Below are 144,179 nucleotides of genomic sequence, written 5' to 3'. Positions count from 1 at the left end.
CTCCTGCTGCTACTAGAAACAAACTTTGTTGTATTATTTTCATGTTATCAATGTGAAGCTGCTTTGATACAATCTGTATTGTAAAAAGCGCTATATAAATAAAGTAGTCAACTCAAGTCAAGTCACCTTTAAGCTGCGTTTGGGAATCATCAGTGTGTGTGTGTGCTAGATTCACTTCATTATTTGTGGACAGGAATTTACAGCAACAGCTTGAGGATTTGATAAGTTATAAGCTCAAGGCTTTCAAATATAAATGTTAGTTCTGCAAATTGTGGTGGAAAATAAAAATACTTAACAAACATTTAATGTCAAAAGGGCTTGGCTGAGAAAGCAGTTTGGGAACCCCTGGTGTAAATGCACAGGAAACATTAGAGAACAGACACTGACCTCAGCCTGTTTGTGGGCTGCTTGTTTTTGCGTCTGCTCCGCCTCATTGGTCGAGGTGTTTATTGATCATTAATAATGAGCTGGTGTGTGTTTGTGCAGGTGCTGAACGTGCCTGATGTGAAGGGTTTGCTGGGAGTGAATGTAGGCGATCTGAAGACGTATGAAAACACGGCACCAGTGCAGGAGTGGATCAGGCTTCAGCTGCAGTCGGATCTGGACTCGCTGAACATCGGCCTGACGGGCGGCAGGAACTCCAGCGTCACTGAAATCAGTACCAGCACCAGCAGCACCAGTACCAGCAGCACTAAAGCCCCGTCAGCCGCCGCCACCACAGGTAACACTCACACCCCACCAACACCAGCGCATACACACACCGTATCTCCTGCGTATGACTGGAATATCTCATGAAACATTACTGCGTCTGCTAGACTCGTAACCGGGACTCGTAAAAAAGACTGATTTTAGCCTCACTTCATTGGTTGCCTGTGCAGTTCAGAATTGATTTTAAATGACTGATTTTTGTATACAAAGCATTGCATAATTTGGCCCTAGCATACTCAGTGCCTCTCCTTCATATACATAAAGCTTCTAGGTCTCTCAGATCAGCAAATCAGATCATCCTAGACATTCCAGGGATTAGACTGAAACTGAGTGGTGATCGAGCATTTGCTGTAGCAGCTCCAATCTACCTCTACATCTCAGACTGGCTCCCTCTTTAGCTTACTTTTAACCAAACCTGACATTACATTTGCTAGAATTAGCATTTGGTTCAGCTGGTTAATTGGCAAGAGGCTCTTCACAGATGTATGTTAGTCATTGTTTTGTCTGAAAGTACATTTTATTTATGTCATTTTATTGTGTGACTGTACAGCACATTGGTCAACATTACGGTGTTTTAATGGTGCTTTATAAATAAAATAAATGAAATGAAATTAATGAATAGAGCAGTGTTTCCAACCCATGTGATCAAGAGAACAAAATCATCACTTCTTGGGAAACTGGTGCAAAATATCAGTCATAAAACTGTAAGTTGTCATTGGTCCGCTGGTTAGTCCAGTGATCCAATCACAGCCTCTGCTGAAGTCACATGAGGTTTGAGGGATTTATTCAGTAAATGTGTTTCCATAGTAGTTTATACGCATGTATTCTTATCGCATAAAAACAATTATCCCCCTCAATTGAGTGCATACCTTTTTTATGCACATTTTTAGAATGTATGCACTTCCTGGGGTTTCCATCCAGATTACAAACATAGATTAAAAACATAGATTACATAGATAACAAACATAGGGCCCTATCTTGCACCCAGCACAATTGACTTTGTACACCGACGCATGTGCCATTCCTATTTTGCACTTTTCCCTCCACAATCGGTAAATTAGGGAATGAACTTGCGCTCCCGGGGGCGGTTCAGCGAAGAGAGGAGGCGTGTTCCGGCGCAAACGTTCCCTGGTGCTATTTTGCAGTTTCAGAAAACAATTCCTCCACAGACCAGGAGAAACCTCGTCTAAAGTCAGTGGCGTGTTATTCAGGTGCTATTTTAAGGGCGCGTGCTTGGCCATAATGTAGCGTGTGCACAACACACATACACTTTTGCTTCTCTCATCTACACACAGACGCAGCAGTTCACATTTTTGCAAATCATACATTATTTACAAGGGAAAATATTCCACACGAGGGAAAACGTGGTGTCCATGAAGATGTGAAAAAATAGGCATAAATCTAGCTTACACATTTACCCAAATTATCATACGCCTGTTTAACCGAAGCTAATTTGGGTGTGTTTCTCCATCCTCAATGTCACTTCTCTGTGTTTTACGGCCCTGACGAGAACGTCGGTCTCCTCGGCTGTGAACCGCTCCTGTCGTGCGTCTGGCAAATCCGCCGTTATAATAGCAATCCGCCATGGAACAAGCGCTCCTGCTCTTAAAGGGAATGTGAGATGACGCTCTGATTGGTTTATTTCATGTTACGCCCAAACCACACCTATGAGTAATGAAGCTACTTCAGACCAACCCATTTTATATTTGCGTCGGACGCAAGAGTCATTTATCCCGCCGGTATAATAGCAACAGCGCTGAGACCCGCCCACAAAGTTACTTGCATTTCGCGCTTGATACTTGCGTTTCAGATCGTTAAAATAGGGCCCGTAGACTACAAACATAGATTACATAGATTAAAAACATAATTACATAGATTACAAACATAGACTACAAACATAGATTACAAACACAGACTACAAATATAGATTAAAACATAGATTACAAACATAGTTTACAAACAGATTACAAACATAGACTATACAAAATTACAAACATAGATTACAACATAGAATAGAAACATAGAATACAAACATAGATTACATAGACTACAAACAGACTACATAGATTAAAACATAGATTAAAACATGGATTACAAACATAGATTATAAACATAGACTTCAAACATAAATTACAAGCATAGATTACAAACATAGAATACAAAGATAGATTGCAAACATAGATAAGCAGTGATGACAAGCTGCACTGCTCTTCTGATGGCCTGTTATTAATGAGAGTTATCAGGAACTGAGAGGGGAGTTTCACTATATAAAATGAATACATTTAAGACTAAGTGCAGTTCAATCATCAAAGGTGTGGTTGTGCTGTAGATGTGGAAATCAGCCTTGAGCTATCATTGTTTGTGTCTGATGTAGATCTAAAGATGTCAAGTGTCCATTAGTCTTTTTGAAATGCTCAGTTCGGGTGACTGAAGAAATGTGCTGAATGTGTGTTTGAAAACGGTAATTTGATCTTAATATCTGTGTGTGTCTCTGCAGCTGCCGCATCCAGAGTTTGGGCACCGGCCTTTCTGCAGCTGCTCCTATTGGCTGTTACCATGACGACACTGATGACATCATCCTCCCTGTACTGACCATCTCTCCTCTCTGTGTCTAGTATTTAAAAGAGTTTCTGCACTTTCGCCTGTAATGCACTTTCACTTTTCACAAATTGTTGTGAACAGTTTCTGTGTGAAATTGACGAATAAATCATATTTAATTCAGATGACACACATTTATCAGGATCAGTCATTTACTGCGGATGTTTCAGAGAGAACGCTTGATGTGCTCACATCTGATTTACATCAACATTGTTAAGATTCGACCCAATTCAATTCTAAATCTCAAATACATTTAGTTAAAATAACTGAAAATCGTTTTTGTTTTGCATATGTGTGATGAAAATGAACTTTTGCGAGTGTAATGTAGAGGGCTGGAAACTGTCGTAAACCTTGTAAAGAGATTATCCATGAACCATCAACACTGCAGGTGTCACTCCACAAGAGCTGAAACTGTAATAAATGTAAAAACTGTGTATGGATAAAAGCATATGATAGATGATTGTTGTCTTGGTTATCATTTTCACACATTTCCTTCTATGTTAAAATAAAAAAAAATCTATATAATTTTGTTCTCTTTTTAATCATTCAATGAATTTTATTTCAAATTCTGCACACCATTTTCTTCACACTGTAGAGTTCAGCATGGGTAGGCAGAGGACATAATGTGCTGGGCTTTTAAGAAAGACGTGAATTCAGGGCGCACTACATCTTCTGTCGAGGAGAGCTGTTGTTTTATGTCCATTGACTCACATAGTAGGAAGACAAGTCAATGGCTACCGTCAACTGTCTAGTTACCAACATTCTTTAAAATATCTTATTTTGTGTTCAACAAAAGACAGAAACTCACACAGGTTTGGAACAATATGGCACTTTTATCATCGCTTTCATGTATATAGTGCCACCAACAAATCCAACAGACCATCACCATAAAGTCTGATACTGTGTTCACAAGAAGCTCAGTTTTCTCCTCACAAACACAGCAGCTACAGATGGTGGACAACCAGAATGCCTAATACTGCCGCGCCAGCTACCGCGGCGAAAATAAACCACCCGCATTTCAAAGTCGTTCCCGAAATGACCGCCAGGTGGCGCAAAGGGACATTGTGCAAAACAGCAGCAATTGCCGTATTTTAAAATGTAAGTGGGTTAAATATAAAACCCTAAGCCTAATAGGCATATTTTTCATATATATAAATAGGCCTATTAGGCTACAACAGAATAGAACCAAAGATAGAATCAATTTTAGAACTGAAAAAATAGAATCAAAAGTTAAAAATAGAGACGATATTAGGAGCAATGACGCGGAATTTTTTTACTATTCTATTGAGGAATTAGATAAATGAAGAGCTCTCGTGAGCGATACAATTGCATAGTAATTCGTAGTGATTTCAAAAGCAGTCCTTAAAAAAAATAAAAAAATACATGGAGTAGTGTGGCATAATTTTTGAGAGATTACGCGGAACGCGTTTTAGTTAAGATCCTGGTTTCAATGCCCTTAATGTATATAGGCTAGGCTACTGCTTTAAAAAAATGTCACAACGCATTTTGAGATTGTTTTGAATTAAACATTGAAGTTTAAAATGTAGTGTTTTGGCACACCAGGCCGAGTGGCGTTACACATTGTTCAAAAATCAGGTTTTATTCTGGCATGGTGAATTGGCCTTAGATTTGTTTTTTTTAGATTTATTAGATTTAGATTTTAGATTTCGTTAGATTTATTTTTCTCATAACAGCTAAAATAACTAATATATGCCTTGTCTTAATATGACCTACTTAATATAGGCAATAGGCATATAATAGCCTATATTATAAATTAGCAAAACTTGGCCACTAAATATTTAATTTTCAATTATTTTAATTATCACATTAAAGTTTTAATTTTATTAAATTGAACAAGCGCAACAATCAGCATTTAATAAAATATTCTAAAAGATGTATTATTAATAATAATGTTATTTCAACATAATATTTCGTTTTTTCGACATAATGTGTGCGTGCAACAAGCAAGATCCGGTGAATAAACCGGATAAATCCGGTGATGCGTGCATTGATTTTTATCAATAAACTAGTGTTTTCTGACAGTGTCGACTGCAAAGATGAAGTTGACGATCGCCATATTTGTAGTGAACGCACCTAGAGAGAAATGCACATAAAGACATAATCAGAGAGTAGCCTTTTTCTTTTCGTTTTGAATTATTTCGTTTGAAGACATTTCAAGCTTTGTGTATTTGATGTATTTATCATGTCTGTGTGAGGCATACGCTGAGTTTCGTTAAGTTAGGAGGATGAGATGCGCTCCAGCTGACTCTTATAGCCGACTTTGTGTTAATTTAATTTGTAGAGGATTTTTTTAACTCAAACATTAACACTGAAATAAATGAAACCAAATTATTGTAAATTTTTTGGCACACCACGACAAATGTGGCGCTATGCATTGTTCTAAAGCCAGGTTTTATTCTGGCATGTTGAATTAGTGTTCGACAAACGCGGCGGCGCGTTCATTTGAATGAAGAGCGTTTGAGCGAACAAACACTGGAACGTTAGTCCATATCGCAACGAGTGAATCGTGGCCGAGTGGTTGAACTTACGTTACGATCATTTAGATGACACGGGTTCGAATCCCGAACTAACTTGGACTATTGATATTTTTATATTAGCCTATTAATGCATTTTATAGTCTATTGTTGATGCAGAGAGATTTGTCTAGTTCTAAAACATAGTTTTTTGCTTATAGCCTATTTACAAAATAAAATCACCATGCATTTCCATTTTACACTAAGGAACAAATATTATACAATGACTTTACTTCTGTAGCATATAATAATTCCAATCGTAATTTCAAAAGCAGTTCTGTTAAAAAAAAAAAAAAAAATATATATATATATATATATATATATATATATATATGACGTTTAAACGACAAACAATAAAATCAGAACCAGTATTCTGTTGCGTTCATGGTTCCAGTGGCAGTAATGCATCCACGGCTTTTCAAAATGTCACAAAGCGTTTTGAGATTGTTTTGAATGAAATATTGAAGTTTATAATTAAGTGTTTTGGCACACCACGACGAGTGGCAAACTCTTTGTTTTGTTTTGCAAACTCAGCTAGCCTGTGGGGGGTTTGGAGAAGGCAAAAGTTGCTTTATCGTGGGGGTGCAGGACAGAGGTGTTAATGTTCCGTCTTTCATGGAGAGTGTCGGAGCCAGCCTGATGAGCAGGCAAAGGCTAAATTCTTTTAAGGATTAATCTCAAAATCTCCAAAAGTCCATAGCCTATAGGCCCTATATCTTATTAAATTATATATTGTAGTTTTATTGATTGTATTTAAAGGTTTTCCACACACAATTTCAATTTAGCAGATACAGAGCTCTTTAATTCGCGACCCACTTCGTTTTATTGTAAGGTGAATTCAGCAAGGCATGTTGTATCTTTGAAGGAACAAAAGCTATTTGTTACAGTTTTTTCTTTCGTGATTTGTGTGGATGACACACAGCGACATATACAGTATTATCAGCTGTATGGTGTTTCTTACGCTGAAATGCTTAATTTCGAGAAAGACCCGCCGCGCGCAGTGAGGGAGACCAAACTTACTAAAAAAAATATCCAGCGCGAGAGATGCAAAGAAATTAAATAATTTATGTTGCTTTGAACTTTTTTCGTTTTGTACCGTTTTAATTTTTTTATTTAGCTGCAATTTCTTTGACAATAGAAATGTTAAATGTTGCAAGAATAAGATTCTGTGTTTCTTATTTTGCATCACAAAGGGAATAAACTCTATCGATGCAAGCCTGTTTAAATAAATAAACTGTCCCGACACTTTATTCATACCTTGAAATGTGCGATGGGTTTTCAAACTTAATTAATTTTCTTTTTCTTTTACATTTTCATTGTTTATTTTGTAATTGAAAGCAATACTGTAGGCCTATTGAAAGTATTTTTCTGATTTGTTCGATCTGTTTTGAAAAATGTCTTCCGTTGCTATGGCCGGGTATCACTGTCAGTCATCTCAATCTCGTGAATGATTCACACACAAAAAAAATAATTTAGCAGATTAAAGACGAGCTTCATCATCTTCATTTTCTGGTGCAGCAAATTTATGTTGTAATGTACAATTGATGATTAAACAAGACGATTGACTTTAATAAACAGATGCATATTTAAGCATCAAGAACGGAAAAACATAAACACTGTCGGCTACACTGAGATTCGATCTCAAATCGTTTGAAGCTCCGAGAGGCTACTGTTAATGCATTGACCACAGAGCTATCATCTGAATAGCCTAGGTCTACTACTGTTTGTTCGGGATTTGAACCGATTTGAATTCGGCCACGAATTTGTTTTGTTTTATTTTGTTTTAAATTTATTTTTACATATTTTGCTTTCGTTAATGTTAACCAATTCTGTTGTAGCATAATAGGCCTATATTTTTTTCCTAAAAGTTTGTTTTATTCTCTGCTTTGTTTGTTTATATTTTTACATATTCAATAAGTCTCATTTTTGTTCAAATAATGAAAAAAGTTTTTTTTTTTTTTTACATTTTTTTTTTAAAATAAACAGATAGGAAACTTACCTTTTAAAATGCCGCAGTTGCTGCTGTTTTGCCCTGTCACTTGCGCCACCCGGTATAGCCTAGTCATTTCGCGAACGACTTTGAAATTCGACTGGTTTATTTTTGCTGCGGCAGTAGGCATTGTGGTTGATTATTTATTAAATAATTCAATTGATAATCATAACAACATGTAAGCCTATTTAATTCTGAATATAACAAAGAATGCTTAAACCGACTAACATCGGTTAGTAACTGCAAGTCCTGAAAATGTTTTAATTTTACGGTAAATTATTTTAATTTATTTCACTGTTATGTTTCAGTTAATAAATCTACAAACACATTAAAATAACACGAAGTAAATGACAAGTAACCTATTGACATAGACTTTCTAAATTATAGAAAAACTGGGCACACAATGTTAACGTGTGTCTACTTTGTTTAAATTTAATGAATTTGAATTCGTTTAACCACAATATTTATCTTGAATTTATCTGTGGCCTCAGCTCAGATTACTGCCGCGGCAGATTACGTCATTAAAGAGAATAAACTGACACTTTTCAAAGTCTGTGATTACAGCGCCACTCAGCGGTAAAAGGCAGCAAATACACATCCCAATTTTGCCGCCGCGGGAACGGCGGCGGTAAAAGTCTCATTCTGGTTGTCCACCATCTGTATCTGGCAAATCTAAAGTTTATTGTCCAATTTCGTAGAGAACTGTTTTACTTTGATAAACCCGCCCACCGTGATGTCGACTGGTTGAGGTCCGTCCTCTCCTTGTGTCCTTCCCAAAGCCCAACTTCTGTGTTCTGGTGCCTGACAAACTCAACATCGTTGAAGAGTTTCCTCCAGGAATATGGAGTCAGCAGTTCTAGTCAGCTGGGTCAAGACACGTGCCAATTTTAAAGCTTTTTTTCCGATTTAATCATCATTACTCTGGCCAGATTTAGGCTGGATGGGATGAATTTGACAAAGAGTGCAAACTGTAGTGGGGTGCTCACAAATGATCAAAACTTTACTAAAGAGGGACTCACAAATGTAAGCATAAAGAAAAAAGGAATTGCTGGAATAAACAGAGGGTTCATCATAAAGTTATTCAAGTGTAATAATGACAAGGAATTTGAGGATCTGAGTGAGAAAGATCCGTTCACCACAGATGGAAAACTTGAATGTGGGTAGGTTTCATAAAAAAATCAAAACACAGATTGAGTGGATCGAGTTCATCAACACCTCAAAGCTTCTCAGTCCTGTAGCTCGTCCTGGGTCGACATTTCATTCAGTAACATTAGGCAGTTTTGATTTATATGTTGTTTAATGTTGATGATCGTGTTATTTTACATATGCACATGATTACATATGAGATTGCTTGTTTCTGCTGTTTCTTCGCATGTGTTTTGATCAGGAGATTTTATACTCTTTCAGAAGATGTCATAGCGCCTACCACTGTCAATGGGAAGCATTTTCTCACAAATTGCAGAAATGTCCGTCAATGCAAACATGACACAATTTATTAATTTACTTGTTTTTAGATTGTGAATCTGAATCAGGAACAGCCACAATAATTAGGCCCTGTTTTATGTAAATTATATGCGCATAGTATACAAATAAAGCTGAATTTAGTTACTGAATGACATTTTTATGAATAGTGTGTAGCCTATGTTGTGCCTGATGCATGAAATAAATCATAAATAACAAATAAATGACACTTAATCAAATGCATAATTATTAAAGTGGCATCTAATAATGTTTGATCTGCTGAATAATAGTAATACAAAAATACATTCTGAATTATATTTACCTTTTTACATTTATTTCCAAAGTGTTTTTATTTGTTTGTTGACAAGAAAAAGAATGGAGATATAAAATTATGCACTATCAACTTTGAGAGTGCGATAGTTTATAACGGCCATAGGAGATTTTCCATGCATTAGGCTAAAACCAATGAATTTATGATCAGAAATAGCAATGTCAGAAGAAGAGATCAATCCCTCATTTACAGATCAAATCAAGGATATGTCCATGCGTATGAGTAGGAAAATTAACAAGTCAAATTAAAGCATCTAAAAAACAGACAGTAATTGATTAGTGTTAGAGTAAACAGCATTCAACATGAAGAACGGGAAATGACAATGAAAAGCCAAGAGTCAAGAGCTCACATAAGTCAGAAAAAAATGTTGGACAAGGCCTTAGGAGGACATTAACCCTCTGGGGTCTGAGCTGTTTTCTGGCCCTGGAGGTGTTCTGACATGCTCTGACATTTGTGGTTATTTCTGTTACTTGTGACATTTTCATGGCTAAAGTCTAATTACACTGTATTCAGCACAAACTCTGCTACAATAATATATCAGCAGCATGTGTGTAAAAGTTTGTAGTTTTGAGATAATGACATTTATGCGTGGTTTGTGAAAATACAAAAAAAGATTCTCACTGAAATAAGCTCATGAAACCCATACTGATTATTTCTTCCTAAGACTTTTGAAAATTGTATGACGTTGCCTAGAATATTTGCTCTAAAACTATGTGAAAATCACCCTGACTGCTCATTCAGATAAGACAATATATTGATTTAAATTTTTTACGACGTGTTTTGTGTGATAAAGCTTTATGCGGGAGAGGCGGATCACCTCATTAATATGTAAGCTTTCCACACCTGAGAAAGACAAAGACACTCCCTAATGGCCCTATTAGGAGCTTATCAGGGCCCATCATTCTGACCAACCTTGCACAAAGAATAAGGAGATTTAAAAAAGAATGGCTTTTAGATTGTTTGGATTTATTTACAACACAACATAATCCAAATATACACAACAAATGACAAAAAAGCACTCATTGAAAACAATGATCCAAAGAAAGAGACCTTTGTGCCATTCCTAAAAACATTGTACATACCTTTCATTTCCAAGGTGTTTGATTTTCACTTTACCATGTTCATGTACAGAGACTCATGTGAATGTTGAAGTCAGCAGGACTCAGTGGCATCTGGGCCCTGAAAGAAAAAAAAAGTGAACATACTGATATCAAGAGAAAGGCCTGCACGATTTTGGGAATACATTTTAGATTTTTCTGGTTAAAATTGCTTTTTAAAATTCACAGAATACACACACACACACACACACACAAATGTTTCCAACAATATATAATATAATGAACACCAGGTTTGTTGTGCCTTGTAGGCATAGGCTATGCGCAGTGCTGCATAAAATAATAACAATAACCTATTACAGCCTATAAATCTTCCAAAAGATTTCAGTAACAACTACGCTAGAGAAAAATATATTGATTATCATGTTACTTCAAATGTTTCCATTCGTTATGATGATATGAAATGAGATAATAGTAAAAACATGAAGCCGTTTGGTGCGTTTTGCTTTTCAAACGATCCAAAATATGATACATTCAAACGGGATCGCCCTCAAATATTAAACATTATGGTTACCATTTACATATCTACGTCTGAGCAGATATCCACAAACACAGTAACAGTAAACACGGGTCTAAATATTATAATATTCACCATATATCTAGCAACAGTTCAACTGCAATGTGAAATTTATGCAACAATAACAAACTAATATGTAAGAATTTCTTACTTTACATCTTTCTTGTCTTCAAATCGCGTTCTTCTTCTTCTGGGGTAAAGCCAATGTAAGCTCACGGCGCGTCTTTCAATCTTGACGAAAAGCAGAGACTTGTGAAGTGTTTTGGTGTTTTGTTTTTGAGGTAATGAGCGCGTTCGCGTTCCATGTGGAGATTTGCATGTGAATATCTTTTGCGCGAGTGGGCGTGGTCAAATTAAAAAAAATTAGGAAGCGTTTGAGAAGCTGGACATCTTGTTGGTTTTATACAAATTACTTAAACAGAGAATATTTGTTTTCAGTTTGAATCTGATCATTTAAAAGTACACACTTAAATGTTTATAAAGGTATATGGCTCATAAATGTGTGACAAGTATTCGCTGAGTTTTGTTTCAGTTTATAGACGTGCTCAAGAAAAAAAAGTTAATTTTTTTTATCTAACACAATTAATGCAATTGAGGAACTGACAGAACATGAGGAGCATAATAAAAAACTACTGTAAAACTACTGTAACTCTAAAAGGACTTTCCTCAGTGTTTTGCTCAAGGGCTTAAATGGACCACCTAAAAAAATCATGTGATTGATACCTAAAATATACACTGCAGGTACAGGTTATCAGTATAACCAGGGGCTTCAGCAAACATCTAAATTGGGTCTAGAAACTCACAGGTATCGCATACTGGACGCGTCACTTTCAGTTCACAACAGAAGTCCAAAACAGTTCAATCTAATCACCAAACAGGCAAAAGTTCACTTCAAGAATGAACGAAGTGGCGTAGATGAGTTTGAAGTTCAGTGTTTGAAAAAACAGAGCTAACGAAAGAGAAAGTGTGATCTATATTATTATAGTTCTCTATACAAACATAGACTACTTTATTTAAAAAGGAACAGCTCCGCCGGTGTGTGTACACTCATAGAAGACAATGAGTTTGAAGACGTGGCGCTGCTCTTCTTGTCCGATGTGCGATGGTGTTCAGTCAAACCCTGTCAGAAGGCGGTCGCACACCGGACAAGGGAGTCACACAGCTAGGACAACTCACAGGTATCACACACAAGATGCATCGCGTTCAGTTCAAGACGGAAGAATCTAATCACAAAACAAGTTAATTTCAACAAGTTGTGTCGATAAGTTCGGTGTTTAAATAAAACAGAACAAACGAAGAGAGAAAGCTCAATCAAGGCCTATATTATTATCTCTCTATATGAAGCATAACTTCATTCAAGCCACAGAAAGACAAATGTTTTGCTAAAAGAAATGCCCCATGATCTGATAACATTTTCAGCATTACAAAAAAAAAAAAAAAACAGAGTAATATTTTTTGTAGGCTATATTTTTTATATGACATTATAAATTAAACTGAGTGAAGTTTGGTATATGATAGTTTTATTGCATTTATTTCTGCAAAACAAAAGGTTGATTTGTAAGGAAGATGGAGCTTATGTAGGCAGAGTAGTAAGCAGCCTGTGCAAATAGTTCAGACTATGTTCAGACTATCAGACTCACCGATATGTAGTGATATTTGTGTATATTTTATATGATAGACCTATAGTTCGGATGTTTTGTCAATGGCATTTATTCCTGCTAAATAAAAGGCTAATAACTTGCACTTTAAGATTAAGAAGATTAAGTGAATGTAGATAATAGTGTTAATGCGGCCCTGCCCCTGAACCTTTGACAGACATAGGGTCTCATACTTGAGTGTCTGCAGTAAGTAGTCAGTAGGAGAGCAGCTTGTCAGAGAGCAGCTTGACTCCTGATTTTCCTGGTTTATTGTAGCTCAGATCCAGCTCTCTCATGTGTGATGGGTTTAAACGCAGAGCTGAACACACTTATGCTTGATCGATATGCTTCATATGCTTAATTGATTGCTCCTGTCTGCTGCTGCTGGTCTGTGTTTGTAAGCTCTGTATAGCCTTCTGTTTTGAATCTCTATTTAATATCATTCCTAGTTGTTCTCATTTGCTAAATTTAACTTACTCATCAACATATATTAGTTATTGTCTAATATTGCCTATCACATTAATCTGACATCGCTAGCTTTTATCTAAATCGTTATTGCTTGCACTACACGCTAGTATCTCACTAGCCCGTTAACCTGCCATCCGTGCTTGCCGTCTTTTCTCTGTCGCGCGCCCGTGCCTTTTACAAATCAAAAAACTGTGGTGAGTAGGATCAGTCAACAAACACAGTGAGTAATGTCTTCTCCTGTTATTGTCACTTGCACTTCATGTAACATGTATAGCATTGCCTTCTCTGTCAGCACAGGATTTACATGTGATAAATGCAGGGAGAGAGTCAGGCTGATGGAGAAGATATCAGAACTAGAGACACGCATCCACACTTTAATTGAGGTTAATTGTAAGAGTGCAAGGGCTTAAGATACTGCTTTGGATGCGACTAGCTTAGTGAACTCTGTACATTATTCGGTAACTGGGTGACCGTGAGACACTGTAGTCGTCTAACCTTTTCACTAACTACTGAAGTTTTACTAACTGCATGCTCCCTGCGGTTGTCTGCTCCCTATGGCCAGAATATGTTCTGCTAAAATTGACATTAGTGCCTCTATAAAGTCACATAGGATGTGCTTAGGTTGACATGCTATTTGTCACTTTTGTTACGCTCACGGGTGCTCCGCGTGTTACATCAAGAACTGCTGTCTGCCAATAGATTGGTGTGTGTTTACACGTGCTCAGACTCTGGTCATTCCGAGAGTGTTCCCTATATAGTCAAAACCAAAACTCATCCAAAGACCCAAGACGTTTCTTGTTTATATAATCACTGCAACTATACGATCACTGCCAGTAATCCTGCTAAAATTTACTTAGTTGTCAAATATTGTTTGATTATACAACTGTAAAATACCTAAGTTTATTCAGCTGACAGTTTGAAGGGCAGTTTGAATCCAGCTGACTCTTCAGTTAATCAGAGAGCAACTTCACCACGGAATCATGCAGGTCATTGCAGCTCAGGTGCAGATCTCTGAGGTAGCACTTTGCAGACTGTAAGCTGATGACATAGTTGGACAATGCTGACTAGTGAGATTAGAACGACCAAAACGGAAAGAAATTAAATACAGCACAAAACTGTAAACAACTGACACATCTGAGGATACTTGTTACAGTGTGGGACTAAATTACATGTAGGCGAGAGCATAACAAAATGTGTGTGCATATGTTTAGGCTGGAGAAATTAGAAGAACTGTAAGAGAGGGCTACTCTCTGAGAAAACAAAGGAAATTAACATTTGAACTCTCTTGCTATATTACCATCCCCATGCGAGACACGATCACACTTGAGTTGATCACCTCCCAATTTACACATCATTCCCTTCACCCATCCCTACTTGAATTCACCCAAGAATCTATATGGTTTAATGTGAATAATTATCATACAGTATTACACATGTTTGGTATCATTTGAAATGTCTCAGTGCGACTGGTACAAAAGTCTCATTCTCAAAGAAGTAAAACAAAAGGTAATAGAGTTTTTAAGAGTTTAGAAAGAAAGAAAGAAAGAGTTAAAAGAAAGAAAATCCTGGAAAATCCTGGAAATACAAACAAAAGAAACTAAACAAGACTGCGACCTTGCAGGGAACTAGAGAAAATTAGAATTAAAAACTAGATAGCAACAATATAAAAATCTAGAGAGAATCCAATATAAGAACTGGATCAAAATACTGAAACTAGAGTGAAAACACAGGAACAAGGAAAACTATAGAATTATCAAAAGAAAATGATCAAACAAGGAAAACTAAATTAAGCACTGACTGAAAAGAACTGTGACACACACACACACACACACCAACCAGCAAAGACATGAGGAAAGGAGCACAATATAAAGGGAGCAGAGTAGAGGTGTGTGATTTATATCGTCTGCGATAATATCGTAATTGTTGTTTTAACGATGTGCGATTTGACATTATCGAGTATATCCGTCACACACACCCAGAGAGTGCATGCATACTCTACGTGATGTAGTCTTGTAGATTAGACTAGTGCGGGTGCGCATTTAGAGTGCACACTTTCAATGCGTGATTTGGTGTTTATTTATATCATTTAGTAGTAAATATCACAAGAGTGCAGTTTTTCTCCAAATATCAGCATGATAACAAATGTGATATTGATTTTATACAAGTTTAATAAACAAGAAGTTAATATTAAGTGACTTACATTTTAGACACCATATTGCCTGATTTTGCTCTATTTCACCAATGAAAATAGTTCAAAACAAAGCCACACATGGCAGTGTTATCTTACTGAGTGAATCAGCCGTTTGAGCGGATCAGTTGACTAGGATAAATTAAGATAGTCAAATGCTTATTTCCTTGAAGAATCAGCCGTTTGAATGAATCGGTTGAATCTTAATGATTCGCTCATTAACAGTGCCTTGCTGCCACCTACTGGTGGTTTCAATTTCACATTTAAAGTATCTTTTCTTGTTTTAAATAATTTTAAATATCAATATTCAATATTGCAAAGATGACTTTTGTTGATACTGATTTCATTTGATTGGTAACAGCCCAGATGTGTCTTCTTTTTATAATTGAATTTGATTAAATTTATGAAATTGACAAAACATGATGCATGCATATAAATAGGTTTAAAAAATGGCTTTATAAAGGTAAAAATGCCCATATTAGGTAAACATCAATTGAAACATATTGGAAAAAGTTATTTCTGACACTGCAGTGAACTGACCAGCACACAGAGTATGAAGAACATCAAAAACTTTAGCAGTCGGCTGTCCACGGCAATCCTAAACCTGCCATAGTACCAACACAATAAACACACTCAGCAAAATATTGTCTAATAATGGTTATGGAGAAAATCCAAGAAAATATTGAGATATAATTTTTTGTCAATATCGCACACTCATAGAGCAGAGCACCCAAGAATCAGGTGAACACAACCAGTCTAAAACACAACCTTGTCTAGTCAACGAGGACTAGACAAGGACTAAACAAGGAGCCTGGACTAGAGGAGTACATGGCAAACACAAAGACAAAGCCATATGATCAGACACAAGACAAACAAGGAGACATTGAACAGAGAGAAAACAGACAAGACTCTCAGCACAGGACCCTGACACCAACGTTCAAAAGTGGTAAAGCTTCTCTTAAAGCTTTCATATAATCATATGAAAAAAAAAAGAGATGGACTCTATACTTTTTAGTAAACTACAACATTTGATAGTTTATGGCTAATCTATAAAAATGTACATCAGCAATTCACCAAGTATGAAATACAGTTAGACAAACATAAATATAAATGCTGATATACATTTACTTTAACATTGAACTCATTTTACCTTCCCTGTGGAACTGTACTAAATTCCTTATACATTTGGTATTGGTAGCCCTTTAATGTGTATTACGCTGTTACGCACGAACAGCGCGCTGACGTGCATTCCGCCAGAGCGGTTTCAGTTTACTCTTAGTTTCGTTTCTGCCGCCATCTTCTACGAGTGGTAAATGTGCGTGCATGAATGTAAGTTCATTTATCCTTATATTTAGCTATTATATCGCGATATATTAACACTTTCATGTCGCAGCTGTATATCCGATTGTTGTTATTATGTTCATATCGTGATTAGTGTGTTCAGAGGCGAGTGATGCCAGTGTAATTCACGTGTACATGTTTAGCGCTATTTGCCGCGCTGTGGACAATATAAACATGTATAGATGATGTATACTGAGGTGAATCTTTATGTTTACTGTATTCATACATATTCTTATATATCTTTATTTGTTTATTTCAGACTAAACCACATTCTACCACCTCAGTTATAGCTAATGGCTGTATGATGTTGGACATATTGACACATCCTGAAGAGATAAACAGTTAACAATCTTCTGTCTCCTGTCATACTTCTTGCCGGAGTTCCGTATTGGACTAGCCTTCTACCTAACTTCACAAAATAGAGTCATTTACATTTGGTCCTTCGAGCCGGATGCTATAGCCACTACGGTGACATGGAGCCACAGAGAACATGTTATTCTCCAGATACCACGCATCCTGCTCAAATGCAAGCCAGAGCGCGTCAGATCCCTTCATATCTGCAAGCTTATGAGGTAGCCTTGCCTAAATCCCTTCTGCCAGTTAATGGGACTCACGAGACATATCAGCAGCTGAAGATGGATCATGCAGCGGCACCGTTGACCTTCAGTGGGCAGGCCGAGCCCGCCTCGATTGGGGTCCAGCCGACAAGACACGAGTTATCATCTCTGCAGTATGGACGAGGTACTGCCATAGTCAGTGGGGGAAGTATAGATATGGGGCTCAGCAGCCTGGTGGAGCAGCTAGATGTTGGTAGATCTCCTTCTTCTTCTTATTACACATCTCCAGTACCACAGCACCGAGATAACAGCCAGTTAGAGTGTGAGTCATCAAGTAGTGGCACTGTTTCTCCATTTTCCGAGCGAATGGAACAGGCTCAAGCTTACTCACCACCCATTGTCAGGCCAAAGGCTACTGCAGTTCCCGCCATCCCGTTTGAAGACTCAAATTTCATCATTTAATGTTGTTTTTAGTATTATTATTACTTTTTATTAATATTCATAATCAGTAGTATTATGTATCTCTTTTATATTTTTTATATACATTCATAATTGTTTGTACTCAATGTATTTTGTGAATATGTGGGAGAGACTTTGGGAGACTTTGGACTGAATTGTGTGCTGAGTTGGAGACTGAAATGTATATGCAGGGTATACATTCCTATGTTAATGGAAACCATATGTTCATCTGCTGAATGTATGGTCGCTATGGTGATGTAGTTTTTTTCCTTGGTCAGTGGTATAAAAAACCAAACCCTTTTGTCCAAAAATCAGGAAGAGATGGAAATGTAGAGAAGATGACTGAGAAGCTGAATTAGACCTTCGCTTGGTCCATTGTCTCTTCCTCCTATGTTTTATATAATAAATAAATAAGAGATCTCTTGGCAAAATCACTGGTGTCTGTTTCCATGAAATTAAACAACAGGGGAATGCCAGATTTTTAAATCAACAGTTGGCGTCACGAAGAACAGGATTGCATAAGGCATTGGTCTAATCATTACGGTAAGACTTTTTTTCTTTATATATTAAAGTTTTGAGTCTGCCTGATGATTAGAGACAATGACTGTAACTGCTAAAAAGAACTGTGCTGTTTAAGGAACCTGTGATTTTGCCAAATAAAATATAAAACATAGTATGATAAAAAAATAAAAAATAATTCAATTTAATTTGGCTTATTTAAATTCTCTGAAAAGTAAACCTCTAAAGTTATTTGATATGCTGGGATTGAGAAGGATCTTTTTTAGAAAAAAGACCATCTAGTCAAAAATTTGGGAGAATTAGCTGTAAGACGGTTAAACTATTATTTGCTGGTTGTCACTGTTTGGTGGTTGGATAATATGGCGAGACTGTTTAAAACGATGGCAGAGTAATCTCTAAAATATATCCAACACACGGAAGATTCGTACTCGAGGCGAGGAGGTGAAACACAAGCAGAGCTCGATTGACATGAGCGGTTAAGTGTGGCGAGTTCCCAGAGAAAGGGGTAAAGATAGTCTCTAAAACATTAACACGCTGGAGTAATACGAGTTAAAATAGTTAGGATCGCGTGCATTCCAATTTTGACCGTAAAGCTTTTCAAATTTTTGAGGATACTGATCCGAGTAAGCTTAAAGAAAGAAAGAAAAAAAAGGAAAAAGAAAACAAGAAATTAATCTGAGATAAAATCCACAAATATTTAAAAAAAGAAAGAAAAAACTGTTTCGAGTTAACTGGAAACTAAACAATACTGAAAAACATTGGAGTTAACTTTTCTCTAAAATTTCTTTTGTTCTGTGAAGTGAAGAGAGGGAAAGAGAGTGAGACAGCCCCTCCCTTCAGAATTTGCTCCATACCTTCACACACACATATACTGTAGTTGGAGAAGGGAGGGAGAGAGAGAGAAGAAGGGAAACCTCACACACACACACATACACATGCACATATGCATACACACACATACATAGGCTTGCAGTTCTGAGCGCACACACATAATATACAGAGAGAGCCAGAGAGAAGCAGAGTACCATTACCCCACCCTTAGAGAAACACACTCACAGACACACACATCCCTGCTGTTCTGAGCAGCACAAAGTAACTTTGCAAGATGGCAGAAAGTGACTGTAACAGCAGAACAATTTCGGCTTGGTACCTTGAAAGAAAGAACAAGAAACAAGCTAAACTTTTGAAAAAAGGACTTGACATAAATGCAAATATGGATGCACAGTTACACTGGTTCGAGTCTCAAAAAGACAAGATAAAATCACAAGCATTTCCAATATTAGCAGCTCATTGGATTGTGAGACAAGGAGGAATTTGTTGTGATCTAAATGGCGGTCCAGTTCCACTTGTTGAAGTAATGAAGCCTCAAATTGAAGCATTTAACAAGTTGAACAAAATCATGTCCATTAAATGTTCAGATGGAGAAAATAAAACCAATGATGATTTGTTTGATCCAGATTGGACAAACATAATAACTGAAGCTGAAAGGAAATATTCACAACCACCAGTGAAATCCGCTGCCACAGTAACGCCTCCTCCTTACAAACCAATCTATCCAACTTTGCCTGAACAATATACAAGTTCATCTAAACCTTTGACACAGCCTCAAGCTTTGAGATCAAATGGAGGTCCAGTTGACAAGATGTACATTGCATCTGCACAAGCAGCTCCAGTAATAACAAGATCTAAATCAGCCCAGCCAAACAGAGACATGCTCCGATGTATACCAGCTCGTAATTATGGATCTGACTGGGGTGATGAGACAAGAGATGACGACATGATCACAGTTGATAAGATCGGTCCTGAATTTTCTTCACCTGTTGTTAAAAGGGAAGACTTACAATCTGAAATGATGACAGAAGAGAGACCATTCACACCAGGAGAACGTCAAGCCATTCTCACAGCCTTGCCTCCTCTGAAGAGACAAGATCCAAACACAGAGTTTTGGCGAGAATTAGACTCTCTGGTTGAAGCACATCAAATGACATTAAAAGACATACACACCATTGTGAAAGCTAAAATCCCAAGAGACAGATGGGAACGCTTGCCAGCTTCGATAACCACAGCCCAATGGATAAATTTGTGGGTTGATGACCAGGGGCGAACCCTGGGTCTTTGGCAAGCATTAGATGTGTTTCGAAAAGAAATCCAAGAAATCTTGGGCAGCGGAAAAATTCCTTTCACATTAGTGACATTGATTAAGCAAAAGGATGATGAATCTCCAGATGAATATGCTCTGCGTAAGTGGAATGCTTACGAGAGATGGGCTTTCTGTGCGAAGAAACAACCTGACAGAGATGATGTGCAGTTCACTGACACACTTGTGGATGGCTTTAGCTCAAAATACCAACAAGCCTTATCACTTGGAGTCAATCCAGGTGAGACATATGATCAGATTATTCAATGGGCTGGGCGATTAGAGATGGCTATGAGATCAAACAATGAAGAAGGAAACAAGCCAAATCGAAGAGGAGTGGCAACAGCTCAATACAACATAAACACAGAGAAGTGGTTGAAGATTTGCAGCAACTGTGGGAAGCGTGGTCACTCAATAAAAGATTGTTGGGCTAAAGGAGGTGGAGCAGAAGGTCAAGGTCCATCATTTAAACAAGTCAGTTTGCAAAATCATGATGAAACCTCTCAAGGGAAGATGTGGACAGAAGAACAAGTTCGTCAGCTTATAGAGGGATTTATTCGTAACTGATGCCTGGAAGAGCATGGTTCTACCTCCTGATGCTCCGCCACCTGCGGGAACGGGAGGAGATTCTACTTTGTTCCAAGAGAAGTTACGATGCTATTTCACAATGCTGGACAAAGCTACCAAAGACAATAATAAGAAAGTGCGAGAAGCTCAACAGCAATGGGATAAAAACACACCACTACTGATATTTCACACATTCCTGAGTTAGGTAATGCCGTTATGGTCAAACGTATAGCTAGAAAGGGTTAGAATCTAGAGAGTAGGAACCATATGAGATACTCTTAACAATCGATACAAGTGTTTGCCTTAAAAGGAGATGGTATCATTAGTCACAAGTTAAACCTTGCTTAGTGAATGAACAAATAATGACGGTTGATGGCCTGATATTGAGCATTGTTCATCCATTAGCTTTTAAGATTGGGAACAAAGAAGTGATGTTTAATTATTTCTCTGCTTCCATTTCAGGAATCAAGTTCATTGACATTGATTAGAGATGGTTGCAAGTGATTCTCGATACCCAACGACAATGGTATGCTTATTTTTAATTTTACTTGGCATTTACCAAGAAAGCCAAGCTTTATGGACTCCCCGAGTTCAAGGAATCACTCGGAATGCAACTCTGAAATCTGGCCAACATTTTACTCTTCCCTTTATTTCCAAATGGGGATTATGGGATTGGGTGCCACGAAATGATAAAGACCTTGCTAAATATCGTGAGGGCATCTATGGTGGATGTAACTTTCATCATCAATGTTACAAAAGCAGAATAATTTGGCCGGTGAAAGATGGGGGGTATACTGGTAGTGCTCAAAGACGAGAAATTTGTTCAAAAGAACAATGTGAAATTGTGGGGTTAGACCTCATAACATCTACTAATGTGGAAATGAACTTCATTTTGAATCGGACCCACATGCTTACAATATGGGATTCATTAGCCCAAGGCTGTATCTATCCCATAGTGTTACCATGTGAGGGGTTTCTTAGGGATACTACTTCAGGGACAACAAGATTCAAGGGAAATTACGTAAGAGTTTGGCATTCAGAAGATGCGAATGAATATTGTGAGACTGAACTAGAAACTGGGGAAATTGGACGGTGTTTTTATCTTTCTGCGGAAAAGACAAACAAAGCTGAAACTTGCCCAAATACGACTACGGCACCAGCTCATGGTATCTTGTTAGCAAAAGAAACCAAAACCTTGATAAATGAAGCCCATATGGTGCGACAACGCATTAATTATAACTTGATATCTCTTCTTACTGTTTTTGATCAGTCCTATTGTGGAAATTTCACGAATATACGGAGTTGGTTGGAAAAAGAAATTAAATATTATACCTCTAAAGATCCTCTGAGAAGTCGAAATCGTAAAACTCGAAGTATATGGGGAGACATAGCGGGGGTATTTGGTTCTGTCAATTCAATTAGTAATACTGCTCAAATGAACCAATTAAGCGAATATACTCAGTGGGTGGGAACAATGACTGGGAAAGGACTCACTGAGGTTCTTCAAGGTTCTCTACATATTATAGCTGCAGGTGAGCATCTTAATAACGCAGCGAAGGAATTGGCAGATGCATTAACAAAATCATCTAATTTTGAGACGCATCGTGCAGCGTGTTTATTTCTGGCTCAAAATCTGAAGGATCAAATGGTAGAGGATGTTCAAGTTATTAGAATGGGTCAAGTTCCTGATCGAATAGCTGAATCTTTGTTAGTGGTTTTCGGTAACCAACTTAATCTGACTTCTGCTAAACATGTCCCATTAGTTAAAATCGCCATTAATGAAAATTTGTTGTCAGGTTCTGGAACATTACCCTTGTTTATAGTATGGCCTCAATATGGGAAACGTAATATTATGACAGTTAGACGATTCCAATCAATGGGTGTTAGACAAGGAAATTCAGTAATTAGATTAGGAAAGAATGGATATTGGGCTGAAGGTGATACACCAATGATTTCTACCACAGACTGTTGTGTTGAGGAACATGAGTGGGTAATTTGCTCATGCTCTACAATGTTCAGTTTATCTCTTAATGGATCTGCAGTTTGGGAAGTTGTTCCTTTAGATCAAGCCACTGGTGCATGGCAGGTGTCAGAAGCACAGTGGTGCATATTACATGATGGAATAAGTGAAAATATGATATACGGAGGGAAGTTATGCCCAATTCCTCCTGATCCATTTTGCGTTGAGATTCTCTATCCTCTTTATTTGGGTGGAATTCATGTTCCACATGTGCAATTGTTGCAGTTAGAGGCACAGTGGTGGAATAATGATTTGGTGGAGGAGAGGAATTATGAACTCTTTGAAATGGTTAAGAGAGTTAAAGGAAGTGTTAAGGCAGCTCAAGAGGAGGGAATTCAAGCAAGGGGTCATGTTATCGTAGCGAATGGAATAGCTAAGTTGATGTCTGAGACAAAATTAACTAAAATTCCAGGAAATCTGTCATGGTCAGAATGGATAGTTTTGACTATGGTAGTAGTCTTGGTGATTCTGTTAGCAATAAGTCTCATCATATGTGTCACTAGGAAGAAAAGTACTAAACCTGTTAAATTGGTTATTACTAATCAAATGGATAGAACCAGGAACGAGAAATTCGGTGTGAAATAGGAGATTTTACACAAAACACAACCTCACAAACAATGATCACACGCTTACTGATTTTCTACCCCAAGGATAGGACCCTTTAACATCAACGTTATTTTAGTTTGTTGTTTTGGCCAGGAACTTGAGGAGTTAAGTAATTAACGAGTCAAGGCACTGGCAGAAGACTTATTAGGTTTTCTTTTCTTAGATGATTGGGGTTCATTCTTAAATGCTGACACATAGATGTTAAAATGAACACATAGTATACGGGGACATGACATGGGGGGTTCTTTGTTGTTTTGTTTTCTTTCCTGTTTCTATTCTTCTGTCTTTATGTTTTGTCTTGGTCTTTTTGTACTTCCTTCACTATCGCTTCATTAGGTGGCCACTGGTGAAGTGTTGGTGTGGATCTTACTGACGTAGTTCCAAGAGGAGGGACTGAAGACTCAAATTTCATCATTTAATGTTGTTTTTAGTATTATTATTACTTTTTATTAATATTCATAATCAGTAGTATTATGTATCTCTTTTATATTTTTTATATACATTCATAATTGTTTGTACTCAATGTATTTTGTGAATATGTGGGAGAGACTTTGGGAGACTTTGGACTGAATTGTGTGCTGAGTTGGAGACTGAAATGTATATGCAGGGTATACATTCCTATGTTAATGGAAACCATATGTTCATCTGCTGAATGTATGGTCGCTATGGTGATGTAGTTTTTTTCCTTGGTCAGTGGTATAAAAAACCAAACCCTTTTGTCCAAAAATCAGGAAGAGATGGAAATGTAGAGAAGATGACTGAGAAGCTGAATTAGACCTTCGCTTGGTCCATTGTCTCTTCCTCCTATGTTTTATATAATAAATAAATAAGAGATCTCTTGGCAAAATCACTGGTGTCTGTTTCCATGAAATTAAACAACAGGGGAAAGCCAGATTTTTAAATCAACACCGTTACTGAATACAGAGACGCTCATTCCATGCCTTGGGGTGCCCAGGGAACCACATCAATCTGTACGGTGGCAGACATCTCCGACTACACCTCATATAGTGTACAGCACACCTACACCACAACCCTTTATTCAGATGCCAGCAGCTGCGTATGCGAGACAGACAGCAGTGGCATGCAGTACAATATCCTCTCCTGCTTCCTATAATCTTATATCATCTTTGCCGCAAACTATCACGTCATTGAAGCTACCTACAGCCACGACAATACAAAACACTCTGGTGCCACCAGTTTACCAATTACAGATCCCTGCACATAGCCAACCAACACATGTGCCACACCCGTATCAGCCATCACCCATGGTCACAGGATATTACACACCGCAGCCCTCCATTCAGTCATCAGTGCAGAACTGGCATCCTCCTCCAGTTGCATCCACTATGCCATATCTGGCCTCACACGCACATCCAGTATATCAGCCAGTACCTGCTGCACCTCCGCTCCAACCAGTCCCAGTCCCATCGCTACCAAAACTTGTGAATGACAGTGAAAGAGAGTTCACAGATCTGAAAATAGCCCTTGATAATCTGCTGAACCCCCACACTGAGCTCACAGAACATTACAAGTATCGCGTGCTGATGGAGCAGTTGGTCCTTGACGAAGCAAAGCTGATAGCCCAAGCATGCCGTCATCACCCTGCACCTTACACAGCAGCCATGGCAGCCCTGCAGCGCCAATATGGCCAACCTCACCAGCTTGCACAAAGTGAAGTTGCGGCTCTAATGAACTTACCAGATATCAAGGCTGGAGATTCAAAAGCATTCCAGAACTTTGCTCTTAACATTGATCTTCTGGTGGGTATGCTTATGTCTCTAGAGGGACCACAAGGAAGAGAGCTTACCTGTACCGGTCATGTTGACAGGTTGCTTAGTAAACTCCCTAAACACTAGAGGGATGGATTCATAGAGCACTTACAACTAAGGGGAAGACTGAACACGGACAGTCTTAATCCATATAATTTGCACGATCTTGCAGAGTGGTTGAAGGTCAAGGCCGAAGCCCAGCGGCTTTCATCAAAGATGGCTCAACGCTACCACACTGAGAAGGCTCCAGCTCCACGTAGAGAGCGTCCAGCTATTATTAAGCCACAGACCCGGGCCATCTCCGTTTATCATGGTAGTAATCAGCCCAAGGAGGTTAAAGAAGTAAAGCATGTCCGAACAGAGGCTCTTCCAAACCAGCAACTAGTCCAGAGAACAAAGCGCCTGTGTTTTTTCTGTCATAGTGAAGAGCACTACCTCTCTCAGTGCAATGAGATCACTGAATGCCCACCTGAGCGACTTATCAAGTGGATAAAAGAAGGTAAGAGATGCTGGAAATGCGGACGCACCAACCACAATTGTAATGAGTGCACATTGAGAAAACCATGCGGAGAATGTGGGGACGTGCATCTTAGAGTTCTTCATCGCATAGCACAGCAAGGCCCGAGCATCATGCTAGTTACAACCTCCAGTGACCGCATCTATGTGACACCACCTAGCCATACAGGACGGGTCTTTCTAAAGGTCACCCCCGTGTTACTGTGGAAAGGTGAGAAGTCTATACAAACCTACGCGATCCTTGATGATGGTGCACAGCGCAGCATTATTCTTCCCGCAGCAGTCCAGCAGCTAGGCTTACAAGGAAAGAAGGAAGTTATGGCCCTTCGTGCCATTCGTCATGATATTACCCAGCTGGAGGGACAGTCTGTCCAGTTTCAGCTCTCATCCCCGTCCAGGCCAAAAGAGAGGTACAACCTTGCTGGTGTGTTCTCTGCACCTCTCCTGACCTTGACTGAGCAGACGTACCCTAGCAAGAGACTTCAGAGGAGTTACTGTCATCTGAGGGGTATTCCTCTTCCATCATTCAGCAAGATTCAGCCCCTTCTCTTAATTGGATCTGATTACCCAGGTCTAATCACTGCAAAGGAGCCCACCAGATTAGGCCCAGATGGCGGACCAGCAGCTGTACATACGCAGCTCGGTTGGGTTCTCCAGGGACCAGACGGGCTTCTTCCACACCAAATATCACCTCAACAGTGTTTGCTCACTTCCCTTTCATCAGTGCGAGATCCTATACTCCAAGAAGTAGAAAGGCTGTGGCAGTTGGACATTCTTCCTTACTGCAACGAGAAGCTGGTAATGCCATGGAAGTCCTGGAGAGCAAAACTCAGCGTGTGGAAGTGGATGGAATCTGGCGTTATGCTACCCCCCTTGTACGCTCTCCAAATGCACCACCATTGAAGGGTACTAGGGAGTCAGTTCTACCCAATCTCAGGGGTACAGAGAAACGCTTGAGCAGGGATCCAGAGAAGGCTAAGATTTATGAGGCTGAGATCCAGAAGCTCTTGGATGCAGGATATGTTGTCAAGGTCCCGCCAGAACTTCTACATATGGATAAGGAATCATGGTTCATCCCACATCATCTTGTCCACCACAATGGTAAGGATAGACTAGTTTTCAACTGTTCCTTCATCCATCAAGGTCTCTCCCTCAACCAGCAGCTCCTTCCTGGCCCATGCCTTGGTGCTTCATTACTGGGAGTTCTCATTCGATTCCGACAGCATCCAGTTGCTATCAGCGGAGACATACGTGCTATGTTTCATCAGGTGAGACTCCTGCCAGAGGACAAACCTCTTCTGAGGTTCATCTGGCGAAACATGCGGAAAGAAGATCAGCCTGATATCTACCAGTGGGAAGTCTTGCCTTTTGGAACAACCTGCAGCCCATGCTGTGCGACCTTCGTACTGCAGAAGCATGTCAGAGATCAGCAGGCAGGCGACGAAGGAGTAAGACAGTCCATAGAACAGAGCTTCTATGTGGACAACTGTCTACAGAGTCTTCCCACTGTGGAGCAAGCCAGGCAGTTAGTTGACAAGATGAGATCCTTTCTTGCATCTGGGGGGTTCGAAATACGGCAGTGGGCCAGCAATGTCCCCTCAGTGGTCGAGCACTTACCAGCGAATGCGAAATCACAGAGTATAGAGCTATGGCTGCAGAAGAATCATTCTGACCCTCAGGAGCCGGCTCTAGGTCTGATGTGGCATTGCCTCAATGATCGTCTGGGTTACAGACACCGTCCGACGACAGAGTGTCTTCCGACAATGAGACACATCTACAAAGTCTTGGCATCTCAATATGACCCTTTAGGGTTTGTCAACCCCTTCACCACCAGGGCTAAAGTTTTAGTCCAAAAGCTCTGGGCTAAACCGAGAAGCTGGGATGACCCAAACCTTCCCACAGATCTGCTTGAGAGCTGGAGAGCATGGGAACATGAGTTACCTAACCTTGCTATGGTTGTGTTTCCCCGTTGTTACATCCCTTCTCATTTCAAGGTGGAGGCGTCCCGATTCAGCTTACACATTTTCTGTGACGCCGCCGAAGTGGCATACGGAGCAGTAGCATACCTGCTTATCGAGCAACAGGGTGAAGTCCACACTTCCTTCGTGATGGCCAGGTCAAGGGTAGCTCCAAAGCGACAATTGACAATGCCGCGGTTGGAACTTTGTGCAGCCTTGGCGGGTGCACAGCTCGCTAAGCTTCTATTGAAAGAGCTGACCATTCATATTGAGTCGACAACACTCTGGATTGACTCTACTACCGTCTTGACCTGGATACAGTCTGAGTCCTGCCGGTATAAAGTGTTTGTCGGCACTAGAGTGGCCGAAATCCAGGAATTGACTGACCTGTACTCATGGAGATATGTGGACTCAGCAAATAACCCGGCAGACGACATCACCCGGGGGAAGACATTGGTAGAGCTGGCAACTCCCAGTCGGTGGAATCAGGGACCTCATTTCCTCCGTGGATCACCAGATCAGTGGCCAGCTATACCCCCTATGGAGAATCGAGATGATTCCTCAGAAACCAGAAAGACTGTATTCTGTGGACTAATTGTAGATGACCAAAGTCCGCAAATGCCCGACGCGGCTCAATTCACCTCCTGGAAAGCCTTGGTTAAGGCAACATACCAGTCCCTTTACGGGGCGGCCAACTTAGATGCAGGAACTCAGAGCCCTGATTATCGGAGCGCTGAAGCGTTTTTGTTAAGTCGGTCTCAGGTTGAGTCCTTCCCTCTAGAGTTCAAAGCCTTGAAGGCAGGCAAACCAGTGGCCCCTTCCAGTCGTCTGAACACTCTGGCACCGGAGTTTGATCAATCATTAAGTCTAATTCGAGTTGGAGGACGGCTCCGGAGATTGGAAGGCCTGAGTCCAACCGAGTCTCATCCGGCAGTTTTAGACCCCCATCATTCTGTTTCCAAGCTCCTTATCCAAGACTTTAATGAACGCTTACTTCATCCCGGTCCGGACAGAGTTTTTGCTGAGCTCCGTCGTCACTACTGGGTCCTGAGAGGCAGGCAAGCAGTGAGGCAACACCAGAGGGGGTGCGTTCAATGCCAGAGGTGGAGGGCTAAGCCAACAGTACCCATTATGTCTGATCTACCCTTGGCTCGTCTACGACTTCATCAACCACCATTCTTCTCGACAGGTGTCGACTGTTTCGGGCCCTTCATTGTCAAAGTAGGCCGCCGTTCAGAGAAAAGATGGGGTGTGATCTTTAAATGTCTGACTACCCGCTGCATACACCTTGATCTCCTTAATAGTCTGGATGCCGATGCCTTCTTACTTTCACTGAGACGTTTCATAGCACGGAGGGGTACTCCTTCGGAAATTCTCTCTGACCAAGGGACTAATTTCAGAGGTGCCGAAACAGAGCTGAGAGAAGCCTTCAGGAAAATGGAACCTCAACTGCAGGAACGGCTGGCTGACCATCAGATTACTTTCAAGATGAATCCTCCTGCGGCGCCGCATTTTGGCGGCACATGGGAGCGAGAGATCAAATCTGTGAAATCAGCCCTGCAGGTTGTTGTAGGAAGTCAATCCCTGCCTGAAGATGTCTTGCACACTGTGTTAGTGGAGATAGAGGGTATCCTGAATAGTAAGCCACTGGGTTATGTCTCGTCTGACATTGCCGATGTAGACCCAGTCACGCCCAACTTCCTCCTCATGGGGCGGCGGGACTCTTCGCTACCCCAAGTGGTCTACACTCCAGAGCCTCTGTCTAAGCGTCGATGGCGCCATGCCCAGACTGTAGTTGATCACTTTTGGGCGTATTATACCCAGCATTACCTACCTAACCTCCAGCCTCGTCTTAAGTGGCAGCGTGAGACTCAGGATCTGACTCAGGGTACGGCGGTAATGGTGGTGGACCCACAACTGCCTCGTGCTCACTGGCCTGTTGGTAGGGTTGAGGGTCTGGTTCCCAGCGAAGATGGTCATATTAGGTCAGCAAAGGTCAGAATAAAGGATCGTCTGTATCTTCGACCTGTGGCTAAGCTAGTTCAACTCCCAGCACTCCCAGACGGTGATGAAACCGATGTTAAGAACTAAGGAATTTATATCTTCTACATTTTAGCTATGCTAATCTGGGGGCGGCTGTACTAAATTCCTTATACTTTTGGTATTGGTAGCCCTTTAATGTGTATTACGCTGTTACGCACGAACAGCGCGCTGACGTGCATTCCGCCAGAGCGGTTTCAGTTTACTCTTAGTTTCGTTTCTGCCGCCATCTTCTACGAGTGGTAAATGTGCGTGCATGAATGTAAGTTCATTTATCCTTATATTTAGCTATTATATCGCGATATATTAACACTTTCATGTCGCAGCTGTATATCCGATTGTTGTTATTATGTTCATATCGTGATTAGTGTGTTCAGAGGCGAGTGATGCCAATGTAATTCACGTGTACATGTTTAGCGCTATTTGCCGCGCTGTGGACAATATAAACATGTATAGATGATGTATACTGAGGTGAATCTTTATGTTTACTGTATTCATACATATTCTTATATATCTTTATTTGTTTATTTCAGACTAAACCACATTCTACCACCTCAGTTATAGCTAATGGCTGTATGATGTTGGACATATTGACACATCCTGAAGAGATAAACAGTTAACAATCTTCTGTCTCCTGTCATACTTCTTGCCGGAGTTCCGTAGTGGACTAGCCTTCTACCTAACTTCACAAAATAGAGTCATTTACAGGAACATTTACTTAGATGTGCAAAAACTTACATTTATTTCCCTGTAGAACGTTTACAATGTAAAGAGCAAAAAGAGCAAAGCAAAAACTTTAATTTATTTGTAATGTTACTATGAATGAATATTTAGAAAGGAGTATATTTTGATAAGTTCTGATAAACCCATATCAGTCGACCAATGTTCAAAAGGGGTAAAGCTTCTCTTCCTGAAGAACTGAGATGAATTCAGCTTTCACAGGATCTCTGTGTTTGCGTATAATGTCACAGATCTTTCTCATGCTCTCCTGACTGGTTAAACTCTGTGTGATTTCTGAATATAGTTCCTCATGAATTAGTTCTTGCTGACGCAGTTTATCTGCAATTATCTGGACATTAGTAACCCCCTGAATGAGATCTGGCCAATGGTTATCAAAATATCTTGCTTTATCTGCCTCACTATTCAGACGCGGCTCGTCTCTCTTTGGATGAATCTGATCACTATTCAGACGCGGCTCATCTCTCTTAGGACGAATCAGATCGAGTTCATTTTTCTTAATCGTTGTAGTCCAGACAGTCTTCTGATCCTCTTCTCTTATAAGAGCCATTTGAAGATCATTCTCCAGACTTGTGTTGACCCTGAAGAAGTTTGGGGGAGTTTCTCTTGTGAGTGTGATCCCTTCTTTGGGATCGATAGAGACACCAGTAACATCAGGAACATCAGGAACGTCAAGAATGTGTGGCGTTTTCATCCGAAATGGCCTGCCAGGTCTGGGACGCCTGATGATGCGTGATGAAAAGGATTTTTCTATTTCCTCAATTTTTTTTTTTTCACAGTCATCAACTGGAAAAAAGTAGAGATGTAGAATGAGAGGATCTTTAGAACACATGTAGAGAAGAAGATCGCAGTGTTCGTCCCATCCCATTATCCGACTTATAATTAAAGTTATAATAGAGAAGGATGGTTGGACAATCTTAGCATGGAATCGGGTCAACTGCACAGGTTCTGTGGTTATTCCCTCGTCTTTTACGGTGAGGACTTTCACAGCATCTTTGAGAGAGGGGTCAGACTCTCCTAAACAGGCGTAATGGGGCAGATGAACTTCCTCCAGTTTCCCTGAGATCACCGTCACGTCAATCACTGGACCGATCCGGTTGCACTGCAGCCTCTCCAGCTCTGCGTTGAGGAAGAGTCCGTCTACGGTACGGTACTGAAGGGTGACGACACAGTCACAGACCCATCGCATTCTGGTCCTGACACACTCGTAACGGCCTGGGTCAGTGCTGACCCTGAACTTTGACCCTCCTTCATCTGTACAGGCCGACGGCTCAATCTGAAGCCACTGATCAGAATCAGCTATATGGACACAAGACTGACAGTTCAGCAGCGGGTGAATATCGAGCCCAGAAGGTTTGGGCTGAGAGAACCTGTGAAGAACCAGAAGAAGGCAGAATGTTTATTAATACATTATTAAAATCAAAAGTTGTATCTGTCAATATTATTTAATGGACCGGAACTAACATGATCTAACAATGAACAGTTGACTAACTAACGTTAACAAATACAGTTAATGCATTAACGAATGTTAACTAATGGGACCTTATTGTAAAGTATTACCAACAATTCAAAACCAACAACATACAAACAGTTTACTATAAAAACTATTTGACAGGCAGTTTGACAGAGAGAAAATATAAAGCTAGTATATAATGCTGCGACTGACACCTGTGATAGAGTTCTCAACGGGCCTGAAAATAACAACCCGACCCGACCCGGCTCGTGGCTTTTAAAGCCCGGACCCGATGTAACCCGACACATCAACATGAATTATCTGCCCGAACCCGGCCCGCGGCCCGACGCCGCGTCGGATTTTTTTTTTCTCATACACGTATTATCATGACCAGCAGACGGAAATTCAAATCAACCTTTAATGTTCACGCCTTTTAACAATACAAACAACTGAAACAATAAACTTTAAATATATAAATAGGCTGTAGTAGCGACGGTGAATTCACCTGAGGCAAGTTTACTTTTCACCAACTCCATCTTCTTCTCCAGGCTAAAGGCGACGGCGTGCACGCAGCGGCGTCAGGTCTGCCCCCGCCCCTCTCCGTGATGCGCTTGCACGCAGCAGCCAGACTTTCTTTACGGTGAACAGCAGCGATGATTAATAAATGTTTATTTTTTTTCACTGATTGGAAAAGATTAAGCCCGAGGTCCGACCCGACCCGAGTCATTTGATTATATTTTCGACCCGAACCCGGCCCGAACCCGCGGGTCCCGTCGGGTTTGTCGGGCCGACCCGACCCGTTGAGAACTCTGACCTGTGATGTCACTCACTAATAACACACAATCTAATATAACAAACACATATATACTATAATGAGAGTTTAATTCACACATAATTGTCCAGTTATGTTTATGTTTAACTAGCCAACATGAACTCTATATTCTCCATCAATAAGCTCAAGCTGAATAATGTGTCAAGTCTTCTATAAATCAGTGTTTTTAACTGTGGATATTTTCACAGAGGTGGACAGATAAAGACCATCAGCAGTCTGGGGTGGACAGAAATGTTCATTATCAAACATAATAAATGAGTTTGACTATAAAGAACTGGACTGTTTTACTTCGCACAACACAACTGTCTACAGTTAATTGTGCTTGATTGTAATTGAGGGAGTGCTGGAATAGATCAAGTAATACTGAGTGAATTTGTCTATTTCTGTCTTATTCCTCGTCTTCAGGAATATTAATAGAAAAGAAGATCACACTACAGCTAGAAAATTACAGACAATTAATAGCAAATTACAGTTTAGAGATCGTGTGTGATCAGGAGCTTTAGAGAAATACCAGTAAATCAGTCTTAAGCCCTATTCACAGAGACCTCACAACTCTGAAACTGAAGGAGAAATAGATTTATCTCTAAACTAACTAAAATGAAGAATAATGTGTTTATAGTCTCTGCACAGGAGAGACTCTGTGTTGTTTCAAAACAAAGGAAAATATGTATTTATTGGTACTGGCCAAAACATGCTGTGAAATATCAGCATATGGAGTATCAGCACAAACCCAATATGGTGCATCTCTAGTGTTTAGTGATGTATGAAGAACAGAGGATTGAACTATTATTCAGCCTGGAGAAATCCTTCACTAAGACACAGTATATTTCACTCACCCGGTTGTGTGTGTATCACTGTTGTTTCTCTCAGGACGCTGTTTAATGTCACACAGAGACACTGAGGAGTTATCATCATAAAGTCTAAATCCAGCACAGAGGGGTTCAATGAATGTGGTGTTGAGTGTGTGTAAGTGTGTGAGTGTGTGTGTGTCAGAGACGCTGTAGAAGGACAGAGTGCCGGCCGACACGTCCACATACACTCCTGCTCTCTTACAGGATGAACGGACAGGAATACCAGTTCTGTTATTATTGTGCCAAACAGAGAATCTGTTATTAGAGCAGGACAGAATCCAGGATTTGTCATTCCATCCAAACACACAGTCTTTACTCTCTCCTTTCCTGCTGATTCCTTTATATGTCACTGATATATCAGCTTCATATCCGCTCCATTCAGCCTCCCAGTAACAGCGTCCAGTCAGACTCTCTCCACACAGAACCTGAGGAACATCATCAAATCTCTCTGGATGATCAGGATACGGCTGATCCTCAGACACACACGTCACTGTCCTGTTCTCATCAGACAGAATGAGTCGAGAGTTTGCTGTGTTTGGATCCAGTGTGAGATCACAGGCATCTGAACACAAGAAGAGAAACATTTCACTAAATTACACAAATCAACAATAAATCACTAAATGATTGTGTGTGTAGACCTACATTTGTGTAATCCTGCTGTCATGCTGAACTCTCCACAATGATCCACACTATAAAAGGCAAGGCAAGGCAAGGCACGTTTATTTATATAGCACATTTCATACACAATGGCAATTCAAAGTGCTTTACATAGAAGAAATTAAAATAATAAAAAGAAATAAGTTTACAGTTTAGAAAAATAAAATAAAATAAAATACAGTACAGTACAAACAGTCGGACGAACATTGGCACAGTGCTCATTCATTAAATGCATAGCTAAACAGATGTGTTTTGAGTCTGGCTTTGAATGTGACTACAGTAGGAGCACGTCTGATCTCCTCTGGAAGCTGGTTCCAGCATAATAGCTAAAAGCGGACTCGCCATGCTTAGAGTGAACCCTTAGTATTTCTAGCTGATATGATCCTAGTGATATGAGTGATCTGTTGGGTTTATATTCAGTGAGCATATCTGCAATATATTGAGGTCCTAGGCCATTGAATGATTTATATACCAGTAATAATACTTTAAAATCAATCCTAAATCTAACTGGGAGCCAGTGTAAAGACCTGAGGACTGGTGTGATATGTTCATATTTTCTGGTTCTGCTCAGAATCCTGGCGGCAGCGTTCTGTATGAGCTGCAACTGTCTTATGGTGTTTTTGGAAAGGCCAGTGCGGAGTCCATTACAATAATCCACCCTGCTGGTGATGAAAGCATGCACAAGTTTCTCTAAGTCTTGTCTGGAAACAAAGCATCTAATTCTTGCAATATTTTTCAGATGATAGTATGCTGATTTAGTTATTGCTTTGACATGACTACTGAAGGGTTACAAATTTTAAATCTATTTCAAATATGCTTCCATACATAACATCACGGTAAAGAATATTTTATTTAGCGTTTAAGGTTGAGATAATGATTCTGCTCAGCAAAGTTGCAATTCCTGTTTTCTCCTTATTGTCTTTAATGGCTCTGGAGTCCCAGTTTCACTCAGAGCCACAGCCCAGACATTGAAGGTATGCGTTCACCTTGCGAACTTCATCTTTGTGTCCAAACGCAATGACTTCAGTTTTGTCTTTGTTTAACTGAAGAGAGTTTTGACACATTCATCTGTTGACTTCATCAATGCATTGGCACAGGGAGTCAATGGGGCTGTAGTCATTAGGCGATAGGGCTAAGTAAATCTGTGTGTCATCTGCATAGCTGTGGTAAGCAATTTGGTTCTTTCTCATTATTTGGCTCATTGGGAGCATATACAGGTTGAAGAGGAGTGGCACAAGAATTGAGCCTTGAGGGACTCTGCATGTCATGGATGTCCACTCAGACTTGTGGTCTCCTATACTCACATAATAACCTCTCCCATCTAAGTATGACCTGTATCAGTATTTAAGCCAATATCGTTTATTATCTTTATGAGCGATGTCTCTGTGCTGTGGTGCGGTCGGAAACCAGATTGAAAATTGTCAAAGTATCCATTCAAGCTCAAGAATTTGTTCAGCTGATTGAAGACAACTTTTTCAATGATCTTGCCTATGAAAGGAAGATTTGAGATCGGCCTATAGTTGCTTAATATGGTCTTATCCAGATTGCTCTTTTTCAGGAGGGGCTTGACAACTGCAGTTTTTAGGGAGTTTGGAAAACTCCCAGAGAGAAGTGAGGCATTTACCACTTCTAGAAGATCTGCTTCTAAACTGTTTAACCCTCTGAAGTCGACAAACGCGTGGGCGCGTTTTGCTGGATTTTCTCCACATTGTAGCACTATAAACTTAAATTACTCCGTCATGTATGGTCATACAGAAAAAAGAAATATAATAAAAGAATCTGTGATATTTCTCCTTTTGTATGTGTCCACTTACAATCGAATCAAAACATTGTGCTTTTGTAAAATAAAGAAAATAAACAGGGTGTGCGTTCTGCCTCTCCGTCGCGGTGAACTTTTTTTTCTTGAGCACGTCTATAAACTGAAACAAAACTCAGCGAATACTTGTCACACATTTATGAGCCATATACCTTTATAAACATTTAAGTGTGTACTTTTAAATGATCGGATTCAAAATGAAAACAAATATTCTCTGTTTAAGTAATTTGTATAAAACCAACAAGATGTCCAGCTTCTCAAACGCTTGCTCATTACAGTTAATTTGGCCACGCCCACTCGCGCAAAAGATATTCACATGCAAATCTCCACATGGAACGCGAACTCGCTCATTACCTCAACAACAAAACACTTCACTTCACTTTTCATCGAGTTTAAAAGACGTGCCTGAGCTTACATTGGATTTAGGCTACCTCAGAAGAAGAAGAACGCGATTTGAAGACAAGAAAGATGAAAGGTAAGAAATTCTTACATATTAGTTTGTTATTGTTGCATAAATGTCACGTTGCAGTTGAACTGTTGCTAGATATATGGGGAATATTATAATATTTAGACCCCTTGTTTACTGTTACTGTGTTTGTGGATATCTGCTCAAACGTAGATATGTATATTGTAACCATAATGTTTTATATTTGAGCGCGATCGCGTTTGAATGTATCATATTTTGCAGCGCGATCGCGTTTGAATGTATCATATTTTGGATAGCGATCGCGTTTGAATGTATCATATTTTGCAGCGCGATCACGTTTGAATGTACTGTCTCATATTTTGGATGAAAGCAAAACGCACCAAACAGCTTCATGTTTTTATTATTATCTCATTTCATATCATCATAACGGATGGAAACATTTGAAGTAACATGATAATCAATATATTTTTCTCTAGCTTAGTTGTTACTGAAATCTTTTGGAAGATTTATACTGCTATAGGTTATTTATTGTTATTATTATTTTATCCAGCACTGTGCATATACCTTATGCCTACAAGGCACAACAAACCTGGTGTTCATTATATTATATATTGTTGGAAACATTTGTGTGTGTGTGTGTGTGTATTCTGTGAATTTTAAAAAGGAATTTTAAAAAGCAATTTTAACCAGAAAAATCGAATATTTATTTCCAAAATCGTGCAGGCCTTTATCTTGATATCAGTATGTTCACTTTTTTTTTCAGGGCCCAGATGCCACTGAGGACATCAACATTCACATGAGTCTCTGTACATGAACATGGTAAAGTGAAAATCTTGGAAATGAAAGGTATGTACAATGTTTTTAGGAATGGCACAAAGGTCTCTGTCTTTGAAGTGCTTTTTTGGCATTTGTTGTGTATCTTTGGATTATGTTGTGTTGTAAATAAATCCAAACAATTTAAAAGCCATTCTTTTTTAAATCTCCTCATTTACAGTATTGTGCAAGGTTGCTCAGAATGGCAGGGCCTGATAGCTCCTAATAGGGCCGTTAGGGGAGGTTCTTTGTCTTTCTCAGGTGTGAAAAGCTTACATATTAATGAGCTCCCGCATAAAGCTTTTTCACACAAAACACGTCGTAAAATTTTTAAATCAATATATTGTCTTCTCTGAATGAGCAGTCAGGGTGATTTTCACATAGTTTTGCAGCAAATATTCTAGGCTACGTCATACAATTTTCAAAAGTCTTGTGAAGAAATAATCAGTATGGGTTTCATGGCCTTATTTCAGTGAGAATTTTTTTTTTTGTATTTTCACAAACCACGCATAAATGTCATTATCTCAAAACTACAAACTTTTACATACATGCTGCTGATATATTATTGTAGCAGAGTTTGTGCTGAATACTGTGTAATTAGACTTTAGCCATGAACATGTCACAAGTAACAGAAATAACCAGAAATGTCAGAGCATGTCAGCACACCTCCAGGGCCCAAAAAACAGCTCAGACCTCAGACGGTTAACACACTTTTGAAAAAATACGTGGGAAGTGTGTCAAGAGTGCAGGTTGATGTTTTAAGGTGCTGTACGGTTTCTTCCAAAATTTTGCATTAAATTTCTTTGAAATCAGACATAGTAACTACTTTCTCAGGTGGTCTGATCTGTCTGACCTCAGTGCAACTCAAGGATGTGCTGATCACCTTTCTGATATTATTGATTTTCTCAGAGAAGAAAGAAGCAAACTCACTGCACTTGCTGTCTGAGAGCATTTCACTGGGAATCTGGCTTGGGGGGTTTGTCAGTCTCTCTACAGTAGCAAAAAGAGTGCGTGTGTTGTTTAAATTGCTGTTTATAATATTTGAGAAGAATGTCTGTCTAGCTTTGCCTAGTTCCATATTGAAAGCATGAAGGCTGTCTTTGTAGATGTTATAATGGACTACAAGTTTTGTCTTCCGCCACATGCGCTCTGCTTTTCTGCATTGTCTTTTCATATTTTGCACTGCTGTTGAGTTTCTCCAAGGTGCCTTTTGTCTGCCACTCTTCTTCCTGACTTTAACAGGAGCAATATCATCAATTACACTTTTAACTTTTTTTATCATTTTTTTATTTAATTCTATTTAACCCTCTGATGGTCCGCGTGGTCTTTTTGACCCGCAAATGACTTTTGCTCAAATTAAAAAATATGTTCCCTTTGTCCAAATGGTATGAAACCTTCTACGGCTCTTAACACTTTCTAGATCTACAAAAAAAAAAAAAAAATTGGAATGATATCTGTTTTTATGTTAGCGTGACAAAATTTGTGACACTCGTGGTCTTCGGGGTCTCTGGAGACCCCGCAATCAAAATAGACAAAATTCATCATCAAAATCAGAAACAACGCAGAACACATCGACAGAAATGACAGAAATAAAGTGGCACACTTCCACCAATTCAAAAAGCATCCACAATGCTGAATTATTTTGCTCACAACAAGCGCACACACACACACACACACACACACACACACACACACACACACACACACACACATATAGTGGAATACATTTTTGAGACTATAAAAACTGTTTTCTTATCATTTGTAAAATAAAATCATCCAAAATGCAGTACCACCACAAAAATAAATTGGTGACACTGACAAATTGAAAAATGTGCACACACACACACACACACACACACACGCACACACAGGAACATTTGTAAGGCTATAATTTGTCAAATAAAATCATCCAAAATGCAGTACCACCACAAAAATAAATTGGTGACACTGACACATTGAAAATGTAAACACACACACACACACACACACACACACGCATACACACACAGGAACATTTGTAAGGCTATAATTTGTCAAATAAAAAATCATCCAAAATGCAGTACCACCACAAAAATAAATTGGTGACACTGACACATTGAAAATGTAAACACACACACACACACACACACAGGAACATTTGTAAGGCTATAATTTGTCAAATAAAATCATCCAAAATGCAGAACCACTACAAATATAAAGTGGTGTGGTGACACTGGCACATCGACAATGTGTACTCACACACTCTCTCTCTCTTTATCTCTCAGACACACACACACACACACACACACACACACAATTGTGTGTGTCTAGAATCTAGAATTAGATTAAAAATAAATGATTGAAATAAATGATAAAATCTTAAGACTCCAACATTTCTCTTTGTAACATTTTGTTCAGGTTTGATTCTAATCATAATGTAACATTATTGAAAAACTGGGGGTTTTTTGGTACAAAAAAATGCTAAACTTTGACAAAAATATTTTATTTTTGTTATAATTGTGATTTTATAATATTTAGATATGAATCCAACTGAATCCAACTTGTGAAAAGATATCTTTCAGGTAGTCTAATAGCAAATAGCATATACTGGAGCTCTATAGCCATCTAGTGGTTAAAATTATTATTTTTTATTTTAAAACTGCATTTTCCAAAAAATGGGCATAAATGTTACATTAAACCATTTAAAATTATCCATGTTATCCCCAAGAATGAAAGTTAGAAATCTGGGTCTTTTATAAAGTGAATTTTACATCAAATGCTGTTTTTTTGTAAAAAGGCTATTTAAATATTTATTTATTTATTTATTTATAGAAATTTAAAAAATATCATAAATTCTCCAAAAACTGCACAAATGTTGAGTAAAAACATTAACAAACAGAATAAAATTGCATTTGTAAAAAAAAAAACTATTATCTTGTTACAAAATTAAATGTTATTGTCTGGGGTCTCTAGAGACTAGGGCTGGGTTTCGATTCAAATTTCAAGAATCGATTCGATTCCGATTCTCAAGATCTTGAATCGATTATTATTATTCGATTCGATCCGATCTGATCCGATCTTCGAGATTTAGATAAGTGTTTTTGAAAAAGCATTTTTTTCCAGCTGTTACCTGAATTACAGGACTGTAGTTATGCAACATATTGATACTATTATTATAGACATTCAACTGCAAATTAATGGAGTATTGATGGTTGTAAAGAACTATCCCCCTTATCTTTTATAACTAATTGTAAAATTCGGTCCGATTTTCCCGTGGCGTCTGTCGTTGCTATGCAACAAAGCACTGCGCTCTCCACAACGACAAAGAAGTTTTAGTAGCTAATGGATTTCCACCACCGAAAAACGCTTGCTGTAGCTCTGCTACAAGATTTATATACGGAGAAGAGAAAAACACCCGTAGTGTTTGGGTGCACCCCCATCCTTCCTGTTGACTGAGCTTTCAGACAGCGCCTGGAAAAAACGAGTGCGTCGCTTCAATTATGAGCACGCTTACCGCGCGCCTACATTTGAACAAACTGCGCGCAAAAGACGCGATATGTGAACGTGTGAACGGCCTCTTGGCGAGCGACCTACAATCAGGCTGCGAGCGACTTGTTGGAGAACCCTGCACTAGAGCTCCGCTTTGTAGGCTATGACTCCATATTTTTTTGCTACTTTCTGCGGCCAGCGTTTCTGGAAATAAACGAGGGTAAACCCTTTTTAAGACCTGACTAAATGAAATTTAAGACCGCGTGACATGCGTGAATTCAATGACGCGGCAAGTTAAAGTTCACAGGGAAAATGTAGGCCTATTATTAAATCGATCCTCTGAGTTACGGATCGATCTTTAGAAATTAATATGAAAATCGATTCAGAATTGGTGAATCGATTTTTTCAACACAGCCCTACTAGAGACCCCAAAAAACTCGAGTGTAGACATAAATAAAGACCATCAGAGGGTTAAGCATCTCTTCTTGACAGACACAGATCTAGCTTCAGTGGCAGGAGAGATCAATATATCAAAGAAAATACAGAAATGATCAGACAGTACTACACCCTTAATAACAATCGATGAAATGTTTAGACCCTTACTGATAAGTAAATCTAGAGTGTGTCCACGATTGTGTGTGGGTCCATGTACATGCTGAGTCAGATCAAAAGTTTTTAAAACAGTTTTGATTTCTTTTGCCATATTGTTTTCTGCATTATCTATGTGAATGTTAAAATCTCCAGCAATGGCAAAACAGTCAAACTCTGAGGTAATTGTTGATAACAGTTCAGTAAAGTCCTCAGCAAAGGCTGGAGAGTATTTTGGAGGCCTGTAAATAATAAGTAAAATGCGAGGAGTAAAATATTCGAAAGAAGGGTAATTCCCAAATGATATTTGCTTACATTGATAGATATTTTTAAAAAGAGCAGCTAGACAGCTAGACTCTCTTAACAGCTCGGCAGACACTCATAAAAGTAAAGTTAGGAGGGGATGTTTCATTGAGGACTGTTGCACTGCAGCTGTCTTCTAGCCAGGTTTCATTTAGAAGCATAAAATCCAGGTTGTTTGTGGTTATTAAGTCGTTGACTAGAAGTGATTTATTTTTAAGTGAGCGAATGTTTAAAAGTGCTAACTTAACAGTCTTACTTTTTGTCCCCACATCAATCTTAGTTTGACGTGTAATAGGCACCAGATTAGTTGGGTTTGCTGTACGGCTATTGAAGTCCTTAGACTTTCTATCTTGTAATAGAACAGCAATAGAGAAAGAAACAGGCACACTGGGTTCCCGCTTGTTCTGTAAACATTTGAGAAAGTTACTGTTATCATAGCGGGGACCCAACATATATCACTGAGAGCTAGTATCAGTTGTTTTTGGTTCACCTCGAGCAGATGGAGGAGGGTGTGGGCCCTAGCGTTGTGGCAGAGGCCGAAGAGCTCTCACAGGAGGGGGAGGGCGAGCTGGGCCCGCAGGCTTTGGTGGTAGCGGTGCTTGTCGTTTTTTGGTTGGTATCTGGGGGCTTGCAGCAAAAGAGTGGGATAGTTTGGTTCCAGCATGCACCAGTTCTTCCATTTTCTGTGAGAAGCACAGAAGTGGCGATGCTGGAGAGAGGGAAAAAGTGTCTGGTGAAAGGGGCTGTTGCTCTGGTGTTATCGGAGGCTGTGATATGCTGTCCTGGCTTCCCTGGCCAGGAAGTCGTCCTTGGTTGCTGAATCTTGGAGCAGTTCTAATATGTCTGTTTGTGGTGAGCTCTGTGGGCAGGGCTCAGCTGAGATTGAGTCCGTGAGCAGAGGTTGTTGTGGCGGAGTGGTGTTATCATTGTCCTTGTGTGATATGTCAACCGCATGTCCATTTTGCTGCTGAAGTGAAGTCCCGTGGTCATTCATACTGTGTCCAGGTGTGTGTGTGCCGTTCAGATTGAGCTGATTGGCACACACTGCAGAAGGATGATTGAGGGAGAAGTAGATATTGTCCTTTAACCCCCTGAGGTTGGCTATCGTGCCGGCGCGATAGGTTCGTTTTTTTCCTTATCAGTGCAAAAAAGCATCAAAATACTAATATTAATTTTTAAGTTATATGCTTGTTTTATACATAAATCGATCCTGTTAAGTGTGTATTATGTTTGTGTATACTCACAATAAAAGCAAAGTGTTGTGCTTTTTGCTAAATAAAGAAAATAAACACGAAGCGAGTTCTGCCTTCTCTCTGTCAGTGTAGTCCATTCTGAAACGCGTCCGAAAATGAACCATAACTCAGCGAATACTCAGTCAATCAGTCACACAGGCATGAAGCTTGAATTCTCTTATTTTAAATGAAGTAATTTTGATTAAAAACAAATATTCTCAGTTTATGTAATATGTATGTAAAGAGAGAGATGTCAGTCGTTCTCATCTCAGCTAATTATTTTTAATGTGACTCCGCCCACAGAGAGCGCGCGCTGTTCAAACGCAAATAATCTGAGGACGCAAACCGGTGAAACGCCCACATCAGCTGGATAACACACACCGCGAGTTCACTTTCAGTCTCATGTACTTTACGACGCTGTGAGAAATAAAACTATCTTGATAATAATCCTGGAAAACTTACCTCAGAAGTTCTGGAAGTTTCATTTCGAAGAGCAACGGATCCAGCTGAGTAATAGGTCAGTTATATGCTTTGTTCTAATCGCAAGTGTCTGTACACGCAAAAAGAATGTTTAAATATGAATCGCGTTTCTGCATATGAATGAATGAATGCACAGATGCGCGGTTGTGGAGCTACTACAGCTGGCACAAATACTGTTTCAAAATGAATCGCGTTTCTGTTTGTGAATGAATGAACAGTTTTTAGCAAACTCTATTGCTATACTAAGATGAGTAAAAATCGACTACAAAAATCGTATAGATTATAAGTTTTTACTGTAAAATACTGTCACATCAAATAAGCTTATAATGTTGCCAATTTCTGCTCGTGTTAAATATATATATATATATATATATATATATATATATATATATATATATGTTTTGTCAAAAATAATCAACTAAGATTTTATAGTGTTTGTTCCAATATAGGCGATATTCAAACTAATGAACTTTGAAATACGTATGATAAAATGTATATATATATATATATATATATAATACTATTTTTGTCAAAAATAAAGTCATCAACTAAGATGTTAGATGTTCCAATGTTGGCTATATTCAAACTAATGAATACATATGATAAAATGTAGGCCTATAATCATTTTTATACAAAGAAAGAGTACACTTGAAATATTATTGAAATTGTAATTATTGTTGAAATTGTAACCTTTTTAATAAAATAGCAAAACATAAAAGATAGATTTAAGCAAAATCTTAAATGGTCAATATAAGTCTTCTTCTAAATATATCTTTTGTCCTTGCATTCATTCTTGGCTCAGTCAGTGTCACACCTGAATGAATGGCTCATTATGCAGAGTCATTACGCATAATGGGTGGGACATTGTATTCTCAGGTGTAAACCACTCCTCATTCACGCCCCCCTCGCATATTGGCTTTCCAAGCAAAACCTGTCTTACCCAATTTAAATCAATGTATTGTGTTATGTGAACGATAAAGCAAGACTATTTTCACATAATTTTGAAGCCAGAACTCGAAGCGACAACATCCATTAGTCAAAAGTCTTGTGGACACATATTTAGTATGAGTTTTGTGGTCTTATTTCAGCAACTTTCATTTTTATTTTTTTCAATAACCACGCATAAACATTATTCTCTTAAAAATACAAACATCTACATACATGATGCTCACATATTATGGTAGCCCTGTTTGTGCTATATAGAGTGAATTTACACCTTTGCCATTAATATGTTTATAAGCAACTGAAAAAAGCACAAATGTCAGGGCATGTCAGAACATCCCAAGGGCCCCAAAAACACCTCAGACCCCAGAGGGTTAACACTCTTGAACCAAGTTTGTTTGGGTGATGGCCATCCCGATGAAACAGTTGTCTCTGACTCCAGAAAAGATTGAAGTTGTCAATGAAGTTCACTCCTTTTATATTGCAGTTTTTTTGCAGCCATGTATTTAGCCCAAGCAACCGTAAAAACCTGTTTGTTCCTCTTGCTGGGAGTGGTCCACTGATGAATGTTTGAACTTTCAGTCTTTTAAGTGTTTCAAAAAGTTCATTGAAATCCTTCTTAAGGAGTTCTGACTGCTCTTTATGAATATCATTCTTCCCCACCTGAATGATGAGTCGATTTGCAGCCTTATGTTTCATCAGAATGTTCTGAAGTTCCCTGTTTATATTAGAAGTTGTTGCTTGTGGAAGGCAGCACGTAGTTGTATCCTGCTATCAGAGTCCTGGGCTCGGCTGCGCTCTGAGCTGAGTGCCGCTGTCTGCTCGACCTTGAGCGCCAGTTAGCATCAGTGTTAGCTACTATTCATCACGTTTGGGGATTCCTCATTTACATTCATTAGCACTTCAAATCTGTTCTCAAGATGTATAGGCAGTGGTAGGAGACCAGTGTTTGCAATCCTTGTTAGAGCTGTATCTGGGGTAGAGGATGCTACTGCGGCAATATGTGATGCTCGTGACAATCTGATGTCTCGAGTGCCTTTGGGTCTCACTCCCTGTTTGTGCCATCAATTTGTAAGTCCTATCGAGGAGCACTAGTTTCATGAGTCTCACCGGTATGCTGAGGGTGTCTATGACGAAGCTCTGTTGTGTGCTCCGTCTGGTTTGGTGGTCCCGTAAGTAACTTTGTTTCAAGAACTGCAATCCTTTGTAAAAGTCTGTGGCAGTTGGTGCAGCAAGTAGATTCTTAAACAAGAAGAGGCATTTTCTCTTATCCTTGTAGGCAGTTGTGTTTTCCTTTCCCCGGAATGTAAGCTGGTCGGGTAAAAGAATTCTGCGTTTTTGTAGTAATCCAAACTTTGTCGTATGAGCACTGTGCTGATTTGCTGAAGTTAAAATTAGGTGATAAAAGGAAATAAAATATAAAAATATAGGAGATAAAATGTAAAAGCGATAGAGCAAAGCATGGAGCAGTAAGCAAGAGTGTCCGAACAGTAGCTGAGCAGGAAGTCAACACAAACATGATTCACATTAATTGTGTTAAGGAAAGAAATTGTGCGCGTGTGTGTGTGAGTGTGTGTGTGTGTGTGTGTGTGAGTGAGTGTGTGTGTGTGTGTATGTATGTGAGTGTGTGTGTGTGTGTGTGTGTGTGCGCATCATCCTCCCTTTGAACGCAAGAGTGTGTGTGTGTGTGTGTGTGTTTGTGTGTGTGTGTGTGTGTGTGTGTGTGTGTGTGTGCCAAATCAAGGTGTTGGTATCAAGCCAAAAAAGACAAGCCACCCTCCTTTTCCATCATGGGCAATGAAATTAAAGTGTATGCGCGCCATGAAACTTACGGCTACCTTGGACACCGGTTCAATATCGCGGGCGAATGGGAAGAGCAAATACACGAACTTAGCAGTGAATACTGCACAAGGCTGGACATGGTGGATTCATCCCCCCTCCCTGTCGTAATGAAATTACAGGCCATAAGAGAGATTGCCCTTTCTAAAATACAGCATCTCTTTGCAAACATACATATCCCTAAATATATCTTAAATGAGCTGAATAATAAGACTGTAGGCCTGGCAAGACGCTGGATAGGACTAAATGCACATTCGACAAGAGATGTCCTGTTCCACAGGTCCAGAGAGGGAGGGCTGGACATACACCCCTCATAAAAGAGTGGGTGTATGTTGCCGCCAGAATAAGCAACCTGTTAAGGATGTTAAATAATGATGACGCAGCCGTGCGTGAGCTTGCCCGAGCCTCACTTCTACTACACCTGGGGAAACGCAAGGTCCCTCTTTCTACATCAGATGATGCCAGCTTCCTCGGGTTCAGAAGAAAACCCAATGGAAAATTGGACACCAACACACCAGGCTTTGGCGTGTGCTCGGACTGGCTGGACCTGAATGACCTCTGCAACCGTGCAAATATCCAACAGGAGGAACACAGCAGGACAGTCGGCGGAAGTCAACAAGAACATTGTCACGGATTCAACCATCACGGCAGAGGCAACCATCACAATTGGCGACAACATCCAACTCCTTGACACTCAAAACATCAAAAGGACAATAATCGATCACTTCCATTTGCGTATGATACAGCACTGGACAGGCCTACGCCTACAAGGACAACTGGCCTGCCTGCCCTGTGCCGACCATAACGTATCACACACAGTTCTGAAAAACACAGCCCTACAAGACGACATCCACAGATTCACAATTAAAGCTCGTCTTCAGGTACTGCCAACAAAGTCCAACTTAGCAACATGGTTTCCATCTGCACATGAGCCGTTCTGCCTGCAACATCACAGCCGGCAAAGAGAGACGATCGCGCAAATCCTTAATGGCTGCTCCGCCTACAGAGGACTGTACATCGCACGCCACGACCGTATTGTTGCACTCTAAGTGAAGGAGCTCAGAGACAATGTCAACCTTACCACAATCCATTTTAACAAAAAAATCAAGACAGACTGGTTCTCCCTCCCACACGAACAGTGCGCTACATTGGAAATTGCCATAAATCACTTACCAAATACACCTGACATAGTTGTAATTAATGAACATACCAAAGCCGTTACAATAATAGAAATTGGTTGCTCTTTTGATGCTTATATGGACACCTGCTATGCTTCAAAACTGTTGAAATATCAACCATGGTACAATGTCTTCAATAACTCTGGCTACTCCTGTAAAGTTATTGCCCTCGTTTTTGGTAGTTTAGGCCATGTGCATAAGTTGTGTGTAAGAGGCCTGCAGATTTGCGGACTATATAAGAACAAGCCAAAAAACTGACAAGATATTGTTCTGTATCAGCAGTAATTGCCTCTATATATGGAGGCGTAGGTGCCACCTTTACCCTTAATGTGCATAATGGACTGAGATATTGGCTGCTGTTGTACACCTTCCTGCCAAATTTGGATTATGCCATGATATATGTTTATTTTTTAATTCAAATAAAGAATTTAAATGTGTGTATGTGAGTGTGTGTGTGTGTGTGTGTGTGTGTGTGCGCGCATCATCCTCCCTTTGAACGCAAATTTAGAAGTTAGTGATCCTACAAATGTTAATTTAAATTGAGTGACTTCTTCAAAACTTCCAAGAACACAACATGAAACAAAAACACTTTAAATTTTTTAAAGTAGGCCGCTGTACGTGAGCGGTATCGTTCAGTTTCATTCCGACAAACGGGGCACTACTTTTTCTTTTGCTCAAAAAGTTCAACGTTAATAAAAGGTATCCAAGCAAAAAGTTCTCCATGCATTATCCTGCAGTTAATGAGAAAAGTGTAATTTATTGGTGCACTATATTGACTGAGTATTGAGACATATAAAACTGTTGAGGTAGATTTTCAACCAATCAGCATCGAGAATGTAAGTAGGTCAGAGCCAAAATCAAGCAAATATCACTACGCACATGTAAACATGGAGGAGGACGTAAGCAGCGCATCATCTGATAGCGGCGATCAAGCTCGATTAACACCCATAAAGTTTATTCTTCATGTCGGAAAAGATGGTGGGAAAGGTCCGCAGCCCTTTACTGAAGTCCGATGGGAAAAAAATATCAAGCAATGTGTGAAGGAATGGCTCAAATCGTCGGACACTACGGAGCTAGCTATTGCTAATAAACATGTTGCCCTCCTGGACAAACCGGTCTCTGATGTCCCAACAAACTACGGGTTTCACCCGGCCTGCTATCTGCATTTTATAGACAAAAAAACGCTTGACTTGTGCACTAAAGCGTCAAGATAAGACTGAGCGGTTGAAAAGACTTGTAACCCCGGTTGAAGGCTCTGAAACAGTTTCGCCAAAGAGGCTGCGTTCCAAGTACAGCTTGATAAAAGTTACCCCTACCACAACAACCACTTCTTCAAAGCCATCAACAAGCCAGCACGTTCTGCCTAAATAATTTGCAAAATGGTTGATCGGTTTATTACAATCAACAGAAAGCGCCAGCTTGACAAGTTGGTGCAGTCTGAGACAGAAAATGCAGGTATGTTTACTCACTTGAATTGAATGTTATGCAAGCTAATATATTGCCAACTGGGTTTATAATTTATTCTTCATATTTTAATATAGGACTTCTTCGAGAGGCAGCTCGAATGAAATCAGATGAGAGCATTCTGACACACATTCATGGGAAAGACTGCATTGCAATTGAGGTCCGATACCACAAATCCTGCTATATAGATTACACAAGATTTCTCAGCATAACTCAAAGAGATAGGTAGGTACAAAAAAATGTTTGTTCACAAATCTGTGGGGTCACGGCAATTCCATTTACATATTGCGTGTGAATGCAATGTAATTCCATAATCACATTATTTCTCTATAGAAGTTAGGGCTGAAGTTAAATATACATGTCCTACCTAATGCTCTTGGTGCCCTTCACATTTTTCTATACATACAAAAGGACCAAGACTATTTCAAATAAAATTTTAGTGACATCTGATATTCAAATTTAATTTATTACTTGTTTATTTGGTCATGACAATGCATGTTAATTAACCTTTTACCCCCTGCCTGAACCGAGTGCATTTTTTCCATTTTGGCTTTACCCAAATCTAAAATCTTCTCAATTTTCACGTCATAGTTCAAATGCGGGCCGGGCCTCGGGCCTTTTTTGAGCTATCCTTCTTTTTATATTTTTAGACATTAATTAAAAAAATATGAGAATTTGACGTCGACGATAGAAAAACAAACATAGAAAGACATTTAATAACCTCATAACTTTCATAATCTTATAATTACACTGACATTGACATGACAGTCGCACGCACGCACGCACACACACGCAGAAGGTTTCCCGTCAGCGGAACCAACGATTCACCTCATGTGCAAATAATGGAGAATATTAAGAGAAAAATCGCGAGTGATAGAAGAGAGGACTGGGTTAAAACCTTCCACTGTGGATGCTATTCTTTTTCTCCACGATGCTCTGTAAGAGACTATTATAACTTTTCGTTTGATTGGACTTTATTTTCGTTTAAATGTTGGAAACTAGCCTACTGATGTTTTTCGTTTGATTGGACTTTATTTTTCGTTTAACTGTTGGAAACTACTGGAAAAAAGAATGGCCATGTTCTGTGGTGCATTTTTGAGGTAAGATAACCTGCAAGTTTGTTTTTTATTTATTTAATTTATTTTGTTTAGATTGACTATTGCTCATTTCGTTTGCGAGCGCTGTTGCGAGCAGCCTAAACCTGCCTCAGTATTTAAAAAAAATAACTCACTGTGGTTTAATAAATAAACATTAAACTAACTGTCTGTGTGATATGCTTGAAGTGTTTTATATCTATGGATTTTATTGTAGCTAAGTAAAGTATTAGCGTTGATTTGAGAGGCTAAATTGATCAAACATGTTTTACTCGCTGTTGGCTGGCTTGCTTGGTCGTCTTTTTTTTTTTTTTTTTTTTTTTTTTTAATGCTCCAAACATTTGTCTAAATTAACTTAATAAAGAAATGAAAAGAAAAGAAACATAACTAACAAAACGGACATATTTTAATGGCAGTCTGCCGCTGTGAAAAAAAAAAAAAACGGGCTTGGGTCGGACTCGGTCTGATAATTCTGATGAGCTGTCGGACACGGGTCGGGCTAGGGCCTGAGCGTCTCGGGCCAGGGCCGGGCTCGGGCCTAGATTTGAGGCCCGTGCAGGGCTCTAGCCTCATTTGGAAGCTAAGACCTACTAAAGTGATTGTAACTTTGTTGTCACATTGTTGCCGCGTTTTTGTCACGTTTTTGTGTCACTTTTTTGTGGCTTTTTTGTCATGTTTTTGTCGTTTTTTTGTTGCTTTTTCATTGCTTATTTCATTGCTTTTTTGTCATGTTTTAACCTTGTTTTTGTCACTTTTTTGCTTCGTTTTCATCCTGTTTTTCGTCGTAATTTTGATGCTTTTTTTAAGCTTTTAGGTTTTGTGTTGCCAAACTGGAGAAAATGTGCTCGGTTCAGGTGGGGGTTAAGAGGTTAACATACTTTCTTTATTCTTTATTTCAAGGATAGCCCCTTGAGATGTACAATCTCATTTTCAAGGGGGTCCTTACAATAATAACGAACAATGCAAGATAATAAAGAGTAAATATTAAAGATAATTTCAAACACATACGCACAAAGACATACACACACTCACATACCCACACATACATCAGACTCATGCATGTAAACACGCCACACGGAATGTATTCATGGACTAATTTGCATCGGTTTACCCGCACTCACTCTAAAACACACACACAAACACTGTTACATCCACCGTCTGTCTTCCTCATCTGTCTCTGCACTACACTCCCCAGAATCCTCCTTGGCGCACACCTGCACTCACTCTCCTCACTCTCCCCTGAGTAATTATCATCATCACCTGTACCTCGTCTCACCCCTTTATATTCAGCACTCACCTTTCAGTCATCGTCTGGTTTTGTCAATACATGTCTATTCATGACACACAGACTCTCTACTTCACCTACCTGCATACTTACCGTCGATCCCGATCTTCTGAGAATCTTCATCATCTGCATCTGCAAGAGAAAGAGAGACTTTGTTATCATTCAGTTAAGCTTCTTCCAATTATCTACTTCCTGTTTACTCACCTTTCACGCTGTGTCCGATCCATTCTGCTATTAAAATATCAAACTTACCATCTTGCCTGCTTCGTTTGTACGAAACCTGACAGAAGACCAGACCAAGATGCAGAATCCTTCGGATTCCAGGATGAGTCAGCTTTCATTATTCTACGCAGCCCCGTTCATCATCCGGTTGGTTCCTGCCGAGCCGGCATTCCAGTTCGGGTCCAGAACGCCACCATCTCCAGCCATCTTCACCATGCCACCCATCATCATCCGGTAGTCAGCCGAGCCTGCACTTCACGCCAGTCCAGCCGAGCCCGCACTTCACGCCAAAGCTGCCGAGACCAAGGCAGTATGCGCCGTGCCCGCCGCCCCTTAGGCTGACAGCATCAAGCCCGCCAAGCCTATGTCCGAGGTTGATGACTTCAGCGATCTTTCTTTCTCTGGTCATCGGCCCTGATGACCCAGAGCCGTTCGCCTGCCCGCCAGAGTCTGTGAGCATCGTTCTCCCAGAGCCAGAGTTTTCTAAGCCCTCTTCACCGCTGGTCCCTTCCAGCCCAGAGCCTTCACCGCTGGTGCCGCCCAGCTCAAAGCCTTCTTCGCCGCTGGTCCCGTCCAGCACAGAGCCTTCACCGCTGGTCCCGTCCAGCACAGAGCCTTCACCGCTGGTTCCACCCAGCTCAGAGCCTTCTTCGCCGCTGGTCCCGTCCAGCTCAGAGCCTTCTTCGCCGCTGGTCCTGTCCAGCTCAAAGCCCTCTTCATTGCTGGTCCTGTCCAGCTCAAAGCCCTCTTCATTGCTGGTCCTGTCCAGCTCAGAGCCCTCTTCGCCGCTGGTCCCGTCCAGCTCAGAGCCCTCTTCGCCGCTGGTCCCGCCCAGCTCAGAGCCCTCTTCATTGCTGGTTCCGCCCAGCTCAGAGCCCTCTTCGCCGCTGGTCCCGTCTAGCTCAGAGCCCTCTTCGCCGCTGGTCCTGTCCAGCCCAGAGCCGCTTTCCTGCCTCATCCAGCCCAGTGGCAAAGCCTGATAATTTCCCCAAGGAAATTTTGGGGGGGGGGGGGGGGGGGGGGGCTATAAGTCCTCTCCGCCATGGTCACCCGATGGGTCCTCTTCGCCATGACCACCTCCTCAGCCTTCTTCACCATGGCCACCTCCTCAGCCTTCTTCACCATGGCCACCCGAAGGGAAGTCTCCACCATGGTCCACTGACCAGTCTGCTCTGCCATGGCCGTCTGGACCATCCTGGAGTCCGTCCATCTACACTCCCCATCACGGACTCCAGGATAAAAAGACCTTGAGATATGTTTGGTAATTGTACCTGAATGAATTTAAAATTAATTTGCTACATTTCACTTAAATATATTTGTTTTCCTTAATTTTAATTAACACTAACTTTATTCTCATCTTAATTATAAATCATTCATTTCTGTATAAAATAATACTACCATTAAAAACACATTTAATTTTCTTTCAATGTAGAATGAGTAACTTAAAAATAAACAGATTTGTGCTCTGTTTGAGGACAAGAAATGAAAACCAATGCAATATGATGAATGTCTAAAAGATGGCACTCACAGACTGTTTTTAAATGGGGTTGGATAAATATTTTTTGCTTTTTAACAGTGTGTGTGTGTGTGTGTGTGTGTGTGTGAGAGAGAGAGATTTTGGTTGGGTGACATTTGTAGGTTACAGTTTGACAAAAGCACAATGTTGTTTTATATTGCGAGTGTACACAATTATAAGTAAACCCTTTGCAGTTTGAATGATGTCCTGTATGAACAAAATGACGGAGTATGTTTTTATGTTTCCACTGTTCGATCGCGCCCGCACCTCTCCCTCTCACACACACACACACGTTCGATCGCGCCCGCGCCTCTCCCTCTCTCTCTCTCACACACACACACACACACACACACACACACACACACACACACACACACACATACATAATCCAGCATTGCAATCTTGACATCGCAGTCTGTTCATTATAGCCACAGAGCTTCAGAACTAAGGCGGGGCTACAGCTTAGGCGTCCCTAAAGAACCCGCGTATCTAACAGTAGTTCTGCACTACATTAATTAATTTGCACGCGAGTTTTATTTATTTTTATACCGTGTATTCTCGGTGTAAATTCGTGCACCGAACCGTGACGCCCGTACCGTTTCGGTTCAATACGAATACATGTACCGTTCCACCCCTAATAAAAACCCAAGTTAGAACAGTGATTTGTTTTCTGTGAAATTCTGAATTGTTGTATTGTTTTCTTCGATGACAAATATCTCTTATACCTCGTATCTCATGCTCCTGATTAAATCTGAAATTGAAAAATTTGATTCACCCACAATTAAGTCACTAAAAAGGCATCTCTATTTTACAGGTCCGATCTGCTGAAGCGTTTCATACAGTGAGATTATCCACAACTGTGCCACGGAATCTCAGCGAGATGGTGTTTTGTGAAGGACTGTCAGCTACAGACTTTATGGAGCTAATGTCGACCTCAAGTACTGAGACTGAAAGAGATAGTGACAGTGCAGAAGATACTGACCTATGTAAATGTGTTCATTGTGACAATGTGAGATCAACTGAGGATAGTGTTTCATGTGAATCTGATAGTGAGGACAGTGATCTTGATATTTAATGATGTGTATATGATAATAAATTCAATTTAGGACATATATATTTAATATGAATAAATCAAAATTAAATCTTGTTTACAATAATAATTCCTGTGAATATGTACATGTAGTGGAGTTACTGCTCGTGTATGAGAATTGACAATTCACCATTAAATGTGTTATTTTGAAGAGTGTTTTTTTTATATATATATTATATTATATATAATTCTATTTGTCATTCAGATTTTACCTCAAATATTACCTTTGAATTGGAACAACATAATGAGAAGTAATTGGAGGGTGGGGTTTGGGTGGTTAGTGAGCGTGCACATGAAGGGTGTGTGTGGAGGAGAGAGAAGCATCAAGAGGGAAGTTTGAATTATGGCCGACACACGACCAAAGAGACGACGTTCCAATGAACAAATTACAAAGAAGAGGGAAAAGGATAAGGAACGCGCGAAGTACCCGAATTTACATCGGGAAAGCATTCGAAAGGTGGCGAGAACTCCGCCGGCAGAAGGGCTTCCAATCCGTTCTTTCAGGTTGCTCTGTTTTTGCTGAACAGGTAAATCTGTATTTTTTTGTTCTAAATTGACGTTCATGTTCGCCAAACCAACACAAGGATATAATTAGCTAGATCTATGCAGTCAGCATTAACTTTGGTGAATACAACATGTTTGTAGCAGCTAGCGATCAATCTCTATTGTAAATGATCAAGCAAATTCACAGTAGGGCAGCATTTTGTGTGAATGATTTTCACCCAGTTTATGAATTTGAATGTTCATTTATAGGCTATTGACAACTTCGACTAAATTTGTTTACGACGGAGCCGTTGTTTATGCACACTGGGAAACACGAAGCTAACGATATCTTGCTATTATTGCGTCCTTGTATGGGAACTAAAGTTATAACCTCAGGTGGAGAAACTATTTTCAAATAATGTTTCTCTTTTTCTGCATTCTGTTCTGCAATATATAAAAGCGCTTATCTAACTTGGTGACATTACACATTGAATGAAGTATCAGTAAAACTCTACTTTGTTTGTAGTGACTACTTTGACTTTCCTTTATGCCTACACAAATCACCCCGCTTACCCAGTGGTTCCCATATCTGTTCACCCCCAACACTGCACGTTTTCTTTGTCTCCCTAATCAAACACACCTGATTCAACTCATCAGCTCATTAACCCATGTTCAATACACTGGATAGGGCTCTATGAAAAACACAACGCTATTCCACTACCTGCTGTCATAAAGAGAACCTTTCTAAAATATCATTGGCCATGAATATTGCTGTCACACACATTGGCTGCATTCCGCTTACTTCCCTACTATTTAGTATGGGAAAAAGAGTAGGCGAGCGAAAAAGTATGTACGAATCCAATAGAGTAGGCAAGAATTACCTGGATAACGTGCTAATTATCGCGAGATTCAGACTTAAGTGCGTTCGAATATGCCTACTTTCCTACTATATAGTAGGCGAAAACAGTACGTGAAGGAAGCAGTACGTTCGAAACGTCAGTATTCATAAAAGAGTAGCCGAGAAGTTCTCGGATGGCTTACTGCTTCCGGCCAGATTTTCGAGAGCTTAACCGATGGATATCTTCTATCCCAGGAGGCCACGCGAGAGGATACGTCATTATCAAACAGCGCAGAGATCGGCGACGCGGGTGCTTTCAAATGTGAGTAAACACGGCTCCTTGTGTTAAAAGTGCATGTGTTGAACTACTTTAGAGTAAACTGTTGAATTGTTGGAGGTGTAAAGACGTTACACAGTATAGTATAGTTGTGATTTTGATGTAAAAACACGTTTTATTATGTATAATGTTAGCTAACAGGGAAACTCCATTAAGGACACTTAAGTTACGTCTCTAACGTGGATTTACATAAACCATATACATCTTAAAGACGCTTATTTTAAATGTCTATTTACATCTGACAGGAAAATCATCAATAGGTATTGCAGATGAGCACATCATAACATGAAATAGACATCTGAGTGATGAATGTGTGCTATGTAGAACAAATCTACAAAGTAACTAAACAAGTTATCTATTTTATTTATTCATTACTGTTGATAAATTGAGGAATATTTATGTTGGATAAAAAGTTAAAACAACCTCAACATGTAAATGTAGTGTTGAGCACATAAATCACAGAGGTAATGTGAATCTTTTCTGGATGTTACAGGGACAGATAAAGAGATGTGTGTTTTGAGTTCATAAATCACAGAGGTAATGTGAATCTTGTCTGGATGTTACAGGGACAGATGAACAGATGTGTGTTTATCCGGTGGAGCTCATGAAGCTGAATGCTGCCATCAAAGGCTTTGAGTGACACTACAGAAATGAATAACAACAACTATTTCAATATTAAGTTGTAGTTTATTTTAATTATTGTAATTTCAAACAGAGCTATTACAGCACTTTTCTGATTCTTGATTTCTGTGCATTTGCTGCACAGCTTTTGTGGTGGAGCAAGACCTGCAAGGAAAAATGATGGCGGCATTTGTGAAAAAAAAGCGTTTTTGTCTTCTAAATAATACTGAAATCAAATGACATTGTGCGGTTGAAATGACTGCTTTTGTGTTATGTTTGTGCATTTTTGTAGGATCTGAAATGTCAGCAGACTGGTGTGAGCACTGAGGATAAGGATCCCAGAGCTGAATCCTGGAGATGGTGCCATGGATGAGTCCCTCCATCACTCCACCTGCCCTTATGAGACCCTCCATCACTCCACCTGCCCTTACGAGACCCTCCATCACTCCACCTGCCCTTATGAGACCCTCCATCACTCCACCTGCCCTTATGAGACCCTCCATCACCCCACCTGCCCTTACGAGACCCTCCATCACTCCACCTGCCCTTACGAGACCCTCCATCACTCCACCTGCCCTTACGAGACCCTCCATCACTCCACCTGCCCTTACGAGACCCTCCATCACTCCACCTGCCCTTACGAGACCCTCCATCACTCCACCTGCCCTTATGAGACCCTCCACCTGTCCTTACGAGACCCTCCATCACTCCACCTGCCCTTACAAGACCCTCCATCACTCCACCTGTCCTTACGAGACCCTCCATCTCTCCACCTGCCCTTACAAGACCCTCCATCACTCCACTTGCCCTTACGAGACCCTCCATCACTCCACCTGCCCTTACAAGACCCTCCATCACTCCACCTGTCCTTACGAGACCCTCCATCACTCCACCTGCCCTTACGAGACCCTCCATCACTCCACCTGCCCTTACAAGACCCTCCATCACTCCACCTGCCCTTACGAGACCCTCCATCACTCCACCTGCCCTTACGAGACCCTCCATCACTCCACCTGCCCTTATGAGACCCTCCACCTTACCTTACGAGACCCTCCATCACTCCACCTGCCCTTACAAGACCCTCCATCACTCCACCTGTCCTTACGAGACCCTCCATCACTCCACCTGCCCTTATGAGACCCTCCACCTGTCCTTACAAGACCCTCCATCACTCCACCTGCCCTTACAAGATCCTCCATCACTCCACCTGTCCTTACGAGACCCTCCATCACTCCACCTGCCCTTACGAGACCCTCCATCACTCCACCTGCCCTTACGAGACCCTCCATCACTCCACCTGCCCTTATGAGACCCTCCACCTGTCCTTATGAGACCCTCCATCACTCCACCTGCCCTTACAAGACCCTCCATCACTCCACCTGTCCTTACAAGACCCTCCATCACTCCACTTGCCCTTATGAGACCCTCCATCACTTCACCTGCCCTTACGAGACCCTCCATCACTCCACCTGCCCTTACAAGACCCTCCATCACTCCACCTGTCCTTACGAGACCCTCCATCACTCCACTTGCCCTTACGAGACCCTCCATCACTCCACTTGCCCTTACGAGACCCTCCATCACTCCACTTGCCCTTACGAGACCCTCCATCACTCCACCTGCCCTTATTGCCTCAGATTGTGAAGCACAACACATAACGCAACAACCTCCGGCACGAAGTAACGGCTCACCTTGGGCGGTCAGCTGATTCATCAGAATAAAGCCGCAGAATGGGAACCGCTGTGTTGAGATGGCAGAAGGATGTGGGGTTCAGCGCCTCTACATACATGATTGTAGTTTGAATAAAGCTTTGTTCCATGTGTTGACTTGTATATGCATTTGTTTATTGTGTGATGGTGACTTTCATTCATTCTTTTACTAATTTATTAATATTTCTCATTGTTTTCAGTGAATAAAATATAATTATTTAATTAATGTTTTATTGAATTGTTTGAAAGAAAATGTAGATATGTTCATTATATACACATCTAGAGTGTATTCATGCATAACTATGTCATATGACATACGTTCATTTTTTGATGAGAAATGAAACGAGAGTTAAATTCAACAAGAAAAAGAGGAAAACAAAGCAGTTAGCCACTTTTTCTTGTGGATTAAAATGTTTGGATATAAAATAAAGAAATTAACAACATATTCAAGAGATGACAATTTTGGGATTTCATAATAAAAATAAATAATATCGGATAAAAGAATAAAACGGTGGGTCACATTAGTAGGGTTAAATATAAGAACTTAAATCAACCCTAAATGTACTGTAGGCTATTCACAAAATAAATGGGCAGCAGTTTCTTCAAAAAGACCACAAAATTAGCAAGTTTAATCAATATAAAGATATTTACAGATAGATGAATTAAACGTGTCGTTCAAATAGTTTAAGTTGTTGTGCTTGTGATAACACGTCGTAGGTCACATAATAACGTCAACATGACAGATGTCCGGTTCGCATTCATACTCAACGAGATCTGGCTATAAAGTACCTACTCTTTTAGTGCTCGTAAAGTAAGTACTTATTGAAATTAAGTACCTACTCATTGAGTATGCGGCTTGGAACGCAGCCAGCGTCATTGGCCACTGCAGCATCACACACATAGCTATATTTGTTTTACAGCCATGCTGTATTTACAAAACATAGTCTGATACTTTTTTAATGTCCTTTCTAGTATGTCATCAGTTGATCCGAATGAGGCCACAGTCACTGCACACACAATCGATGAGAATGTCTTCAATGACCTTTGGAATGCCACGCAAGTAATTGTGGTTGAGCATTTTTGAGGGAGATCTCACATTTTTCAAAGCATACCAATTTATTTATTTTTTTCTTTACACTTTGTGTAGTATAGACTGAGGACACCGTAAGCTGCCCAGACTACCAAGAGGAAGCCTGGAGTTCTGATAGTGACTCGGAGTACGTACCAAGGATTTGTGCCAGGTATGTCATACCCATCATTGTTGCATGAATATTTGTTTGCTCTGCATTCAGACTCAGATTATGGTTTCTCAGCATCATGCTTTTCAACAGGACTGGTGGGGCCTCTGAGACACAGTTAAACTTCAGGATGATCTTCGTGAAATTAATATGGAAGACACACTGTATGATTTTAAAGACATGGAGGAGGAGAAAGAGGAAGAGGAAGAGACCACAACTGATGCTTCACCATCTCCTTTTCTAATGAAAGTTTTATGTGAAGATGACATCATTGGTGTGCCAGCTTCAATAGTATACCACAGCAGCCTGAAGCAGCTTGTGCAATATTTGGACATTCCAACCAGAGCATGTACAGTGATGGACCGGACCACCAAGCAACGTTGTGGTGCACCAAAACCATTTGAGGTGGTTGTCCTGGAAAAGGGCACTGCTGCAGTTGTTGAATGGATACATTTTTTAGTTTTTGTTCATATCAGGGATTTGTTGTTATTTTGTGTAGAGTAATAGACTGTATTAGTTATCACATTTGTGACAATAACTTGCTTATGTTTAAATGTTTTACAGATGTGTCTTTATGGTTACGTCGTGCAGCCAATGTTCGCACAAGGAATGCACGCCGGCGACTTCCTACTTAGCACCAACATATTGTTGTCTGGCAACAATTACACCAAGATTGCTTTGCTATTCAAGTTCATGAATATGAGAATAGTCAACCAGACAACTTTCTTCAGGATCCAGGATCACTTCTGTATCGACCCAATAAAAGAATTTTGGAACACAAAAAGGACTGAAATCATCAGGCAGCTTCAGTCGAAGCAAAGTGTGGTGGCCCTCGGTAAGTCTCGTTTTGAAATAACTCTGGACTTGACTGCTCATTTAATATATGGCATGGGCCAATATAACCGCACTTCTATTTTCACACTTGCTTCTCCAATATGCAAACAGGAGATGGCCGGATGGACAGTCCTGTTTTTTGCGCGCAATACTGTTCTTACTCTGTCATGAAGAATGACACTAAAAAAATAATTTCCATTATCAATATTGACAAGAGGGAGACGGCAAGAAATTCAGCGGCCATGAAGAAGGAGGGGTTTCTCCGAATATTTGATGACCTGTCGAGATCTCAAACTGGCTGAAATTTGCACGGATGCCAACCTACAGATTTCGGCTCTTTTCAGTAAGTAGTGGTAATGCCTCAGTGGTAATTATTAAGTATTTAATTGGCTTTATTTTTTATATTGCAACAGCTGCCTAAAGGACTGTACTTTCGGTATGTATTTGAAACAGGTGTTTGTATCTCTTTTACTTGTTCTTACTTTACAGATCCCAAGACAGGGAAGTTCAAAGATAAGGGGGATCACCATTCTCTCGATGTCTGGCATGGTTCCAAAAATCTTTCTAGAAGACTGACTGCGTTACTGACATACTTTGTATTTTCACACATGTAATAGTATTTTTGTGTCAAGCCATAAATCTCTTGTTTTTTGTTCTCATGCACATGTTTTGTTGTTTTACAGTTAAGACAACAGAAGGGGTGCTCAACTATTCTGCAATGGTATAGAGACATCTGCAACCATTTTTGGCACTGTTGCAAGACCCCAGAGAACTACAGGGTGGGCCATTTATATGGATACACCGTAATAACATGGGAATGGTTGGTGATATTAAAGTCCTGGCCACCATGGTCACCACCCATCTTGAGGAGTTTGCCCCCTCACATATACTAATGTGCCACAAACAGGACTTTAATATCACCAACCATTCCCATGTTATTACGGTGTATCCATATAAATGGCCCACCCTGTATGATGAATTTTTTGTATGTATTTTTTTAAAAACCTGACATCTATAATTTATAATTCAGTCTCGAACAAGTAATTGACATGTGGATATAAATGTGTTGACTTGCACTCCGGAAAACATGGAATCAAGTCAGATCGGCTTTATGGTGTTCGTATGATCTCAAGTGTTCGACAGATAACCGTGTAAAGCTCTGAAAACGTAAATAAGTGCTGTGCAATAGATGCAGTCCATGACTTACACAATGTTTGCAAAGCACTTCTACACTATTTTCCACGTCTGCACACTCATCAGTATAACACTTGAGAACATTGAAATGCTTTGAAACAGATCTGTCTGACGGATCTGTATTTCTCTGTTTGCGAGTTCTTCCAGGCTGCTTTGAATTGATCACTTGAGTACTGCACAAGCAGGGCCGGTTCTAGACATTAGGAGGCCCTAGGCAAAATTCATGTTGGAGGCCCCCCACCCCCAATAAAAAACACTTGAAACAAATATGATTCCTAACCTTTATATTGATACAACATTTAATTTTAAATGTAGTATATTTTTACAGTACATATGTTTGGACAAATTACTATTTTTAATGTTTTTGAAAGAAGTCTCTTATGCTCATCAAGCCTGGATTTATTTGATCAAAAATACAGAAAAATAATATAGTGAAATATTATTAAATAATGGTTTTCTATTTTACTATACTTTAAATATATTTCTGTGATGCAAAACTGAATTTAGTGTCACGTGATCCTTCAGAAAACTTTAATATTCTGATTTATTATCAAATGTTAGAAATTGTGCTTAATATTTATTTTATAACCTGTGATACTTTTTTTCAGGATTTTTTTATTTTTAAAAAGTTGTTTTAAAAAAGTCTTCACTATCACTTTTTATATATTGAACACACCCTTGCTGAATATTCCTGTTTTTGTTTTTCTGTATTTTTGATAAAATAAATGCAGGCTTGTAGAGCATAATATGAAACTTTAAACATTAAAAATAGTAATGGGTCGAGACTTTTTACCGGTACTGTATGTACATATTAGTCAAACTTTATCTAAGGTAATCTCTTTTTTGTTTAATGAAGATGTTATTGTTGTTGTTGTTATTTTGCTGTTTTATTCAATTTATTCACAGTTCCAGAATACCACTTCAGTAGATGAACAGAAGTGCTTTTATCATTTTTTTCATAGCTGCAGTATGGGCAGGATTTTTCCCTCCCATTTAATCAATATTGACTGCAGATATTATGATATTATGTATTGCATTGTTACCTTAAATATGCTAGAGAAAGACACGATCACTACTGAGCAGAATTTTTTTTTTTTTTTTGTTAACTCATCAGCAGAATGTAGAAGATAGACCCATAGATATGATATCCTTTATTTGAAACATTTAAAAATGCTGTAGTGTGTTGGCTTTTTAACTTTGAATACAAACGTCTTGTCTTTTACTTTTGTAGCTTTTTTACTAGTCAGCTCCCGACGCGATGTTATTCATTGTACGCGCAAATTCAAAGCGTCGCGTCATGGGCACGTTAATGACGCTCGCGCTCTTTTAAACTCGTAATAAAGCGGTGAAAGATTTTTCCAGAAATGACGCTGATCTGCAGTACAAGTTTATATTTAGAATACATTGCAATCACTCCAAAATAGATGACGACAACTCACACACCTGCATTACGAGCTGTGCTTCTTTGAGTGTCTATTTAGGCTTTTGCTTCGCAGCACCTGATGGATGCGTTCGTTACACAAACGTTCAGAAGCCGGCACCCGCTTTGAAACGGAAACATTAATTGGTTTAACAGCAGATGAGTGACAATTCAACAATATCCAATGAACAATGAGGCTAGTATTTCTGTCCGTCTTGACTGGTGGACTATATATATAGGGGATGTTACAGTTATGGAGGCCCCTCCTCAAAGCCCGAGGCCCTAGGCAATCGCCTGCTCTGCCTATAGCTAGCGCCGGCCCTGTGCACAAGTAAGGTTATGAGTTGCTGGATCTGTTTGCTTGTCACAGAAATTAATTTCTGAATTCATTTAAATTTTAGGACATGTGCGTCGGCCTACTCCAAAATGTATCCGGGGAGCACTCTTGGGCTCTGGGTAGCTGCCATCATGGTCCCCTTGTGGAGCCAAGGGAAAATTCAGAAGCCCATCAGAAACTCAGTGAACTAATTCTTGACGCACAATGGCTCAAGGATGTTTCCAAGTATCTGAATTTCAGGTGAGTAAGACTGTTGTTGCCAACACATTGCATGTGTGCACTGTTTGGAAATGGTTAACCCTCTGGGGTCTGAGGTGTTTTTGGGGCCCTTGGGATGTTCTGACATGCCCTGACATTTGTGCTTTTTTCAGTTGCTTATAAACATATTAATGGCAAAGGTGTAAATTCACTCTATATAGCACAAACAGAGCTACCATAATATGTGAGCATCATGTATGTAGATGTTTGTATTTTTAAGAGAATAATGTTTAAGCGTGGTTATTGAAAAAAAATAAAACTGAAAGTTGCTGAAATAAGACCACAAAACTCATACTAAATATGTGTCCACAAGACTTTTGACTAATGGATGTTGTCGCTTCGAGTTCTGGCTTCAAAATTATGTGAAAATAGTCTTGCTTTATCGTTCACATAAAACAATACATTGATTTAAATTGGGTAAGACAGGTTTTGCTTGGAAAGCCAATATGCGAGGGGGACGTGAACGAGGAGTGGTTTACACCTGAGAATACAATGTCCCACCTATTATGCGTAATTACTTGCATAATGAGCCATTCATTCAGGTGTGACACTTACTGAGCCACAAGAATGAATGCAAGGACAAAAGATATATTTAGAAGAAGACTTATATTGACCATTTAAGGTTTTGCTTAAATCTATCTTGTAAATATGTTTTGCTGTTTTATTAAAAAGGTTACAATTACAACAATAATTACAATTTCAACAATATTTCAAGTGTACTCTTTCTTTGTAAGAAAAATTATTAAAAGGCCTACATTTTATCATATGTATTCATTAGTTTAAATATAGCCAACATTGGAACATCTAAGTTGATGACTTTATTTTTGACAAAAATAGTATTTTATATATATATATATATATATATACATTTTATCATATGTATTTCAAAGTTAAGGATTCATTAGTTTGAATATCGCCTACATTGGAACAAACACTATAACATCTTAGTTGATTATTTCTGACAAAACGTATATATATATTTAACACGAGCAGAAATTGGCAACATTATAAGCTTATTTGATGTGACAGTATTTTACAGTAAAAACTTTATAATCTATCCGATTTTTGTAGTCGATTTTTACTCATCTTAGTATAGCAATAGAGTTTGCTAAAAGCTGTTCATTCATTCACACACAGAAACGCGATTCATTTTGAAACAGTATTTGTGACATCTGTAGTAGCTACACAACAGCACAAATCTGTGCATTCATTCATTCACGCACAGAAACGCAATTCATATTTAAACAGTCTTTTTGCGTGTACAGACACTTGCGATTAGAACAAAGCATAGAACTGACCTATTACTCAGCTGGATCCGTTGCTCCTCGAAATGAAACTTCCAGAACTTCTGAGGTAAATTTTCCAGGATTATTATCAAGATTATTCCTCACAGCGTCGTAAAGTACATGACTCTGAAAGTGAACTTGCGGTGTGTGTTATCCAGCTGATGTGGGCGTTTACAGGTTTGCAGGATCGCCTCACATTTGGGTTTGAATAGCGCGCGCTCTCCGTGGGCGGAGTCAAATTAAAACATAATGAGCTGAGATGAGAACGACTGACATCTCTCTTATATAAAAATTTGGATAACTAGTAATTTACTTTTTCTTAATTTCTCATATTTTCTAATGACTAAACCAAAAACCTCTGTACATACTAACCTAGTAAACTGTCTAACAATTGATGGCTGCTCTGTCAAGTCTTTGTCGTCAGTTAGAAACCTGGGTGTGCTCTTTGATACCAATCGTTCATTTGAAAGTCACGTGTCTAGTATCTGTAAAGCCGCATTCTTCTATCTTAAAAATATATCTAAATTACGCCATATGCCTTCAATGAAAAATACAGAACAGTTAGTTCTAGGCGTGTTACGAGATCTCGCGAGATTAAAACGCGACGAGATTTCTCGTCGAGGTGAAACGTCTCGGTTACGTATGTAACCCTTGTTCCCTGAGTAGGGAACGGAGACGTTACGTCGGATGACGACGAATGGGGTTTCGCTTAGAAATCCTATCATCTTCGAGTATTAAAACACGAGCCAATGGCAATGAAATGCCATGGGTCTGCGGAATTTGCATAGCGTAACTCCGCCCCACGCAGGGGGTATATAAGGAAGTGCGCGAGTAACATGCAGACTATGTCTTCGCTGAGGAGCCGAGACTGAACTCAGGCGTTCCAGCGGTACAGCGGAAGTGGCAGGGAGACGTAACTCGGAGTGACAACGAAAGGGAACGTCTCGGTTACGTATGTAACCCTCGTTCCCTGAGTAGGGAACGGAGACGTTCCCTTTCGTTGTCACTCCGAGTTACGTCGGATGACGACGAATGGGGTTCCCAGTGTAATCACGCCACCTCTCGACTGTCTTCCAGTGCCCTGCGTAAGTCTGAGCTCCCTGTCGTGAGACTGGCACGGACGAAGGACTCCTACTTAACACAGGAATACCAAGGTACACTGGGAAGCATATCTCAGTGGAAATATGCAATCATGCCCAACCCGAAGGGGGGGACTTGGAAAACACATATGACCCCGAAGGGCTGCATACGGAGTCACTGGGGTGTCCAGCCGCAGGTGGAATATTTCAACCCCAGGGGTGGCAAGGTGGCTTGCCAAGGGAAAGACACATGCTCAAAGAGGCTTACAGTGGAATACACATGTGGGGGTCGCCCGGAGGGGGAACCATGCACATGGAGGCACCTAGCCAAGCGCGAAAGCTGCCGGTGGCATAACTCTGGCGTTGATGTCAACAGTGCTGGAGGAGACTCAGGGCTTATGAGGCTCACCTGAGGAAATTTCGCACGTATCCCGTCCGTGGAGAGGAATGGCGAGCAAGCGAAGACACCTGAGCAGAATCTAGCACCGGCTAGTTGAAGCGAGTACATGAGAAGAAACTGGCTCAACTCGGAGATTGTAGAATCTCGCGAAAGTATTAGGTGTCGCCCAGCCTGCAGCTCTGCAGATGTCTGTTAGCGAGGCGCCATGCGCTAGAACCCAAGAGGATGCCACACTCCGGGTGGAGTGGGCCGTCACACCAAGGGGGCACGGTCGACCTTGCTGCTGGTAAGCCAAAGCAATGGCGTCCACTATCCAGTGAGACAACCTTTGCTTCGAGAGAGCCTTTCCCTTCAGCTTCCCACCATGACAGACAAAGAGCTGGTCTGAGGTCCTGAAACACTGCGTTCTGTCTACGTAAGCACGGAGGGCGCGTACTGGACAGAGCAGTGCCAAGGCTGGGTCTGCCTCCTCCAAGGGCAGCGCTTGCAGGTTCACCACCTGGTCTCGAAAGGGTGTGGTGGGAACCTTGGGCACATATCCAGGCCGGGGTCTCAGGATCACGTGAGAGATAGCCGGCCCGAATTCCAGGCACGCTTCGTCAACCGAGAATGCCTGCAGGTCCCCTACCCTCTTGATGGAGGCCAATGCAACCAGGAGCGCTGTCTTCATAGACAGGAACTTAAGCTCCACTGATTGCAGAGGCTCAAAGGGAGCACTCTGCAGGGCAGTTAGAACCACTGAGAGGTCCCAAGAGGGAACGAGAGGAGAGCGAGGAGGATTTAGTCTCCTCGCTCCTCTAGGAACCTGATGATCAGGTCGTGCTTCCCCAGAGACTTACCTTCAACTGCATCGTGATGTACGGCAATAGCGGCAACATACACTTTCAGGGTGGAGGGAGACAGCCTTCGCTCCAACCCTTCTTGCAGGATGGAAAGCACGACACTGATCGGGCATTTCGTGGGTTCTTGCTGTTTAGAAGAACACCAGTTGACGAAGAGGTTCCACTTCAACGCATAGGCATGTCTTGTGGACGATGCTCTAGCGGAAGTGATGGTAGCCACCACCGTTGGTGGTAGGGTACTCAAACCTACCTCCTCCCGTCCAGGAGCCACACGTGGAGGTTCCAAAGATCGGGACGAGGGTGCCAAAGGGTGCCCCGTCCCTGAGAAAGCAGGTCCTTCCTCAGAGGAATTGGCCAGGGAGGTGCTGTCGCGAGGAGAACTAGTTCTGGGAACCAGGTGCGGTTGTGCCAATACGGGGCAACCAATATTACCTGCTCCTCGTCCTCCCTGATCTTGCGCAAAGTCTGCGCAAGGAGGCTCACTGGGGGAAACGCATACTTGCGTAGGCCCCGCGGCCAGCTGTGCGCCAGTGCATCCGTGCCGAGCGTGCCCTCGGACAGGGAATAAAACAGGTCGCAGTGGGACGAGTCGTGGGAGGCAAACAGATCTACCTGTGCGTCTCCGAACTGATCCCAAATCAGCTGGACCGACTGGGGATGGAGTCGCCATTCTCCAGCGAGAGGCCGAACTCGAGACAGCTCGTCGGCCGCCTGGTTCAGGTGTCCCGGGATATAAATGGCTCGAAGCGACCTCAGATGCTTCTGACTCCATATGAGGAGGTGGCGGGCGAGTTGCGACAAACGGCGGGAGCGTAGACCACCTTGATGGTTGATGTACGCTACTGTGGCGGTATTGTCTGATCGGACTAGTACGTGTTGACCCTTGAGCAACGCTCGGAAGCGGTGCAGGGCAAGGCGTACGGCCAGCAACTCGAGGCAATTGACATGCAAAAGGCGCTGAGGACCTGTCCAGGAACCTGCAGCAGCATGTCCATTGCACATGGCACCCCAGCCCGTGGTGGAGGCATCTGTGGAGACAACAACATGCCTGGAAGCTCGTTCTAAGGGCACTCTAGCCCGTAGAAAATTGAGGTTCGACCACGGGGTGAAGGTCTGACGGCAGGTCGGAGTCACTGGGACTCGGAGCGTGCCGTGTTGCCATGCCCACCTCGGGACTCGATCGTGAAGCCAAAGCTGAAGCGGTCTCATATGAAGCAATCCGAGCGGCGTTACTGCGGCTGCGGATGCCATATGCCCCAGGAGCCTCTGAAATAGTTTCAGTGGAACCGCAATCTTGCCCTTGAATTGGCGAAGACAAGTCAGCAGTGACTACGCGCGCTCGCTCGTAAGCTGCGCGCACATGGCGACAGAGTCGATCTCCATACCGAGAAAAGAGATCCTCTGCACGGGGCAGAGTTTGCTCTTCTCCCAGTTGACCCGAAGGCCCAGACGAGCTAGGTGCCGGAGCACAAGGTCCCTGTGTTCGCAAACCTGGTCTCGAGAGTGAGCTAGGATCAGCCAGTCGTCGAGATAGTTCAGGATGCGAACCCCGTGTTCGCGTAGGGGAACAAGGGCTGCCTCGACAACCTTCGTGAAGACGCGAGGAGACAGGGCTAACCCGAAAGGGAGAACCGCGTACTGTATGCCTGTCCCTCGAAAGCAAACCGTAGAAACGGTCTGTGTCGAGGAAAAATGGAGACATGGGAGTAGGCGTCCTTCAGGTCGATCACTGCAAACCAATCCTGCGGCCGCACGCATTCGAAAATGCGTTTGGCCGTGAGCATCTTGAACGGCGTCCTCTTTTTTGAAGGGAGCGGTTCAAGACGCGCAGGTCCAGGATTGGTCGTAACCCACCGGATTCTTCGGTACAATAAAGTAGGGGCTGTAAAACCCAGACTTCATTTCGGCTGGAGGGACAGTCTCGATCGCACCCTTCGCCAGTAGGGTAGCGACCTCCGCTCTCATGACAGGGGCATTGCCACCGGCCATAGTGAGCGGATTCCCCTGAGGCGGGGAGGAGACCACGCTAACTGAATCACGTAGCCGAGCCTGATGGTTCTCCGACCCGGCGGGACAGTCCGGAAAGCTCTAGCCAGGCCTCCAGAAACTGCACCAGCGGGGTTATTCGAACCACAGACGTACTGTCGGGGGTGCAGCGAGGCGGAATGACCGGCCCAGGCGTGGGTGGCATAGCGGCCCGGTGCGGGGGCACGGCCATAAACCGCGTCCTGCCAGAGGAGGCCAGGGGAGGACCAGCGTCCCACGGGGGCGTGCTCTGGCAGGGGTCTGGCGACAGAGGGGGATGAGAGGAGCGTGGCCCGTGGGCGGCGCGTGCTGTCATCCACAGCCTCTTGGGGCTCAGAGAAAGAGCATTAGTTCTTTTGTAGAGATCTTCACCCAGCCCTCAAGCGGGGGAAGGAGTGGTCCTGCTACCAGCTCCTGAAGAACTGAGCCCTAACTCCAAGCTGCCTGTCTCAGGTTTGTGCTGCTCAGCCAGGTGTTAGCTGGCTAAGGGGCAGAGACAGGTGGTGCCAGCCTCCAGCGACCCCCTTGTGCTCAGGCCAGTGAAGGCTCGAGGGGAGGAGCCGCAAGGAGGCGGCGTCGGTGGGAAGCAGACTAAGCAGACCACAACGACGGATGACCGTCAGTGCAGAAGCCTCAGTCTGCTTGTGGATTGATCGAAGACTGTTGGGCGCAGTCCTCAACCACCCCGCCGACCAGGCTGCCCGCCTCAAGGTGCTGCTTAGGCTGGTGTGGCAGTCTAAGGGGCGGAGACGGGCAGCGCCGCCCTCCTGCGGCTTCCTCCTGCTCAGGTCCGTTTGCAGGCCAGAGGGGAGCAGCCGCATGGAGGGGGGCTTGGCGGGAAGCAGACTGAGGAGGCCGCACGGATGGATGACCATTGGTGCCGGACCCGAGTCTGCTTCAGGTGGTCGAAGCCACACCGCCAAAGAGCTCAGCCTGGGACATGGGGGAGCTGAGAAAATGAATTCTCAGACCCTGCCACATCAACCTGGCTAAGCCCATGTCTGGACCACATAGTGGACATCACCTGACCCAGGATCACGCAGGTACCGATGTCGCCCGAGAGCGAGGTCAGTAGTGTGCGTGGCGGAACAACCAGGCCGGGCATGGGAGGCATAGCGTCCCAGCATAGGGGCGTGGTTAGAATTTCCGCGTTCTGCCAGGGTTGGCCAGGGAAGGACTAGCGTTCCACTGCGGCCGGTTCGACAGAACTCCCGGGACAGCACTGCATCGAAGGCGCAGGCGACACACAGCACTGCATGACCGTGCCACTATAGTGACAGGGAACATACAGACCATGATCGCCGTGCGATCGAAAGCAGCGAAGGCGGAGGACACCCGCGGGCCGCGAAAGTCACGTGGAGTCTCGCGCAGCGCAGGCGTCCTGATGCACGTCCGGGAGAAGCTTACAGCGCTCGGGGGGAGGGCGGGGCCACTCCAGCCGATGCTTTCAGCTGCCCGGGAAGCATGGCTGACAGCTCTGGATCGGTCCCGGCAACGATGGCACTCCCGTGGGAGGCAACGCAGTCGAAACTTCATTTCCAGAGGAATCAAGCCCGCCTTGTGATGCTGTGAGTGCATGGTCTGCGATGTGGAGGGGGGTGTGGCCCGAGGAATTGAATCGTCGGTTGTTGTGCCACACCAAACCCTCAGATCACCCTGGCCACCAGCCAAAGTATCCCTTCTCGAGGAAGAGATAAATTGGGGTGTGGCAGAGGGGACTCTACTCACATGGAGATCATTGAGTCTTGATCTATAAACATCGCGATGGTCATGTTCCCGCAATGAAAACATGACTCATCAACGAGCGCTGCCAAGCGTGATAAAGCCCAACACGCAAAACAGCGCTCGCGACCGTTAGGCAGATGACTGACGCACACACATCCAGAAAATACACGGGCGAACCGTCTTGAAAAAGACGTGCCGCGTGCAGCTCTTTTTAGAGAGTGGAAAAGCTCAGCAGAGTGCTGAAGCACCCAGGGAGAAACACACTCACTGTCGGCAGATTACTGCACAAATCAGCAGCAGGAAATGCGATCTCGCTGGAAGCGCCGTCACACCAACACACTGAAGAGCCGCTCGTCTCGAAGAGATTTGAGATGACACTCAAAAGGCTTGTGGAGTGAAGTACTGAACTTGGCTCCGAAGCGAAAACATAGTCTGCATGTTGCTCGCGCACTTCCTTATATACCCCCTGCGTGGGGCGGAGTTACGCTATGCAAATTCCGCAGACCCATGGCATTTCATTGCCATTGGCTCGTGTTTTAATACTCAAAGATGATAGGATTTCTAAGCGAAACCCCATTCGTCGTCATCCGACGTAACTCGGAGTGACAACGAAAGGGAACTTTGTCTCGTGAGTTGTTGTGATGTCAGCGTGATGGAGCGTGAGGGTGAAATTAGTATTGAAGATGCCCCTGCCACTTTTAAATCATTTGTGTGCCGGGCCAATCACACACACACTCCGCGCACACACAATCACTGTCCCTCGCTCGCTCGCTCACTCACTCACGCGCACACACACACACACACACACACACGCTCACTCCCGCGCGCACACACACACACGCTCACTCCCGCGCGCACACACGCACACTCACTGTTGCTCGCACCACTCACTCACGCACACTCACTCTCGCACACACTCAACCCGTCGTGGAGGACCGTTAAAATTAAACATCGTAGTCTTTCTGTCGTGATGTCCTGAAGCATCGCAGACGCGTAGGTTGTCGCCCACTTTCGAAATGAAACGATCGAATCTTGCGTCCCGACGCCAAAATCGCGCTAAAATAGTGTAATCTGAACCAGGCAGGTAATAAACATTTGACCTATCACGCAAAGAACCTATTAAAGCAATAAGACATGGGAACAGTATAGCTAACATTCATATATCACAAGTCATATCGAAATCGCAATATTAAACAATGTTATCGCACATCGCAGCTTTTCCTCATATCGTGCAGCCCTAGTTACTGCCCAAAGGTCTCAACTGCTGCCAGAAATCGTCGACATGCTTACATTCTTGAAAAAGAACATGACCATAATCTTAGGCTATTCTGTGTAGTTAATTTATCTCTTTTTCATGCTTGAAGAAAAAATTTGTTTCTGTTTGAACTTGTAGTTTTGAGAGAGCAGTACTTTGATTATGGATACACACTTACTGATTGCATTTAAAGTGTTATTTCAGTTATTTATATTTATTTTATTTATACTGTTTTATTTTTTTTTATGTTCGATTTGTGGAAAGGAGTTAGATTTCTCATATGAAATCGTACAGGGCCAGACGGTAGAGTTTATAGCAAAACATTTTGCAGTGTTTGCATGTCCTTTACTGCATAGAATTCATTAAAATAGAAGTAAAATAACATTCATTACAAGTTGATTTCAAAATGCACCTAAATTGTTTTGCATTTTGTGATTTTCAGTTGAATAAAAGGCTATTTTCCATTCATATATTTCATCATTGAGGATTTCTTAAAAATTGTGTAAAAATCTAGTCTTGTCTCGTTCTCGTGAACCCAATCTCGTGTCTCGTCTCGTCTTGTGGAGTAAGCGTCTCGTCACACCCCTAGTTAGTTCATGCGTTCATGACCTCAAGGCTAGATTATTGTAATGCTCTACTGGGTGGTTGCCCTGCACGCTTCATAAATAAATTACAGCTGGTCCAAAACGCAGCAGCTCGAGTTCTTACCAGAACCAGGAAGTATGACCATATTAGCCCAGTTCTGTCAACACTGCACTGGCTGTTCTGACATGCCCTGACATTTGTGCTTTTTTCAGTTGCTTATAAACATATTAATGGCAAAGGTGTAATTACACTATTTAGCACAACACAGGGCTACCATAATATGTGAGCAACATGTATGTACATGTTTGTATTTTTGAGAGAATAATGTTTATGCATGGTTATTGAAAAAACTAAAAATGAAAGTTTCTGAAATAAGGCCACAAAACAAAATCGAACTAAATCGAATAATGGGTGTTGTTGCTTAGAGTTTTTTTCTTCAAAATGATCTGAAAATCATCCTGCCTAATCATTCACATAAAACAATACATTGATTTAAACTTTGTAAGACACGTTTTGTTTGGAAAGGCAATATGCGTAGGGGGCGTGAAGGATCATGCATATGAAGTAGTTCACACCTCAGAAGACAAAAGACCTGCATAATGAGCCTTTCATTCAGGTGTGTCACTGTGTACCACAAGTAAAGAATATGAGGAGTTATTTTGTATGTATGCAAATTGCATAAGATCCAAGGTAAACATTTCTAGTAACTATGCAGTTAATTCTCATACTGTATTTTCAGAATGTTTTGGAATATATCCTCTCCCCACATGTTGTCACGGTTCATAGATCCAATGTCTCTCTCTAGTCTCGTGCTTTGTTGTTTACATGTGTGTGAGTGGGTGTGTCCGGATCGTTACTGTTGATCAGTATCCAGCTGCAATCACTCATCATCACCAGCTGCCACTCATCTCATCTCCTATAAATGCTCACTGCTTTCTCATCTCCTTTGTCAGATCGTTGCATGAAGTCTCTGTGTTGTCTGATCCTGTTCCCGTGCCTCGTGTCCCGTCTTGAGTTCCTGTGTTTCTGTTTCACGTCTTGTTGGATTACGTTTCATGTCTGGATCACGTCATCACTCATCAGAGCACGCTGCACTTCATCCATCACTCCGTTGCGTTCACTACGTCACGGGTGTTCAGCAGCAATGTAACGTAGGTTAATAGGTGGGAGGTTCACTTACCTGATTGAAGCACGGGCCAGTCAAGAGTTGAAACGTGGACCAGTAAAATCCCAAAGCAGTGTGTTAGAATCCAGTAATGTATGAGCACGAGCTATAAGCGGGAGCGAGTACTAGTTTTGGCATGTTGTCTCGTCAGGAGAGATGCGCCACCGGTAAGCTGCTGTTTCTATCCATTGAGCTGCGGTTTAAGTTTGTTTATCTGTTTGCGCTACCGCTGTGCTGCCGCTGTATATGTGCGCTGTTTGTATGCTTGATAACTGTTACGTTGGTCACGCGGATAAAACCTTGTTTGCGGTCTAATGTTTAACGTTGTCGGCTCGATAGTATCCGTGGCTATATTCCACAAAAGTGTTCTCAGTATGTTGGCTTAAAGTGAAAGACAGTGAGTGTAGTTTTAAGTAGCAACGCTGAGCATAGCAATCCATTACCAATGTAAAGTGATTAACTACATTACCCATCCACCACCGCAAACAGGAAGTAACTCGTGTGACAGTGAAACGCTCCAATTTCAAACATTTGCTGGAATATAGCCACGGATACTATCGAGCCGACAACGTTAAACATTAGACCGCAAACAAGGTTTTATCCGCGTGACCAACGTAACAGTTATCAAGCATACAAACAGCGCACATATACAGCGGCAGCACAGCGGTAGCGCAAACAGATAAACAAACTTAAACCGCAGCTCAATGGATAGAAACAGCAGCTTACCGGTGGCGCATCTCTCCTGACGAGACAACATGCCAAAACTAGTACTCGCTCCCGCTTATAGCTCGTGCTCATACATTACTGGATTCTAACACACTGCTTTGGGATTTTACTGGTCCACGTTTCAACTCTTGACTGGCCCGTGCTTCAATCAGGTAAGTGAACCTCCCACCTATTAACCTACGTTACATTGCTGCTGAACACCCGTGACGTAGTGAACGCAACACCTCCCACTTGACCGACTGATCATGTGATTCAAGGCGGTCACAGACAAAACATTTCATTACACCACATAAGATATAATGGTTTTTTTTTTTTTTTTTTTTTTTTTTTTTATCATCATGAAGAATAGAACTCCATTGTCACTGTTCAGGCACCTCCCCTGACAGATGTGTGGTATTCTGCCAGGTTTGGTCATATGGGGTATGTACTTTTCATTCTTCGTGAATGGTGGTGCAAGTGGTGGCAAAGGCAGCATAGATACGTACCAACCAGCGAGGGAGAAAGAGAGAGAGAGACAAAGAAAAAGAGAGAAAAAGAGAGGTATCCTGAGGTAATGCCTTCAGAACCAGGGGTTTGGGCGTTTAGACGTGGTAGAACTGGTGGCCGAAGAGACGAGGTCTAGGAGTCACTGGTCTTCCACAGGGATGAGGACTACCAGTCTTCTCACGTCTCTCCGTAGGATGACTGACGTCAGCTGCTGAGGGTTCCTCTTAAGTTGCCCAACTATTAGGGAGGCAGGGGGGCCTGCACACGTCTTAACGTCTGCGTCTCTCACAAGTCCTTTCTTGTCAGGGTACACGGCCTGGATCCGTCCAAGCCGGAATTGCCCTCGCAGTGCGTTTTGATCAGCAATCCAAACAATGTCACCAATTGCTACATTCCTTTGGGTCTGATGCCACTTTGGCCGAATGAATAGGTTAGGTCCGGCTAGTTCACTCCACTTCTTCCAGAACATATCCACACCAATCTGGATGGCTCTTAGACGGCGCCAGGGATGAGTGCATAAATCAATTCCACCTGTATCTCCTCCTTGCCTGGTCCTCCCGAGGAGCAGAATATTGGGGGTCAAATACTCTATAGAGTCTTCTTGTTCTTGTGCCCTGGCATCAATTGGCCTTTCATTGGTGAGGTTAGCTGCCTGGTAGAAGAGGGTTTGGAGTTCACCCCAGGTGAGTGAGCTTGTTGTCCCTCCGAGGCTAGTGAGAGCCCTTTTTATGAGCTTAACTGCAGCTTCCGCAGCCCCGTTGCGATGAGGTGCGTCAGCCGGATGAAAGTTCCATGCCCAGACTGTCCCATTCCTGGCGGCTTTGTCCTCTATGGATGCTTCCCGTAAGGTAGCTAAGTACCTATGCAAGTCTTGTAGGGCAGGTTTAGCTCCAATGAAATTGGTTCCCCTATCTGACCACAATTTTCTGGGATGGCCTCTCAATGCTACAAAGCGAAAGTAAGTTTGGAGAAAACTTTCAGATGATTGGTCGTCAGCGAGGTCCACATGAACTGCCCTTGATGCCATGCAACAGAATACTATGCCCCAGACTTTTTTTCCTGTTCTTTTCTTGACAGCATCCTTGATTTCGAAGGGGCCAAAAAGGTCAAGTGTGGTATACTCAAATGGGTTAGCACGCTGTGAGCGTTCTGGCGGCAGATCACTCATCATCTGCTGGCACATCTTTTCTTTCAGTTTGCGACATGTAATACAGTCGTTTGCAACTTTCTTTACTATCCTCCGACCTTGCACAATCCATGCTTTCCTTCTGGTGCGCAGAAGCGTGGCAGCAACACCTTCATGGTTCTCGTCATGAGCTTCTCTTGACAGTAGCGTTGCGAGCCATGAACGAAATGGAATTAAAGGAACAGCTGTTCCATCTTCTTTCCAGGACTGGATTCGTCCTCCACAGAGAAGGATTCCTGTGCTCTCGTCCATGTGGACCACCAAGCGATTCAGTGTTGAGTCCAGGAACTGACTGCAATCTTGGGCTGCGAAGACCAGGTCTCGGAAGGCTTGTGCTCTCTCTTCAGTAGACAGGATAGAGCGGTTTGCCTCCCACTTTGATGTGTCTGGTGCCTGGCGTTTTCTCAGCCAGGTTTCTGCAGCCCGTCGAGTCCAGGCTATGGAACCACACAACTTGGACAGAGAACTGAAGCGTTGAGGTTCCACAAGGCGCACCAGTCCAATTGCCCAGGGCCTTCTCTGTCTGTCTGCTGCTAATGTTGCATCCGGGACAGCTGGTGATGTCGGCCTACCATTGACTCCTTCATGCTTGAGGTCCGCCTTGATGTCAGGCCCGTTAAGGCCAGTTCTTTCTTTTGACTGGGCCCTGGTGACCACTGCTGAGAAGGCTTTCCGCTGAAGTTTTCCCACATCTTCAGCAGCAGAGGGTGCAATCTCACTGGCCATCTTCATAGGCCAGTCGGTCTTGGGCAATTTCAGGAACTCAGGGCCTTGCTGCCACTCTGACCCTTCGTTAAGTTCCTCAGGAGTTGCACCTCTGGTAAGTATGTCAGCAATGTTTCTTCTGCCTTCAATCCACCTCCAATCTTCCACTTGTCCGGCTTTCTGAATCTCACCGATTCGATTAGCGAAAAAGGTCTGGAAGCCGTAGCTGTCCTTTTGGATGGCTGCCAGGATTGTTTGGCTGTCCACAAAGTGAATCCATTGTTTGACTTTAATGTGGCAGTGCTTCTCAAAATACTTTTTTAGGCGGGTAGCGAAGACCGCGCCACAGAGTTCCGCCTTGATCACATCTCCCTTTTGGTCGAGAGGGGTGAGTTTAGCCTTGGATTCCACCAACTTCATTACAACTTTGTCTCGGGTTTCCCACCGCAGGTAAAGTACGGCTCCAAAGGAGGATTCACTTCCATCTGAGAACGTGATCCCTGTTGGTGGGCCTATGGCTCCAGGCGGCGTGAGACTTCTCTCAAACCTTACCTGGCCAAGTCTCACAATTTCTTCAAAGAGCGTTATTGCGGCTTCTCGAAGTTTTAATGAGAGAGGGGCATCCCATGTGTCTTTAGATGGGTTGTCCTTGCCAGCTTCCTGGAATGATTCTCGTACCAACATCACTCCCTTTTGTTTGGCTGGTGAGGCAAGACCAACCGGGTCGTATAATGCGGCAATCTGGCTAAGAAGTATGCGTCGGGTAAGGGGATTTGGTGTTCCTTCCCTGACATCCTCCATGCTCAGATTAAATCCTGTCCTCATTTTCCCTCTTTTCTTAGAGAAGTTGATAGAAGTCAGCAACCGAAGCTTGTCTGTCTCAGGTTCGTAGCCGACCCCAAGTGCTTTGTTCTCCCCATCATGCATTTGGTTGGGCAGTACCAGGGTCCTGGGTACAGTTGTTTCAGCAGGGGCTCCACTCCTCCCACTTTGGTGTGACAGAACCCACGGTTTGAGGAAGAAACCTCCTGCTTTCAAAATCTCCTCCACCCCTTTGGTGATCCTCTCCAACGTCTTGAGGTCATCGTGTGAGGTCAGGATGTCATCCACATAGCTGTCCTCAGTCAGAGCTCGCCGTTCTTCAATCATATCAGCAAACTGAGGAAGGTTGGCCGTCTCCTTCATTGCAACTTGGGCGATACATCCTGCGGGTTTATCACCGATATTAACTCTGACGACTGCAAACACCTCAATGTCGTCCTCAGGGTTGTCTCTCCAGAGAAAGCGGTGGAGATGAACTTCATCATCTTTCAGCCACACTGAGTTATACATCTTTTTTACGTCACCCAGTGCGGCATGAAGTCCACTCCTGAACCTCAGAAGGACGCCTCTGATGGGATTGAGTACATCGGGACCCTTGTGAAGGAGATCATTTAGACTTATGCCTCGGAACTCTTGGCTACTATTCCACACAATTCTCACAGGGGTTGAGGAGGAGTGAGGGTTCGGTGCAACTAGATGGCTGATGTACCATTTAGGTCCTTCCCAGTTGTTAATTTCCTCCCTTGTGAGTTTTGCAGCAGCCCCTCTAGAAACCATTTCATGTATTTGTTCTTTGTATGCAGCCTTCCACACAGGTTCCTTCTCCAGACGTTTCTCAGTGTTTCTGAAGGTTGCCTCCACTGCCTGCCGATTGTCTGGCAGTGTTGTGAGGTCGAGGTTTGTCTTCCAGGGATAAGCTGCATCCCAGTGGGGAGAGTTACTGTGTTTGTCCGCCAGCACGTATGTTAGGCATTCTTTTATCTTTTCCAGGTCCCGCTCCTCCTTGAGGGTCATTTCTTTTCCTCCAGGGGGGCACCTACCACACTTGCAGCCGCCACATTGAGGACTGCACGCAGCTCCGATGCTGTCCCACCTGAACCACTCGAAGACCTCTTTGTTGGTGGTTGCGGTGCTCCGGACAAGCACATTCACTTCCTCTTCTTGAGGTATGATGGTCTCTTTATACGCTGTCGAGGCTGATCTCATGGTCCTTGCAAGGTGAGTTTCAGAGCGGTACACGGCCAGGTCGACTGTCTCAAAGAGATCGGGATGGGTTCCCCCAACAGTCTTTCCCAGCGGGCCGTCCCAGAGAACGAGGTCTCCCACAATCTTGATTGGCTGGGGTACAAGACGACCTTCCCGGTGACTGATAAGGAGGTCAATTTTTGTGGGACGGACCAGTTCGTCTCTGGGTACATTGGGGAAGAACTTCTGCAGTTGCTCGGCAGTGACTGATTGAGTCACCTCCGCGATGTTTTCCAGGCCATAGCAGAGAATTCTATGCTCTGCCACTTTTCCCTTGGATGTCTTTACCTTCAGCCGCAGGGAATATCTTTTGGTCAGGACAGTCTTCTTCATCCCCCCGACTCCATGGACTATAAGTCTGATGTTCTCACCGCACAGTCCAAGGCGATCGGCTGTTTCATTGGTGATATAATTGGTATCAGATGCGAGGTCGATTAGGGAGCCAATTAGGCAACCCGAGTTTGTCGTCACTTCCATCAGCATCATCACCACTGGATGTTCTTGCAGTCCATCTCCAGCCTTGGCGCATACAGTTGATGATATTTTGTTTGAGAACGCATTTTTGTATTTCTCTCTTTGTTCTGGAGTAAGCTCTGCCAGAAACTCCTCTTGTTTGTTGGTTAGGCCAAGTTTCTTTCCTCCAATTTTTATGGTGCTCTGCTCTTCACTGCTGCTGTCCTTCTTTGGAGTCGGTGGCTTTGGACACAGAAGGTAATTGTGGTCCGACACCCCTCCTTTCCGACAGTCTACTTTTGGGCAGAGGTATCTGGGTGTGCATCCTTTCCCATCCTTGGGGTGGGGCCGCAAACACTTGGAGCACAACCCTAGCTTTTTCACATGGGCCCTTTTTCTTAAGAGATCTTGCTCCCTGAAAACCTTGCACGCAAATAGCTTGCCGGCATGGGAGTCATCTTCACAGACAGTACAGCTGCAATAGTCGTCCTTCTGACCTGCTGTGGATTTAGTGAAAGCCTTCCTCCCTCTCTTATCCGGGTAGTCTGTAGCACCCTTTTCCACAGGGCCTTTGTCTGCAGGGCTTGACTCCAACTGATCCAACTCTTCAAGAATCTCCTCCTGCTTCTTCAAGAATCCTAGGAGGCAATCAAAATGATACAGTGGAGAGAACCTGTTTACCGGGTCAGTTTTGTGCATAATCCACTCCTTCTTGAGTGAACTGGGAAGCTTGCTTTCAAGAGATTGAGCAACAACACGGTTCTTCACAGCGTCCTCTTCACCAAGAATCTGGAGGTTGCACAGTGCCCTCTCCACAGCCTGGATCAATTCAATGGTTCTTCTTGGATTGTTTCCTTTGACTGGGGGAAGAGACTGGACCTCGTTAGTGATCATTAGGACTATTTTCGCTCTGTTCCCGTATTTGCTGTCCAGTAGCCTGAACATATCGTCGGCGGATCCACAGCTAGATAAGACGAGATCCTTCTTGACCTTTTCATGGAGACTATTTAATAAGTGGAACTTTTTTATACATTCCACACCTTGTGGGTTACCCAATTCTTGTAGGTCCTCCCACTCAATCTTCCAGCGGTAATAGTCCCTCATGTCACCAGAGAAAGTGGGTAGCCGTGCTCTTTCAAGGCTGATTTGAGGCTTGAGATTAAAGTTTCCTTTGGTCCTTTCCGGGCTGCTTTGCTGTAAGAGAGGCCGGGTGTTCATGTCACGTTTATCCGTGTACGTTTTGGGCTTCAGCTTGAAATCGGCAGACATGACAGGGAGAGAGAGGAAAGAAGCATCTTGTATCGGATCACCAACCGTGCTGCTATCATCTCCCAGGTTTCTTTCTCTACCCTTTACTTGGTCTACTTCGTCCTCCTCCAGTTTGTCAGACAACGCCAGGACTCTCTTCTTTAGTGTCTTGTGGCGTGTTCTGAGATCTAATTCCTTCGGACCAGGAACCAGCTCCTTCCACTCTACCAGCATTTCTCCGAGTTCAATGACCTCTCTTTCAAGACCTCTATTTCTTAGCCTGCGGTACTTGATTGACTTCCGAGGGTTAACTTCCTCTTCCTCTGCCTGAGTAATGGCCGACTCAGCTGTTTTAGCCTGCTTAAAAAACGCCTCCTCTGCATAGCTGGTCCAAAAGGTTTCCTGGGTGACTCTCTTTACTTCGAGGAACCTGTTCTCACACTCCGCTGTCTTTACATCAATTTGGTTTGCAAATGCTATGACCTCTTCATCCGTTGATTCCCTCAGGGCTTCAGCATACTCATGTCCCGCATCTGTGACTTTAGAAAAGTCTGTCCTGAAAATCTTCCATTCCCTGAGGACTTCAGTCGGTTCCAAGAGTCCCGGTTTGGTGAGAGTATGAGCCCTTTTGGTGAATGAAGCCTGTGCTCTTGATCGCACACTTTTAAGCTTTTCCAAGTCTGCCATTGTTACTCCCTTTGTGTTGACTGGAGAGCTGTCACTGCCAATGTGTATACACGCTCTTTTATCCTTCATCAACGGGCAGTTTGATTGGTGACAAACTTGGGGTCAGTCACAGAAGTGAGAGGCCAGCTGATCCTGGGTTGATTGAGCTTCCTTAATGAAGCAGTCCGTGGCTTTTTTTGTGCTGCACTTAATCCAGTGCAGTGGGCCGCGGTTTATAACTGTTCGGTTCTTTAAAAATCTCCCCACCGAACGGGGCGCCAGGAGAAGACACGTTGTTGTAACTCGTTGTGGTTTTTTATTTACTCTTATTAATTTTTCACATACAGTTGATTAGTCCACAAATAGCAGGTTATAAACCTGTAGAAATAGAAAAGCTATGGTGTAAACAACAATATTTATAGCCACATACATAATATACCATAAATTCTGAATAATATACAAATATAAATTTCAATATAGTCAGTATTTATGGTATATTATGTATGTGGCTATAAATATTGTTGTTTACACCATAGCTTTTCTATTTCTACAGGTTTATAACCTGCTATTTGTGGACTAATCAACTGTATGTGAAAAATTAATAAGAGTAAATAAAAAACCACAACGAGTTACAACAACGTGTCTTCTCCTGGCGCCCCGTTCGGTGGGGAGATTTTTAAAGAACCGAACAGTGTCTGACCATCAAAGTCCCTGCGCCACCGCCTGCATCACCCGGATTTCATCATCATCATCATCATCTTCATCATTATTGACTATTAATAAAGAGTTTTTGTACTTGCATATTGTGTCCTCGTTTCTGACGTAACAGAACGATCTGACCAAGGATGGATACAGCAAGTACATCAGCGCCGACCATGGAGGATTGTTTGAGTAACAGTATGGCTCGTCTGGAAATTCAAGAGAAGAATTTAAACGATACTGGTCGCGCTGTTCAGGCGTTAGTGGCGCAGGTGTCCGAGCTCACCCGGCAGATCCAACAGCTACGAGCTCCCACTGCGCCGCCCACACCGGCCGTTCCTCCCACACCATCGGAGAGCCCATCCCAGTCGGAGCCACGCCTACCAGCCCCAGAGCCCTATTCAGGTGATCCAAAATTTTGCAGAGCTTTTCTAACCCGGTGTTCCATGCATTTTTCTCTCCAACCCAAGACTTTCCAGACCGAGGGATCCAAGGTCGCCTTTGTACTCACCCTCCTGACTGGGAAAGCGGCGTTATGGGGAACGGCGGTGTGGGAGAATTAAGATCCGTGCTGCGCCTCGTTCCAGGAGCTCTCCGTTGAGATGAAAAGAGTTTTTGACCGGGCGGTCGGGCGGAAGAGAAGCTGCAAGAATGCTGGCTGATTTACGTCAAGGAGAGAGATCAGTGTCAGACTTTTCGATCGAGTTCCGGACCCTAGCAGCGGAGAGCAAATGGAACGAGGAGGCGCAGTGGGACATGTTCCTGCATGGGCTGGCTGACCGCGTCCAGAGAGAGATCTATGCTTTGGACCTGCCTCAATCTCTTAATGAGCTCATCGCTTTAGCCCTCAGAGTTGATGCTCGACTATCCCGAGTTGGAGGTCACGCCACGAGTAGACGCCCTCTGGCAGGTGCCGAGGGTCCACGATTTGGAGGCAGGGATGCGGTCAGCCCCGTCGACGATCACAAGCCCATGCAGGTGGGTCGAGCTCGGCTTTCCCGGGAGGAGAGGGAAAGGCGGAGGTCCCAGGGCCTTTACCTATATTGTGGAGGAGCCGGACACTATGCTTACAACTGTCCGGTGAAAGGGCCAAGCCCGATAGTAAGTATGAGGCTACTATCGGGTGGGATCTCCGCCGAGAAGACCTCATCAACATCTACCCTCCTTCCGGTAAGACTGAGATGGTCAACACTAACTCACGACTGTCAAGCACTCTTGGACTCCGGGGCAGAAGGTAATTTCATGGATCACTCATTCGCACGTCAATTCAAGATTCCCCTCAAACATCAGATTGCTGTACACGCACTTAATGGACAAGAACTTCCCACCATCACTTTTGCCACAGAAGACATCACCCTCATCACATCAGGCAACCACACCGAGATCATCTCTTTCTATATCCTGGACACTCCCCTTGCACCCACTGTCCTTGGTCACCCTTGGCTCACCCGTCACAACCCTAAAGTGGACTGGCAGCTCAAGTCTGTGTCTTCGTGGAGTAATCAGTGTCATAAGTCTTGTCTATTGTCTGCCTGTCCATCTGTTTCTGCCCCTGTGTTGCAGGAGGAGGCAGTGGATCTGTCTAACGTGCCCGCGGAGTACCTGGACCTGAAGGAGGTGTTCAGTAAATCTCGGGCTGCTTCTCTCCCTCCGCACCGTCCCTATGACTGTGCCATAGACTTATTACCAGGTACAGCTCCGCCCAAGGGCAAGTTATATTCACTCTCGACACCAGAGAGGGAGGCTATGGAGAAAAATATTTCTGATTCTCTAGCAACGGGGTTCATCCGCCCTTCCTCTTCTCCAGCGGGGGCGGGGTTCTTTTTTGTGGGGAAGAAGGACGGATCTCTGCGACCTTGTATTGACTACCGGGGGTTGAACAACATCACGGTAAAGAATACTTATCCTTTGCCGTTGATGTCTTCAGCCTTCGAGAGGTTGCAGGGAGCGTCCATCTTCACAAAATTGGATTTACGTAATGCTTATCATTTGGTCCGCATCAGGGAGGGGGATGAGTGGAAGACCGCGTTTAACACCCCCAGGGGACACTTTGAATACTTGGTTATGCCTTTCGGGCTTTCCAACAGTCCAGCGGTCTTCCAGGCACTTGTCAATGACGTGCTGCGAGATATGATAGATCAGTTCATTTATGTCTACCTGGACGACATACAGATTTTTTCTTCTTCTCTCCAGGAATACGTGCAGCACGTCCGACGAGTGCTTCAGAGGTTGCTAGATAATGGGCTTTTTGTCAAGGCGGAGAAATGCGATTTTCATGCACAGTCTGTTCCATTCCAAGGGTACATCGTGTCGGCTGAGGGAATGCGCATGGATCCTGAGAAGATCAAGGCTGTGGTAGAGTGGCCAAGTCCAGAGTCTCGTAAGGCCCTACTGAGATTTCTGGGGTTCGCCAATTTCTACCGGCGTTTTATTCGCAACTTCAGCCAACTAGCCGCACCTCTGACCGCCTTGACCTCCCCCAGAACGACGTTCAGGTGGTCAGACGCAGCCGAGGCTGCGTTTGCCAAACTGAAGGGTTGCTTCGTTTCAGCCCCCATTCTGACAACCCCTGATCCATCACGTCAGTTCGTGGTGGAGGTCGATGCGTCAGAGGTGGGGGTAGGAGCAGTGTTATACCAGCGCTCTCTCTCAGACGACAAGATGCATCCTTGCACGTTTTTGTCTCATCGTCTATCTCCTGCCGAACGCAATTATGACATTGGGAACAGAGAGTTGTTGGCAGTCAAGTTAGCATTGGAAGAGTGGCGGCACTGGTTAGAAGGGTCGGGGGTACCTTTTATCGTTTGGACTGATCACAAGAACTTAGAATACATTCGGACTGCTAAAAGATTGAACTCCAGGCAGGCTCGGTGGGCACTTTTTTTCGGTCGTTTTGATTTTACACTCTCGTACCACCCGGGTTCTAAAAACATCAAACCCGATTCTTTATCGCGCATTTTTGATCGTTCCGAACGCCCGTCTACTCCCGAGTGCATTTTACCGGAGACTCTATTCATCTCCACACTCGTATGGGAGGTCGAATCGAAGGTCAAGAAGGCCTTAGAAGAGGTAACGCCCCCGGTCGGTTGCCCACCTAATCGTTTATTTGTGCCTGAGGGTCTGAGGTCCAGCGTCATTCAGTGGGGGCATTCTTCCAATGTGGCTTGTCATCCAGGAGTCAGTCGCACTAGATTTTTAGTCAAGCAACGATTCTGGTGGCCTCTCATGGCTCGTGACATTCACAATTTTGTTTTGGCTTGCTCAGTTTGTGCCACTGGTAAGACTTCCAATCGACCCCCAGATGGGTTACTCCAACCGCTGCAGGTCCCTTCGAGACCCTGGTCCCATATCGCTCTAGATTTTGTTACCGCCCTCCCACCCTCTCAGGGTCACACGGTAGTTTTGACCGTGGTGGACCGGTTCTCGAAGGCGGCCATTTCATTCCCTTGCCCAAATTACCCTCAGCCAAGGAGACAGCGGTGATTGTCGTTGACCACGTCTTTCGGTTACATGGCCTCCCGATAGACGTGGTTTCTGACAGGGGACCCCAGTTTGTATCCAAATTTTGGCGAGAATTTTGTAAGCTTCTGGGGGCGACTGTCAGTCTGTCCTCAGGGTTCCACCCCCAGAGCAATGGCCAAACTGAGAGAGCCAACCAGGATTTGGAAAGAACGTTACGATGTTTGGTTTCCAAGAATCCTTCCTCGTGGAGTCAACAACTTTCTATGGTGGAGTACGCCCACAACACGTTGCCAGTGTCATCTACGGGCCTATCTCCGTTTGAGTGTAGCGTAGGGTACCAGCCACCAATTTTTCCTAGTCTGGAATCCGAAGTCGCGGTCCCCTCCGCTTACGCCTTCGTCCAGAGGTGTCACCGCACATGGACTAGAGCCCGTGAGACTCTACTCCAGGTGGGGTTGCGCACCAAGGCCTAAGCCGATCGCCACCGGTCTAGGCCTCCCGTATACGTCGCTGGTCAAAAAGTGTGTATACACAAAAAAAAAAACACACTTAACTGGATCGATTGATGTACAACACAAGCATGTAAGATCAAAATCAACAGAGTAATCTGAATCTCTTTTGCACTGATAAGGAAAAAAACTAGCAGATCACGCCGGCGTGATTGCCGACCCCAGGGGGTTAAACATTGTATACATTTTTAAATATTGCTGATTACTTTCAAAGCACTAAATGGTTTAGCTCCGCAGTACTTGAGCAAGCTCTTAACGCATTATAGTCCTTCACGTCTATTGCGATCTCAAAATCCCGGCCAGTTGATAATACCTAGAATATCAAAATCGACTGCTGGCGGTAGATCCTTCTCCTATTTAGCACCTAAACTCTGGAACAGTCTTCCTAACATTGTCTGGGAAGCAGACACACTCTGTCAGTTTAAATCTAGACAAAAAACAACATCATCTCTTTAACCTATACATTCTTATTATACAATATTATTATATATTCTTTACATCAGTTAAATGATTATTAGGCTGCATAAATTAGGTCAGCCGGAACCGGGAACACTTCCTATAACACCCAATGTACTCATTACATCATGAAAAGAATGGCATCTATGCTAATGTTAGTCTTTCTGTTTATTCTGAGGTTTACTGTAATCAGCCGGATCCGGGCCGTATCCAGATCAGATGGAGGACCTGCGCCTAGACACGACCACAACGCTTCCCTGAAGTGTCAGCAGAGATTGTGCCAACTAGACTCTCCCCTGTGAAGACCTCATTGACACGACAGCCATTGGCTCCAATCCTCAACAAAACAGTCTCCATACTGGCATGATGACTGCGATCTTCAACCAGATGGAACAGGATAATATTCTGATTGTTCCAATCCAATCTGACTTCTGACCTATAATTCTGCCTGAATCATAATCATACACTGTTCGTTCGCTGGCCAGAGGAGAATTGCCCCCCCGACTGAGCCCAAGGTTTTTTTTCTCCATTCTGCCCTGTTGCCATTGGCTTTTGGCTTGCTTAGTTTGGGACATTTAATTTAACATTTAATTTAGTATTCAACAATAATATCGATCTGCCTGCATTGACTGAATATTAGAACATATTAGATATTAATGCATATTAGAACTCAACCGAGCTGGACCATGACATCACGGTTTTCTCCAGAGCGGAAATATACATAAATTAACTAAATTAATACCTTTTTTACAACAAAAATGAAACATCACTGAACTTACTTAAAGGGATAATTCACTGCTGGAAAGATGAATGTGTATTTAAATTGGGTCATTTATGTAGTAGAAATGTGAAAAGCCAGAAAATGTTTTTTTGGCTCATGTGGATGGAAGACATGAGGGAGGGCAGCACGGTCATTCGAAAATACTACCGGGTTCAATTCCGATTTTTGCTCATATGTGACACAGATCGGATGTTTTCTATGACAGTGTAAACAGGAAAAAAGTGATGCATTCGGATATTTTGAGATCGGTTTCAGGCCTCGTTCATTTGTGGAAATAAATCAGATATGTGCCAATAATGCAACTATCATGTAAACAGACAGATCCAATTTTTTGAGGCATTTGGCTACATATCCGCGGTTTAATGATGAGAGAAACCCCGACACGCATCTGCAAAGGGACGGATGGCCCGATGAAACATTGTATCGTCGTAGGAGAGGAATGTGGATTAACCTTGACAACATATCAAAGGTTGGCTTGCTCATCCTAAAATTTCAGACCCGCTGCTCCTCGTTAAAGTCCGCCACGATCTCATGAAAGTGTGTATCTATAGCACAAATTTTATTTCTTCTGCCATTTACGCCAAAAATAGTTTTTGAGTGCATATGATACGCAGTTTTCATGTGCATATGATATGTACTTTATGGCGTGTAATACACACTTACTCCACACCCCTAATCGTACCCAAGGGGTTTACAGTGCATATCTGCATGCAAAAACTATTTTTGGCGTATAAATGGCACAAGAAATAAAATTTGTGATATAGATACACACTTTCATGAGATCATGTTGTATGTTCCCACCAGTCCTGAGATCTCTCTCGCACACAATAACTGAAGCATATGTGCAGGCTGCAATGATGGCCCTTTTCTTCCTCCTCCGCCTCAAAATCATGGTGATAGTTGGCAAACTTTGCATAGGCTACTGTATTTTCTGGACTATAATTCGCTCCGGAGTATAAGTCGCATCAGTGAAAAAATGAATCATGAAGAGGAAAAATACATATATAAGTCGCACTGGACTATAAGGCACATTTATTTAGACATTTATTTCACAAAATCCAAGACCAAGAACAGACATTTAATCTGGAAAGGCAAGGTATTCAACTACACAATAGCGCACAGAACAACAGGCTGAAGAGGTGTCCGGTATGTTAACGTAACACATTAACTAGGGCTGTAACGATATGCGATATGAAACCGAAATTGCGACACACAGATCCACAAACTTGTGTTGCGGTGTGAGAAGGCAGAGAGAGACACCCCTTCCACTCCCAGAGTTATCCTACCCGTCCAGATCCAATGCTACCACATCTTTAAATTACTAATAGTATTATTTTAAGTTAACATTATAAAATATGTAGACCTACACCACAAAACTAGTTGAGGATAAATTCTTTAAAATTGGGCAATTCCAGCGTTGTTGACGTGACATTTGCAGTCAAAACTTGAAATATAAATTCTCAGAAAATGCATTTAATACCAATATATTGAAACGTCTGTTTATATATCCATATTCCCTTAATAAAGGGACATTAGAAAATATCTCTACATGTGTTTTATATTTAATATGAGGAAAATACACACGTGTTACGGACACAAAAAAATCTTTAACTTTTAGGTGGCAAAATATTTTTTAGTAATTCTGTGAAATACACTGTGCAAACCAAAAGTAATACTACCCACCGGATTAAGAAGGGTTGACTCTCTCCACAGAAAATAAAAAATAAAATAAAACATTTTTGTGTCCGCATTGAGGAAAAACCAGTGTTACGGACGGGACAGCTCTGAAAGCGGCACTAAAAGACTGCTTTGAAACGTTCACAGAGACCTCAAACAGAAAGCACAAAGCCTGTCTTTAAATTTAATTTCGTTTTGTTTTAATTGTATCTTAATTTTAATCTGTTTCATCAACCAATTGCCTGGATTTAATAAATAAGAAGTATATAGTATAGAATATAGTAGACAATAGATAATCCCGACACGGAGGCGCCGGCTCGTGAACTGGAGCTCATCTCATAAATGAACCGAAACTCAGCATATACATTGGCCTACTTGCCTCACAGACCTGAGACATATATAGAAAGCTTGAAATGTCTACTTTTAAACAGAACAATTCAAAACGAAAGAAAAAAGACTGCTCTGCTCTCTGCTTATGTAATCTGTATGAAATGTGTATTTCTCTCTGGCGCGTTCACTACTGCGAAGATCAGGAGTCAGTATCATCAACAGTATCAAAACACTTGTTTATTAATAAACAATTAAAATGTCTCCTTGCTATATTTGACATATTCATAATCATTACTTTTGCTGGTTCTTTGTGACAGCTTTTAGGAGCTTCATTGGCAGTGCCACCCTCACATGTTACATGAACGCGTCTCCACCGCATCAGCACCAAAAACATGGAGATTTTTTTCTTTTTGAGGGCATTTTGTTTGTGTTCAGTCTTTTGTTCAGTTTTTCAGTTGTTTTCAGTTAACAGTTTTTCAGGGGTATAAGCTACAGGAGCAGCATTTATACTCTCGCGGCTGTAGACGGTAATGTTTTCTCTTGGTTCATGTCAGTCAGTACGAATTCATTTTGATATACAAGTCGCACCTGACTATAAGTCACAGCCGGACTAGCCAAACTATTAAAAAAAGTGCGACTTGTAGTCCGGAAAATATGGTATATCGCAAAGCTAGCATCAAGCATATTTCACGTTTGTCCATCTGTGCAAGAACTCCCTTTAAGCATGCGCAACATTTCAGATAGTATGTCAAATGTAAACACATTAATCGGATATGGGGCAAGAAAGTGTAAACTGCAGTGTAAACAAGGCTTGCTTGTCCCACATACTTGAGTATCTGCAATGAGCAGTTTGGATCCATCCGTTTGCCAGAGAGCAGCTTGACTCCTGGGTGATTGTAGCTCAGGTCCAGCTCTCTCAGGTGTGATGGGTTTGAACTCAGAGCTGAAGACAAATAACCACAGCCTTCCTCTGTCACCATACAGCCAGACAACCTACAGACACACACAGTCAGATCATCTACAAAACCACACATGACTGGCAGACTTTAAATAATCTCTTATGTGTTCTTTTTTCAATTTCAGCGGACAAATATATACATTTATCAAGGCAGAAATGCTTCTTTACAATAAAACAAAAACATATACGTCAATACAGAGACAGCATTATAACCCATCATGTCTACCAACAGTCATGGAAATTAAATACTCAAGCTTATACAGATGTTTTGTGTTTTACACAAGAACAAGGGGAGCTATTACTTATAATTATTAAAAAAAAAAAAAAAAAAAAGTCAGTGCGAATTGGTTTTATATAATCAATATTTTTTTCCCATATTGAACAAATGTATTCTATCTGGCTTCTTAAGGAAAAGTAAATCTTTTCCATCACATACATATAGTGTAAAATGTCAATCCAATCATTAACTGTAAGTGGCTCTGGTTTTAGCCATTTCTTTGTAGTTACTTTTTTACTGGCTGCCAGAAGAATGATGTAAGCCAGATGTAAACATTTACAATTACAAGGAATCATCACCTCAAAGAAAGCTGCCAAATTTTATTCAATCCCTCGCTAAAACTTGGTTAATTTTTTACACTGCCCAGAAATATGATAATGGTTAGATTCCCTTTTCCCACATAATCTGCAACAGCTAGCACCTATCTCTTTGTATCTTTTCTGTGTTGGTGTGGTAAATCTCTTATATATTCTTAAATACCTCAGAATCTGCAGCTTACAGTGTGGGCTCTTCAGTCCTTCAGAAATAATCTTCACTCCTGAATCCTGCAGGGCATTGTTACTCAGGTCCAGCTCTCTCAGGTGTGATGGGTTTGAACTCAGAGCTGAAGACACATAACCACAGCCTTCCTCTGTCACCATACAGCCAGACAACCTACAGACACACACAGTCAGACCATCTACAAACACACATCAACATTATGACCGGCAGACTGTAAATAATCTTTCATATGTTCTTAAATACCTCAGAATCTGCAGCTTACAGTTTGGCCGCTTCAGTCCTTCAGAAATAATCTTCACTCCTGAATCCTGCAGGACATTGTTACTCAGGTCCAGCTCTCTCAGGTGTGAGGGGTTTGAACTCAGAGCTGAAGACACATAACCACAGCCTTCCTCTGTCACCATACAGCCAGACAACCTACAGACACACACAGTCAGACCATCTACAAACACACATCAACATTATGACCAGCAGACTGTAAATTATCTTTCATAGATAATCTTATCTCAGATTAGATTGGATCAATCAGAATAATATCCAGTTCCATCTGACTTCTGACCTATAATGCTGCCTGAATCATAATCATACACTGTTCGTTCGCTGGCCAGAGGAGAACTGGCCCCCCGACTGAGCCTGGTTTCTCCCAAGGTTGTTTTCTCCATTCGGCCCTGATGGAGTTTTGGTTTCTTGCCACTGTCGCCTTTTTTCACCTTTGTTGCCATTGGCTTTTGGCTTGCTTAATTGGGGACATTTAGTTTAACATTTAATTTAGTATTCAAATTACTAAATTCTTTTGACACTTAAGAGGTCTTTGTACCATCGAAACATCCGGCAAGTTTCACAGCTTAAAACGTCCTCAGAAAAAGAAAAAAAGAAAAGAAAAAAAATGTATTCAACCAAGCTCCAAAAATGGCTTGTTAGAATATTGTGGGTTTTGTGACGTCACATGGGCAAATACATTCGCATCAACAAAAAGTTTGAGTTTTTTCAGAGAGAGTTTGCAAAGAAACGTGTGCAAAGATAAAGCAGCAACTGTATAGGATCTGACAGCAGCTAGATCTCAAAGCAAAAGTATTTTGATTAAAAAAACCTAAGCAGTTTAATAATTCTTTGTCTATAAATGTTTTCAAAAACACAGGGTCAAGTCAAGTCAAGTCATCTTCATTTATACAGCGCTTTTAACAATGTATTGTTTCAAAGCAGCTTTACAGAGATAAAGGTATAATTTAAGGTAACAGAGATTGTATTGGCTTTATAGCGGTTCTTTAACCCTCTGAGGTCGGCAAACGCGCGGGCGCGTTTTGCTAGATTTTCTCCACATTGTAGCACTATAAACTTAAATTACTCCGTCATTTATGGTCATACAGAAAAAAGAAATATAAAAAAAGAATCTGTGATATTTCTACTTTTGTATGTGTCCACTTACAATCAAATCAAAACATTGTGCTTTTGTAAAATAAAGAAAATAAACAGGGTGTGCGTTCTGCCTCTCCGTCGCGGTGAACTTTTTTTTCTTGAGCACGTCTATAAACTGAAACAAAACTCAGCGAATACTTGTCACACATTTATGAGCCATACACCTTTATAAACATTTAAGTGTGTACTTTTAAATGATCGGGTTCAAAACGAAAACAAATATTTTCTGTTTAAGTAATTTGTATAAAACCAACAAGATGTCCAGCTTCTCAAACGCTTGCTCATTACAGTTAATTTGGCCACGCCCACTCGCGCAAAAGATATTCACATGCAAATCTCCACATGGAACGCGAAAGCGCTCGTTACCTCAACAACAAAACACCAAAACACTTCACTTCACTTTTCGTCGAGTTTGAAAGACGCGCCTGAGCTTACATTGGATTTAGGCTACCTCAGAAGAAGAAGAACGCGATTTGAAGACAAGAATGCGAAGAACGCGATTTTAAGGTACGAAATTCTTACATGTTTGTTATTGTTGCATAAATGTCACATTGCAGTTGAACTGTTGCTAGATATATGGGGAATATTATAATATTTAGACCCGTGTTTACTGTTAGGCCTACTGTGTTTGTGGATATCTGGTCAAACGTAGATATGTATATGGTAACCATAATGTTTTATATTTGAGCGCGATCGCGTTTGAATGTATCAGATTTTGCAGCGCGATCGCGTTTGAATGTATCATTTGAAAATTTGAAAAGCAAAACACACCAAACGGCTTCATGTTTTTACTATTATCTCATTTCATATCATAACGAATGGAAACATTTGAAGTAACATGATAATCAATATATTTTTCTCTAGCTTGGTTGTTACTGAAATATTTTGGAAGATTTATAGGCTGATATGGTTACTGTTATTATTATTTTACCCAGCACTGCGCATAGCCTATGCCTACAAGGCACAACAAACCTGGTGTTCATTATATTATATATTGTTGGAAACATTTGTGTGTGTGTGTGTGTATTTTGTGAATTTTAAAAAGCAATTTTAACCAGAAAAATCTAATATTTATTTCCAAAATCGTGCAGGCCGTTCTCTTGATATCAGTATGTTCACTTTTTTTTCAGGGCCCAGATGCCACTGAGTCCTGCCGACTTCAACATTCACACGAGTCTCTGGAACATGAACATGGTAAAGTGAAAATCAAACACCTTGGAAATGAAAGGTATACAATGTTTTTAGGAATGGCACAAAGGTCTCTGTCTTTCAATAAGTGCTTTTTTGCCATTTGTTGTGTCTATTTGGATTATGTTGTGTAAATAAATCCAAACAATCTAAAACCCATTCTTTTTTAAATCTCCTCATTTACAGTATTGTGCAAGGTTGCTCAGAATGATAGGGGCCTGATAGCTCCCCATAGGGCCGTTAGGGGAGTGTCTTTGTCTTTCTCAGGTGAGAAAAGCCATACATATTAATGAGCTCTCGCATAAGGCTTATTCACACAAAACACGTCGTAAAAATTTTAAATCAATATATTGTCTTCTCTGAATGAGCAGTCAGGGTGATTTTCACATAGTTTTGGAGCAAATATTCTAGGCTACGTCATACAATTTTCAAAAGTCTTGTGAAGAAATAATCAGTAGGGGTTTCATGGCCTTATTTCAGTGAGAATTTTTTTTTGTATTTTCACAAACCACGCATAAATGTCATTATCTCAAAACTACAAACTTTTACATACATGCTGTTGATATATTATTGTAGCAGAGTTTGTGCTGAATACAGTGTAATTAGACTTTAGCCATGAAAATGTCACAAGTAACAGAAATAACCAGAAATGTCAGAGCATGTCAGAACACCTCCAGGGCCCAGAAAACAGCTCAGACCTCAGAGGGTTAAGCCTACTGTGTTTGTGGATATCTGGTCAAACGTAGATATGTATGGTAACCATAATGTTTTATATTTGAGCGCGATCGCGTTTGAATGTATCAGAGTTTGCAGCGCGATCGCGTTTGAATGTATCATTTGAACATTTGAAAAGCAAAACGCACCAAACGGCTTCATGTTTTTACTATTATCTCATTTCATATCATCATAACGAATGGAAACATTTGAAGTAACATGATAATCAATATATTTTTCTCTAGCTTGGTTGTTACTGAAATATTTTGGAAGATTTATACTGCTATCTATTGTTATTATTATTTTACCCAGCACTGCGCATAGCTTATGCCTGCAAGGCACAACAAACCTTGTGTTCATTATATTATATATTGTTGGAAACATTTGTGTGTGTGTGTGTGTGTATTTTGTGAACTTTAAAAAGCAATTTTAACCAGAAAAATCTAATATTTATTTCCAAAATCGTGCAGGCCTTTCTCTTGATATCAGTATGTTCATTTTTTTCAGGGCCCAGATGCCACTGAGTCCTGCCGACTTCAACATTCACATGAGTCTCTGGAACATGAACATGGTAAAGTGAAAATCAAACACCTTGGAAATTAAAGGTATGTAGCCTACAATGTTTTTAGGAATGGCACAAAGGTCTGTCTTTGAAGTGTTTTTTTTTTGGCATTTGTTGTGTATCTTTGGGTTATGTTGTGTTGTAAATAAATCCAAACAATTTAAAAGCCATTCTTTTTTAAATCTCCTCATTTACAGTATTGTGCAAGGTTGCTCAGAATGACAGGGCTATTAGGAGCTATATTAGGATAGCTCCTAATAGGGCCGTTGGGGAGGTTCTTTGTCTTTCTCAGGTGAGAAAAGCTTACATATTAATGAGCTGCCGCATAAGGCTTTCTAACACAAAACACGTCGTAAAAATTTTAAATCAATATATTGTCTTCTCTGAATGAGCAGTCAGGGTGATTTTCACATTGTTTTGGAGCAAATATTCTAGGCTACGTGATACAATTTTCAGAAGTCTTGTGAAGAAATAATCAGTATGGGTTTCATGGCCTTATTTCAGTGAGAATTTTTTTTTGTATTTTCACAAACCACGCATAAATGTCATTATCTCAAAACTACAAACTTTTACATACATGCTGTTGATATATTATTGTAGCAGAGTTTGTGCTGAATACAGTGTAATTAGACTTTAGCCATGAAAATGTCACAAGTAACAGAAATAACCAGAAATGTCAGAGCATGTCAGAACACCTCCAGGGCCCAGAAAACAGCTCAGACCTCAGAGGGTTAAAAAGGATTCTTTAGCTATTAATGATTAAACACTCACAGAGCTTTTCTGCAGTTGATCACAGCTTGTACCAGTATTCTTCTCCCCTCAGCTGATGTGTTGTATTTCTTGAGGTTCAGCTCATCCAGCACCTCCTCTGAGATCTGAAGCATGTAGGAGATTGTTGAGCAGTGAGACGGAGAGAGAAACTCCTCTGAGTGTTTGTCTGATTTCACAAACTCCTGAATCTCTCTGGACAGAGTCTGATCTTTCACTTCCAGCAGACAGAGGAACAGACTGATGGATTGATCAGCTGAGAGACGATACATATCATATGCATCTTTGATCTTCTCTTTAATGTCCTGTGTGGTTCTCCTGATGCTCTCTGAGCTGTTCTCTGTGTGTGTCAGTAGATCCTGTAAGAGTCTCTGATTGGACTCCAGTGAGACGCCCAGCAGGAACCGCAGGAACAGATCCAGCCGTCCATTCGCACTCTTGAGGGCTTTATCTACTGCTGATCTTAGTAGATCATACAGAGAGACTTCATTAGACCTGAATACACCCAGAAGCTGCAGTGGTTCCTTGTTCTTCATTAAATAGCAGTAAAACACATAGAAAGCAGCGAGAAACTCCTGAACGCTCAGATGAATGAAGCTGTAGACTTTCCTCTGATGAATCACAGATTCCTGCTTAAAGATCTCAGTGCAAATCCCAGAATGCACTGAGGCGTCAGTGATGTCTGTGCCGCTCTCAATCAGGTCCTCTTCATAGAACATCACATTGCCCTTCATCAGCTGATGGAAAGCCACTTCAGCAAGTTTCACAATCACTTCTCTGTTGGACTGCAGGAGTTTCTCTGGATCTCTCTCTTCATACTTCTGATTCCTCATGTTGATCTGAATCAGCAGGAAGTGGATGTACATTTCAGTCAGAGTTTGAGGGATTTCTGCACTCAGATCTTCTTCCAGGAGCTTCTGAAGCACAGTGGAGGAGATCCAGCAGAAGACGGGTATGTGGCACATGATGTGGAGGCTTCTTGCTCTTCTGATGTGTGAGATGATTCTGCTGGCTTGATGCTCGTCACTGATTCTCTTCCTGAAATATTCCTCCTTCTGAGGCTCATTGAATCCCTGAATCTCTGTCAGACGGTGGATGTATTTGGAGGGGATCTGATTGGCTGCTGCTGGTCTGGAGGTGATCCAGATGAGAGCCGAGGGAAGCAGATCTCCCTTCATGAGCTTTGACATCAACACACCCACTGATGAAGTCTCAGTCACATCAGAAACTTCCTGAGCGTCTGAAAACATCAGTGTGATTCTGCTTTCATCCAGACCATCAAAGATGAACACAACTTTACACTCCTCATAAATCTTTGAGTCCAGATCTTGAAGTTCAGGATGAAAGTCCAGCAGAAGTCTGTGAAGACTGTACTGATGATCTCGGATCAAGTTCAGCTCTCGAAATGGAAGCACAAACATGAAATCTACATCCTGATTGGCTTTTCCCTCGGCCCAGTCCAGAATGAACTTCTGCACAGAGACGGTTTTCCCGATTCCAGCGATGCCTTTAGTGAGAACAGTCTTGATCTGCTCTTTCTCCTGGCGTCCTGGTTCAGGAGAGGCTTTAAAGATGTCATTGCAGTAGATTGGAGTGTCTTGTGAGTGTTGTGTTCTGGCTGTTTTCTCCATCTGTAAAACCTCATGTTCTTCATTCACTCCTTCTCTCTCTCCCTCTATGATGTAGAGCTGTGTGTAGATCCTGTTCAGGAGGGTTTCATTCTCTTGGAGTTTCAGTCCCTCAAATAATCTCTCATACTTGTTCTTCATGCTGGCTTTGTGTCTGTGTTTGACTCTCTGTAGTTCATCATTCACTGGTTGAGGGGAATCCTGGTCTCCAGTCTGATCATCTCCATAAACTCTGCTGAAAAAAAACAAAAGATTACACAGATTTAAGAACATGAAAATAAAAATCTAAATCTACACAATCTTGTCAATCTTGCATTTTCTGTACAAATAATGCGTTTAATTTCAGCTTCAGTTCAACACTTTCTGCATTGCACAGCTCTCCGACTCCAGATCCTGAGAAACACAAAGAAATAATTCTTCCTGTCTGCCGTTTCATTTATTTAATTAGGGCTGCAATAACTAATTGATAAAATGAATAATAATAGATAATGAAAATAATTGATGATGAATTTGATTATGGATTAGTCGCATCTGTACACTGTGCACAGAAACCATCAGCCAGTCTCATCGTTTTACATCAGTGAATAGCTGTGGATAAAACGCATATGGAAATTAGCGGAGGACACAGAGAGATCTTCTGTGGGAAAGGTGCAGGACTCAAGTTGTCTGAAACATAAGAAAGTTTTATGTTTTTAAGCTCTTGAAACAAAAGCATAAGCGTTTACCGCGGCTAGCACTGTTGTCCTCTGACAGATGTGTGTGCTGTTTATTACCTTAGAGACGTGTTTTTCTCAGTGAATAACTTACATCTTTATCTGTAAACGTTAGAAAGGATTTCCAACATTAGCACATTTCCATTTTGCATAAACCGACAACATGAACAAGTGCAGATGTAAATAAACATGCATTTTGAATAAACTATTATCTGAATAAAATATACATTTTGCTAAAATATTTCATATTATAAATTAAGTGTAGATTTAAAGTTCTACATGTAAGACAAGTAATCATATTTTTATGAAAGCAGGGATACTATTGGAATAACTTATTAATGCAATATAATTACTGTGTTCAGAGTGAATGTGTGTTTCTCATAGCCTTCCTCATGCTTTTGTTTATGTTTATCATAATTTTTAATTTTGAATATTTATGATTAATCAAGTTAATCATACACATGAAATATGGTGCAGTTCTGAACATCTCCACTGAAGATAGGGGCAATTAAAGCAGAATAATATTGCATTTTCATTTTTTATGGGAGGGGCGCAAATCACAAATGAGTGATTATGGGCTAGGTTGATGTGGGCCCTTAAGAGCAACATACCATAAAAATTTCTTCATCCTCGGTGCCACGGTTCAGGTAGTTATTTAGGAAAAACATTTTTTGGGGTTTGGGGGGGCCCAGCGCGGGGGGGGGGAGTGGCCCCCGGGGACCAAACGAAATTTTTCCGTAGAAGTCTAGTGGGGCTACATGCCCACCAAATTTCATGTTCCCCGGTGTTTCGGTGTCCCTGGTATCGTTGACGAAAAATTTACGGGGGCCCCAGCGCGGGGGGGGAAGTGGCCCCCGGGGACCAAACGAAATTTTTCCGTAAAAGTCTAGTAGACCAACATACCATAAAAATTTCTTCATCCTCGGTGCCACGGTTCAGGTAGTTATTTAGGAAAAACTGCATTTTTTTGGTTTTGGGGGGGCCCAGCGCGGGGGGGGGGAGTGGCCCCCGGGGACCAAACGAAATTTTTCCGTAGAAGTCTAGTGGGGCTACATGCCCACCAAATTTCATGTTCCCCGGTGCTTCGGTGTCCCTGGTATCGTTGACGAAAAATTTACGGGGGCCCCAGCACGGGGGGGGCGAGTGGCCCCCGGGGACCAAACGAAATTTTTCCGTAAAAGTCTAGTAGACGAATATACCATAAACATTTCTTCATCCTCGGTGCCACGGTTCAGGTAGTTATTTAGGAAAAACTGCATTTTTTTGGGTTTGGGGGGGCCCAGCGCGGGGGGGAGTGGCCCCCGGGGACCAAACAAAATTTTTCCTTAGAAGTCTAGTGGGGCTACATGCCCACCAAATTTCATGTTCCCCGGTGTTTCGGTGTCCCTGGTATCGTTGACGAAAAATTTAAGGGGGCCCCAGCGCGGGGGGGGAAGTGGCCCCCGGGGACCAAACGAAATTTTTCCGTAAAAGTCTAGTAGACCAACATACCATAAAATTTTTTTCATCCTCGGTGCCACGGTTCAGGTAGTTATTTAGGAAAAACTGAATTTTTTTGGGTTTGGGGGGGCCCAGCGCGGGGGGGGAGTGGCCCCCGGGGACCAAACGAAATTTTTCCGTAGAAGTCTAGTGGGGCTACATGCCCACCAAATTTCATGTTCCCCGGTGCTTCGGTGTCCCTGGTATCGTTGACGAAAAATTTACGGGGGCCCCAGCGCGGGGGGGGAAGTGGCCCCCGGGGACCAAACGAAATTTTTCCGTAAAAGTCTAGTAGACCAACATACCATAAAAATTTCTTCATCCTCGGTGCCACGGTTCAGGTAGTTATTTAGGAAAAACTGCATTTTTTTGGTTTTGGGGGGGCCCAGCGCGGGGGGGGGAGTGGCCCCCGGGGACCAAACGAAATTTTTCCGTAGAAGTCTAGTGGGGCTACATGGCCACCAAATTTCATGTTCCCCCGTGCTTCGGTGTCCCTGGTATCGTTGACGAAAAATTTACGGGGGCAGCAGCACGGGGGGGGGCGAGTGGCCCCTGGGGACCAAACGAAATTTTTCCGTAAAAGTCTAGTAGACGAATATACCATAAAAATTTCTTCATCCTCGGTGCCACGGTTCAGGTAGTTATTTAGGAAAAACTGCATTTTTTTGGGTTTGGGGGGGCCCAGCGCGGGGGGGGGAGTGGCCCCCGGGGACCAAACAAAATTTTTCCTTAGAAGTCTAGTGGGGCTACATGCCCACCAAATTTCATGTTCCCCGGTGTTTCGGTGTCCCTGGTATCGTTGACGAAAAATTTACGGGGGCCCCAGCGCGGGGGGGGAAGTGGCCCCCGGGGACCAAACAAAATTTTTCCGTAAAAGTCTAGTAGACCAACATACCATAAAAATTTCTTCATCCTCGGTGCCACGGTTCAGGTAGTTATTTAGGAAAAACTGCATTTTTTGGGGTTTGGGGGGGCCCAGCGCGGGGGGGGAGTGGCCCCCGGGGACCAAACGAAATTTTTCCTTAGAAGTCTAGTGGGGCTACATGCCCACCAAATTTCATGTTCCCCGGTGCTTCGGTGTCCCTGGTATCGTTGACGAAAAATTTACGGGGGCCCCAGCGCGGGGGGGGAAGTGGCCCCCGGGGACCAAACGAAATTTTTCCTTAGAAGTCTAGTGGGGCTACATGCCCACCAAATTTCATGTTCCCCGGTGCTTCGGTGTCCCTGGTATCGTTGACGAAAAATTCAGTAAGGTGAAAAAAAAAAAAAAAAAAAAAAAAAAAAAACTTTGACAATCCCTATATGACCGCTTTCGCTAGCTACGCTAGCGGCGGTCATAATTATTCCATTATCAAAATAATCGTTAGTTGCAGCCCTATTGCAAATCTCATCTCTCTGTGTGAATTCAGTGTGTTCGTGACTCCTATAAAACAGTTAATTCACCTCTCTGTCCTAGCGTGTATCCCATATTTGTATAGGGTCCGCTTGTTTGCATGCTTTTCGCCACTTGGCTCGGTCCAGGGCATCATCAGTGGTGATATTTACTGCGCGCATATCCTCCGCCAGACGATCGTGCCACCGCTTCTTTGGCCGGCCACGCGGTCGTCGCCCGGGTGGTGATAGATTATAAGCCGTTTTCGCCACTGTCTCATCGCCACTTCTGATGACATGGCCATACCAGCGGAGTCGGGCTTCACGCATCTTATGGACTATGGGCACCAGATGCGTGAAGCCCGACAAAAAACAGTTAATTCACCACTACAGGTCAAAGGTTTACACTCACCTGAGGTCAAAGGTCACTGCTTTATCACTGGGGTCAGAGGTCACTGCTTCATCACTGAGGTCAGAGGTCACTGCTTTATGACTGAGGTCAGAGGTCACTGGTTCATCACTGGGGTCAGAGGTCACTATTTTATCAATGAGGTCAGAGGTCACCGGTTCATCACTGGGGTCAGAGGTCACTGCTTCATCACTGAATAAAGGAGGAGGAGTCATTGATCTGCCACTCTTCACAGACACACAGCTGGGATCTGGAGATGAAGATCTCTTCCTCTTCACTCTTTTCTCCATAATGAGAAACTGACTTCAGAAACTGCGCATGGAAAAACAGAACAAATCATACAGAACATTTAGATTATTCCAGTACAGTAAAATCAAATCTCAATACTACACACACAATGACATTCTAGAGATTTCTGGCTAAAGTTTAGGTGAATAAGGCTGCATTTGTAGATCAAAGCAGATTCATAAGAATGGTCTCTGTACAAGTGTATTAGTCCTATTTTTTTTTCTTTTTTTTTTCATAAATTAATTCATACAGTTGTTTGTTCATAAATTCTATAAGAACAACATCAACACTAACACCAGAGCCGGACAGTAACGGAGTACATTTACTTGAGTACAGTACTTAAGTACAATTTTGAGGGATCTGTACTTTACCCGAGTATCATTTTTTGGGAGTACTCATGACTTTACTCAAGTACATTTGAGAGGCAAATATTGTACTCTTTACTCCACTACATTTCTATCCATAACCGTGAGTACCCGTTACTTCTTCTAAAAAAAAAAAAAAAGGAAAAAAGAAAAATCTCGGAAACCCTCAATTTGTTGTTTCCCTCTCAAACGTGATTGGATTGTGCAGTTGCCACTGATTGGGACAGCCTATCAGCAATCACCTTCAGCTTTCCGCCAAAGTCAACTCCATGGTCAGATTTAGATAAGAGACGAAACAATGGATGAAGACGCAGCAGGTCCGTCCCGGGAATGTGCCAACCCGTGGCCCCACCTCGCCAGACTATTTCAATTTTCTGAACAAGTTAATGATAGTTTTCGCTTCAAGTGTTTGCTGTGTTTACCAATGTAAGCACTGTGGCAGTAGTAATGCAATATTTAGATAATGTACTCTTGTACTCTTGATACTCAAGTACTTTTAAAAACAAGTACTTCAGTACTTTTACTTAAGTAGACATCTGACTGTAGTACTTTTACTTGTACTTGAGTAAAATTTAGCAAGGGTTATCTGTACTTTTACTCAAGTAATGAAGCTGTGTACTCTGTCCACCTCTGCCTAACACATAAATTATGAGGATTAATTGTATTGCTTTGTGGTTTACAGAGCACAAAGTGATTTATTAAATGAAAAAAAAAAAAAAACCTGAAAAAAAAAACGGTCTTCTGGGACAGAGAAAGTCAGCTTTTCCACCTTTTGACCACAAGATGTAGTTAGTGTGCATAACTGTGCAACTTGTTGAAAAGCTTTGAGTAATGAACCATTTTATGATACAATCGAGGGGGAAAGCCCCAGTGCTTCACAAAGCTTAATTTCATCATCACTAGATGCTGTAGTGAGAGATCGCTGGAGTACACACAATGGAACAGAGAGAGGTAAGTAGCTGGATGATGACTGGAACCAGGACAATGAAGGAGACTCTGGATACACAGGACGGTAGACGATCACACTTAAACATCAATCGTTGAACATTAAGAGAGACAGGGAAGTGTGTCTTTACTCAAACAAGACCAGACAAAGTGACTGTGTAAGGTGAGTGCTTTTATGCTGACTGTGATGAGGAGATGATGTGCAGCTGAAAGCGATCACTGTGTTTGGGAAGAGCATGCAGGAGAGGGCCAAAGAGGATGATGGGAAATGTAGTGACAGACATGGATCCTTTTACACTTTTCTAATGATTAATAGTTGCTCTCCCTCCACAATAATGAGTTTCAATGTATTCAAGTGATACAGTTTAACAATCAGATACAAAAAAAAAAAAACAATGAATCACAACAACCCAAATTTGACTGTCATCATGTTTCCAACACTCACAACTTGTGAAATGACTCAAAAAGGGCTATTAGGGTCCAATGAAATTTATTAGAATTGTTTTATTTTGCATCACATTATCAGATATGCCTTTTATTATTTATCTTGTTATATGTTATATATATATATATATATATATATATATATAATATTATTTATATTTATCTTTTAAATAACACAACCCAGCTACTTTGATAGGCATTTTTATAGCCATTAAAAATACATGTTTGTCATAAAAGATCTTCTCATTAAAGCTGATCGTCTGTGAATCGACGCCTACAGAAGCGTGGAAGTGTTTAGTACTTTAAATGTTTACATGCTACATTTATATATTTCAGATTGCAAAGAATCTGTAAATTAATCTAAACTAAAAGCAGAATCCATAGAGCTTGATATCATTATAATCCTGAAGATGAACCTGTTCACTTTTATGTCACAACTCCATAAAGTTAATATTTGAAGATTAAGTTTAATATGATAGCGATGCGAATGCGAAAACATTGTATAATAATATAACATGATATCAGAAGCAGATAAATGAACTTACCGTGATGTTATATTTATGTCTGTTTTAAAACTTCTGAAGGGGAATTTACATTTCCTAAGGATCTTCTTTGCTTTCAGTTTCTGCTCAAATGTGTTTCCTCAGATTGCGCATACGCAGAGGCCTCAGGTCAACAACAAATAAACCCCGCCAATCTCTCTTTTTCTTCTTCTTCATTTAGTTTTCATTTAGAAAAATATATTAATATAATGTGATCCGGAGGAAAAGATTGATCGGCTCTGACTGATTCCCCTCTGAAGATTGAATCTGGACAACAAACTAAAACTAAACTTGTGTCCTGTGCACAAAGCACAAAGTGTCCTTATCACAGTATATTAAAAAACAAATCACTTTAAACCAAATGTTGAAAGACAATGTCAAATGCCTTGTAGAATAAAAAAAATAAAAAAAATAAAAAAAAGATAAAACTTTGCTCTGAAATCAGATCAGAAGAGTCAACGATGTCTAAAATGAATCTGATATTATTATAAATGTGCTTATTTTTATAAAGCCAGACTGAGATTCATTATAAGATAGCTCATAACTCTCTGTAATCTCTGGGCAAAACTCTGAGCTAGAATCTGGTCATCAGTGTTCAGTAACAGATTGGACACCAGTTTTCAATAAGAAGCGGATCCTTGTTGTGTTTTATGATCAGAGTAATCCCGCCTGTGTTAATCTAGGAGAAGAGATGTTCTCACAATAATAAACTGAAGGGTTCAGAGAACGCCTTATAAAACTCTGCTGTAATACCAGCATTACCTGGAGACTCGCGGATTTAAGATGATTCATGGAAACAACCATTTACACTATCCAGACTCAAAATGCGGATGTGTCATCCATATCAAACCTAGAGGTATATAACAGCTTATATAAGTAAATAACTGACCGTAAAGTGTGTCATTTGTGAGAGTTTCCGAAATGGCGTCTTCTCATCCAGGAAGTTTTAACTTGTTTTCGACAATCTGTTTCCTGAATGAGAGAGTTGTAATACCTGTTCTACCTGCTCCTGAGCTCACCTGACCCGGTTACATGAAAACCCTGAGGCGGATTGAAGAGTTTCTACACCAGATAGTGACTGTATTTTGCAGCGAGTCAAAGCAAACATTCTGAATTCATTTATCCTACACATCAGAAATAGCAAAAAATGCGGGAATATAGAAATGTGAGAAATACAGAAAAAAGTATGACCTTCACTTACCATACTTCATCAGCAGGAGCCGATAGTCTAATATAGATATAGCTAATAGTCCTTTGAGAGATCAACATCAAATGCTGTACTACATATAACTGCATTGCTTGACTATAGACATACCCACATAGCAAATTTTTTCTGGCCCAGCTCCGGGCCACACAATCACTTTTCCCTCGGTCCAAGTACCGCAAAGAATGACGGCCCTGAAGTGGCCCAGAACTGGATTAAAGACAAGGGTCTCACATGGGCCATAACTGGCCCGAATCTCAGCCAGTTAGTCACCTTTAACTGGCCCTGAACTGGGCCAAAACAGGTATTATTATTGGTACCAATTCTCAGCCATAAGTTAACCATATCGACACCACCCTTTAACCAGAAACCCCAAAACTGAGCCATAACCCAGCCTAATCTTACCCAAACCATGTGAACAAATAAGGCACAAGAAAATTCAATTCTCAAAATTTGTTTATTTAACAATAGGCACAAGCCAATAATAATAAATTATTATTATTTTCTATTTTTTTAGTACATTCAAAGCTTAACATCTTATTATCACCTCAAAGTGCATTTAATTTCAAAATGTTCTGGTCTATCTTAGACAGTAGTTTACTCATTGTAGTAATGCACAAGCCAAAAAAAAAAAAAAAAAACAGCTAGAATTTGTGAACACTACTTTAGTTGCAAATCTAACATAGTGTCGGCCCAGATCACTATTGAATGACCCGCAGGCCGGTCAATAGCACCCCGGTCGCGTCAGTCAGTACTCGCGTTCTCAAGTTCAGGGCAGTGAATCAGCTAACGTTACCATATAGGCAAAAGTGCACTTCAATAAAGAACAAAGTGACATCCGAGTTTGAATTCAGGTATTTAAAAAAGCTCCAAAAAAGAGATGTTCTTCTATTTTTTAAAGATTGCCATTACATAACCTGCCAAAATAACCTTCGTACCCGCCACGGTCGATTTTTAATCGAGGTTAAGGTTAAATAAAAATACAAAAAAAAAAATAAGAGAGCTGTAAACACATCACAGGCTTGATCTGTTTCGGCATGAGTGCAAAAGAGAACCCATGTGGTTGCATATCTGCTGTATGTACAGTACCAGTCAAAAGTTTGGAAACATTACTATTTTTAATGTTTTTGAAAGAAGTCTCTTATGCTCATCAAGCCTGCAGTTAAAAAAAAAAAAAAAGTAATATTATGAAATATTATTACAATTTAAAATAATGGTTCTCTTTTTTAATATACTTTAAAATGTAATTTATTTTTGTGATGCAAAGCTGAATTTTCATCAGCAAGTACTCCAGTCTTTGGTGTCTTATGATCCTTCAGAAATCATTCTAATATGCTGATTTATGATCAATGTTGGAAACAGTTGTGCTGCTTAATATTTTTTTTATAACCTGAGATACTTTTTTCAGGATTATTTGATGAATAAAAAGAACTGTATTTATTTAGAATAGAAATCTTTTGTAACAATATACACTACCGTTCAAAAGTTTGGGAACAATAACTTTTTTTTTTTAAAGAAATTAGTACTGCGATGCGTTAAACAAGGATGCGTTAAATTGATAAAAGGTGATGGTAACGATTTATATTGTTAGAAATGTTTTTATTTTGAATAAATGCTGTTTTTATGAATAAATGCTGTTAACGTTTTACTCATCAATGAATCCTGAAAATAGTATTCCAAAAAAATATATCAAACAGCACAACTGTTTCCATCATTGATAATAACTGAGTATCAAATCAGCATATTAGAATGATTTCTGAAGGATCATAATACACCAAAGACTGGAGTACTTGCTGATGAAAATTCAGCTTTGCATCACAAAAATAAATTACATTTTAAAATATATTAAAAAAGAGAACCATTATTTTAAATTGTAATAATATTTCATAATGTGACGGTTTTTTTTTTTTCTTTTCTTTTTTTTTTAACTGCAGGCTTGATGAGCATAAGAGACTTCTTGCAAAAACATTAAAAATAGTAATGTTTCCAAACTTTTGACTGGTACTGTAGGCTGTAATGTATTACATCTAATGTTAGGTCGTACACAATATATAGACTGTAAAAAAAAATAGGGTCGTGCACAAAATAGCTTCACTTACCTGAACAGCGGTTCGGTTGTCAGACGTCTTCTTCACCCTTCAGCGGGACGGGAGAAATTTCAAACGACACATCACGTGAACCTCATCCACCAACCAGAAAGCTGCTGTTACCGTGGAGATCGTGTCGAAATGAATGGATTCCAAGACGTGCATAATTTGATGGGTTCGTTTAATCTTGTTCACTGCTTACATTAACTCAGCATTTATTCACAGTCTACCGAAACTCTGCGCGCGTTCACAACACTACTAAAAACTCTCTTCCTCTGTGTCTAGTTCACGCCCGCACCTCTCTTCCGTGGGCGCCCCCTCTCCTGTAGGATCGCTATAACATGCCTGCTTGAGCATCACTCAATATAAACCAAGCAGAGATTATGCGTCTGCACAAACATTGACTTAAACATATTTCCAGTATTAACCCCATCAAGAATTTAGAATACATATGAACTAAGTGAACAATAAAAATTAAATAAAGACATATAGGGGGGTACTCTCTCTCTCTAAACATTAACAGTAGCATTACAGGGAATGTTATTATGAGCCCCACACTCTCCCCTCCAAAAATGAATGCTGTCTCAGCATTCCATAGTTCCCAGAGTCTCTGTTTTCAACACAAGAGCAAAGAAGTACATAAGGGAGTCAGTCTCTATACTTGATGCTAAGTAGTCTTGAAACTGTCTTTGCGTGACATCTATCTCCCATTTCATGTCATCTGCTGACGTAGACACCACTGGCCACATGATATCTGAAACATTGCTCCGTCATACGACGGGCCACGCATCAAGTGCTGAAAGGTCGCAACCATTAACATATTCCATGCTCTATACACAGACCCACATATGCTATTTTGACTGTATCATCATATTTTAGCAAACTATGTGCCAATGTCTGTTTACTGGTACTTTATGTGTATTAACTAAAACATAATCCCATTAACTTCTTCTTAATTATGAACTTATGAACTGTGTTTTTACTAACTTGTATAGTAACTATGAAATCAAATTACTCTGTGTGTAATAGAAGGCGTGCCTAATGTATCATATGTCAGTGTTTTTGGTGGATGTATTTGTCTGAAAGGATACTTTCTTTGTGGCAGGTGAGTTGCAGCTGGGCTGACGTCATCTGCCTCATCGGATGATGTCTCCTGTCTCCCTTCTACCATCTCATTTTCATCTTCCAATTCATCTGCAGACTTCTCTGAGTTTCTGTCCTCTTCCTCACACATTTCCATGGGCAGTACATGCTCGCATTCTGGCTCTTGGTCCACTTCTCCTTCTGTTGCCCTTAATTGGAACTCATCCTCCTCAATTCTTGGTCGGCGTTTCCTCTCTGCATGTTGTTTTGTCGGCACTGCCGTCAAGCCTCTCCAATCATCCTCGTCCTCAGAATCCTCTTCCGTCTCAGCGTCCATGTGATGTGTGTCCTTTTTCCCCTTTGCCACTGTCACTTTCCCCCTTGATTGCGTTATATTCCTGTTCTGCTGGACATAGTCAACAGGTAGGAAGTCGCAAGGCAGCAAAAAGTTTCGGTGTAGGACCCTCGCTTCCCCTGGGCCACGTTCTGGCTTAACCACGTAGACTGGGCCGTCTGCATACTTCCTTTCCGTCACAACATGCACTCGATCCTCCCAGTACGACCGGAGTTTCCCCGGACCACCTCTTTCTCCCCGATTTCTCACCAAAACTCTGTTTCCTGGCTGGAGATCTGCTCCATATATCTTCTTGTCGTAGCCTTGTTTTGCTCTCCTCTGTTCTTTCTGAACTGTCCTTGATGCCAATTCATATGCCTCTTTCATGCGATTTCTCCACTTGGCAGCATAATCACTATGCGACACTCCACTCTCCCTTGGCTTCAGGCCAAACATTACATCGATGGGCAGCCTCGGGTGTCTGCCATACAGAAGGTAGTATGGGGCATAACCTGTCACTTCACTTCGCGTACAGTTATACGCATGGACAACCTTGTTTAGAGAGCTCTTCCAATCGGCCTTGGCTTGACTCGGCAGAGATCTTAGCATTGACAGCAACGTTCTGTTAAATCTTTCCACCTGTCCGTTTCCAGCCGGGTGGTATGGAGTCGTGCGGGAGTGTTGGATATCACAGATTTCCTCCATGTGCTCAAACAACTTGTTTTCAAATTCCCTCCCTTGATCGTGGTGGAGTTTAGTAGGGAATCCATATCTGAGAACAAAGTCGCCATAGATCTTTTCTGCTGCTGTCTTTGCAGACTTATTTTTACAAGCATACGCTTGGGCGAAGCGTGTAAAATGGTCCATTATCACCAGGATGTATTCGTAGCCACCCTTGCAGCCCTCCAGATGCAGGAAATCGACTGATACCAGTTCGAAAGGGTACGTTGTCACTATATTGACCAATGGTGCTCTTGTCACTTTGTTTGGACGCTTGCGTTTCAGACAGCTACACACCTTGGTGACATAATGTTCCACATCGGCCTGCATGTGAGGCCAATAGAACCTGTCCCGGATGAGGCTGAGTGTGCGCTCAACTCCCTGGTGACCCATATCCTCATGAAGCTCCTTAAACACCAACTGGCGGTATTTTCTGGGCAGTACTGTCTGGGTGCGTCCCGCTGATTGTCGACACAGTACTCCTTCCTCATCCACAACTAACCTGTTTCTCTGCCTATACAGGACAGTCAACTCATCACGACGGTCTCGTCCCACCAACTTTGGCCAACGTTCTGCCAGCAAGTACTCCCGCACCTTTCCAAGCACTGTATCTTTTTCTTGGGCTCCTCTTAGTTCCTCAGGGGTCACTTTGGTCTCTTGTGTTGCTCCTTGATCCTGCTCTGCCTCAGAGCAAATTGTAGCTAAGGTGATTGGACACATCCAGGGCTCCTCTTCCTCCAGCTTTAGGAGAAGTGAATCTGTGACAGCAGCTATGACTCTTGGACTGGCCTCCTGCGAACAGGTCTGCATGTATCTCTCCATGTCCAAAGGCATCCTCGACAGTCCATCAGCATCCCGGTGTACGCGGCCTGGTCTATACTTGATGGTAAAATTGTAGTCGGCCAACTCTGCTATCCATCGGTGGGTGGTGGCATTAAGCTTGGCCGTGGACAGAACATACGTCAGCGGGTTGTTGTCCGTGTAGACCACAAAGGAGGTTGCGTGATATAGGTATTCACGGAATCGTTCACAAATGGCCCATTTCATCGCCAAGAATTCCAGTTTCCCAGAGTGCAGATGGTAATTCTTCTCTGGAGCTGTTAGAGTCCGTGACCCAAAGCCAATGACCACCAGTTTACCTTTTTGCCTCTGATATAGTATGGCCCCCAGTCCATCTTGTGATGCATCACAATGTAAGATGAAGGGCTGTTCAAAATCAGGGTAGCCTATGATTGGAGGATGAAGCAAGAACTCCAGTAGTTGGTTGAGGACATTCTGATGTTGTTCTGTCCAAGCTATAGGCCGACTGGAATGAAGTTGAGCTGGTTTTCCCCCTTTACCACGACCCTTCTTACCGTTGTCATCTTTACTGCTTGTCCCCTTTCCTGAAGGCGTCCCTGTTGACAATAGCTCATAGAGGGGTCTGGCAATTTGGGAAAAACTGGGAATGTACGTGCGATAGTATGATAGGAACCCCAGCAGTTGTCTCAGGTCTCCGACCGTCTTAGGCTTACGGTCTCTTAGTGCTTGCACGGGTGCAATTTCCTTGGGGTCCATAGTGTATCCCCCTTTAGAGACTATTTTCCCCAGGAACTTTACCTCAGCCCTGAACAATTCGCACTTCTTGGCTGTAAGCTTCACTCCATGAGCTTGATAGCGGCGTAACACTTCCTTAACATCACGGAGATGCTCCTCAAATGTCTTACTATGTATGAGGTTATCATCTAAGTATGGAAGGCAGGTGTCATCCCTGAGTCCCACTAAACACTCCTCCATACTACGCTGGAACTCGGCAGGGGCAGAGGACAGCCCAAAGGGGATTCTGACCCATTCATAAAGGCCCCACGGTGTTATGAAAGCAGTGTATGGTCGACTTCCCTCCTCCACAAACCCCTGATGATATGCCTTCCCCTGGTCCAGGACTGAGAACCATGTACTTCCACATAAACTGTTTAGCATGTCCTGTACCCGTGGGATAGGGTGACGGTCTGGGATGGATTTGCGGTTGAGCTCCCGGTAATCTATACAAAGACGTAGACTACCATCTTTCTTTCGGACACAGACGATCGGAGATGCATAGGAGGAGCGAGACTTCTTAATCCATCCTTTATTCAAAAGGTCTTCCACATATTCTTTCACCTCCTTGTGTAGTGGTTTTGGTACGGAGACATACGTACGCTTTACTGGTGTCGTGTCACTCAATCTGATTCTCATTTGGAGTGACGGGATGCACCCCACATCGTTCTCATCCTTTGAAAATGCTGTACACTCCTCCCTCAGCAGCTGTTTAACTTTTCTCTGTTGCTCCGGGGTGAGATGGTCAATTGACACTGGTGGGTCCCACAGTTTTCCATTAGTATCCTGTCCTGTGTTGTCAATCTCATTCAGATCTTTCACCTCACGGATTATCATGTCCTTACTTTCAGCGACCATTACTCCCGCCGCCACCACATCCTCCCCAATGTCATTCCAGTCTGCCTTCACCGTAGCGGGTTTGGTGTCTGCTGGATAGATGGACCTGACTTGCTGAACTCGTCCTAGTACAGTGCGGGGAGCAAGCATGATGTCCACATTGCTGATGTTGGTAACTGGGATGTGAACTTTTGTCAAGTTTCCCCTCTGAAGACTGATTACCATCTTAGTTACATCAAGTCCCTCAGGCCACTGTGGAATAACTTCTGGTTCAAACAAGACTTCCTGCTTTGAAACCAGAGGACCAGCCCTCACTCTACATTTCACCGTTTTTGTCTGTCCGGCAGCAACAACTGTATTAATCCGTCCAACTTTCACTATTCCTTCTTTTCCAACTTGGTCCCCATTCTGCATCATTCTAATCAATACCACAGCTTTTTTGCAGTCACAAGAGAAAGCTTCCTTTACCACTTCTGGAATGATATCAGGGTACTGCTCCATTCCCTTTGTCACCAGCTGCTGAATAACATTATAGCCAATAATTGGAGGCTGCCCCACGCCTTGCTCACTGGAGAGAAGCACGGGTACCAGGAGTTCTGCCTGGGCCACTCTTTTCGGCCCAAGTTGAAATTTCAACTCCACCCATCCTGAGAAAGGTATATCAGTTTGGTTTGCTGCTCGTCCAATGAGTGTTTCACCTTCGTCCAGCAGCTCACTTAGGCTGCGTGTCGCAATGTGGGGAAAGCAAGTATTCTTCCATTCCTCATTGATGATGGTCACCTGCGACCCTGTGTCCCAGAGCGCCTGCACAGGCACGCATTCAAAGAAACAGTCAACCATACATCTAGGACCAATGAGGTTCTCCAATCTTGGGTGTCGTTGGAAAGGTATGTGGTTGGTATAGGTGGTAGCTCTAACATGCTCTGTTTTTCCTCTTTGTTCTAACTCCGCCTCCAGCTGTTTAATTCTTTGTCGCAGTAGCTCTTGAGTTTTCTCTTGTGGGTCACAATAACTCAGAATGGAGGTCGAGCTGTCTGGTCTCATGGAATGAACAGATATTTTTACATCGCTTCTGCCCTCTGCTGGATTCTTTGGTGCTCTACATCCCCGGGCGGCATGACCCACAACTCCACATCTGAAGCAGTGCTCGCATCGATCCTCTTCACCTTTCTCCTGACAAGCTCTGCATCCCTTTCTGTAGCTGGATCTTCCCTTGACTATACGCTCAGGAGGGTTGTTTTGTCCTTTTCGGAGTTCCGCAACTTCCTCTCTCAGGAGTTTCACCATCTCATATAACTCGGATTCTCTCCGCCCCTCCGCTGCTGGTGTTTCTCTGGATTTCCGCCTGACAACATCACTTGACTGTTCCTGAACCAACACTTTGGCGGTCATTTCATCCTGTCTGCATGGATGAGCCTGCATTTCTGGACACAATTGGTGTACTTTTGCCACTTTGCTTCCTGTGTTCTTCTTTTGTTTATTCAGTCTCTCGGTTTCATCACCGGCTGCCTCGTTCATTTTGTTGATCAACAGTTCATCTGAAATTTTTGAATCGTCCAGGTATGGCCTCATCTGAAATTTAATATGATCACTGATCAGACCGGTGCCAACCGAGCGTAGAAACTTCTTTTGTATGTGCTCTGTACTGAAATACTCGCCACCTTCTTCACACGTGCGTAACAGCTTTTCTTTTAACTCAATGGCTCTGAAAAGGAAGGCTTGTGGTGATTCATTGGCACTTTGAGTGATGTTCAACAATTTGTAGTACAGGTCGGTAGAACTGTCCTCCTTGAAATGTCCCTTTAATATTGTTTTCAGCTGTGACAGAGTGAGATCTCTTTTGATTTCCAGCATATTGCGTAAACTCAATCCTGGGCTGATGGCTTTTATTACTGCTTCAATAATTTCTGCTTCACTGTGGCCTCTTCTCAGCCCTTTGTCAACCTGATGCATCAAATTAGTGAATGACAGTTTATCCTTTTGCCCACTCTCCCCAATCTGACCGCAGACTTTGAAATCCCTCCTCACCGTGACTTCAGGGGCCATGCCAATGAATGCTGGCTGTTCTAGAGGCTGTTTTTTTTCTTTTTCACTCTCTTTTCCCTTTTTTCCCATTTGATCTCTCATATTCGTATTTCCAATCTGCAGTTCAGAGTGACTTTGCTGTGAATCCGCCTCGTTCACTACATCATGCTCCATCTGCGAGATTTCCGTCTCAATTTTATTTCTGCCGCCATTTTCGTCAATTTCGTTCTCTCCCTGCGCCTCCATGAGCGAAAACATTGAATACAAATAGTGCTTCGCTACTTCTTCTTCTTCCGTATCAATCGCGGCATCAATCGACTCTGTAATCTTCCTGATAAGTGCACGCTTAGTAGAGACATTTGCGGTAGGGATTTTGTTACAATCACATACCTCCTTCACTTGGTCGAGCCGCAACAGCCACAGTCTCTCCGTTACACGTTCGGCTAGTGCTTCCAGATCCATCTCGCGCTGACATGCACTCGCTTACTCGGCCGAGAATCTCCGCTCTCCCGCGTGCTCGCGGTGTTCCCTCCGGCTCGCACTTCGTCTCGCACTTCGGCTCGCACTTATTAGAAATCCCAGCGGTGCCTCCAAGTTTGTTGCATGTCGAAATGAATGGATTCCAAGACGTGCATAATTTGATGGGTTCGTTTAATCTTGTTCACTGCTTACATTAACTCAGCATTTATTCACAGTCTACCGAAACTCTGCGCGCGTTCACAACACTACTAAAAACTCTCTTCCTCTGTGTCTAGTTCACGCCCGCACCTCTCTTCCGTGGGCGCCCCCTCTCCTGTAGGATCGCCATAACATGCCTGCTTGAGCATCACTCAATATAAACCAAGCAGAGATTATGCGTCTGCACAAACATTGACTTAAACATATTTCCAGTATTAACCCCATCAAGAATTTAGAATACATATGAACTAAGTGAACAATAAAAATTAAATAAAGACATATAGGGGGGTACTCTCTCTCTCTAAACATTAACAGTAGCATTACAGGGAATGTTATTATGAGCCCCACAATCGCACCAAAATAAACAATAGTTCACTGCACTGTTAACTGTAGGCCTACATATTTATACAACTGTATATATATATATTTAGTAAGTTTTAACATGAGTTTGTGGTTCTTAAACTAAAGAGTATGGAAAACTTAGACTATTTTGTATGTGAATTAAGTTTTCAAGAAATTTTTTATTAGAAATTCATAAAAACAAATTAAAATAAATAATTAAAAAAATTTAACTCAATTGTCATGTTAGGAAAATGTATATTTTGTTCAGGTCAAATGGATTTGGGAATTTTTAAATGATTATTGAATTTTGTGAACACTGCTGAAAACTAAATGCTATATTTATTAATTATTTATAATTTTTTCTGGACATAAGCTTTTTTCACTGACTCATAAGTCAATTCATATTATTATTGTTATTAATTATTAAAATCATTACATCTCTTTCGTAGTTTTGATAACTGCACCATCCATGGACAACACTTTAAACTGTTTTATTTCTCCCGTGAAAAATTGTGGTGGTGGGGGGGACAATCCTTGAATATATAGTAGCGGCCTAAATACTTATTATTGTCCAGTACACAAAGTATGGCCCATAATCGCTACACTGATCTGGGCTACACACCTCCCATGTACAATCGGCCCAAATGTTGTCTGCCGTCATGCATGCAGTGCCACCATTGCCACACATGGCCCACAGTTGGTTGACATGATGCATGCCAGTGCCGGCAACACGCCAGCAGTGCCATGATGAGGCCACATTTGGGCCAAGTCTGTTTGCTATGTGGGTACCAAAGGAAATGTGCACCTTTTCATCTTTCTGTCTTTTCTGTTCGGGCACAAGATGGCCATGTTTATTCCTCATCCCCAACAGGACTGGTGTGACTGGATTGCTGTGACTGATTTTCTTTGCATTTTTTGGTCTTCCATTTCAGCTGTAAAACATGAAATGTCTGTTGACCCCATGTTTGAATACTATTGTTCTTTAAACATGTATGTTGATTTAAAAATCTTGCTTTCCCCTGTTGGTTGATTTCATGGAAACAGACACCAGTGATTTTGCCAAGATATCTCTTATTTATTTTATATAAGACATAGGAAAAAGAGACAATGGATAAAACGAAGGTCGTGATTCAGCTTCGCAGTCATCTTCCATCTCTTTCTGCTTTTCGGACAGAAGGGCTTGGTTTTTATAGCCAACATCTCGTCATCTCTCTGCCATAGACAAAGACTATCAGTTATTGTATATGTTGACCAGAAAACTGCATTATCAGAAAAACACATGATGTGAAACACATGACTATAATGTAACTAAAACAGTACATCACCAGAGAAACATGTGGTTCCCATTAACAATGTATCTCCTTATGCTATGCTTGGTAAACACTGCACATACATTTCAGTCTAACTCCAACACACTCAAAGTCTCACAAAGTCTCTCCTCCATGATTCACAAAATACAATTGATTACAAATGATTATAAATGTATATAAAAATTATAACACAGATACATAATACTACTGATTAATAATACTACTGATTATGAATATTAATAAAAAGTAATAATAATACTAAAAACAATATTAGATAAAAATTTTAGTCTTCAGTCCCTCCACTGGAACTACGGCCGTCAGTTCCACACCATCATTCCCAGGTGGCCAACCTATTGAAATTGACAGTGAGGAGAAATAGCAGACCAAAAGAATAGACATAAAGGACAGAAGAATAGAAACAGAAAAGAAGAGAAACAAAACAAAGAACAAAATAACAAAGAACCCAACCCATGTCATGTCCCCAAATACTATGTGTCATTTAACATCTATGTGTATGCATTTAAAAAATGAACCCCAATCATCTAAGAAAAGAAAAACTAATACGTCTTCTGCCAGTGCCTCGACTCGTTAATTACTTAACTCCTCAAGTTCCTGGCCAAAACAACAAACTAAAATAAACGTTGATGTTAAAGGATTCTATCCCTTGGGGTTGAAAATCAGTAAGTGGGTGTTCATTGTTTGTGAGGTTGTGTTTTGTAAGTATTATAGAATGTGTAAAATCTCCTATTTCACTCCAAATTTCCCATTCTCGGTTCTATCCATTTGGTTAATAGTAACCAATTTAACAGGTTTGGTACTTTTCCTTCTAGTAACACATATGATGAGTAGTATTACTAATAAAATCACCAAGACTACTACCATAGTCAAAACTATCCATTCCGACCACGACAGATTTCCTGGAATTTGCGATAATTTTGTCTCAGACATTAATTTAGCTATTCCATTCGCTACGATAACATGACCCATTGCTTGAATTCCCTCCTCTTGAGCTGCTTTAACACTCTTTTTAACTATTCTAACCATTTCAAAGAGTTCATAATTCCTTTCTTCTACTAAATCATTATTCCACCATTGTGGCTCTAACTGCAACAATTGCACATGTGGAACATGAATTCCACCCAAGTGAAGAGGATAGAGAATCTCAAGACAAAACGGATCAGGAGGAATTGGACACAACTTCCCTCCGTATATCATATTTTCACTTATCCCATCATGTAATATGCACCACTGTGCTTCTGACACCTGCCATGCACCTGTGGCTTGATCTAAAGGAACTACTTCCCAAACTGCAGATCCATTAAGAGATAAACTGAACATTGTAGAGCATGAGCAAATTACCCACTCATGTTCCTCAACACAACAGTCTGTGGTAGAAATCATTGGTGTATCACCTTCAGTCCAATATCCATTCTTTCCTAATCTAATTACTGAATTCCCTTGTCTAACCCCCATTGATTGGAATCGTCTAACTGTCATAATATTGCGCTTCCCATATTGAGGCCATACTATAAACAAAGGTAAAGTTCCAGAACCTGACAACAAATTTTCATTAATGACAATTTTAACTAATGGGACATGTTTAGCAGAAGTCAAATTAAGTTGATTACCAAAAACCACTAACAAAGATTCCGCTATTCGTTCAGGAACTTGACCCATTCGAATAACTTGAATATCCTCTACCATTTGGTCCTTCAAATTCTGAGCCAAAAATAAACATGCCGCACGATGCATCTCAAAATTAGACGATTTCGTTAATGCATCTGCCAATTCCTTCGCTGCATTATTAAGATGCTCACCCGCTGCTATAATATGTAGAGAACCTTGAAGAGCCTCAGTGAGTCCTTTCCCAGTCATTGTTCCCACCCACTGAGTGTATTTGCTTAGTTGGTTCATTTGAGCAGTATTACTAATTGAATTGACAGAACCAAATACCCCCGCTATGTCTCCCCATATACTTCGAGATTTACGATTTCGACCTCTCAGAGGATCTTTAGAGGTATAATATTTAATTTCTTTTTCCAACCAACTCCGTATTTTTGTGAAATTTCCACAATAGGACTGATCAAAAACGGTAAGAAGAGATATCAAGTTATAATTAATGCGTTGTCGCACCATGTGGGCTTCATTTATCAAGGTTTTGGTTTCTTTTGCTAACAAGATACCATGAGCTGGTGCAGTAGTTGTACTTGGACAAGTTTTAGCTCTGTTTGTCTTTTCCGCAGAAAGATAAAAACACCGTCCAATTTCCCCAGTTTCTAGTTCAGTCTCACAATATTCATTCTCATCTTCTGAATGCCATACTCGTACATAATTTCCCTTGAATCTTGTTGTCCCAGAGGAAGTATCCCTTAGAAACCCCTCACATGGCAACACTATAGGATAGATACAGCCTTGAGCTAATGAATCCCATATTGTAAGCATGTGGGTACGATTCAATATGAAATTAATTTCCACATTAGAAGATGTTATGAGGTCTAACCCCACAATTTCACATTGTTCTTTTGAACAAATTTCTCGTCTTTGAGCACTACCAGAATATCCCCCATCTTTCACCGGCCAAATTATTCTACTTTTGTAACATTGATGATGAAAGTTACATCCACCATAGATGCCCTCACGATATTTAGCAAGGTCTTTATCATTACGTGGCACCCAATCCCATAATCCCCATTTGGAAATAAAGGGAAGAGTAAAATGTTGGCCAGATTTCAGAGTTGCATTCCGAGTGATTTCTTGAACTCGAGGAGTCCATAAAGCCTGGCTTCCTTGGTAAATGCCAAGTAAAATTTAAAATAAGCATACCATTGTCGTTGGGTATTGAGAATAACTTGCAACCATCTCTAATCAATGTCAATGGAATTGAACCCTGAAATGGAAGCAGAGAAATAATTAAACATCACTTCTTTGTTCCCAATCTTTAAAGCTAATGGATGAACAGTGCTCAATATCAGGCCATAAGCCATCATTATCATTTTGTTCATTCACTAAGCAAGGTTTAACTTGTGACCAATGATACCATCTATCTGTTCCTACCCCCTTCCCTTTAAGGCAAACACTTGTGTCGGTTGTTAAGAGTATCTCATATGGTCCCTCCCATCTAGGTTCTAAACCTTTCCTAGCAATGCGTTTGACCATAACAAAACTGCCTAACTCAGGAATGTGTGGAATGTCAGTAGTGGTATGTTTTTCATCCCATTGCTGTTGAGCTTCGCGCACTTTCTTATTATTGTTTTTGGTAGCTTTGTCCAGCATTGTGAGATAGCGTCGTAACTTCTCTTGGAACAAAGTAGAATCTCCTCCCGTTCCCGCAGGTGGCGGAGCATCAGGAGGTAGAACCATTGCTCTTCCAGTCATCAGTTCAAAAGGAGTTAGTCCCGTAACTCTGTTTGGAGTTGTTCTCAAGTTCCACAGAATAGCAGGTAATAACTTATGCCAACCTTGGCCAGTTTGCAGAATGGCTTTGGTAAGAGCGTTTTTTAACGATCTGTTCATTCGTTCTACCATCCCCGAGCTTTCCGGATGGTACGGAATGTGGAATTTCTGTTTAATCCCCATCAATTTCATTGCTTCCTTCATCAGTTTTCCAGTGAAGTGAGTTCCATTGTCAGAATCAATTTCATATGGAAGACCCCAGCGAGGAAAAACTTCTTCCACCATTACTCGTGCTGCCGCTTCAGCTGTGCAAGTTCTCGTAGGGAATGCTTCCACCCACCTAGTAAATCTGTCCATGATTACTAGAATGTATTGGTACCCTCCACTGGGTGATAAAGGTCCTGTGAAATCGATTTGGAGGTGTGTCCATGGACCTGTTGGTCTGGGTGCATGTGACATTCGCACCTTTACAGATTTTCCCACATTTGCTTTCATGCAAATTAAGCATCTTCTACAGTAATCATCAATGTCTCTCATCATTCGTGGCCACCACCACGTCTCGCTGATTTGAGCTTTCATTGCTTTTGCTCCAGCATGCACTTTTCCATGATACAGCTGCATTAGTTCTCTTCTTGTTCCAATAGGCATCACCACTTGTCCTGTTGGAATTCTCCAAATGCCTTGATCATCTTCTTTCGCTCCTGCTTTTATCCATTGTTCTTTCTCTTCATCTGTCTCTGTTTGATATGACAGAAGATGGCGCTCAGGATTATCTTTGCTGTTTTCCTGTACCATGGTAACAGGAGTAAGAGGTAGTAAAGCTGCTTCTCTAGCTGCTGCATCTGCTGCCGCGTTTCCTTGACTTTCTTTGGACTTGTCTGATTGATGTGATTTTACTTTGATCACGGCTGCTTCTCTTGGTAAGTGACATGCTGCAATCAAGCGACGAATTATGGAAGCGTGTTGTATTTCGCTCCCGCTACTAGTGATAAGTCCACGTCTTTTCCACAGAGCAAGATAGTCATGGACCACGCCAAAAGCATAACGACTATCTGTGTAGATGTTGACTCGATCTCCTTCTGATAGTTCAAAAGCTTCCGTAAGTGCCGTGAGCTCAGCTACTTGTGCTGAAAATTGCCCAGGAAGAGCTCCTTTTTTCACAACAGTTCCATCTACTTCCACTACAGCCCATCCAGTATGTCGTTTTCCATCAACATAATAACTGGATCCATCAACCCATAACTCCTTATCTGGATTTTCAAGAGGGATTGGATTAACAGGACCATGGCTTTCCTCTTCTACTTGTTTTTCACACTCATGTGGTGTTCCCTCATGTGGTTCTAGCATCATTGTTGCAGGGTTAAGGGATGTGTCTCTGATTATTTCCACTCTCAAATCCTTGTTCAACAAAGTTGCTTCCCATTTTGCTCTTCTTGCATCAGTTATGGTCTTGATGTTTGTGTTGTTCAACAACGTCACTATACTGTGTGGAGTGTGCAATATGATAGTTTGTGCTCCTATCAAATTTTCGACAGCATCCACTGCCCATGTGGCACCATCGAGAGCTTGTATACATCGTGGTTGACCAATCATTGTGACAGGAATCTTTGTGGAAAAGTATCCAACTGGTCTGTATCGATCACCTGGTTTTTGACACAGTACTGCTGAGTAGGTCTCATTTCCCACCCTGGTCCACAAATGGAATGGTAATCGTCCATCGGGAAGTCCCAAGGCTGGGGCTGATGTCAGTTTCTCTTTCATAGATGTAAATGCTTCCTCAGCTTCTGGTGTCCAGGTTATCTGCTCCACTCCAGGCTTTCCTCCCTTGTACAAGTCGATGAGAGGACTAGTGATGCTGGCAAAATCAGGTATATATTGGCGACAATAGTTGAAAAGTCCCATCACCTTCCGTATTCCTGTAACTGTTAGAGGTTTTGGGAGTTGCCGTAATGCCTCTACACGCTCTGTTGTCATTCTCCTTCCCTCGACAGATATTTCTTGACCCAAGTAGATAACCTTGGTTTTGGCCAGCTGTGCTTTGTCGGGATTGACTTTGAATCCTCCTTTCTTAAGGGCTTGTAGGACAACATTCAGAGCAAATATATGGCTGTTTTCATCTGGGCTTGCAATCAACAAGTCATCCACGTATTGGAGGCAAACACTTCCTGAGCTCTCAATTTCAGCTTTTCGCTCCGTTAAGAACTGGTCCAAAGTTCTGTGAAATACCACAGGAGAAAGATTAAGACCTTGTGGGAGTCTGTTCCAGACATACTGTTTTGCACCCACTGTGAAGGCCAATTTCTCTTGAGATCTTTCATCAATAGGTATAGACCAGAAAGCCGACAGTACATCTAGTACCGTGAAAATTCTTGCATTTCCTGGAACATCATTCAGAATGGTGGCAGGATTGGCCACAATAGGATGCGGTTTTGGTGTTACACTGTTAAGTCTTGTGTAATCGATGGTTAATCTCCATGAGTTATCCGATTTCTTGACAGGCCATACAGGACTATTAGTGGTTGATGAAGTTTGTCTGATGATTCCTTCAGCTTCCAAGTCTGCCACTATTTCTTCCACGGCTTGTCTTGCTTCAGGTCGGATAGGGTATTGTTTATGAGGGACATGTATCGGTCCCTCAATAACAACGGGATCAATGTTGGCTTTACCGCAATCCAATTTGTGTTTAGCCCAAACATCTGGATATAAACTGCACAGAAGTCCCCACACACCGTCTTTTCCCCAATCTCTGATAATTGGTTTTGCTGTACCAACAGACGTTAGATTACATGTGCGATCTTCGTGTGGTATTATCCCAGCTGTTGTAGCAATTTGACGACTGTCAGTAAATATGATCATGTTCAACAATGGAAGAATGTCCATGCCAATAAGGCTTCCTTGTGAATTCGGACCCACCCAGAAAGATGTCCATAAGACTTCATCTTCATGTATTTGCAAAGGAACTTGTATACTTTTGCGAAATTTAGTGATACCTCCTCCAACTCCTTCAACTTCCATAGTTTCATCTGTTGTAGGTAGGTTCAGATCTGTTATTGAAATCGCCGCTCCTGTGTCGACCAAAATGTCACATGGGTGGCCCCCTATTAATGCATTGACGAAAAGGCGATTGTCTCTTTTCTTACTAATACAGGGGGCCGCTGATTCCTATTGCGGATGCACAATTCCCTCTATGAGCTGACGGACTTGTGCTTCAGTCCACGTCTTCCCTTGAGAGGTTTCATCATGTTTTTTCGCACTGACTTGTTTAAATGATGGACCTTGACCTTCTGCTCCACCTCCTTTAGCCCAACAATCTTTTATTGAGTGGCCACGCTTTCCACAGTTGGTGCAGAAAATCATCCTCTTCTTTGTGTCCATGTTGTATTGAGCTGTTGCCACTCCTCTTCGATTTGGCTTGTTTCCTTCTTCCTTGTTTGATCTCATAGCCATCTCTAAACGCCCCGCCCATTGTAAAATTTGATCATATGTCTCACCTGGATTGACTCCAAGTGATAAGGCTTGTTGGTATTTTGTACTAAGTCCATCCACAAGTGTGTCAGTGAACTGTACATCATCTCTGTCAGGTTGTTTCTTAGCACAGAGAGCCCATCTCTCGTAAGCATTCCACTTACGCAGAGCATATTCATCTGGAGATTCATCATCCTTTTGCTTAATCAATGTCACTAATGTGAAAGGAATTTTTCCACTGCCCAAGATTTCTTGGATTTCTTTTCGAAACACATCTAATGCTTGCCAAAGACCCAAGGGTCGCCCCTGGTCATCAACCCACAAATTTATCCATTGGGCTGTGGTTATCGAAGCTGGCAAGCGTTCCCATCTGTCTCTTGGGATTTTAGCTTTCACAATGGTGTGTATGTCTTTTAATGTCATTTGATGTGCTTCAACCAGAGAGTCTAATTCTCGCCAAAACTCCGTGTTTGGATCTTGTCTCTTCAGAGGAGGCAAGGCTGTGAGAATGGCTTGACGTTCTCCTGGTGTGAATGGTCTCTCTTCTGTCATCATTTCGGATTGTAAGTCTTCCCATTTAACAACAGGTGAAGAAAATTCAGGACCGATCTTGTCGACTGTGATCATGTCGTCATCTCTCGTCTCATCATCCCAGTCAGATCCATAATTACGAGCTGGTGTACATCGCAACATGTCTCTGTTTGGCTGGGCTGATTTAGATCTTGTTATTACTGGAGCTGCTTGTGCAGATGCAATGTACATCTTGTCAACTGGACCTCCATTTGATCTCGAAGGTTGAGACTGTGTCACAGGTTTAGATGAACTTGTATATTGTTCGGGCAAAGCTGGATAAATTGGGTTGTAAGGAGGAGGCGTTACTGTGGCTGCGGATTTCACTGGTGCTTGTGAATATTTCCTTTCAGCTTCAGTTATTATTTTTGTCCAATCTGGATCAAACGAATCATCACTGGTTGTATCTTCTCCATCTGAACATTTAATAGACATGATTTTGTTCAACTTATTAAATGCTTCAATTTGAGGCTTCATTGCTTCAGCAAGTGGAACTGGACCGCCATTTATATCACAACAAATTCCACCTTGTCTCACAATCCAATGAGCTGCCAAAATTGGGAATGCTTTGGATTTTATCTTGTCTTTTTGAGACATGAACCAGTGTAACTGTGCATCCATATTTGCATTTATGTCAAGTCCTTTTTTCAAAAGTTTAGCTTGTTTCTTGTTCTTTCTTTCAAGGTACCAAGCCGAAATTGTTCTGCTGTTACAGTCACTTTCTGCCATCTTGCAAAGTTACTTTGTGCTGCTCAGAACAGCAGGGATGTGTGTGTCTGTGAGTGTGTTTCTCTAAGGGTGGGGCTATGGTACTCTGCTTCTCTCTGTATATTATGTGTGTGCGCTCAGAACTGCAAGCCTATGTATGTGTGTGTATGTGTGTCAGAGGCTACCCTTCTTCTCTCTCTCTCCCTCCCTTCTCCAAACTACAGTATATGTGTGTGATTTCATGGAAACAGACACCAGTGATTTTGCCAAGATATCTCTTATTTATTTTATATAAGACATAGGAAAAAGAGACAATGGATAAAACGAAGGTCGTGATTCAGCTTCGCAGTCATCTTCCATCTCTTTCTGCTTTTCGGACAGAAGGGCTTGGTTTTTATAGCCAACATCTCGTCATCTCTCTGCCATAGACAAAGACTATCAGTTATTGTATATGTTGACCAGAAAACTGCATTATCAGAAAAACACATGATGTGAAACACATGACTATAATGTAACTAAAACAGTACATCACCAGAGAAACATGTGGTTCCCATTAACAATGTATCTCCTTATGCTATGCTTGGTAAACACTGCACATACATTTCAGTCTAACTCCAACACACTCAAAGTCTCACAAAGTCTCTCCTCCATGATTCACAAAATACAATTGATTACAAATGATTATAAATGTATATAAAAATTATAACACAGATACATAATACTACTGATTAATAATACTACTGATTATGAATATTAATAAAAAGTAATAATAATACTAAAAACAATATTAGATAAAAATTTTAGTCTTCAATGTACATTAAGACAGGAACTGAGACATTAAAGACCCTGTAAAGGCAATTCAAAAAAAAAAAAAATTCTAAACACATTAAGGGCCCTATCTTGCACCCAGCGCAATGGACTTTGTACACCGACGCATGTATCATTCCTATTTTGCACCCGTGCAAAGCGGACTTTTCCCTCCACAGATGCACGTTGGTAAGTTAGGAAATACACTTGCGCTCCCCAGGGCGGTTCAGCGCAAAGAGGAGGCGTGTTCCGGCGCAAACGTTCCTTCATGCTATTTTGCAGGTTTAAAAAACAATTGCGCCACTAACCAGGAAAAAACAGTTTAAAGTCAGTGGCGCGTTGTGCATGTTATTAATATGCTATTTTAAGGGCGCATGCTTGGCCATAATCAATGTAGCGTGTGCAGAACGCGCATACACTTTGATTCTCTCATCTACACACAGAAGCAGCAGTTTTAATTTTTGCAAATCATACATTATTACGATAGATAGATAGATAGATAGATAGATAGATAGATAGATAGATAGATAGATAGATAGATAGATAGATAGACAGACAATTTATTATAAAAGCATACATCTAGCTTACACATTTACCCAAATTATCATACACCTGTTTAACCGAAGTTAATTTGGGTGGGTTTCTCCATTTCAATGTAACTTCTCTCTTTCACGGCCGTGACGAGAGCGTTGCTCTCCTTGGCTGTGAACCGCTCCTCGCGTGCGTCTGGCAAATCCGCCGTTACAATAGGAATCCGCTATGGAAAAAGCGCGTCTGCTCTTAAAGGGAATGTGAGATGACGCTCTGATTGGTTTATTTCACGTTACGCCCAAACCACACCTATGAATAATGAAGCTACTTCAGACCAACACATTTTAGATTTGCGTCGGGCGCAAGAGTCATTTATCCCGCCGGTATAATAGCAACAGCGCCAAGACCCGCCCACAAAGTTACTTGCGCTTTGCGCTTTGACACTTGTGTTTCAGATCGTTAAAATAGGGCCCTATAAATGTTAGAAATGTATTGCTAAAACACATTACAAAGACTGTGAACTGTGAAGTACTGAATTGTGGAGTTAGACCGTTAAACAGTTTTTCACCATTGCTGTGTTCAGGATTTTTGGGGCGGGGCTAAAATGGTGGCTCGATGACGCATTGGATCCGCTGAGCTCCTGGCCCCGCCCCTACTGTCGATGACACACTGGATCCACTGAGTGGTGTCCTTATTTAAATTTCCAAAAAACGATCATATCAACAAGAGGTGGATTAATTTTGTGAAGAGCCACCTTGATGGAGAGCTGAGGATCACCACCAACACCCGCCTCTGTAGTGATCATTTTACACGGGATAGTTTTATAAACTTCCCGTCTGAGAGAACTGGGATTCACTGATAATCCGCTGTTACTGGTGAATGGGGCCGAACCAACTATCTCCCGCCTCGGCCTTCATCTTCCCGCGAGTGGGTGTGGTTTCAGCGCAGCCAGCGGACACGCCCCCAACGTTTGAGAGCAAAGAATACTGCTAATTTTTTCAAGATTTTGATAGCTTATTTTATTTACTTGGTGGCTTTTTTTATCATTCAAATTTGGCTGGGTCGCTAATAACACATTTTTCTGTGGTGTGAAAAACTCAGAACACATACTTAATTTTGACTTTACAGGGACTTTAAGACTAAGATGAAGAGAAATATGCAGAGAAAGGCAGAAATTTGTGTGTAAGTTTTACGAAATGAGAGGAAGTCGGTATTAGAAAAAGCTGCATCCTCAGTGGCAAGCTATTAGCCTGGTTCTACCAGACTCTCGTACATTTCATTTGTACAGAGAGTCTGGTCTCTCTCCATTGACAAGCGTTAACTTCCTTGTAGCCGGGTATTCTGTTGAAGTTTAAAACTATTGGATCTGCCCAGAGTCACTCTGGATCTGCCATAACCAATCGCTAACCTTTGGTCGTGACGTAACCCTACAACTCAAACTAATGCACGACATCAACGTCATCGTTCTCAGCCACTCCCTCTGTTCGCTGATTGGGCCGCCAAAAATTTGCCCGGAGAAAACCAAAGAATACACCACAATCCCAGACGTAGTACTGAAGGGAAATAAAATTGAGCGGAAGTACGCAGGAGGGCGGAGCCAGGCTAGCAAGCTATATAAATAGATATGAATTCCTTTGAAGATGATTACGTGCTGCCAATATTGCTGTAAGCAGTTTAAAGGCCTCTTCACACCAAGGATGAGTCCACACTGCAGCTATTTAACGACACAGAGGAACAATATCATTGGAATCACTTTCATAAAAAAATTTTTCCAGCTGATGAACAATAAAAAAACATTGACAGCCAATCAGAATCTACCCGACTTTAAAAAGCTTGAGCACTTAAAATGGCAAACAACCTAAACGCTTATAATAAACAGAACTTTATCGTCCGTTTGGTGTGGATGTTAAAATAGTTATCATTATAGTTATTGTTCGTGGTGTGAACAAACTTAAGTGATCTGATTAGGACAAATTATTCAAAGATCTGATGTGTCACGTGACATGTTAAACTAGCATTTCCAGACTCCTGCTTCTTAAACAGATGTGTTCAATAAAAATCAACATGGGAAAAAAAGGCAGACTATGAGGTGTGGACAGATATCATGTACTGTAGGAACAAGAAGAGACGGCGCCAATATGTAAAGGTTAATAAAGAAGACAATGGACTTAATATAAATTTTCTGATATAAACAGTCTGACTACTTACAATGGGCACAATCTGCACGAGAGTTGAGGCAATGGCCAATGACAGCAGAAGTAAAAGTCAGAATTTTGGACGAGTACACTTGTACAATATCATATGAATTTGCTGACTTGGCAAATTGTATGAATTATTACTACTTCGACATGACACTTTATTAGGGATTCTTACTGATGGGGCCGTGTGGTGTGTAAAACAAAGTTAAAGAAACATCAAATATGTGCACAATGTAACTGCAGTAATGTTCAATCAAGGGTTGAGACCAACACAGACATAGGCTACCATTGGAAATGTTTGTCTTTGAAGCTTTTTGTGTTCTCCGTAAACGCACAAGATGGCCGAATTCATCCCTCTCCACGAAAACAGGTTTAACAAGCCCTTGACAGCACATCCTTTTCAGCTGAAACAAAGAGAAATATATACATGTTGAGACAGTGTTAAAAATGATCCATGAACAAAATATTTGAGAGGAAGCACTTTAAGGAAAGTTAATAACACACAAAATAAGGATACATTCGTTAAGGCAAATCAGTTATAACTGGCAGCTTCTTCAAGATCAGCACTGGGAGCTTTGAGTTCAAGTTCCCTGTTAATAGCATCTTTCTGACAGAATTGGTCAAAATTAGATTTTTTTTTTTTTTTTTGCCATGATGAGGAAGAGAAAGAGCAAAAATGTGTGTAAATGAATTACAGTTCAGAAAAAAAGCTGAGTGAGAGACAGCCAGACAGACAGAAAGTGAGCTTTTGCGAGAGATGGCCTCTTAAAAGAGCTGATGATTAAAGGTTGTTGTGGGAGATGGAGATGGAGATGGAGGAGTGTGTGATCAGAAGTAACTGCAAGACAGAACAAATATTGAATTACAATTAAATTACAAAAAGGTATTAAATGCATGGCAAGTGCTGTGGTTATTGTGGTAAAACCATGGTAAGTGTTGTGGTTACTGTTCATTAAGAACAAATACCACAGTAACTACGGTTACTCTGGTAAAACCATGGTAAGTGTTGTGGTTACTGTTCATTAAGAACAAATACCACAGTAACTACGGTTACTCTGGTAAAACCATGGTAAGTGTTGTGGTTACTGTTCATTAAGAACAAATACCACAGTAACTACGGTTACTCTGGTAAAACCATGGTAAGTGCCGTAATTACTGTGCTTTAAAGGGATGGTTCGGAGTAAAATCAACCTAGGGTCCTTTGCACCATGACCTCGAGCCAAACACCCCCCAGAAGCCTTTTTCCCTTTTTCCCCACATTATTAAAGTTAGAGCTTATTTAGAGATATCAGCCGGATGGCTTAGTGCAGGCGCTAATGGATCCTATGATGTATCTTGTATCTCATGGTGCAAAGGACCCTAGGTTGATTTTACTCCAAACCATCCCTTTAACTACAAATACCACATTACAACTAGCCTACAACTCTGGTAAAAGCATGGTAAGTGTTGTGGTTAGCATGGTCATCTACGGTGGGAGAAGCATGGGATGCGGTTACTGTGCTTTTACAACACATGACATGGCGGAGCGACAGTTAAAAACATGGTAAATGTGTGGCCTTTTTACATGATGCTTTCCCACCACAGGCGAATTTCAAATTAATATTAATGAAAACTAACTTTATAATGCTGGCGTCCGTTTGATTGATTTGAACGTCACACAGCTTGAAAACGCGGCATTGCGTTCATAAACACGGGATCGTCGATCAACCTACTTTACGAGAGACGAATGGAAATCCTAATTTACCTGTACTACGTGTTTTGAAGTCATCAAAAATCCAATAGCGAATAGCTGAGAGATTTTAAAACGTAAATACTGGCAGCAAGTAGATTAAAAAAACACAATGCATAGGCGAAGGTTTCTGTAGCATATCTCCAGCTGCCGGTAGGGGCGCCAATTTAGGCTACGCTTTTATAGGTCGTATTTGAAGATAGTGACAAAAGACCTACATTGTCGTATGGGTTGGAGGACTTGTTGGGTTTAAAAATCATTTGTTGCGAAGTAAAAGCTCCCTCAGAAAAGCTCCTGTGAGACACACTCTTGTGTCTTGAACTTTTCCAGTAAGTCTTCAGCAGTGGAGTGACCCATATACTGTGATCCCAGATACCGGGACTGCACTCGAGAACCGTTCTCGTCATTCGCCCAATACCTGACATGCAAATCCAGGTGTTTGCTTTTGGTGGTCCTATTCATGCTTTCGTCAAACATGACAACGAAGCTGCCTTGATTCACACTTGACAGAAGTTCCCTTTTTATGTACGGAACAAGTCCAACTCGAGCAAGATAAGAGGTTTTGTCCCTGCCACAACTAAATGTTTTTGCACATTCCGAGTCAGGGAACATTGCCCTGAAGACGGTGCTCACGTCTTCGTTGGACGTATAGGAGTGATGTCGGCTAACCGTGTGCAAAACCCACAGCATTTCAGCCTTCAGTGTAGTGGTTGGGGAGAATGTACCGAAGGCATTGCTTGTACTGGGCCCGTTACGTTAGCCTGTGAAGTAGATACCGATTCTGCAAACATCTGAATGGGGACAGATGTTGCCTGACTGTCGGCATAGCGCTTGTGCTTCTCCCTTCATATGTGTGTCAAGGGCTTTGCAGCCCATTGTTCCCAATTGTATAGTCTTTTTGCAAAGTCTGCACCGCTCTTCGTATTCCGTCGTTTTGTTGTAACCAGCCGCTATATTTCTCATCATCGTGCCAGTTATCATTAAACCTGCACTTCCCCATCTTGGCTCGCGTCTGCCACTCTGAAACACTTCTTCGTCTGTTTCTATGACAGGCCTACGGGGAAAACACTGCCCCCTACATGCTGTGAGATGCCTGTGCTATAGGCACACGGTACTTTTTACTGTCTTTAGACAGGGACGTGCGCTGGTGAAATAATGTTAGCATGGAAAATAGTTTCTCCAGACATATCTTTCTTTCATTCCGCCCAGATGAAATTTAATGCCACTCTTCAAAAATTTGCGCAATTTAATACATTTTAAGACCTTAAAAAAACGTATATTTTATTTAAGACGTTTTCATACTTTTTAAGGATCCTTTAGACCCTGACTTCTGCACAGAGACGGGTTTCCCGATTCCAGCGATGCCTTTAGTAAGAACAGTCTTGATCTGCTCTTTCTCCTGGCGTCCTGGTTCAGGAGAGGCTTTAAAGATGTCATTGCAGTAGATTGGAGTGTCTTGTGAGTGTTGTGTTCTGGCTGTTTTCTCCATCTGTAAAACCTCACGTTCTTCATTCACTCCTTCTCTCTCTCCCTCTATGATGTAGAGCTGTGTGTAGATCCTGTTCAGGGGGGTTTCATTCTCTTGGAGTTTCAGTCCCTCAAATAATCTCTCATACTTGTTCTTCATGCTGGCTTTGTGTCTGTGTTTGACTCTCTGTAGTTCATCATTCACTGGCTGAGGAGAATCCTGGTCTCCAGTCTGATCATCTCTGAATGGTGACAAAATACACACATAAAACATGTTTGTGAATAAAACATGCAAGGAACAGCAACACATTAATGAACATTGTCAGTTTAACAGATTCTCCTTATATACAACACTCAGGGTTTCTCCTGGCTCAAAACGAGGAGGTAAAATCCTGATCATGTATTTTAATAGTAAGATAATAAAATTAGTATTTTCCGTAGACCATCATAAAGCCGACTGTGTTTCCCACAGTATTTAGTGGGTGGAGGTCGGTACCTCTCGGGGGGTCGGGGGTCATGCCCCCCCGGAAGAACATTTTGTACTTTTTACAGATAAATTCATTAATCTGGTGCACTTTGAGTCACACAAATCCACTGTTAAAAATAAATAATCCACCCGCAAACCGATAGATATCTGCATCTGATCATCACATTACAGTTATTCAGATTCTCAGTGTTAAGCATGATGATATGGACACACATCACACTGAGGTAGGCTGATTTAAAATGAACATTTATTTAAAATAAAAGTTCTTCTTACGCCCCCACATCAGCTGTAAACAAAGAGGCATAATATAGCCTACCTTATGGAGAAAAGTTTCCGTGCTGATATGAGGAGCAATATGAGGAGCAGATCCCGCTGAGGAGTGAGGTAGGCTAAGTTATCCTTTCTCAAGTGTTAATGTGGAATAACGTTATGGAATAACGTTAGGCCTATGTAAACAAAAAGATGAATCGCGTTTCTATAATATGAATTGCGTTTCTGTGAGATGAATGAAGGGTACATATTTGTAAAGACTGTTTAGCCTAAATATGAATCGCGTTTCTGTGAGATGAATGAAGGGTACATATTTGTAAAGACTGTTTAGCCTAAATATGAATCGCGTTTCTGTGAGATGAATGAAGGGTACATATTTGTAAAGACTGTTTAGCCTAAATATGAATCGCGCGTCTGTGTGTGAAAGAATAAACTGCTTTGCTATAGCCTACTGAGATGAGTAAAAATCGACTGGAATATGTTGAAATAAAATGTATTTGTATAAGCAACGTATTAAACTGCAAATTAACATTTATAGGCTATGCCCTAATATTTCATAAAAACAACGTTACAGTCAGGCGAAGTATGAAAGACAACATTTTGTTGACTAGATTTGGGTACAGTTTTTACTGTAGAATAGACTGTCACATCAAATAAGCTTTTCTGCTCATATATATATATATAAAAATACTATTTTGTCAAAAACAAAGTCATAGACTAAGATGTTCCAATGTTGGCTATATTCAAACTAATGAATACATATGATAAAATGTAGGCCTATAATCTTTTTTTTTTTTTTACAAAGAAAGAGTACTTTTTTGCAGAAATATTGCTGAAATTGTAATTATTGTTGTAATTGTAACCTTTTTAATAAAATAGCAAAACATATTTACAAGATAGATGTAAGCAAAATCTTAAATGGTCAATATAAGTCTTCTTCAAAATATATATTTTGTCCTTGCATTGTGGCTCAGTCAGTGTCACACCTGAATGAATGGCTAATTATGCAGAGTCATTATGCTGAGTGGGTGGGACATTGTAATCTAAGGTGTAAACTACTCCTCCCCCTCGCATATTGGCTTTCCAAGCAAAACCTGTTTTACACCATTTAAATCAATGTATTTTTTTTTGTGAACGATAAAGCAAGACTATTTTCACATAATTTTGAAGCTAGAACTCGAAGAGACAACATCCATTAGTCAAAAGTCTTGTGGGCACATATTTTGCATGAGTTTTGTGGTCTTATTTCAGCAACTTTCATTTTTATTTTTTTAAATAACCACGCATAAACATTATTCTCTTAAAAATACAAACATCTACATACACGTTGCTCGCATATTATGGTAGCCCTGTTTGTGCTATATAGAGTGAATTTACACCTTTGCCATTAACATGTTTATAAATAACTGAAAAAAGCACAAATGTCAGAGCATGTCAGAACATCTCAAGGGCCCCAAAAACAGCTTGGTCCCCAGAGGGTTAACAGAGGCTTTTTACTTAAATTTTTTCCCTTCAAACTTCAATTGTCAATGTTTCATTAAATCACTGTTGGAAAACAATCTTATGAGAATAATTTTTTTTACCTTTATAAAGGGCATTTTTTCCTAATTTTATTAAATGTATGCTCCATCTTTCCTTTCAAATTCTTCAATTTCATCAATACATTCAATTAGAATAAGACACTAGGCTGTTAACAATCAAAACGTAGGGAAACACGGTAAGACATTTATATTATGATCAACTATAGGCTATCAATCGCCACTTACATTAAATTAAATAAAATCAGAATCATCCTCGTGTTTTTGGTGATTCCCTTGTTATTTTTTATTTAATTTTTTGATACTGGCGTTTTAATCAGGGCATTTGTCCGGTTGGGCAAGTACAATTCTCTCTCACTTGTCCCTTCAAAACAACAACACCACGTGTCCCGGACTATAACTATACGTTTGAGAACGGACACTGGCCGGGAACCCGCCGCAACAGAAGCGTCATGGTGGGAAAGTGTATCTGATCATGTGACTGTCTGTCGAGTTTATATATGCTGTATATCTGCACGTCTAATTGCACACGTGACTCAGTGAGTTCATTTCTGTTCTTTAGTTTAGCTTAAACAACACATCCAGCACTGATGCAACATCTCGTTAGTGCAGTAATGGCTGTTATGTTGAGCAAAGTTTATTAATTAAAGCAAAGCTGGCTACTTTACACCATAGTTGACTCGTCTCCCTTCAGACGCGCCATTCATCGGTGGAGCCGATATTACAAAACCAATATCCCATAATTGACCAAATAACTAAATTAACACTATTGTCCTCTGTAGAGCCACTTTATACCTGTAATAATAACATGTGACTTATGCACAGATTCAACTTATCTGTTTATTTTCTTTCAAAAATGCACTTTTGACACATGACTTATAGTCAGGTCAGACTTGTAATGTCAGGAAAGCCATTACAGTGTTTTCTGCAAAAACAACTACAAATTTTGGTCTTAGGTCTAGGTCACGTTTATCCTCACCTGGGGTCAGAGGTCACTGGTTCATCACTGAGGTTAGGAGGATGATGAATGGATATGTCACTCTTCAGAGACACACAGCTGGGTTCTGGAGATGAAGATCTCTTCCTCTTCCTGGAGATACTAAGAAAAGATATGATAATTTATACACATCTTTACAATGGATTAAATCTAAATGATTAGTTCAGATGATCTGTGATGTTGTGTGAGTCGGTCTATTGTGTCCAGCACTGGATTGTGTCTCACCTGGGGTCAGAGGTCACTGAGTCCATCTCCAGGATTTGTGGGATTATTCATAGATCTGTGACTCTTCAGAGACTCACTGCTGGGTTCTGGAGACGCTGCACTCGTTCTCAGAGACTCGCATCTTCCCTTTATATGGAGACACTGAGAGCATTACATTTATATCACATTCAGCAGCTTTAATTCACAGAGGTTTACAGTGTGTTCAAGATTACTTTCAGCACATGTTCCTGCGAACATCAATGAACACAACAAAGGCATCATTCAGTCATAAATGAAATGGACTAAAACATATATTTCCTCTTATAGTTTAACAGACGGCTAGTTAATTCACCTAAACACAGCTTAGACTTACGCTTTTGCTTTACATGATGATTCCGGTAAAGATTAGAAAATCCCAGACATTCTGATGAGGAATCCTGAGGGAGTGTCAGACCGAGGGAATATCGCTTCATATTGTCAGGTTTACATTTAAGCTTTTACATTTAAAAACTATTTTGAGAGAAAAGGTTTAGCGCCTCAAAATGTTTAGCGATATATCTTATCATTTGTAGTAAATTTTTTCAATCTTTTCCGGTTTAATTTTAGCGCATAAATTCTAGGTCAATATTCCCAAAAACTAATTTTGAAACACTATTTTCTCCAGTCACGCCACATTCAGCAGGAGTTATGGTTTAGATGAACAGATTTAACCCTTGTGCTTCAGTTAATTAAAGTTACACACAGATACATAGAGGACAAACATGTCCGTGTCAAAACACTGTCATTAAACACTGAAGCTTGGAGCACAGACTTAAGTTTGGCATCACTTTAAAGAAGACCCTTGGCAGATTATTGCTGAAGTAAATAGACAATTAATAAGTACATCCAAAAAAAAAAAATATATATAGGTTTAAGTTTATGAAATTTATTTATGAACATTATTTTATATAAAATATATATTTTAAGAAACAAGTTGAGCTCTGAAACGGCTAGAACATCAAAGCCGTTCATCTAAACAAGTTCTGTTGCAAATCTGAGTATGATATTAGCGGTGTCGAAACTAATCGCTTCTACGATGCAGACGAGGACGATTCGGTATCGGTTCAGTAATAGACCATAACCCATTATAATGTACTGACGCTTTTCTGACGTCATCTGTCTCGTATGTGCTTTGTGGCGGTAGCTTTCAATGGCAGAGGGAGGAGAGACGCGAGTGCGAGAACATTAAAGATGCTCCAACTACTTTAAAGCCGACATCTGGGCACATCTGGGCCCATCTCAGCTAGGGCTGGGACGGTATGGATTTTTTCTTACCGCGGTTGAAAAGCAAGAAATTCCCGCGGTATTGCGGTAAACCGCTTTAAACCTCAACCCCCCTCCCCAAGTTTTTTTCTGCGACGTGGCGGCTGGAACAACAAACAAAGTGTGGCGATGATAATCTCAGGTACTGTTTATGTACTTTATTTAATGTTAAAAGCATGCAACGTGACTTTGAATATCGTTTAGTGCTCCAGCTTTGTAGCTGTAAAAGCAACAATGGATAATTCACCTCAGATCTTGAAATTAAACAAATGGAAACAAGAACGTTCGAACTGTGTACGAACATACAAGTGTATTCTTTGGCAAATATTGTTTTAGTAACTCAGTAGCCTATGTATTTTTAATAATGTTTAAATGGTTTAATATTTGTGAATTTAATTATGTAGCCTACTTATCCATATTCTTGCAAGTGCCGTCAAGATTTCCTCTCTGGTGCTGTGAGTGTGCACTTGCCGCGACCGCGAGGGTTGACAAATGCGGTCTTCTGCGGAACTGTGTTAAATAAGCACGTGCTGAGGTCCTGCTTTTACTTTTTTTATTTATTTACGGTGCGGCTTAGACGCGGCGTCCGTCGAAAATAGACTAGGCGCCTATCTTTAGCGAAGCGGCGCAGAGAGACGCTTCTGAAACGCGCCGCGTCGTGGCTGTTGTAAACACAAGCATTGACTAGAGTGGGCGCGATCCGCTCCGGTAGCCGCGTCGCAGCCGTAACGCGCCACAGGGGTCAATAGCCTACGAATGGAATGTTATTATGTGTCATCGACCAACTTGCGAACTTGCGAAAGGTCAGATTTGCTCCATCTTTTGATGATGTTTTGTTTAGAAAACCTTGAATCCATGTAAGACACAATGTTATTAGACACAATCCATGTCATTAGAATCAATGAATCCATGTCATTAGACACAACGTGAACACATATGTGAAGGCCAGTGTTTTTTTTTTTTTGGTGATGACGGTGACAAGCTCAGACCCGCGGTAGGCGTCACGTGACCGCGGTATTGCGGTAATGCGGTAACCGTCCCAGCCCTAATCTCAGCTTTGATGAACACCTGGTGAGCTCGACTAGGGCTGGGCGATAAATCGATTTTATTGATTAATTCGAATGTGCAGTTTACGTCGATTTTTTTGAATGAAAATCGGTTTTCTCTTTAACATTCGCCGACGCTCCCCTCTGGGCTCCCGCAGCTCCGAACAGGCTCAGCTCTTCCCCCGCGCGTTTGGCATAGAGATACACAAACAACACGGCAAGACCGCGGCAGCACAAACACACCCGCCAAAAAACAACCTACAGTCTTACAAACTGAATCCGCAGAGCCGTCAACTCTCACGAATTCACCGTTTTAAACGCTCTCACGTCACACATCCATTTTCTCACGCAGAGAAAAGTCGCGAAGCAAAGAGGACACTGACTCCGACAGACAAGACAGAGAAGGTTACTATTGCTATGAAACAAATTCTCAGCTCTCAGATTCTGTCGATTTAATTACGAAATTCAAACAATAAACACCGTTTTGGCGCTTGACAGATCGCTGACAGAGTTCAAGCGGCACGTGAACCGATCATCTGTTACTCTTTACTACTAGTTAATAGTAGGCTAAATAAACACGAAGGATCAATAGGTAATTTGAAAGATACAGTTTAACTTACCGAAATGAAATAAAATCGATCGATCTGTGTTTTTCAACTGCGGAAAGAGGTCTATAAGACAATACGTCATGTAAAGTTACTTTTACCTCTGGAAAGCCCATTAATGACCATAGCACGTTAGTTGGACTTTAAAATAATTGCTGTAGAGAGTAGTATTTTGCTAAATATGATAACTATATTACATATTTATTATATTTTTACCTATATCATTAAAATATTATAATGTTGAACTTGTTATTATAAAAAAAACACATTATATTCAATTTGAGATGTTATTTTTAACCTTTAATAATAATACCAGCTGAAAGGCCTTTAAATTAACATGTATCTACTGTACCTATTATTTATCCAAAGGAATCGATATTGAATCAAGATCAGAATCAAATCACAAGAATTGAATTGAAATTGTGAAAGCAATAATAAAAACAGTAGTATACCAGTCATTGTAGACTACCATGTAAACATTGTGTTGTCACTAAACTTAATACAATTCTGTTTAGTTACCAAATGTTTTGACAATCACAATACGCTTTATTGTGATGTAAAAAAAAATTCCACGTTCCCCACAAATCCCAATCCCTTGTTGTTTCTGATTGCACTTTAACCCCAAGGGGAAAATCCAAATCAAATCCCAGAAGGGAAATTCAAAACAAAATAAAGTAAAAAATTGTTTTGAACAATTTCTTTGTCATCTGCAGATTGATTTTAAGTAGGGGAAGGGAAAAAAAATCGATTTAAATCGTAAATCGGATTTTTTGTGAAAAAAATCGGGGATTTTTTTTTTAGGCCATATCGCCCAGCCCTAAGCTCGACCTGCAGAAGACACGCGCTGCTCATGTCACGCACACATAGAATATGCAGGAGGTAATCCCACTGACTTGATAAACCCCGTTAGCCGTGTTCACCGCGAGCTGTTAGCGCCTGCAGAGTCGGCCTGCTGTAGAGGAAGCGGATGAGCTCCAACGCTTTAATGGGTTTCAATGGGGACAATCTGTCCAAAAGGCGCTGAGAGGAAGAGTTTTGTGTAACTAGAGCAAAAAACATTGAAAAAAGCCTATTAAATTGGTAGGCTACTAGTACTTATTCATTAGTTACTAGTATTTATTTATTATTAGACACGAGTATTTACTCATTAGATACTAGTACTTATTTCAATAGTGACTAGTAACTATTGTTATGGCAATCGTTAAAAACACATCGTTTGCTAGCGACGTAGGCCTATAGTGGCTTTAAACCAGCCGAATTCACTCATTTATGAGATCTCTATTTCACCTTTATTTGTAGAGTCGTAAGGGAATCTGTATTCACTCATAAAGCTGCTGTTACCAGCTTATCTCCAGTCTCCAAATATGGGATTATTCTCTTAACTATATTGTTTAGGTTTTAAATGGGTTGGTGCTGTTGGTTAATGTCGTGACTGCAGTCGTGTCTCGCTCTTATCTGTTATCGTTATATTGTTAGATTAAATAACGTCATGAACTTGCCATACCTTGATTGTTAGTGAACTGGTGCCACTGAGGGACGGTCCATCATTGCTTTCTCCCAAATGAAGCCAGTTGAAAAACATCGGATGATGTGAATTATTGCGGCCCAGCCACACTTTTAGAGGCTTTCAGGGATTTCATTTGTGTTCACGTACTCACATGATGTTGCCTATGTTTCATGGAAGCATTTCTGCTACATCTCATTGTATGTATTTATCTTGTTATTGAATTGTTTCTGTTATGTTATATTGATATATATATTGTATGCTTTGTTTTAGACCACACCCATACTCATGGCCTCACGAATGCCCTCATCTGCACTTATGTGCTAAACCTTTACTGAAGCATTATGGAATTGTTGTGGAGAAAATAAAGCTACAAAGAAAACTTTCTGCTGCTTCTTCATGTCTCTAACCGGACATCTGTGGTGAACTAGTCCCCCACTGGCAAACCCAAACTGACTAAGTCAACAGTTTTCTATAGTAAAATAGTATTAAATATTTACTAAATTAAAGGATACCATTGTGTAGAATGAGAACAATGGTAACAAAGGTCTTGATTACATTTTTATTTTATTTTTATACTGCTGGCAAAATTGTATATACATAAACAAAACAAAAAAAAAGTGTAAATTCATCCCCAAGGTAAAAAAATGAAGAAGAAAAAAAGTGATTAACATGTTTAAAATATTATGATATAATTTTCGGATTCCCTGCTGCCATATTTTGTATTGTACAATTGTAAGCTATGCTATATTCACTACTTGTTCTGTCTTCAATAAAACATAAATGAATAAAAAAGGCCAATTTGATGAAAACGGGCTGGAGAAAGGACATTTCACAATCTTTTTTCTTTTTTTTCTTGGATATTCACTTTGTTACGGAGCCCCTGAGGGGACCTTTGCAACAAAAAATATATATACAGACTTTTGCGTGCGCACGAGAAAACTATCGCATGCTCACGCGTTACAATTTCTAGTTTGTGTTATAATGTCATTACTACAGATGTGGGAAAGGGATGAGATGAGAGTTGGATGCATAAAAGCCACTAGAAGACAAGCCTGCAGACTTCAGCCTAAAGAGAGAAGGAGACCAGAGTCTGATGGAGATCAGTGGAGATGGAGAAGAGGCTTCACTGAGGAAATAACTCATTTAATGAATCGACGGTCCACTAATCTGCAACACGTTTGGCGTGTAGTTTAGTTGGGAATGAAAGGCTATGTAGATAAAAGGTTATTTTATGAGAGAAAGCACAGAAGGGAATGTCGCCTCAGGTATAGGATCCATCTGAGACATTACCATAGTATTTAATATTAATATTGAGTGATATTGTTTATGGTCTAAAGAAAGTATAAAATACAGATGTTTTCTTTCTTTGACTTTCAGGTTTTACCAGTTATGATAAGACTTGAATTGTAACTGATGTATATGCATATGACACTGATATTATGCATTTTAATGAATAAAGACAACATGAATTTAATTATAAATATTTGTATGTTGTTTAATCAAAATAAAACATTAAGTGTCGTGTCAACTGTGTGCTTAATGATGATGATATAACGCTTTGTCACGAATAATGGTATACAAATATTTTTTAATGAATTAAATATGTATTAAATTAATTAATTATTATTAGTTTTGTTTTTTGCAAAGGTCCCCTCAGGGGCTCCGTAACGTTACTTTGTCGATGACAAAACAGCGGGAAATGTGTGAGGAAACTCGGCTTATAACGTCGCTTTAAGGACTGTTTCAGTTTTCAATAAATCAACACAGACTGATATCAAAATAATCCGTTATATTTACTTTAAACTTTCACTTTCGATATCCAGTCCTTTCTATACCCCAGTTTTTGTTCTTTTCAGTTCAATAGAAATGTCTCATATGGTCTCATAAACACAGATATGATAACATGACACGATATTAAATAAAGACTGACTGAACTTACCGTGACATATGATCGTTTGTGAGGGTTTTTAACGTCCCGCGTCTTCTCGGTTCTAACGGAAGAGTTTGAACTAGCAGAACGTCATCATCAGGCGCTCGAGAGTCGGCTGTCCACGGCAGTCCTAAACCTGCCATAGTACCAATTCCATGAGCCAGGGGGGTTGATCGGTATCAACGGGGGGGCAAATGCTATCATTGTTTTTTGGCAAGGTATACACCCCTAGTATTAGAAAAATCACGATAGCAGTGCAGCGGTGGTAGCGAAATCACTTTTTTCAGCTCATGTAGTTACTAACCCCCTAAAATAAATTCCGTTTTTGAAATCTGGTGTATATCTGGTTTAGGCTCATGCTTGGGATATTGTCAATATTCTATAATATGGTGCTTGGTATCGTTGGAAAGGGGACCTTTCAGCGTCAATTCTACGCGGATACAAGCGCTGTGATTGGTCTGCCAGAACCCCTCCCTCGGGGTTTCATGCTGCCGGTGTAACAGAGTTAGAAATGTAAGTTAGTGTTAGTATGTGATTTTCACCGTGATTAAGCAGCTGTATTGAGTTTGGTGTTTTGGAGCCCCCCTTTGGAGAAATGGTGTACTGCAGCTCTGCTGTGTTTTGTCCTTGTGTTGTTGCCGTACCTGATCAGAAGCGGTATGCTTTACATCGGGTAGGTTGACTGTATAAAGCACTTCCCACTTTGTTTCAATGTTGTAACTGTAAAATGTTGTTTAAGTTGAAAACTTCGACATATCACCTGTGTTATATTACTTTACATGTATTGTTAAGATTTGGATGCAATTATAGCAACTTAGAGAAAGTTTATTAATGGTTTCATTATGACCACGAGTTCATACACACTGAGTCGTACGTGACTAGCTGCAAACTCCACTAGCAACTTTCCATGTATTCAGTGCATTTCTTTTATTTTGTATGTGCAGATGCTGTTTTATGTACTCCAGTGCCTGAAGGCATGTTTTGTGTTCTGATTTTCCAAAGGTATGTTGCTCCATATGTTAAATGTGAATTAGTTACAGAATGAGGAAATATTTTCCTGTGTATTTTTCTTAAGTTTATTTTATCCCTGTCTAGTATGCTAAAGGTGTATCCTTCTGTATGAATGTTTCTATTTGTAATCATTTACAACAGAGGATCAGAAGCGGTATGCTTTACATCGGATGCTGTTTTATGTACTCCAGTGCCTGAAGGCATGTTTTGTGTTCTGATTTTCCAAAGGAATAAATGTGAGAAAAGCCAGTTTTGGTCTCAGTCCCTTCACCGTCTGACCACCGTTACACTGGTGCCGTGACCTGTCGATCTCCCAGATCAGCCCGACGCCGATCGCCGTGGATGCTGCGTTAAAGTCCAGCTCGAGTGTGCGAGATCAAGTGTGGTTAGAGTTGTCTTTGTATATGGTTAGGCAGTATAGGGCTGTGTTTATATTATTCCAGTGTGGGGAATTGTTCATTATGCTTAATATACAGTAAGCTACAGCGTTCTTTCTCTAATATTGTTATCTCTTGCACTATATATATATATATTTTTTTTTTTTGTTATTTGTTATTTTTATTTTTTTTGATAATACACAACGCAGATACTTACCATTATGGCTGAGAAATATAGTTACAGTAATGTTGGAGATAATTTTGCTAGTCCACTTCTTCCTAAAGGGAGGGGTATGTGGGGTGCATGGCGGGGTTCTGATAGCGGTGCTGTTGGACATAGGTTGGACAGTGGGGAGGTGGGTTATTCCCAGTCATTAGCTGACAGCGGTAGGGGTACAGGGTTAGGTCAGAACCCAGGTTGTACTCCTGTTGGCCAGTCTATGGGGGAGGGTCCTCTCACATCCACACCCAGCAGTATTGATTCTGCTGCTATTAACCACCTCACGAGCATGGTGGGACAGTTAGGTGCCCAGATTGGTGAGTCTATTGTAGCCAAGTTAATGTCTGCTGGCATAGTGAATACTAGCAGTGAACAGCAGGGTGGCTCATCCCCTGCACATCACATCACACACATGCAGAACACATCACCTACACATATAGGAACTGACTCTAGCACTGTAAGACAGACAGACTCACACGTTACTGTACATGTAAAATCAGACAAAGAGCCTAAGCTGTTCAGAGGTGACGGTTCTGACAAATATCCAGTCCAGGACTGGATTGACATAACTAAAGCTTATCTGAGAAAGCAGCGGTGTTCTGTGGATGAGCAGGCAGAAGAAATCATGGGGAGGTTGATGGGCAAAGCGAGAGATGTTGTGAAGGTTGCCCTGCGCAGTGATCAGACTCTTGACGTGAAACAGAACCCTGGCCTCATTTATGATATTCTCCTCCAGTATTTCAGTGATGTGTCCTCATGTCTCCCACTAGCAGATTTTTACTCCACCCTGCCCAGACCTGGCGAGAGCCCAGTTGATTACTGGTTGAGAGTAAACAGAGCAGCTGATCTGGCTGATGAAGGCCTCCGCAGGCAAGGCAGGCGGATGGAGAATTCCGGTGAAGAGGTGACACGTATGTTTGTCAAGCATTGTCCCGACCCAGAACTCTCCTCTATCTTTAAGTGTAAGCCCATTCATGAGTGGAGTGCACGTGACATACAGTTGAGAATTGATGACTATCAGAGAGAGCTAAGGGCCTCTGGAAGAGCCTGTGCAGATGTGCGGGTAAAGAGCCACACCACCACCCTTGCCAACATGCAGCCTAACCCAGCGGCATACAGTCAGTCTGTGCCTGAGCAGTGTCACACTCAGTGCCCTACCCTCACTACTGCTCCAGTCCCTAGTCCAGTGTGTCACCCGCAGTGTCCGTCCTCGGTCACAGTTTCCAGTCAGAGCTACACCTCACATCAGACTCCATGCCCCCCATCATGTGCCTCTACCCCAGCTGTATTACAGAATAGTCAAGACGCTGAGGATAGAATTATGTCTCGTATGATGGCCATGTTAGAGCAGATGATGGGGAAAGTGCAGCAGCGCAGCAGTGCTCGTGGCGGAAAATTCCAGGGTGGTAATCGAGAGAAAGCTTGTCGTGTCTGTGGTGACAGCAAACACACCACCATCACCCATTGCATGTCAGAGAAGCTGTGTTTCACTTGCCTTGCCCCAGGCCACACACGTATGGGATGTCCCACCAGGTCTTCCCCTGAGCCTCAGTCGAAGGGAAACTAGTAGACTCATATTCAGAGGGAGACAGTATGGGTCATAATTTTAACTCCCACAGTGAAGATGTTTCTAATGCAGAAGCCGTTT

At 41.6% G+C, this 144,179-nt stretch overlaps 2 protein-coding genes and 1 long non-coding RNA gene across 3 annotated transcripts in view; 1 reads left to right on the top strand and 2 right to left on the bottom strand.

The window, feature by feature from the left end:
* LOC311279977 (uncharacterized protein) overlaps window positions 1-3,808 on the top strand; it is a gene marked incomplete at its 5' end in the record, with an annotated part of 20,915 nt that extends 17,107 nt beyond the window's left edge. Inside the window, 2 exons of the mRNA XM_084391835.1 lie at window positions 487-721; window positions 3,206-3,808. Of these exons, the coding sequence (XP_084247961.1) occupies window positions 487-721; window positions 3,206-3,300 (330 nt within the window). The 3' untranslated portion in view covers window positions 3,301-3,808. The remainder of the gene's footprint in view (window positions 1-486; window positions 722-3,205) is intronic.
* A 26,758-nt stretch (window positions 3,809-30,566) lies between these two features.
* LOC311286237 (NACHT, LRR and PYD domains-containing protein 1 homolog) lies at window positions 30,567-107,553 on the bottom strand. The gene is made up of 9 exons (XM_084402355.1): window positions 107,278-107,553; window positions 101,394-101,702; window positions 95,794-97,653; window positions 91,386-91,559; window positions 91,122-91,295; window positions 90,235-90,399; window positions 34,553-34,599; window positions 33,896-34,472; window positions 30,567-32,144 (listed from the first exon to the last, which is right to left on the bottom strand). The coding sequence occupies exons 2-9, from the start codon at window positions 101,678-101,680 to the stop codon at window positions 30,923-30,925; spliced, it is 4,506 nt and encodes a 1,501-aa protein (XP_084258481.1). The 5' UTR covers window positions 101,681-101,702; window positions 107,278-107,553; the 3' UTR covers window positions 30,567-30,922.
* A 26,758-nt stretch (window positions 107,554-134,311) lies between these two features.
* Window positions 134,312-135,001, bottom strand: LOC311286275. Its single transcript, XR_014626520.1, has 3 exons — window positions 134,907-135,001; window positions 134,555-134,680; window positions 134,312-134,431 (listed from the first exon to the last, which is right to left on the bottom strand). It is a non-coding gene; the product is annotated as an uncharacterized lncRNA (long non-coding RNA).
* Window positions 135,002-144,179: the final 9,178 nt, after the last annotated feature.

Source organism: Rutilus rutilus (assembly GCF_951802725.1).
Source record: "Rutilus rutilus genome assembly, chromosome: 2".
In the NCBI taxonomy this organism is placed as follows: domain Eukaryota; kingdom Metazoa; phylum Chordata; class Actinopteri; order Cypriniformes; family Leuciscidae; genus Rutilus; species Rutilus rutilus.
The sequence above is the reverse complement of the archived record's forward strand: the minus strand, read 5'-3'. Positions and strand labels throughout refer to the sequence as shown.

Bases quoted from the DNA above. Each gene is read 5' to 3' on its own strand.
- LOC311286237 (XM_084402355.1), bottom strand. From the start codon at position 101,680: ATGGAGAAAAGAGTGAAGAGGAAGAGATCTTCATCTCCAGATCCCAGC. The intron at 97,654-101,393 runs GTGAGTGTAAAC...GTTTTTTTTCAG, and splicing joins GCAGTGACCTTTGACCTCAG to CAGAGTTTATGGAGATGATC. The intron at 34,473-34,552 runs GTAGGTCTACAC...TCTTGTGTTCAG, and splicing joins GACAGCAGGATTACACAAAT to ATGCCTGTGATCTCACACTG.